The following is a 144179-nucleotide window of genomic DNA, read 5'->3' on the forward strand; positions in this document are numbered from 1 at the left end:
CGCCCCTGGATGCTGTTGGTCGCGTGTTCGAATCCATGCTGTGGCATACTTTTTTTCATTTTCACCCTTTTTCTATGGATCTCCAAAAAGTCAACTTTGACTTTTTCTGAGTCTGGAGGAATTCAAGGGGAGTTTTCAAGGGACTCTACCCGCCTTATGAGGCACTATTTTCAAATACTTTTTTCCATTTTCACCCTTTTTCTATGGATCTCCAAAAAGTGAACTTTTACATTTTCTGAGTCTGGAGGAATTCAAGGGGAGTTTTCAGGGGAGTGCGTTCTCTCTGCCATCTCCTCCCTGTGTGTGCGTTGCTGCATGCAGCAGCTGCGTGTGTGTGTAAACTGCCCCTCCCCTTCGCAAGCAGGCGGGGGAGAGAGAGATGTTTCGTCTCGATTTACACATTCTATGACTCCGGGGGTACCTCCATTCGCTTCGTCTTGATCTGTTGATGTTATTTCATGTCTCGTTTGTCCATTTTGACGGTGGGAAAGCCAGGGAAATGTCCCGGAGATATACTGAGAAATCTTTGTAACAGCATTTTCCTGCGATCACAGCTGTTCACAGCTACGAGGCTGGGACCGCTTCCATTCGCTTCGTCTTGATCTGTAGATGTTATTTAATGTCTCATTTGTTCATTTTGATGGAGAAAAAGTTGTACATTTAGTGAATTCAGAGTTTCTAAGATGCACAAGTAGGCATGTTTGAGTACTCAGGTCCAGTGGCTCACTGCGTTAATGCTCGCCCCTGGATGCGGTTGGTCGCGTGTTCGAATCCATGCTGTGGCATACTTTTTTCATTTTCACCCTTTTTCTATGGATCTCCAAAAAGTCAACTTTGACTTTTTCTGAGTCTGGAGGAATTCAAGGGGAGTTTTCAAAGGACTCTACCCGCCTTATGAGGCACTATTTTCGAATACTTTTTTCCATTTTCACCCTTTTTCTATGGATCTCCAAAAAGTGAACTTTTACATTTTCTGAGTCTGGAGGAATTCAAGGGGAGTTTTCAGGGCAGTGCATTCTCTCTGCCATCTTCTCCCTGTGTGTGCGTTGCTGCATGCAGCAGCTGCGTGTGTGTGTGTAAACTGCCCCTCCCCTTCGCAAGCAGGCGGGGGAGAGAGAGATGTTTCGTCTCGATTTACACATGCTATGACTCCGGGGGTACTTCCATTCGCTTCGTCTTGATCTGTTGATGTTATTTCATGTCTCGTTTGTCCATTGTGACGGTGGGAAAGCCAGGGAAATGTCCCGGAGATATACTGAGAAATCTTTGTAACAGCATTTTCCTGCAATCACAGCTACGAGGCTGGGACCGCTTCCATTCGCTTCGTCTTGATCTGTAGATGTTATTTCATGTCTCATTTGTTCATTTTGATGGAGAAAAAGTTGTACATTTAGTGAATTCAGAGTGTCTAAGATGCACAAGTAGGCATATTTGAGTACTCAGGTCCAGTGGCTCACTGCGTTAACACTCGCCCCTGGATGCGGTTGGTCGCGTGTTCGAATCCATGCTGTGGCATTCTTTTTTTCATTTTCACCCTTTTTCTATGGATCTCCAAAAAGTGATCTTTTACATTTTCTGAGTCTGGAGGAATTCAAGGGGAGTTTTCAGGGGAGTGCGTTCTCTCTGCCATCTCCTCCCTGTGTGTGTGTTGCTGCACGCAGCAGCTGCGTGTGTGTGTAAACTGCCCCTCCCTCTCGCAAGCAGGCGGGGGAGAGAGAGATGTTTCGTCTCGATTTACACATGCTATGACTCCGGGGGTACCTCCATTCGCTTCGTCTTGATCTGTTGATGTTATTTCATGTCTCGTTTGTCCATTGTGACGGTGGGAAAGCCAGGGAAATGTCCCGGAGATATACTGAGAAATCTTTGTAACAGCATTTTCCTGCGATCACAGCTGTTCACAGCTACGAGGCTGGGACCGCTTCCATTTGCTTCGTCTTGATCTGTAGATGTTATTTAATGTCTCATTTGTTCATTTTGATGTAGAAAAAGTTGTACATTTAGTGAATTCAGAGTTTCTAAGATGCACAAGTAGGCATGTTTGAGTACTCAGGTCCAGTGGCTCACTGCGTTAATGCTCGCCCCTGGATGCGGTTGGTCGCGTGTTCGAATCCATGCTGTGGCATACTTTTTTCATTTTCACCCTTTTTCTATGGATCTCCAAAAAGTCAACTTTGACTTTTTCTGAGTCTGGAGGAATTCAAGGGGAGTTTTCAGGGGAGTGCATTCTCTCTGCCATCTCCTCCCTCTGTGTGCGTTGCTGCATGCAGCAGCTGCGTGTGTGTGTAAACTGCCCCTCCCTCTCGCAAGCAGGCGGGGGAGAGAGAGATGTTTCGTCTCGATTTACACATGCTATGACTCCGGGGGTACCTCCATTCGCTTCGTCTTGATCTGTTGATGTTATTTCATGTCTCGTTTGTCCATTGTGTCGGTGGGAAAGCCAGGGAAATGTCCCGGAGATATACTGAGAAATCTTTGTAACAGCATTTTCCTGCGATCTCAGCTGTTCACAGCTACGAGGCTGGGACCGCTTCCATTCGCTTCGTCTTGATCTGTAGATGTTATTTCATGTCTCATTTGTTCATTTTGATGGAGAAAAAGTTGTACATTTAGTGAATTCAGAGTTTCTAAGATGCAAAAGTAGGCATGTTTGAGTACTCAGGTCCAGTGGCTCATTGCGTTAATGCTCGCCCCTGGATGCGGTTGGTCGCGTGTTCGAATCCATACTGTGGCATACTTTTTTTCATTTTCACCCTTTTTCTATGGATCTCCAAAAAGTCAACTTTGACTTTTTCTGAGTCTGGAGGAATTCAAGGGGAGTTTTCAAGGGACTCTACCCGCCTTATGAGGCACTATTTTCGAATACTTTTTTCCATTTTCACCCTTTTTCTATGGATCTCCAAAAAGTGAACTTTTACATTTTCTGAGTCTGGAGGAATTCAAGGGGAGTTTTCAGGGGAGTGCATTCTCTCTGCCATCTCCTCCCTCTGTGTGCGTTGCTGCATGCAGCAGCTGCGTGTGTGTGTGTAAACTGCCCCTCCCCTTCGCAAGCAGGCGGGGGAGAGAGAGATGTTTCGTCTCGATTTACACATGCTATGACTCCGGGGGTACCTCCATTCGCTTCGTCTTGATCTGTTGATGTTATTTCATGTCTCGTTTGTCCATTTTGACGGTGGGAAAGCCAGGGAAATGTCCCGGAGATATACTGAGAAATCTTTGTAACAGCATTTTCCTGCGATCACAGCTGTTCACAGCTACGAGGCTGGGACCGCTTCCATTCGCTTCGTCTTGATCTGTAGATGTTATTTAATGTCTCATTTGTTCATTTTGATGGAGAAAAAGTTGTACATTTAGTGAATTCAGAGTTTCTAAGATGCACAAGTAGGCATGTTTGAGTACTCAGGTCCAGTGGCTCACTGCGTTAATGCTCGCCCCTGGATGCGGTTGGTCGCGTGTTCGAATCCATGCTGTGGCATACTTTTTTCATTTTCACCCTTTTTCTATGGATCTCCAAAAAGTCAACTTTGACTTTTTCTGAGTCTGGAGGAATTCAAGGGGAGTTTTCAAAGGACTCTACCCGCCTTATGAGGCACTATTTTCGAATACTTTTTTCCATTTTCACCCTTTTTCTATGGATCTCCAAAAAGTGAACTTTTAAATTTTCTGAGTCTGGAGGAATTCAAGGGGAGTTTTCAGGGGAGTGCATTCTCTCTGCCATCTTCTCCCTGTGTGTGCGTTGCTGCATGCAGCAGCTGCGTGTGTGTGTGTAAACTGCCCCTCCCCTTCGCAAGCAGGCGGGGGAGAGAGAGATGTTTCGTCTCGATTTACACATGCTATGACTCCGGGGGTACTTCCATTCGCTTCGTCTTGATCTGTTGATGTTATTTCATGTCTCGTTTGTCCATTGTGACGGTGGGAAAGCCAGGGAAATGTCCCGGAGATATACTGAGAAATCTTTGTAACAGCATTTTCCTGCAATCACAGCTACGAGGCTGGGACCGCTTCCATTCGCTTCGTCTTGATCTGTAGATGTTATTTCATGTCTCATTTGTTCATTTTGATGGAGAAAAAGTTGTACATTTAGTGAATTCAGAGTGTCTAAGATGCACAAGTAGGCATATTTGAGTACTCAGGTCCAGTGGCTCACTGCGTTAACACTCGCCCCTGGATGCGGTTGGTCGCGTGTTCGAATCCATGCTGTGGCATTCTTTTTTTCATTTTCACCCTTTTTCTATGGATCTCCAAAAAGTGATCTTTTACATTTTCTGAGTCTGGAGGAATTCAAGGGGAGTTTTCAGGGGAGTGCGTTCTCTCTGCCATCTCCTCCCTGTGTGTGTGTTGCTGCACGCAGCAGCTGCGTGTGTGTGTAAACTGCCCCTCCCTCTCGCAAGCAGGCGGGGGAGAGAGAGATGTTTCGTCTCGATTTACACATGCTATGACTCCGGGGGTACCTCCATTCGCTTCGTCTTGATCTGTTGATGTTATTTCATGTCTCGTTTGTCCATTGTGACGGTGGGAAAGCCAGGGAAATGTCCCGGAGATATACTGAGAAATCTTTGTAACAGCATTTTCCTGCGATCACAGCTGTTCACAGCTACGAGGCTGGGACCGCTTCCATTTGCTTCGTCTTGATCTGTAGATGTTATTTAATGTCTCATTTGTTCATTTTGATGGAGAAAAAGTTGTACATTTAGTGAATTCAGAGTTTCTAAGATGCACAAGTAGGCATGTTTGAGTACTCAGGTCCAGTGGCTCACTGCGTTAATGCTCGCCCCTGGATGCGGTTGGTCGCGTGTTCGAATCCATGCTGTGGCATACTTTTTTCATTTTCACCCTTTTTCTATGGATCTCCAAAAAGTCAACTTTGACTTTTTCTGAGTCTGGAGGAATTCAAGGGGAGTTTTCAGGGGAGTGCATTCTCTCTGCCATCTCCTCCCTCTGTGTGCGTTGCTGCATGCAGCAGCTGCGTGTGTGTGTAAACTGCCCCTCCCTCTCGCAAGCAGGCGGGGGAGAGAGAGATGTTTCGTCTCGATTTACACATGCTATGACTCCGGGGGTACCTCCATTCGCTTCGTCTTGATCTGTTGATGTTATTTCATGTCTCGTTTGTCCATTGTGTCGGTGGGAAAGCCAGGGAAATGTCCCGGAGATATACTGAGAAATCTTTGTAACAGCATTTTCCTGCGATCTCAGCTGTTCACAGCTACGAGGCTGGGACCGCTTCCATTCGCTTCGTCTTGATCTGTAGATGTTATTTCATGTCTCATTTGTTCATTTTGATGGAGAAAAAGTTGTACATTTAGTAAATTCAGAGTGTCTAAGATGCACAAGTAGGCATGTTTGAGTACTCAGGTCCAGTGGCTCACTACGTTGATGCTCGCCCCTGGATGCGGTTGGTCGCGTGTTCGAATCCATGCTGTGGCATACTTTTTTTCATTTTCACCCTTTTTCTATGGATCTCCAAAAGGTCAACTTTGACTTTTTCTGAGTCTGGAGGAATTCAAGGGGAGTTTTCAAGGGACTCTACCCGCCTTATGAGGCACTATTTTTGAATACTTTTTTCCATTTTCACCCTTTTTCTATGGATCTCCAAAAAGTGATCTTTTACATTTTCTGAGTCTGGAGGAATTCAAGGGGAGTTTTCAGGGGAGTGCGTTCTCTCTGCCATCTCCTCCCTGTGTGTGTGTTGCTGCATGCAGCAGCTGCGTGTGTGTGTAAACTGCCCCTCCCCCTCGCAAGCAGGCGGGGGAGAGAGAGATGTTTCGTCTCGATTTACACATGCTATGACTCCGGGGGTACCTCCATTCGCTTCGTCTTGATCTGTTGATGTTATTTCATGTCTCGTTTGTCCATTGTGTCGGTGAGAAAGCCAGGGAAATGTCCCGGAGATATACTGAGAAATCTTTGTAACAGCATTTTCCTGCGATCACAGCTGTTCACAGCTACGAGGCTGGGACCGCTTCCATTAGCTTCGTCTTGATCTGTAGATGTTATTTCATGTCTCATTTGTTCATTTTGATGGAGAAAAAGTTGTACATTTAGTGAATTCAGAGTTTCTAAGATGCAAAAGTAGGCATGTTTGAGTACTCTGGTCCAGTGGCTCACTGCGTTAATGCTCGCCCCTGGATGCGGTTGGTCGCGTGTTCGAATCCATGCTGTGGCATACTTTTTTCATTTTCACCCTTTTTCTATGGATCTCCAAAAAGTCAACTTTGACTTTTTCTGAGTCTGGAGGAATTCAAGGGGAGTTTTCAGGGGAGTGCATTCTCTCTGCCATCTCCTCCCTGTGTGTGCGTTGCTGCATGCAGCAGATGCGTGTGTGTGTGTAAACTGCCCCTCCCCTTCGCAAGCAGGCGGGGGAGAGAGAGATGTTTCGTCTCGATTTACACATGCTATGACTCCGGGGGTACTTCCATTCGCTTCGTCTTGATCTGTTGATGTTATTTCATGTCTCGTTTGTCCATTGTGACGGTGGGAAAGCCAGGGAAATGTCCCGGTGATATACTGACAAATCTTTGTAACAGCATTTTCCTGCGATCACAGCTGTTCGCAGCTACGAGGCTGGGACCGCTTCCATTCGCTTCGTCTTGATCTGTAGATGTTATTTAAAGTCTCATTTGTTCATTTTGATGGAGAAAAAGTTGTACATTTAGTAAATTCAGAGTGTCTAAGATGCACAAGTAGGCATGTTTGAGTACTCAGGTCCAGTGGCTCACTGGGTTAACGCTCGCCCCTGGATGCGGTTGGTCGCGTGTTCGAATCCATGCTGTGGCATTCTTTTTTTCATTTTCACCCTTTTTCTATGGATCTCCAAAAAGTGATCTTTTACATTTTCTGAGTCTGGAGGAATTCAAGGGGAGTTTTCAAGGGACTCTAGCCGCCTTATGAGGCACTATTTTCGAATACTTTTTTCCATTTTCACCCTTTTTCTATGGATCTCCAAAAAGTGAACTTTTACATTTTCTGAGTCTGGAGGAATTCAAGGGGAGTTTTCAGGGGAGTGCATTCTCTCTGCCATCTCCTCCCTCTGTGTGCGTTGCTGCATGCAGCAGCTGCGTGTTTGTGTAAACTGCCCCTCCCTCTCGCAAGCAGGCGGGGGAGAGAGAGATGTTTCGTCTCGATTTACACATGCTATGACTCCGGGGGTACTTCCATTCGCTTCGTCTTGATCTGTTGATGTTATTTCATGTCTCGTTTGTCCATTGTGACGGTGGGAAAGCCAGGGAAATGTCCCGGTGATATACTGACAAATCTTTGTAACAGCATTTTCCTGCGATCACAGCTGTTCGCAGCTACGAGGCTGGGACCGCTTCCATTCGCTTCGTCTTGATCTGTAGATGTTATTTAAAGTCTCATTTGTTCATTTTGATGGAGAAAAAGTTGTACATTTAGTAAATTCAGAGTGTCTAAGATGCACAAGTAGGCATGTTTGAGTACTCAGGTCCAGTGGCTCACTGGGTTAACGCTCGCCCCTGGATGCGGTTGGTCGCGTGTTCGAATCCATGCTGTGGCATTCTTTTTTTCATTTTCACCCTTTTTCTATGGATCTCCAAAAAGTGATCTTTTACATTTTCTGAGTCTGGAGGAATTCAAGGGGAGTTTTCAAGGGACTCTAGCCGCCTTATGAGGCACTATTTTCGAATACTTTTTTCCATTTTCACCCTTTTTCTATGGATCTCCAAAAAGTGAACTTTTACATTTTCTGAGTCTGGAGGAATTCAAGGGGAGTTTTCAGGGGAGTGCATTCTCTCTGCCATCTCCTCCCTCTGTGTGCGTTGCTGCATGCAGCAGCTGCGTGTTTGTGTAAACTGCCCCTCCCTCTCGCAAGCAGGCGGGGGAGAGAGAGATGTTTCGTCTCGATTTACACATGCTATGACTCCGGGGGTACCTCCATTCGCTTCGTCTTGATCTGTTGATGTTATTTCATGTCTCGTTTGTCCATTGTGTCGGTGGGAAAGCCAGGGAAATGTCCCGGAGATATACTGAGAAATCTTTGTAACAGCATTTTCCTGCGATCACAGCTGTTCACAGCTACGAGGCTGGGACCGCTTCCATTCGCTTCGTCTTGATCTGTAGATGTTATTTCATGTCTCATTTGTTCATTTTGATGGAGAAAAAGTTGTACATTTAGTGAATTCAGAGTTTCTAAGATGCAAAAGTAGGCATGTTTGAGTACTCAGGTCCAGTGGCTCATTGCGTTAATGCTCGCCCCTGGATGCGGTTGGTCGCGTGTTCGAATCCATACTGTGGCATACTTTTTTTCATTTTCACCCTTTTTCTATGGATCTCCAAAAAGTCAACTTTGACTTTTTCTGAGTCTGGAGGAATTCAAGGGGAGTTTTCAAGGGACTCTACCCGCCTTATGAGGCACTATTTTCGAATACTTTTTTCCATTTTCACCCTTTTTCTATGGATCTCCAAAAAGTGAACTTTTACATTTTCTGAGTCTGGAGGAATTCAAGGGGAGTTTTCAGGGGAGTGCATTCTCTCTGCCATCTCCTCCCTCTGTGTGCGTTGCTGCATGCAGCAGCTGCGTGTGTGTGTGTAAACTGCCCCTCCCCTTCGCAAGCAGGCGGGGGAGAGAGAGATGTTTCGTCTCGATTTACACATGCTATGACTCCGGGGGTACCTCCATTCGCTTCGTCTTGATCTGTAGATGTTATTTAAAGTCTCATTTGTTCATTTTGATGGAGAAAAAGTTGTACATTTAGTAAATTCAGAGTGTCTAAGATGCACAAGTAGGCATGTTTGAGTACTCAGGTCCAGTGGCTCACTGCGTTGATGCTCGCCCCTGGATGCGGTTGGTCGCGTGTTCGAATCCATGCTGTGGCATACTTTTTTTCATTTTCACCCTTTTTCTATGGATCTCCAAAAAGTCAACTTTGACTTTTTCTGAGTCTGGAGGAATTCAAGGGGAGTTTTCAGGGGAGTGCGTTCTCTCTGCCATCTCCTCCCTGTGTGTGTGTTGCTGCATGCAGCAGCTGCGTGTGTGTGTAAACTGCCCCTCCCCCTCGCAAGCAGGCGGGGGAGAGAGAGATGTTTCGTCTCGATTTACACATGCTATGACTCCGGGGGTACCTCCATTCGCTTCGTCTTGATCTGTTGATGTTATTTCATGTCTCGTTTGTCCATTGTGTCGGTGGGAAAGCCAGAGAAATGTCCCGGAGATATACTGAGAAATCTTTGTAACAGCATTTTCCTGCGATCACAGCTGTTCACAGCTACGAGGCTGGGACCGCTTCCATTCGCTTCGTCTTGATCTGTAGATGTTATTTCATGTCTCATTTGTTCATTTTGATGGAGAAAAAGTTGTACATTTAGTGAATTCAGAGTTTCTAAGATGCAAAAGTAGGCATGTTTGAGTACTCAGGTCCAGTGGCTCACTGCGTTAATGCTCGCCCCTGGATGCGGTTGGTCGCGTGTTCGAATCCATACTGTGGCATACTTTTTTTCATTTTCACCCTTTTTCTATGGATCTCCAAAAAGTCAACTTTGACTTTTTCTGAGTCTGGAGGAATTCAAGGGGAGTTTTCAAGGGACTCTACCCGCCTTATGAGGCACTATTTTCGAATACTTTTTTCCATTTTCACCCTTTTTCTATGGATTTCCAAAAAGTGAACTTTTACATTTTCTGAGTCTGGAGGAATTCAAGGGGAGTTTTCAGGGGAGTGCATTCTCTCTGCCATCTCCTCCCTCTGTGTGCGTTGCTGCATGCAGCAGCTGCGTGTGTGTGTGTACACTGCCCCTCCCCTTCGCAAGCAGGCGGGGGAGAGAGAGATGTTTCGTCTCGATTTACACATGCTATGACTCCGGGGGTACCTCCATTCGCTTCGTCTTGATCTGTTGATGTTATTTCATGTCTCGTTTGTCCATTGTGACGGTGGGAAAGCCAGGGAAATGTCCCGGAGATATACTGAGAAATCTTTGTAACAGCATTTTCCTGCGATCACAGCTGTTCGCAGCTACGAGGCTGGGACCGCTTCCATTCGCTTCGTCTTGATCTGTAGATGTTATTTAATGTCTCATTTGTTCATGTTGATAGAGAAAAAGTTGTACATTTAGTAAATTCAGAGTGTCTAAGATGCACAAGTAGGCATGTTTGAGTACTCAGGTCCAGTGGCTCACTGCGTTGATGCTCGCCCCTGGATGCGGTTGGTCGCGTGTTCGAATCCATGCTGTGGCATACTTTTTTTCATTTTCACCCTTTTTCTATGGATCTCCAAAAGGTCAACTTTGACTTTTTCTGAGTCTGGAGGAATTCAAGGGGAGTTTTCAAGGGACTCTACCCGCCTTATGAGGCACTATTTTTGAATACTTTTTTCCATTTTCACCCTTTTTCTATGGATCTCCAAAAAGTGATCTTTTACATTTTCTGAGTCTGGAGGAATTCAAGGGGAGTTTTCAGGGGAGTGCGTTCTCTCTGCCATCTCCTCCCTGTGTGTGTGTTGCTGCATGCAGCAGCTGCGTGTGTGTGTAAACTGCCCCTCCCCCTCGAAAGCAGGCGGGGGAGAGAGAGATGTTTCGTCTCGATTTACACATGCTATGACTCCGGGGGTACCTCCATTCGCTTCGTCTTGATCTGTTGATGTTATTTCATGTCTCGTTTGTCCATTGTGTCGGTGAGAAAGCCAGGGAAATGTCCCGGAGATATACTGAGAAATCTTTGTAACAGCATTTTCCTGCGATCACAGCTGTTCACAGCTACGAGGCTGGGACCGCTTCCATTCGCTTCGTCTTGATCTGTAGATGTTATTTCATGTCTCATTTGTTCATTTTGATGGAGAAAAAGTTGTACATTTAGTGAATTCAGAGTTTCTAAGATGCAAAAGTAGGCATGTTTGAGTACTCTGGTCCAGTGGCTCACTGCGTTAATGCTCGCCCCTGGATGCGGTTGGTCGCGTGTTCGAATCCATATTGTGGCATACTTTTTTTCATTTTCACCCTTTTTCTATGGATCTCCAAAAAGTCAACTTTGACTTTTTCTGAGTCTGGAGGAATTCAAGGGGAGTTTTCAAGGGACTCTACCCGCCTTATGAGGCACTATTTTCGAATACTTTTTTCCATTTTCACCCTTTTTCTATGGATCTCCAAAAAGTGAACTTTTACATTTTCTGAGTCTGGAGGAATTCAAGGGGAGTTTTCAGGGGAGTGCATTTTCTCTGCCATCTCCTCCCTCTGTGTGCGTTGCTGCATGCAGCAGCTGCGTGTGTGTGTGTAAACTGCCCCTCCCCTTCGCAAGCAGGCGGGGGAGAGAGAGATGTTTCGTCTCGATTTACACATGCTATGACTCCGGGGGTACTTCCATTCGCTTCGTCTTGATCTGTTGATGTTATTTCATGTCTCGTTTGTCCATTGTGACGGTGGGAAAGCCAGAGAAATGTCCCGGAGATATACTGAGAAATCTTTGTAACAGCATTTTCCTGCGATCACAGCTGTTCACAGCTACGAGGCTGGGACCGCTTCCATTCGCTTCGTCTTGATCTGTAGATGTTATTTAATGTCTCATTTGTTCATTTTGATGGAGAAAAAGTTGTACATTTAGTGAATTCAGAGTTTATAAGATGCAAAAGTAGGCATGTTTGAGTACTCAGGTCCAGTGGCTCACTGAGTTAATGCTCGCCCCTGGATGCGGTTGGTCGCGTGTTCGAATCCATACTGTGGAATACTTTTTTTCATTTTCACCCTTTTTCTATGGATCTCCAAAAAGTCAACTTTGACTTTTTCTGAGTCTGGAGGAATTCAAGGGGAGTTTTCAAGGGACTCTACCCGCCTTATGAGGCACTATTTTCGAATACTTTTTTCCATTTTCACCCTTTTTCTATGGATCTCCAAAAAGTGAACTTTTACATTTTCTGAGTCTGGAGGAATTCAAGGGGAGTTTTCAGGGGAGTGCATTCTCTCTGCCATCTCCTCCCTGTGTGTGCGTTGCTGCATGCAGCAGCTGCGTGTGTGTGTGTGTAAACTGCCCCTCCCCTTCGCAAGCAGGCGGGGGAGAGAGAGATGTTTCGTCTCAATTTACACATGCTATGACTCCGGGGGTACTTCCATTCGCTTCGTCTTGATCTGTTGATGTTATTTCATGTCTCGTTTATCCATTGTGACGGTGGGAAAGCCAGGGAAATGTCCCGGAGATATACTGAGAAATCTTTGTAACAGCATTTTCCTGCGATCACAGCTGTCCACAGCTACGAGGCTGGGACCGCTTCCATTCGCTTCGTCTTGATCTGTAGATGTTATTTAATGTCTCATTTGTTCATTTTGATGGAGAAAAGGTTGTACATTTAGTGAATTCAGAGTGTCTAAGATGCACAAGTAGGCATGTTTGAGTACTCAGGTCCAGTGGCTCACTGCGTTAACACTCGCCCCTGGATGCGGTTGGTCGCGTGTTCGAATCCATGCTGTGGCATACTTTTTTTCATTTTCACCCTTTTTCTATGGATCTCCAAAAAGTCAACTTTGACTTTTTCTGAGTCTGGAGGAATTCAAGGGGAGTTTTCAAGGGACTCTACCCGCCTTATGAGGCACTATTTTCGAATACTTTTTTCCATTTTCACCCTTTTTCTATGGATCTCCAAAAAGTGAACTTTTACATTTTCTGAGTCTGGAGGAATTCAAGGGGAGTTTTCAGGGGAGTGCATTCTCTCTGCCATCTCCTCCCTGTGTGTGCGTTGCTGCATGCAGCAGCTGCGTGTGTGTGTGTAAACTGCCCCTCCCCTTCGCAAGCAGGCGGGGGAGAGAGAGATGTTTCGTCTCGATTTACACATGCTATGACTCCGGGGGTACTTCCATTCGCTTCGTCTTGATCTGTTGATGTTATTTCATGTCTCGTTTATCCATTGTGACGGTGGGAAAGCCAGGGAAATGTCCCGGAGATAGACTGAGAAATCTTTGTAACAGCATTTTCCTGCGATCACAGCTGTTCACAGCTACGAGGCTGGGACCGCTTCCATTCGCTTCGTCTTGATCTGTAGATGTTATTTCATGTCTCATTTGTTAATTTTGATGGATAAAAAGTTGTACATTTAGTGAATTCAGAGTTTCTAAGATGCAAAAGTAGGCATGTTTGAGTACTCATGTCCAGTGGCTCACTGCGTTAATGCTCGCCCCTGGATGCGGTTGGTCGCGTGTTCGAATCCATACTGTGGCATACTTTTTTTCATTTTCACCCTTTTTCTATGGATCTCCAAAAAGTCAACTTTGACTTTTTCTGAGTCTGGAGGAATTCAAGGGGAGTTTTCAAGAGACTCTACCCGCCTTATGAGGCACTATTTTCGAATACTTTTTTCCATTTTCACCCTTTTTCTATGGATCTCCAAAAAGTGAACTTTTACATTTTCTGAGTCTGGAGGAATTCAAGGGGAGTTTTCAGGGGAGTGCATTCTCTCTGCCATCTCCTCCCTCTGTGTGCGTTGATGCATGCAGCAGCTGCGTGTGTGTGTGTAAACTGCCCCTCCCCTTCGCAAGCAGGCGGGGGAGAGAGAGATGTTTCGTCTCGATTTACACATGCTTTGACTCCGGGGGTACTTCCATTCGCTTCGTCTTGATCTGTTGATGTTATTTCATGTCTCATTTGTCCATTGTGACGGTGGCAAAGCCAGGGAAATGTCCCGGAGATATACTGAGAAATCTTTGTAACAGCATTTTCCTGCGATCACAGCTGTTCGCAGCTACGAGGCTGGGACCGCTTCCATTCGCTTCGTCTTGATCTGTAGATGTTATTTAATGTCTCATTTGTTCATTTTGATGGAGAAAAAGTTGTACATTTAGTAAATTCAGAGTGTCTAAGATGCACAAGTAGGCATGTTTGAGTACTCAGGTCCAGTGGCTCACTGTGTTAACGCTCGCCCCTGGATGCGGTTGGTCGCGTGTTCGAATCCATGCTGTGGCATTCTTTTTTTCATTTTCACCCTTTTTCTATGGATCTCCAAAAGGTCAACTTTGACTTTTTCTGAGTCTGGAGGAATTCAAGGGGAGTTTTCAAGGGACTCTACCCGCCTTATGAGGCACTATTTTCGAATACTTTTTTCCATTTTCACCCTTTTTCTATGGATCTCCAAAAAGTGAACTTTTACATTTTCTGAGTCTGGAGGAATTCAAGGGGAGTTTTCAGGGGAGTGCATTCTCTCTGCCATCTCCTCCCTGTGTGTGCGTTGCTGCATGCAGCAGCTGCGTGTGTGTGTGTAAACTGCCCCTCCCCTTCGCAAGCAGGCGGGGGAGAGAGAGATGTTTCGTCTCGATTTACACATGCTATGACTCCGGGGGTACTTCCATTCGCTTCGTCTTGATCTGTTGATGTTATTTCATGTCTCGTTTGTCCATTGTGATGGTGGGAAAGCTAGGGAAATGTCCCGGAGATAGACTGAGAAATCTTTGTAACAGCATTTTCCTGCGATCACAGCTGTTCACAGCTACGAGGCTGGGACCGCTTCCATTCGCTTCGTCTTGATCTGTAGATGTTATTTCATGTCTCATTTGTTCATTTTGATGGATAAAAAGTTGTACATTTAGTGAATTCAGAGTGTCTAAGATGCACAAGTAGGCATATTTGAGTACTCAGGTCCAGTGGCTCACTGCGTTAACGCTCGCCCCTGGATGCGGTTGGTCGCGTGTTCGAATCCATGCTGTGGCATACTTTTTTTCATTTTCACCCTTTTTCTATGGATCTCCAAAAAGTCAACTTTGACTTTTTCTGAGTCTGGAGGAATTCAAGGGAAGTTTTCAAGGGACTCTACCCGCCTTATGAGGCACTATTTTTGAATACTTTTTTCCATTTTCACCCTTTTTCTATGGATCTCCAAAAAGTGAACTTTTACATGTTCTGAGTCTGGAGGAATTCATGGGGAGTTTTCAGGGGAGTGCATTCTCTCTGCCATCTCCTCCCTCTGTGTGCGTTGCTGCATGCAGCAGCTGCGTGTGTGTGTGTAAACTGCCCCTCCCATTCGCAAGCAGGCGGGGGAGAGAGAGATGTTTCGTCTCGATTTACACATGCTATGACTCCGGGGGTACTTCCATTCGCTTCGTCTTGATCTGTTGATGTTATTTCATGTCTCGTTTGTCCATTGTGACGGTGGGAAAGCCAGGGAAATGTCCCGGAGATATACTGAGAAATCTTTGTAACAGCATTTTCCTGCGATCACAGCTGTTCACAGCTACGAGGCTGGGACCGCTTCCATTCGCTTCGTCTTGATCTGTAGATGTTATTTAATGTCTCATTTGTTCATTTTGATGGAGAAAAACTAAGTTGTACATTTAGTGAAGTCAGAGTGTCTAAGATGCACAAGTAGGCATGTTTGAGTACTCAGGTCCAGTGGCTCACTGCGTTAACGCTCGCCCCTGGATGTGGTTGGTCGCATGTTCGAATCCATCCTGTGGCATACTTTTTTTCATTTTCACCCTTTTTCTATGGATCTCCAAAAAGTGATCTTTTACATTTTCTGAGTCTGGAGGAATTCAAGGGGAGTTTTCAAGGGACTCTACCCGCCTTATGAGGCACTATTTTCGAATACTTTTTTCCATTTTCACCCTTTTTCTATGGATCTCCAAAAAGTGATCTTTTACATTTTCTGAGTCTGGAGGAATTCAAGGCGAGTTTTCAGGGGAGTGCGTTCTCTCTGCCATCTCCTCCCTGTGTGTGTGTTGCTGCATGCAGCAGCTGCGTGTGTGTGTAAACTGCCCCTCCCCCTCGCAAGCAGGCGGGGGAGAGAGAGATGTTTCGTCTCGATTTACACATGCTATGACTCCGGGGGTACCTCCATTCGCTTCGTCTTGATCTGTTGATGTTATTTTATGTCTCGTTTGTCCATTGTGACGGTGGGAAAGCCAGGGAAATGTCCCGGAGATATACTGAGAAATCTTTGTAACAGCATTTTCCTGCGATCACAGCTGTTCACAGCTACGAGGCTGGGACCGCTTCCATTCGCTTCGTCTTGATCTGTAGATGTTATTTCATGTCTCATTTGTTCATTTTGATGGAGAAAAAGTTGTACATTTAGTGAATTCAGAGTTTCTAAGATGCAAAAGTAGGCATGTTTGAGTACTCAGGTCCAGTGGCTCACTGCGTTAATGCTCGCCCCTGGATGCGGTTGGTCGCGTGTTCGAATCCATACTCTGGCATACTTTTTTTCATTTTCACCCTTTTTCTATGGATCTCCAAAAAGTCAACTTTGACTTTTTCTGAGTCTGGAGGAATTCAAGGGGAGTTTTCAAGAGACTCTACCCGCCTTATGAGGCACTATTTTCGAATACTTTTTTCCATTTTCACCCTTTTTCTATGGATCTCCAAAAAGTGAACTTTTACATTTTCTGAGTCTGGAGGAATTCAAGGGGAGTTTTCAGGGGAGTGCATTCTCTCTGCCATCTCCTCCCTCTGTGTGCGTTGCTGCATGCAGCAGCTGCGTGTGTGTGTGTAAACTGCCCCTCCCCTTCGCAAGCAGGCGGGGGAGAGAGAGATGGACCACGGTGAGTACACGGACCACTATTGCGGTAAGCATGTTGTAACTTCCGGTTGTTGTTGTCATCTCCGGGTATCCCGTGTGCCTGTTCTGTTGCTGATAGCTTGTTATCTTAACTTAATCGATCGTTTTAAAACTCTTGATCACGGCAACTGCCTGACGTTGTAATCACACGTTACTACAGCTTAAGCACTCACAAACTCTCCTTCTCTTAGCGACTGTAACTCCACAGTTGCCTACACTCTTTTCGGGTTTGCTAACGGTAGCTACTTTAGCTTGATAGCTAGCCATGGCTCTTTCCCCACCCTCGGGTGCTATTTCCTGCTCTAACTGTCTCATGTTTGGTTACTCCCCTACCTCCTTTACTGGTACCGATACATGTGTTAAATGTAGTATAGTTGTTAGGTTGGAGGCGGGAATCATAGCCATAGAAGCCCGGCTCCGCATCTTAGAAAATAACTCAGCTACAGTAAAGCCCATGTTAGCCGGTGCGGACCGGCAAAAGGTAGCTCCTCTTAGCCGTCCCCCGGCAACTCCCGAGCAGCAGGGAGAATGGGTGACTGTTCAGAAGGGGCATAACGCGAAACCCGCAGGTCCCCACCAACCCGTTCACGTATCTAACAGATATTCCCCACTCAGCGAGACACCCGCTGAGAAGCCAACTCTGGTTATTGGTAGCTCTATTATGAGACACGTGAATTTAGAGACCGAAGCGTCCACAGTCACATGCATTCCGGGGGCCAGAGCGGGCGACGTTGAGGCGCATCTAAGACTGCTGGCTAAAAATAAACGTAAATACAGTAGGATTGTTATTCAAGTCGGTGGTAATGATGTTCGTTTACGCCAATCAGAATGCACCAAACTTAATGTGGCGTCGGTGTGTAGTTATGCTAAAACAATGTCGGACACCGTAATCTTCTCTGGTCCCCTCCCCAATCTGATCAATGATGACATGTATAGCCGCATGTCATCATTTCAGCGCTGGTTGTCTTGGTGGTGCCCAGCAAACAATGTGGGCTTCGTGAATAATTGGACAGCCTTCTGGGGAAAACCTGGTCTGATTAAGAGAGACGGCATTCATCCTACTTTGGAAGGTGCAAATCTCATTTCGGCAAACATTTCAGGGCTCTGTGGACTTAATCCATGACAAACTGGAGTTGAGACCAGGAGGCAGAGTCGCAGTCTTACACGCTTCTCTGCGCTCTCTGCTAGGCAGTCATCCATAGGAATCCCGACCCCAATAAAATACCCAATATTAACGGTGTGTGTGTCTGCCCAAGGACAATTTAAGGTAAAACCTAATAGAGGTGTCATACATAATAACCTAATAAAAGTAAATGTAACAACTACTACAGTGCAACAAAACAGGAAGATTAAATGTGGTCTCTTAAACATAAGATCTCTAGCATCTAAAGCAATACTGGTAAATGATTTAATATCAGATTATAATATTGATATATGCTGTCTCACTGAAACTTGGTTGAGACATGAAGAATATGTCAGCATAAATGAGGCCACTCCACCCAGCCATATCAATACTCATATTGCCCGAGGCACGGGCCGAGGAGGTGGAGTTGCAGCAATCTTTGACTCAAGTTTACTTATCAATACTAAACAAAAATTAAATTATACCTCCTTTGAAAGCCTCATTTTCAGTCTTACGCATCCGACCTGGAAAACTTTGCAGCCAATCTTATTTGTTACAGTGTACCGTGCACCAGGTCCTTATTCAGAATTCTTATCAGAATTCTCTGAGTTTTTATCAGCTTTGGTACTTAAAACAGATAAAGTAATTATCGTAGGTGACTTTAATATTCATGTTGACGATGATAAAAATAGCCTTACTGTTGCATTTAACTCTATATTAGATTCTGTTGGTTTCTGTCAGAGTGTAAATAAACCAACCCACTGCTATAATCACACTCTTGACCTTGTTCTGACTTATGGTATTGAAATTGAGCAACTATTAGTCGAACCGCATAATCCTGCTTTATCCGACCATTTCTTAGTAACTTTTGAAGTACTGTTACTAGACTACAAAGCATTAGCCAAAAGCTCCTGCAGCAGAAACCTATCTGTTAGTGCTATAGCCAAATTTAAGGAAGAGATTCCACCAATACTTAACTCGATAGCATGTCTGCATGTAGGGGAGGAAACTTATACAAAATGTACACCACCCCAAATTGATCATGTTGTTGATAGTGCTACAGATGCGCTGCGAATAAAATTAGACTCTGTTGCTCCTTTGAAAAAGAAGAAAATAAAACAACATAGATTAGCTCCATGGCATAATGCCGAAACCCGCAAAATAAAGCAAAAGTCGAGACAACTTGAAAGGATATGGCGTTCCACTAAACTTGAAGAATCTCGTTTAATTTGGCATATTACTCTCAATGAATATAAGAAAGCACTGCGTAAAGCGAGAGCAGCATACTACTCTTCATTAATAGATGAGAATAAGAATAATGCAAGATTTCTTTTCAGCACTGTAGCCAGGCTGACAGAGAGCCACAGCTCGACTGAGCCTTCTATTCCCATAGCACTCAGTAGTAATGATTTTATGTGCTTTTTTAACGATAAAATTGTTACTCTTAGAAACAAAATCAATGACCTCTTGCCTTTGACCAGTATAGTGTTATCAACAGCTCCCGGAAACGTAAGTTCTAATAATATTACACTAGATAGTAAACTAGAATGCTTTTCAGCCATAAACCTTGAACAATTAAATTCAATGATTCTCTCTTCTAAACCATCAACGTGTATCTTAGACCCGATTCCAACTAAGCTGTTAAAAGAAGTTTTTCCATTAATTAGCACTTCTTTATTAAATATTATGAATATGTCTTTATTATCAGGCTATGTTCCAAAATCATTCAAAGTAGCAGTGATAAAACCGCTTCTTAAAAAGCACAACCTCGATCCAGAGGTTTTAGCCAACTATAGACCTATTTCTAATCTTCCGTTCCTCTCAAAAATTCTTGAGAAAGCAGTCGCAAAACAGCTGTGTGATTACTTAAGAAACTATGATTTATTTGAAGATTTTCAGTCTGGCTTTAGAACACAACATAGCACAGAGACAGCTCTGGTTAAAGTCACAAATGACATTCTAATAGCCTCTGACAAGGGACTTGTCTCTATTCTTGTCTTACTCGATCTTAGTGCTGCATTTGATACTATCGACCATGATATCCTATTGCAAAGACTAGAGCACTTAGTTGGCATACAGGGAACTGCTTTAGGCTGGTTTAGGTCTTATCTATCTGAACGCTCTCAGTTTGTACGTGTCAACGATGAATCTTCCATGCAAACCAAAGTTAGCCATGGAGTGCCACAGGGCTCAGTGCTTGGACCTATTTTGTTCACCCTATATATGCTTCCGTTAGGCAATATTATAAGGAATCATTCTGTAAACTTTCATTGTTATGCGGATGATACTCAAGTATATTTATCAATCAAGCCTGATGAAATTAATAATCTAAATACAATTCAAGACTGCCTCAAGGACTTAAAAACGTGGATGACCTTACATTTTTTGATGTTAAACACGACCAAAACTGAAGTTATTGTACTTGGCCCGAAGAATCTACGAAACAAATTATCTAAAGATATATTAACTATGGATGGCATTAATTTGGCCTCCAGTGAGACTGTAAGGAATCTTGGTGTTATATTTGATCAGGATTTATCCTTTAACGCCCACATAAAATCAATTTCAAGGACCGCCTACTTCCATCTACGTAACATTGCAAAAATCAGGCATATCTTGCCTCAAAACGATGCAGAGAAACTAGTCCATGCATTTGTTACTTCAAGGCTGGATTATTGTAACTCCTTATTATCAGGGTGTACCAAGAAGTCAGTCAAGTCGCTTCAGCTGATTCAAAATGCTGCAGCTCGTGTACTAACCAGAGTTAGGAAAAGGGACCACATTACTCCTGTTCTGGCTGCCTTACACTGGCTCCCTATAGAACACAGGATAGAATTTAAAATTCTTCTTCTCGCCTACAAAGCCCTTAATGGGCAGGCGCCATCTTACCTTAAAGAACTCATTATACCTTATTGTCCTACTAGGGCATTGCGTTCCAATAATGCAGGGTTGTTGGTTGTTCCTAGAGTCTCTAAAAGTACAATGGGAGCCAGAGCCTTTTCTTATCAAGCTCCACTTTTGTGGAATCAGCTTCCAGTTTGTGTTCGGACGGCAGACAACCTATCCGTTTTTAAGAGTGCGCTTAAGACCTTCCTTTTTGATAAAGCTTATAGTTAGGGCTGATTAGATTCAGCCCCTAGTTTTGCTGATATAGGCTTAGTTTGTCGGGGGACATCTTACTTCTTCCTTCTCTCTGTCTATACCTGTGTACTCTCATGTTCCGATTAACCCAGCTTCCCCAAATTTCTTTCTTTTTGGTGTCTATATACGCCGGGATCCGGAGTCATGGATGATCCTGCGGTCCTGTGTCATGGATTGCGAGTCCTGGATCTTGAGTCGTGGCTGCGGTCCTGGATCATAAATCCTGGATGGATATCCTTGTGGATTCATCTTCTTATTATACACACATGCATTTCAAAAAATTTGGACTACCTATGTTGCAAATGTATTATCTTTTCAATTTACACACGGCATCTATTGCACGTCTGTCCGTCCTGGGAGAGGGATCCCTCCTCTGTTGCTCTCCCTGAGGTTTCTCCCATTTTTCCCTTTAAACTGTGGGGTTTTCTCTGGAAGTTTTTCCTTGTACGATGTGAGGGTCTAAGGACAGAGGGTGTCGTATTGTCATACTGATATTCTGTACAAACTGTGAAGTCCACTGAGACAAATGTAACATTTGTGATATTGGGCTATATAAATAAACATTGATTGATTGATTGATTGAGATGTTTCGTCTCGATTTACACATGCTATGACTCCGGGGGTACTTCCATTCGCTTCGTCTTGATCTGTTGATATTATTTCATGTCTCATTTGTCCATTGTGACGGTGGCAAAGCCAGGGAAATGTCCCGGAGATATACTGAGAAATCTTTGTAACAGCATTTTCCTGCGATCACAGCTGTTCACAGCTACGAGGCTGGGACCGCTTCCATTCGCTTCGTCTTGATCTGTAGATGTTATTTCATGTCTCATTTGTTCATTTTGATGGAGAAAAAGTTGTACATTTAGTGAATTCAGAGTGTCTAAGATGCAAAAGTAGGCATGTTTGAGTACTCATGTCCAGTGGCTCACTGCGTTAACGCTCGCCCCTGGATGCGGTTGGTCGCGTGTTCGAATCCATGCTGTAGCATACTTTTTTTCATTTTCACCCTTTTTCTATGGATCTCCAAAAAGTCAACTTTGACTTTTTCTGAGTCTGGAGGAATTCAAGGGGAGTTTTCAAGGGACTCTACCCGCCTTATGAGGCACTATTTTCGAATACTTTTTTCCATTTTCACCCTTTTTCTATGGATCTCCAAAAAGTGAACTTTTACATTTTCTGAGTCTGGAGGAATTCAAGGGGAGTTTTCAGGGGAGTGCATTCTCTCTGCCATCTCCTCCCTGTGTGTGCGTTGCTGCATGCAGCAGCTGCGTGTGTGTGTGTAAACTGCCCCTCCCCTTCGCAAGCAGGCGGGGGAGAGAGAGAAGTTTCGTCTCGATTTACACATGCTATGACTCCGGGGGTACTTCCATTCGCTTCGTCTTGATCTGTTGATGTTATTTCATGTCTCGTTTGTCCATTGTGATGGTGGGAAAGCTAGGGAAATGTCCCGGAGATAGACTGAGAAATCTTTGTAACAGCATTTTCCTGCGATCACAGCTGTTCACAGCTACGAGGCTGGGACCGCTTCCATTCGCTTCGTCTTGATCTGTAGATGTTATTTCATGTCTCATTTGTTCATTTTGATGGATAAAAAGTTGTACATTTAGTGAATTCAGAGTGTCTAAGATGCACAAGTAGGCATATTTGAGTACTCAGGTCCAGTGGCTCACTGCGTTAACGCTCGCCCCTGGATGCGGTTGGTCGCGTGTTCGAATCCATGCTGTGGCATACTTTTTTTCATTTTCACCCTTTTTCTATGGATCTCCAAAAAGTCAACTTTGACTTTTTCTGAGTCTGGAGGAATTCAAGGGAAGTTTTCAAGGGACTCTACCCGCCTTATGAGGCACTATTTTTGAATACTTTTTTCCATTTTCACCATTTTTCTATGGATCTCCAAAAAGTGAACTTTTACATGTTCTGAGTCTGGAGGAATTCATGGGGAGTTTTCAGGGGAGTGCATTCTCTCTGCCATCTCCTCCCTCTGTGTGCGTTGTTGCATGCAGCAGCTGCGTGTGTGTGTGTAAACTGCCCCTCCCATTCGCAAGCAGGCGGGGGAGAGAGAGATGTTTCGTCTCGATTTACACATGCTATGACTCCGGGGGTACTTCCATTCGCTTCGTCTTGATCTGTTGATGTTATTTCATGTCTCGTTTGTCCATTGTGACGGTGGGAAAGCCAGGGAAATGTCCCGGAGATATACTGAGAAATCTTTGTAACAGCATTTTCCTGCGATCACAGCTGTTCACAGCTACGAGGCTGGGACCGCTTCCATTCGCTTCGTCTTGATCTGTAGATGTTATTTAATGTCTCATTTGTTCATTTTGATGGAGAAAAACTAAGTTGTACATTTAGTGAAGTCAGAGTGTCTAAGATGCACAAGTAGGCATGTTTGAGTACTCAGGTCCAGTGGCTCACTGCGTTAACGCTCGCCCCTGGATGTGATTGGTCGCATGTTCGAATCCATGCTGTGGCATACTTTTTTTCATTTTCACCCTTTTTCTATGGATCTCCAAAAAGTGATCTTTTACATTTTCTGAGTCTGGAGGAATTCAAGGGGAGTTTTCAAGGGACTCTACCCGCCTTATGAGGCACTATTTTCGAATACTTTTTTCCATTTTCCACCCTTTTTCTATGGATCTCCAAAAAGTGATCTTTTACATTTTCTGAGTCTGGAGGAATTCAAGGGGAGTTTTCAGGGGAGTGCGTTCTCTCTGCCATCTCCTCCCTGTGTGTGTGTTGCTGCATGCAGCAGCTGCGTGTGTGTGTAAACTGCCCCTCCCCCTCGCAAGCAGGCGGGGGAGAGAGAGATGTTTCGTCTCGATTTACACATGCTATGACTCCGGGGGTACCTCCATTCGCTTCGTCTTGATCTGTTGATGTTATTTCATGTCTCGTTTGTCCATTGTGACGGTGGGAAAGCCAGGGAAATGTCCCGGAGATATACTGAGAAATCTTTGTAACAGCATTTTCCTGCGATCACAGCTGTTCACAGCTACGAGGCTGGGACTTCTTCCATTCGCTTCGTCTTGATCTGTAGATGTTATTTAATGTCTCATTTGTTCATTTTGATGGAGAAAAAGTTGTACATTTAGTGAATTCAGAGTGTCTAGGCTGCACAAGTAGGCGTGTTTGAGTACTCAGGTCCAGTGGCTCACTGCGTTAACGCTCGCCCCTGGATGCGGTTGGTCGCGTGTTCGAATCCATGCTGTGGTGTACTTTTTTTCATTTTCACCCTTTTTTCTATGGATCTCCAAAAAGTCAACTTTGACTTTTTCTGAGTCTGGAGGAATTCAAGGGGAGTTTTCAAGGGACTCTACCCGCCTTATGAGGCACTATTTTCGAATACTTTTTTCCATTTTCACCCTTTTTCTATGTATCTCCAAAAAGTGAACTTTTACATTTTCTGAGTCTGGAGGAATTCAAGGGGAGTTTTCAGGGGAGTGCGTTCTCTCTGCCATCTCTTCCCTGTGTGTGCGTTGCTGCATGCAACAGCTGCGTGTGTGTGTGTAAACTGCCCCTCCCCTTCGCAAGCAGGCGGGGGAGAGAGAGATGTTTCGTCTCGATTTACACATGCTATGACTCCGGGGGTACTTCCATTCGCTTCGTCTTGATCTGTTGATGTTATTTCATGTCTCGTTTGTCCATTGTGACGGTGGGAAAGCTAGGGAAATGTCCCGGAGATATACTGAGAAATCTTTGTAACAGCATTTTCCTGCGATCACAGCTGTTCACAGCTACGAGGCTGGGACCGCTTCCATTCGCTTTGTCTTGATCTGTAGATGTTATTTCATGTCTCATTTGTTCATTTTGATGGAGAAAAAGTTGTACATTTAGTGAATTCAGAGTGTCTAAGATGCACAAGTAGGCATATTTGAGTACTCAGGTCCAGTGGCTCACTGCGTTAATGCTCGCCCCTGGATGTGGTTGGTCGCGTGTTCGAATCCATGCTGTGGCATACTTTTTTTCATTTTCACCCTTTTTCTATGGATCTCCAAAAAGTGAACTTTTACATTTTCTGAGTCTGGAGGAATTCAAGGGGAGTTTTCAGGGGAGTGTGTTCTCTCTGCCATCTCCTCCCTGTGTGTGCGTTGCTGCATGCAGCAGCTGCGTGTGTGTGTGTAAACTGCCCCTCCCCTTCGCAAGCAGGCGGGGGAGAGAGAGATGTTTCGTCTCGATTTACACATGCTATGACTCCGGGGGTACTTCCATTCGCTTCGTCTTGATCTGTTGATGTTATTTCATGTCTCGTTTGTCCATTGTGACGGTGGGAAAGCCAGGGAAATGTCCCGGAGATATACTGAGAAATCTTTGTAACAGCATTTTCCTGCGATCACAGCTGTTCAAAGCTACGAGGCTGGGACCGCTTCCATTCGCTTCGTCTTGATCTGTAGATGTTATTTCATGTCTCATTTGTTCATTTTGATGGAGAAAAAGTTGTACATTTAGTGAATTCAGAGTGTCTAAGATGCAAAAGTAGGCATGTTTGAGTACTCAGGTCCAGTGGCTCACTGCGTTAACGCTCGCCCCTGGATGCGGTTGGTCGCGTGTTCAAATCCATGCTGTGGCATACTTTTTTTCATTTTCACCCTTTTTCTATGGATCTCCAAAAAGTCAACTTTGACTTTTTCTGAGTCTGGAGGAATTCAAGGGGAGTTTTCAAGGGACTCTACCCACCTTATGAGGCACTATTTTCGAATACTTTTTTCCATTTTCACCCTTTTTCTATGGATCTCCAAAAAGTGAACTTTTACATTTTCTGAGTCTGGAGGAATTCAAGGGGAGTTTTCAGGGGAGTGTGTTCTCTCTGCCATCTCCTCCCTGTGTGTGCGTTGCTGTATGCAGCAGCTGCGTGTGTGTGTGTAAACTGCCCCTCCCCTTCGCAAGCAGGCGTGGGAGAGAGAGATGTTTCGTCTCGATTTACACATGCTATGACTCCGGGGGTACTTCCATTCGCTTCGACTTGATCTGTTGATGTTATTTCATGTCTCGTTTGTCCATTGTGACGGTGGGGAAGCCAGGGAAATGTCCCGGAGATATACTGAGAAATCTTTGTAACAGCATTTTCCTGCGATCACAGCTGTTCAAAGCTACGAGGCTGGGACCGCTTCCATTCGCTTCGTCTTGATCTGTAGATGTTATATAATGTCTCATTTGTTCATTTTGATGGAGAAAAAGTAAGTTGTACATTTAGTGAAGTCAGAGTGTCTAAGATGCACAAGTAGGCATGTTTGAGTACTCAGGTCCAGTGGCTCACTGGGTTAACGCTCGCCCCTGGATGTGGTTGGTCGCGTGTTCGAATCCATGCTGTGGCATACTTTTTTTCATTTTCACCCTTTTTCTATGGATCTCCAAAAAGTGAACTTTTACATTTTCTGAGTCTGGAGGAATTCAAGGGGAGTTTTCAGGGGAGTGCATTCTCTCTGCCATCTCCTCCCTCTGTGTGCGTTGCTGCATGCAGCAGCTGCGTGTGTGTGTGTAAACTGCCCCTCCCCTTCGCAAGCAGGCGGGGGAGAGAGAGATGTTTCGTCTCGATTTACACATGCTATGAGTCCGGGGGTACTTCCATTCGCTTCGTCTTGATCTGTTGATGTTATTTCATGTCTCGTTTGTCCATTGTGACGGTGGCAAAGCCAGGGAAATGTCCCGGAGATATACTGAGAAATCTTTGTAACAGCATTTTCCTGCGATCACAGCTGTTCACAGCTACGAGGCTGGGACCGCTTCCATTCGCTTCGTCTTGATCTGTAGATGTTATTTCATGTCTCATTTGTTCATTTTGATGGAGAAAAAGTTGTACATTTAGTGAATTCAGAGTGTCTAAGATGCAAAAGTAGGCATGTTTGAGTACTCATGTCCAGTGGCTCACTGCGTTAACGCTCGCCCCTGGATGCGGTTGGTCGCGTGTTCGAATCCATGCTGTGGCATACTTTTTTTCATTTTCACCCTTTTTCTATGGATCTCCAAAAAGTCAACTTTGACTTTTTCTGAGTCTGGAGGAATTCAAGGGGAGTTTTCAAGGGACTCTACCCGCCTTATGAGGCACTATTTTCGAATACTTTTTTCCATTTTCACCCTTTTTCTATGGATCTCCAAAAAGTGAACTTTTACATTTTCTGAGTCTGGAGGAATTCAAGGGGAGTTTTCAGGGGAGTGCATTCTCTCTGCCATCTCCTCCCTCCGTGTGCGTTGCTGCATGCAGCAGCTGTGTGTGTGTGTGTAAACTGCCCCTCCCCTTCGCAAGCAGGCGGGGGAGAGAGAGATGTTTCGTCTCGATTTACACATGCTATGACTCCGGGGGTACTTCCATTCGCTTCGTCTTGATCTGTTGATGTTATTTCATGTCTCGTTTGTCCATTGTGACGGTGGGAAAGCCAGGGAAATGTCCCGGAGATATACTGAGAAATCTTTGTAACAGCATTTTCCTGCGATCACAGCTGTTCACAGCTACGAGGCTGGGACCGCTTCCATTCGCTTCGTCTTGATCTGTAGATGTTATTTAATGTCTCATTTGTTCATTTTGATGGAGAAAAAGTTGTACATTTAGTGAATTCAGAGTTTCTAAGATGCAAAAGTAGGCATGTTTGAGTACTCAGGTCCAGTGGCTCACTAGGTTAATGCTCGCCCCTGGATGCGGTTGGTCGCGTGTTCGAATCCATACTGTGGCATGCTTTTTTTCATTTTCACCCTTTTTCTATGGATCTCCAACAAGTCAACTTTGACTTTTTCTGAGTCTGGAGGAATTCAAGGGGAGTTTTCAAGGGACTCTACCCGCCTTATGAGGCACTATTTTCGAATACTTTTTTCCATTTTCACCCTTTTTCTATGGATCTCCAAAAAGTGAACTTTTACATTTTCTGAGTCTGGAGGAATTCAAGGGGAGTTTTCAGGGGAGTGCGTTCTCTCTGCCATCTCCTCCCTGTGTGTGTGTTGCTGCATGCAACAGCTGCGTGTGTGTGTGTAAACTGCCCCTCCCCTTCGCAAGCAGGCGGGGGAGAGAGAGATGTTTCGTCTCGATTTACACATGCTATGACTCCGGGGGTACTTCCATTCGCTTCGTCTTGATCTGTTGATGTTATTTCATGTCTCGTTTGTCCATTGTGACGGTGGGAAAGCTAGGGAAATGTCCCGGAGATATACTGAGAAATCTTTGTAACAGCATTTTCCTGCGATCACAGCTGTTCACAGCTACGAGGCTGGGACCGCTTCCATTCGCTTTGTCTTGATCTGTAGATGTTATTTCATGTCTCATTTGTTCATTTTGATGGAGAAAAAGTTGTACATTTAGTGAATTCAGAGTGTCTAAGATGCACAAGTAGGCATATTTGAGTACTCAGGTCCAGTGGCTCACTGCGTTAATGCTCGCCCCTGGATGTGGTTGGTCGCGTGTTCGAATCCATGCTGTGGCATACTTTTTTTCATTTTCACCCTTTTTCTATGGATCTCCAAAAAGTGAACTTTTACATTTTCTGAGTCTGGAGGAATTCAAGGGGAGTTTTCAGGGGAGTGTGTTCTCTCTGCCATCTCCTCCCTGTGTGTGCGTTGCTGCATGCAGCAGCTGCGTGTGTGTGTGTAAACTGCCCCTCCCCTTCGCAAGCAGGCGGGGGAGAGAGAGATGTTTCGTCTCGATTTACACATGCTATGACTCCGGGGGTACTTCCATTCGCTTCGTCTTGATCTGTTGATGTTATTTCATGTCTCGTTTGTCCATTGTGACGGTGGGAAAGCCAGGGAAATGTCCCGGAGATATACTGAGAAATCTTTGTAACAGCATTTTCCTGCGATCACAGCTGTTCAAAGCTACGAGGCTGGGACCGCTTCCATTCGCTTCGTCTTGATCTGTAGATGTTATTTCATGTCTCATTTGTTCATTTTGATGGAGAAAAAGTTGTACATTTAGTGAATTCAGAGTGTCTAAGATGCAAAAGTAGGCATGTTTGAGTACTCAGGTCCAGTGGCTCACTGCGTTAACGCTCGCCCCTGGATGCGGTTGGTCGCGTGTTCAAATCCATGCTGTGGCATACTTTTTTTCATTTTCACCCTTTTTCTATGGATCTCCAAAAAGTCAACTTTGACTTTTTCTGAGTCTGGAGGAATTCAAGGGGAGTTTTCAAGGGACTCTACCCACCTTATGAGGCACTATTTTCGAATACTTTTTTCCATTTTCACCCTTTTTCTATGGATCTCCAAAAAGTGAACTTTTACATTTTCTGAGTCTGGAGGAATTCAAGGGGAGTTTTCAGGGGAGTGTGTTCTCTCTGCCATCTCCTCCCTGTGTGTGCGTTGCTGTATGCAGCAGCTGCGTGTGTGTGTGTAAACTGCCCCTCCCCTTCGCAAGCAGGCGTGGGAGAGAGAGATGTTTCGTCTCGATTTACACATGCTATGACTCCGGGGGTACTTCCATTCGCTTCGACTTGATCTGTTGATGTTATTTCATGTCTCGTTTGTCCATTGTGACGGTGGGGAAGCCAGGGAAATGTCCCGGAGATATACTGAGAAATCTTTGTAACAGCATTTTCCTGCGATCACAGCTGTTCAAAGCTACGAGGCTGGGACCGCTTCCATTCGCTTCGTCTTGATCTGTAGATGTTATATAATGTCTCATTTGTTCATTTTGATGGAGAAAAAGTAAGTTGTACATTTAGTGAAGTCAGAGTGTCTAAGATGCACAAGTAGGCATGTTTGAGTACTCAGGTCCAGTGGCTCACTGGGTTAACGCTCGCCCCTGGATGTGGTTGGTCGCGTGTTCGAATCCATGCTGTGGCATACTTTTTTTCATTTTCACCCTTTTTCTATGGATCTCCAAAAAGTGAACTTTTACATTTTCTGAGTCTGGAGGAATTCAAGGGGAGTTTTCAGGGGAGTGCATTCTCTCTGCCATCTCCTCCCTCTGTGTGCGTTGCTGCATGCAGCAGCTGCGTGTGTGTGTGTAAACTGCCCCTCCCCTTCGCAAGCAGGCGGGGGAGAGAGAGATGTTTCGTCTCGATTTACACATGCTATGAGTCCGGGGGTACTTCCATTCGCTTCGTCTTGATCTGTTGATGTTATTTCATGTCTCGTTTGTCCATTGTGACGGTGGCAAAGCCAGGGAAATGTCCCGGAGATATACTGAGAAATCTTTGTAACAGCATTTTCCTGCGATCACAGCTGTTCACAGCTACGAGGCTGGGACCGCTTCCATTCGCTTCGTCTTGATCTGTAGATGTTATTTCATGTCTCATTTGTTCATTTTGATGGAGAAAAAGTTGTACATTTAGTGAATTCAGAGTGTCTAAGATGCAAAAGTAGGCATGTTTGAGTACTCATGTCCAGTGGCTCACTGCGTTAACGCTCGCCCCTGGATGCGGTTGGTCGCGTGTTCGAATCCATGCTGTGGCATACTTTTTTTCATTTTCACCCTTTTTCTATGGATCTCCAAAAAGTCAACTTTGACTTTTTCTGAGTCTGGAGGAATTCAAGGGGAGTTTTCAAGGGACTCTACCCGCCTTATGAGGCACTATTTTCGAATACTTTTTTCCATTTTCACCCTTTTTCTATGGATCTCCAAAAAGTGAACTTTTACATTTTCTGAGTCTGGAGGAATTCAAGGGGAGTTTTCAGGGGAGTGCATTCTCTCTGCCATCTCCTCCCTCCGTGTGCGTTGCTGCATGCAGCAGCTGTGTGTGTGTGTGTAAACTGCCCCTCCCCTTCGCAAGCAGGCGGGGGAGAGAGAGATGTTTCGTCTCGATTTACACATGCTATGACTCCGGGGGTACTTCCATTCGCTTCGTCTTGATCTGTTGATGTTATTTCATGTCTCGTTTGTCCATTGTGACGGTGGGAAAGCCAGGGAAATGTCCCGGAGATATACTGAGAAATCTTTGTAACAGCATTTTCCTGCGATCACAGCTGTTCACAGCTACGAGGCTGGGACCGCTTCCATTCGCTTCGTCTTGATCTGTAGATGTTATTTAATGTCTCATTTGTTCATTTTGATGGAGAAAAAGTTGTACATTTAGTGAATTCAGAGTTTCTAAGATGCAAAAGTAGGCATGTTTGAGTACTCAGGTCCAGTGGCTCACTAGGTTAATGCTCGCCCCTGGATGCGGTTGGTCGCGTGTTCGAATCCATACTGTGGCATGCTTTTTTTCATTTTCACCCTTTTTCTATGGATCTCCAACAAGTCAACTTTGACTTTTTCTGAGTCTGGAGGAATTCAAGGGGAGTTTTCAAGGGACTCTACCCGCCTTATGAGGCACTATTTTCGAATACTTTTTTCCATTTTCACCCTTTTTCTATGGATCTCCAAAAAGTGAACTTTTACATTTTCTGAGTCTGGAGGAATTCAAGGGGAGTTTTCAGGGGAGTGCGTTCTCTCTGCCATCTCCTCCCTGTGTGTGTGTTGCTGCATGCAGCAGCTGCGTGTGTGTGTAAACTGCCCCTCCCCTTCGCAAGCAGGCGGGGGAGAGAGAGATGTTTCGTCTCGATTTACACATGCTATGACTCCGGGGGTACCTCCATTCGCTTCGTCTTGATCTGTTGATGTTATTTCATGTCTCGTTTGTCCATTGTGACGGTGGGAAAGCCAGGGAAATGTCCCGGAGATATACTGAGAAATCTTTGAACAGCATTTTCCTGCGATCACAGCTGTTCACAGCTACGAGGCTGGGACTGCTTCCATTCGCTTCGTCTTGATCTGTAGATGTTATTTAATGTCTCATTTGTTAATTTTGATGGAGAAAAAGTAAGTTGTACATTTAGTGATGTCAGAGTGTCTAAGATGCACAAGTAGGCATGTTTGAGTACTCAGGTCCAGTGGCTCACTGCGTTAATGCTTTCCCCTGGATGCGGTTGGTCGCGTGTTCCAATCCATGCTGTGGCATACTTTTTTTCATTTTCACCCTTTTTCTATGGATCTCCAAAAGGTAAACTTTGACTTTTTCTGAGTCTGGAGGAATTCAAGGGGAGTTTTCAAGGGACTCTACCCGCCTTATGAGGCACTATTTTCGAATACTTTTTTCCATTTTCACCCTTTTTCTATGGATCTCCAAAAAGTGAACTTTTACATTTTCTGAGTCTGGAGGAATTCAAGGGAAGTTTTCAGGGGAGTGCGTTCTCTCTGCCATCTCCTCCCTGTGTGTGTGTGTTGCTGCATGCAGCAGCTGCGTGTGTGTGTAAACTGCCCCTCCCCCTCGCAAGCAGGCGGGGGAGAGAGAGATGTTTCGTCTCGATTTACACATGCTATGACTCCGGGGGTACCTCCATTCGCTTCGTCTTGATCTGTTGATGTTATTTCATGTCTTGTTTGTCCATTGTGACGGTGGGAAAGCCAGGGAAATGTCCCGGAGATATACTGAGAAATCTTTGTAACAGCAATTTCCTGCGATCACAGCTGTTCACAGCTACGAGGCTGGGACCGCTTCCATTCGCTTCGTCTTGATCTGTAGATGTTATTTAATGTCTCATTCGTTCATTTTGATGGAGAAAAAGTTGTACATTTAGTAAATTCAGAGTGTCTAAGATGCACAAGTAGGCATGTTTGAGTACTCAGGTCCAGTGGCTCACTGTGTTAACGCTCGCCCCTGGATGCGGTTGGTCGCGTGTTCGAATCCATGCTGTGGCATTCTTTTTTCATTTTCACCCTTTTTCTATGGATCTCCAAAAAGTGAACTTTTACATTTTCTGAGTCTGGAGGAATTCAAGGGGAGTTTTCAGGGGAGTGCGTTCTCTCTGCCATCTCCTCCCTGTGTGTGTGTTGCTGCATGCAGCAGCTGCGTGTGTGTGTAAACTGCCCCTCCCCCTCGCAAGCAGGCGGGGGAGAGAGAGATGTTTCGTCTCGATTTACACATGCTATGACTCCGGGGGTACCTCCATTCGCTTCGTCTTGATCTGTTGATGTTATTTCATGTCTCGTTTGTCCATTGTGACGGTGGGAAAGCCAGGGAAATGTCCCGGAGATATACTGAGCAATCTTTGTAACAGTATTTTCCTGCGATCAAAGCTGTTCGCAGCTACGAGGCTGGGACCGCTTCCATTCGCTTCGTCTTGATCTGTAGATGTTATTTAATGTCTCAGTTGTTCATTTTGATGGAGAAAAAGTTGTACATTTAGTGAATTCAGAGTTTCTAAAATGCAAAAGTAGGCATGTTTGAGTACTCAGGTCCAGTGGCTCACTGCGTTAATGCTCGCCCCTGGATGCGGTTGGTCGCGTGTTCAAATCCATGCTGTGGCATATTTTTTTTCATTTTCACCCTTTTTCTATGGATCTCCAAAAAGTCAACTTTGACTTTTTCTGAGTCTGGAGGAATTCAAGGGGAGTTTTCAAGGGACTCTACCCGCCTTATGAGGCACTATTTTCGAATACTTTTTTCCATTTTCACCCTTTTTTCTATGGATCTCCAAAAAGTGAACTTTTACATTTTCTGAGTCTGGAGGAATTCAAGGGGAGTTTTCAGGGGAGTGCGTTCTCTCTGCCATCTCCTCCCTGTGTGTGTGTGTTGCGGCATGCAGCAGCTGCGTGTGTGTGTAAACTGCCCCTCCCCCTCGCAAGCAGGCGGGGGAGAGAGAGATGTTTCGTCTCGATTTACACATGCTATGACTCCGGGGGTACCTCCATTCGCTTCGTCTTGATCTGTTGATGTTATTTCATGTCTTGTTTGTCCATTGTGACGGTGGGAAAGCCAGGGAAATGTCCCGGAGATATACTGAGAAATCTTTGTAACAGCATTTTCCTGCGATCACAGCTGTTCACAGCTACGAGGCTGTGACCGCTTCCATTCGCTTCGTCTTGATCTGTAGATGTTATATCATGTCTCATTTGTTCATTTTGATGGAGAAAAAGTTGTACATTTAGTGAATTCAGAGTGTCTAAGATGCAAAAGTAGGCATATTTGAGTACTCATGTCCAGTGGCTCACTGCGTTAACGCTCGCCCCTGGATGCGGTTGGTCGTGTGTTCGAATCCATGCTGTGGCATACTTTTGTTCATTTTCACCCTTTTTCTATGGATCTCCAAAAAGTCAACTTTGACTTTTTCTGAGTCTGGAGGAATTCAAGGGGAGTTTTCAAGGGACTCTACCCGCCTTATGAGGCACTATTTTTGAATACTTTTTTCCATTTTCACCCTTTTTCTATGGATCTCCAAAAAGTGAACTTTTACATTTTCTGAGTCTGGAGGAATTCAAGGGGAGTTTTCAGGGGAGTGCATTCTCTCTGCCATCTCCTCCCTCTGTGTGTGCGTTGCTGCATGCAGGAGCTGCGTGTGTGTGTAAACTGCCCCTCCCCTTCGCAAGCAGGCGGGGGAGAGAGAGATGTTTCGTCTCGATTTACACATGCTATGACTCCGGGGGTACTTCCATTCGCTTCGTCTTGATCTGTTGATGTTATTTCATGTCTCGTTTGTCCATTGTGACGGTGGGAAAGCCAGGGAAATGTCCCGGAGATATACTGAGAAATCTTTGTAACAGCATTTTCCTGCGATCACAGCTGTTCACAGCTACGAGGCTGGGACCGCTTCCATTCGCTTCGTCTTGATCTGTAGATGTTATTTCATGTCTCATTTGTTCATTTTGATGGAGAAAAAGTTGTACATTTAGTGAATTCAGAGTGTCTAAGATGCAAAAGTAGGCATGTTTGAGTACTCAGGTCCAGTGGCTCACTGCGTTAACGCTCGCCCCTGGATGCGGTTGGTCGCGTGTTCGAATCCATGCTGTGGCATACTTTTTTTCATTTTCACCCTTTTTCTATGGATCTCCAAAAAGTGATCTTTTACATTTTCTGAGTCTGGAGGAATTCAAGGGGAGTTTTCAGGGGAGTGCATTCTCTCTGCCATCTCCTCCCTCTGTGTGTGCGTTGCTGCATGCAGGAGCTGCGTGTGTGTGTAAACTGCCCCTCCCCTTCGCAAGCAGGCGGGGGAGAGAGAGATGTTTCGTCTCGATTTACACATGCTATGACTCCGGGGGTACTTCCATTCGCTTCGTCTTGATCTGTTGATGTTATTTCATGTCTCGTTTGTCCATTGTGACGGTGGGAAAGCCAGGGAAATGTCCCGGAGATATACTGAGAAATCTTTGTAACAGCATTTTCCTGCGATCACAGCTGTTCACAGCTACGAGGCTGGGACCGCTTCCATTCGCTTCGTCTTGATCTGTAGATGTTATTTCATGTCTCATTTGTTCATTTTGATGGAGAAAAAGTTGTACATTTAGTGAATTCAGAGTGTCTAAGATGCAAAAGTAGGCATGTTTGAGTACTCAGGTCCAGTGGCTCACTGCGTTAACGCTCGCCCCTGGATGCGGTTGGTCGCGTGTTCGAATCCATGCTGTGGCATACTTTTTTTCATTTTCACCCTTTTTCTATGGATCTCCAAAAAGTGATCTTTTACATTTTCTGAGTCTGGAGGAATTCAAGGGGAGTTTTCAGGGGAGTGCGTTCTCTCTGCCATCTCCTCCCTGTGTGTGTGTTGCTACATGCAGCAGCTGCGTGTGTGTGTGTAAACTGCCCCTCCCCCTCGCAAGCAGGCGGGGGAGAGAGAGATGTTTCGTCTCGATTTACACATGCTATGACTCCGGGGGTACCTCCATTTCTTTTCATCTTGATCTGTTGATGTTATTTCATGTCTCGTTTGTCCATTGTGACGGTGGGAAAGCCAGGGAAATGTCCCGGAGATATACTGAGAAATATTTGTAACAGCAATTTCCTGCGATCACAGCTGTTCACAGCTACGAGGCTGGGACCGCTTCCATTCGCTTCGTCTTGATCTGTAGATGTTATTTAATGTCTCATTTGTTCATTTTGATGGAGAAAAAGTTGTACATTTAGTAAATTCAGAGTGTCTAAGATGCACAAGTAGGCATGTTTGAGTACTCAGGTCCAGTGGCTCACTGTGTTAACGCTCGCCCCTGGATGCGGTTGGTCGCGTGTTCGAATCCATGCTGTGGCATTCTTTTTTCATTTTCACCCTTTTTCTATGGATCTCCAAAAAGTGAACTTTTACATTTTCTGAGTCTGGAGGAATTCAAGGGGAGTTTTCAGGGGAGTGCGTTCTCTCTGCCATCTCCTCCCTGTGTGTGCGTTGCTGCATGCAGCAGCTGTGTGTGTGTGTAAACTGCCCCTCCCCCTCGCAAGCAGGCGGGGGAGAGAGAGATGTTTCGTCTCGATTTACACATGCTATGACTCCGGGGTACTTCCATTCGCTTCGTCTTGATCTGTTGATGTTATTTCATGTCTCGTTTGTCCATTGTGACGGTGGGAAAGCCAGGGAAATGTCCCGGAGATATACTGAGAAATCTTTGTAACAGTATTTTCCTGCGATCAAAGCTGTTCGCAGCTACGAGGCTGGGACCGATTCCATTCGCTTCGTCTTGATCTGTAGATGTTATTTAATGTCTCAGTTGTTCATTTTGATGGAGAAAAAGTTGTACATTTAGTGAATTCAGAGTTTCTAAGATGCAAAAGTAGGCATGTTTGAGTACTCAGGTCCAGTGGCTCACTGCGTTAATGCTCGACCCTGGATGCGGTTGGTCGCGTGTTCGAATCCATGCTGTGGCATACGTTTTTCATTTTCACCCTTTTTCTATGGATCTCCAAAAGTCAACTTTGACTTTTTCTGAGTCTGGAGGAATTCAAGGGGAGTTTTCAAGGGACTCTAGCCGCCTTATGAGGCACTATTTTCGAATACTTTTTTCCATTTTCACCCTTTTTCTATGGATCTCCAAAAAGTTAACTTTTACATTTTCTGAGTCTGGAGGAATTCAAGGGGAGTTTTCAGGGGAGTGCATTCTCTCTGCCATCTCCTCCCTCTGTGTGCGTTGCTGCATGCAGCAGCTGCGTGTGTGTGTGTTAACTGCCCCTCCCCTTCGCAAGCAGGCGGGGGAGAGAGAGATGTTTCTTCTCGATTTACACATGCTATGACTCCGGGGGTACTTCCATTCGCTTCGTCTTGATCTGTTGATGTTATTTCATGTCTCGTTTGTCCATTGTGACGGTGGGAAAGCCAGGGAAATGTCCCGGAGATATACTGAGAAATCTTTGTCACAGCATTTTCCTGCAATCACAGCTGTTCACAGCTACGAGGCTGGGACCGCTTCCATTCGCTTCGTCTTGATCTGTAGATGTTATTTAATGTCTCATTTGTTCATTTTGATGGAGAAAATGTTGTACATTTAGTAAATTCAGAGTGTCTAAGATGCACAAGTAGGCATGTTTGAGTACTCAGGTCCAGTGGCTCACTGTGTTAACGCTCGCCCCTGGATGCGGTTGGTCGCGTGTTCGAATCCATGCTGTGGCATTTTTTTTTTCATTTTCACCCTTTTTTCTATGGATCTCCAAAAAGTGATCTTTTACATTTTCTGAGTCTGGAGGAATTCAAGGGGAGTTTTCAGGGGAGTGCGTTCTCTCTGCCATCTCCTCCCTGTGTGTGTGTTGCTGCATGCAGCAGCTGCGTGTGTGTGTAAACTGCCCCTCCCTCTCGCAAGCAGGCGGGGGAGAGAGAGATGTTTCGTCTCGATTTACACATGCTATGACTCCGGGGGTACCTCCATTCGCTTCGTCTTGATCTGTTGATGTTATTTCATGTCTCGTTTGTCCATTGTGACGGTGGGAAAGCCACGGAAATGTCCCGGAGATATACTGAGAAATCTTTGTAACAGCATTTTCCTGCGATCACAGCTGTTCACAGCTACGAGACTGGGACCGCTTCCATTCGCTTCGTCTTGATCTGTAGATGTTATTTAATGTCTCATTTGTTCATTTTGATGGAGAAAAAGTTGTACATTTAGTGAATTCAGAGTTTCTAAGATGCACAAGTAGGCATGCTTGAGTACTCAGGCCCAGTGGCTCACTGCGTTAATGCTCGCCCCTTGATGCGGTTGGTCGTGTGTTCGAATCCATGCTGTGGCATACTTTTGTTCATTTTCACCCTTTTTCTATGGATCTCCAAAAAGTCAACTTTGACTTTTTCTGAGTCTGGAGGAATTCAAGGGGAGTTTTCAAGGGACTCTACCCGCCTTATGAGGCACTATTTTCGAATACTTTTTTCCATTTTCACCCTTTTTCTATGGATCTCCAAAAAGTGAACTTTTACATTTTCTGAGTCTGGAGGAATTCAAGGGGAGTTTTCAGGGGAGTGCATTCTCTCTGCCATATCCTCCCTGTGTGTGCGTTGCTGCATGCAGCAGCTGCGTGTGTGTGTGTAAACTGCCCCTCCCCCTCGCAAGCAGGCGGGGGACAGAGAGATGTTTCGTCTCGATTTACACATGCTATGACTCCGGGGGTACTTCCATTCGCTTCGTCTTGATCTGTTGATGTTATTTCATGTCTCGTTTGTCCATTGTGACGTTGGGAAAGCCAGGGAAATGTCCCGGAGATATACTGAGAAATCTTTGTAACAGTATTTTCCTGCGATCAAAGCTGTTCGCAGCTACGAGGCTGGGACCGATTCCATTCGCTTCGTCTTGATCTGTAGATGTTATTTAATGTCTCATTTGTTCATTTTGATGGAGAAAAAGTTGTACATTTAGTAAATTCAGAGTGTCTAAGATGCACAAGTAGGCATGTTTGAGTACTCAGGTCCAGTGGCTCACTGTGTTAACGCTCGCCCCTAAATGCGGTTGGTCGCGTGTTCGAATCCATGCTGTGGCATTCTTTTTTTCATTTTCACCCTTTTTCTATGGATCTCCAAAAAGTGAACTTTTACATTTTCTGAGTCTGGAGGAATTCAAGGGGAGTTTTCAGGGGAGTGCGTTCTCTCTGCCATCTCCTCCCTGTGTGTGCGTTGCTGCATGCAGCAGCTGTGTGTGTGTGTAAACTGCCCCTCCCCCTCGCAAGCAGGCGGGGGAGAGAGAGATGTTTCGTCTCGATTTACACATGCTATGACTCCGGGGGTACTTCCATTCGCTTCGTCTTGATCTGTTGATGTTATTTCATGTCTCGTTTGTCCATTGTGACGTTGGGAAAGCCAGGGAAATGTCCCGGAGATATACTGAGAAATCTTTGTAACATTATTTTCCTGCGATCAAAGCTGTTCGCAGCTACGAGGCTGGGACCGATTCCATTCGCTTCGTCTTGATCTGTAGATGTTATTTAATGTCTCAGTTGTTCATTTTGATGGAGAAAAAGTTGTACATTTAGTGAATTCAGAGTTTCTAAGATGCAAAAGTAGGCATGTTTGAGTACTCAGGTCCAGTGGCTCACTGCGTTAATGCTCGCCCCTGGATGCGGTTGGTCGCGTGTTCGAATCCATGCTGTGGCATACTTTTTTTTAATTTCACCCTTTTTCTATGGATCTCCAAAAAGTCAACTTTGACTTTTTCTGAGTCTGGAGGAATTCAAGGGGAGTTTTCAAGGGACTCTACCCGCCTTATGAGGCACTATTTTCGAATACTTTTTTCCATTTTCACCCTTTTTCTATGGATCTCCAAAAAGTGAACTTTTACATTTTCTGAGTCTGGAGGAATTCAAGGGGAGTTTTCAGGGGAGTGCATTCTCTCTGCCATCTCCTCCCTCTGTGTGCGTTGCTGCATGCAGCAGCTGCGTGTGTGTGTGTAAACTGCCCCTCCCCTTCGCAAGCAGGCGGGGGAGAGAGAGATGTTTCGTCTCGATTTACACATGCTATGACTCCGGGGGTACTTCCATCCGCTTTGTCTTGATCTGTTGATGTTATTTCATGTCTCGTTTGTCCATTGTGACGGTTGGAAAGCCAGGGAAATGTCCCGGAGATATACTGAGAAATCTTTGTAACAGCATTTTCCTGCGATCACAGCTGTTCACAGCTACGAGGCTGGGACCGCTTCCATTCGCTTCGTCTTGATCTGTAGATGTTATTTCATGTCTCATTTGTTCATTTTGATGGAGAAAAGGTTGTACATTTAGTGAATTCAGAGTGTTTAAGATGCACAAGTAGGCATGTTTGAGTACTCAGGTCCAGTGGCTCACTGCGTTAACGCTCGCCCCTGGATGCGGTTGGTCGCGTGTTCGAATCCATGCTGTGGCATTCTTTTTTTCATTTTCACCCTTTTTCTATGGATCTCCAAAAAGTCAACTTTGACTTTTTCTGAGTCTGGAGGAATTCAAGGGGAGTTTTCAAGGGAGTGCGTTCTCTCTGCCATCTCCTCCCTGTGTGTGCGTTGCTGCATGCAGCAGCTGTGTGTGTGTGTAAACTGCCCCTCCCCCTCGCAAGCAGGCGGGGGAGAGAGAGATGTTTCGTCTCGATTTACACATGCTATGACTCCGGGGGTACTTCCATTCGCTTCGTCTTGATCTGTTGATGTTATTTCATGTCTCGTTTGTCCATTGTGACGTTGGGAAAGCCAGGGAAATGTCCCGGAGATATACTGAGAAATCTTTGTAACATTATTTTCCTGCGATCAAAGCTGTTCGCAGCTACGAGGCTGGGACCGATTCCATTCGCTTCGTCTTGATCTGTAGATGTTATTTAATGTCTCAGTTGTTCATTTTGATGGAGAAAAAGTTGTACATTTAGTGAATTCAGAGTTTCTAAGATGCAAAAGTAGGCATGTTTGAGTACTCAGGTCCAGTGGCTCACTGCGTTAATGCTCGCCCCTGGATGCGGTTGGTCGCGTGTTCGAATCCATGCTGTGGCATACTTTTTTTCATTTTCACCCTTTTTCTATGGATCTCCAAAAAGTCAACTTTGACTTTTTCTGAGTCTGGAGGAATTCAAGGGGAGTTTTCAAGGGACTCTACCCGCCTTATGAGGCACTATTTTCGAATACTTTTTTCCATTTTCACCCTTTTTCTATGGATCTCCAAAAAGTGAACTTTTACATTTTCTGAGTCTGGAGGAATTCAAGGGGAGTTTTCAGGGGAGTGCATTTTCTCTGCCATCTCCTCCCTCTGTGTGCGTTGCTGCCTGCAGCAGCTGCGTGTGTGTGTGTAAACTGCCCCTCCCCTTCGCAAGCAGGCGGGGGAGAGAGAGATGTTTCGTCTCGATTTACACATGCTATGACTCCGGGGGTACTTCCATCCGCTTCGTCTTGATCTGTTGATGTTATTTCATGTCTCGTTTGTCCATTGTGACGGTGGGAAAGCCAGGGAAATGTCCCGGAGTTATACTGAGAAATCTTTGTAACAGCATTTTCCTGCGATCACAGCTGTTCACAGCTACGAGGCTGGGACCGCTTCCATTCGCTTCGTCTTGATCTGTAGATGTTATTTCATGTCTCATTTGTTCATTTTGATGGAGAAAAAGTTGTACATTTAGTGAATTCAGAGTTTCTAAGATGCAAAAGTAGGCATGTTTGAGTACTCAGGTCCAGTGGCTCACTGCGTTAATGCTCGCCCCTGGATGCGGTTGGTCGCGTGTTCGAATCCATACTGTGGCATACTTTTTTTCATTTTCACCCTTTTTCTATGGATCTCCAAAAAGTCAACTTTGACTTTTTCTGAGTCTGGAGGAATTCAAGGGGAGTTTTCAAGGGACTCTACCCGCCTTATGAGGCACTATTTTCGAATACTTTTTTCCATTTTCACCCTTTTTCTATGGATCTCCAAAAAGTGAACTTTTACATTTTCTGAGTCTGGAGGAATTCAAGGGGAGTTTTCAGGGGAGTGCGTTCTCTCTGCCATCTCCTCCCTGTGTGTGCGTTGCTGCATGCAGCAGCTGTGTGTGTGTGTAAACTGCCCCTCCCCCTCGCAAGCAGGCGGGGGACAGAGAGATGTTTCGTCTCGATTTACACATGCTATGACTCCGGGGGTACTTCCATTCGCTTCGTCTTGATCTGTTGATGTTATTTCATGTCTCGTTTGTCCATTGTGACGTTGGGAAAGCCAGGGAAATGTCCCGGAGATATACTGAGAAATCTTTGTAACAGTATTTTCCTGCGATCAAAGCTGTTCGCAGCTACGAGGCTGGGACCGATTCCATTCGCTTCGTCTTGATCTGTAGATGTTATTTAATGTCTCATTTGTTCATTTTGATGGAGAAAAAGTTGTACATTTAGTAAATTCAGAGTGTCTAAGATGCACAAGTAGGCATGTTTGAGTACTCAGGTCCAGTGGCTCACTGTGTTAACGCTCGCCCCTAAATGCGGTTGGTCGCGTGTTCGAATCCATGCTGTGGCATTCTTTTTTTCATTTTCACCCTTTTTCTATGGATCTCCAAAAAGTGAACTTTTACATTTTCTGAGTCTGGAGGAATTCAAGGGGAGTTTTCAGGGGAGTGCGTTCTCTCTGCCATCTCCTCCCTGTGTGTGCGTTGCTGCATGCAGCAGCTGTGTGTGTGTGTAAACTGCCCCTCCCCCTCGCAAGCAGGCGGGGGAGAGAGAGATGTTTCGTCTCGATTTACACATGCTATGACTCCGGGGGTACTTCCATTCGCTTCGTCTTGATCTGTTGATGTTATTTCATGTCTCGTTTGTCCATTGTGACGTTGGGAAAGCCAGGGAAATGTCCCGGAGATATACTGAGAAATCTTTGTAACAGTATTTTCCTGCGATCAAAGCTGTTCGCAGCTACGAGGCTGGGACCGATTCCATTCGCTTCGTCTTGATCTGTAGATGTTATTTAATGTCTCAGTTGTTCATTTTGATGGAGAAAAAGTTGTACATTTAGTGAATTCAGAGTTTCTAAGATGCAAAAGTAGGCATGTTTGAGTACTCAGGTCCAGTGGCTCACTGCGTTAATGCTCGCCCCTGGATGCGGTTGGTCGCGTGTTCGAATCCACGCTGTGGCATTCTTATTTTCATTTTCACCCTTTTTCTATGGATCTCCAAAACGTGATCTTTTACATTTTCTGAGTCTGGAGGAATTCAAGGGGAGTTTTCAGGGGAGTGCATTCTCTCTGCCATATCCTCCCTGTGTGTGTGTTGCTGCATGCAGCAGCTGCGTGTGTGTGTAAACTGCCCCTCCCCCTCGCAAGCAGGTGGGGGAGAGAGAGATGTTTCGTCTCGATTTACACATGCTATGACTCCGGGGGTACCTCCATTCGCTTCGTCTTGATCTGTTGATGTTATTTCATGTCTCGTTTGTCCATTGTGACGGTGGGAAAGCCAGGGAAATGTCCCGGAGATATACTGAAAAATCTTTGTAACAGCATTTTCCTGCGATCACAGCTGTTCACAGCTACGAGGCTGGGACCGCCTCCATTCGCTTCGTCTTGATCTGTAGATGTTAGTTAATGTCTCATTTGTTCATTTTGATGGAGAAAAAGTTGTACATTTAGTGAATTCAGAGTTTCTAAGATGCACAAGTAGGCATGTTTGAGTACTCAGGTCCAGTGGCTCACTGTGTTAATGCTCGCCCCCGGATGCGGTTGGTCGTGTGTTCGAATCCATGCTGTGGCATACTTTTGTTCATTTTCACCCTTTTTCTATGGATCTCCAAAAAGTCAACTTTGACTTTTTCTGAGTCTGGAGGAATTCAAGGGGAGTTTTCAAGGGACTCTACCCGCCTTATGAGGCACTATTTTCGAATACTTTTTTCCATTTTCACCCTTTTTCTATGGATCTCCAAAAAGTGAACTTTTACATTTTCTGAGTCTGGAGGAATTCAAGGGGAGTTTTCAGGGGAGTGCATTCTCTCTGCCATCTCCACCCTGTGTGTGCGTTGCTGCATGCAGCAGCTGCGTGTGTGTGTAAACTGCCCCTCCCCTTCGCAAGCAGGCGGGGGAGAGAGAGATGTTTCGTCTCGATTTACACATGCTATGACTCCGGGGGTACTTCCATTCGCTTCGTCTTGATCTGTTGATGTTATTTCATCTCTCGTTTGTCCATTGTGACGGTGGGAAAGCCAGGGAAATGTCCCGGAGATATACTGAGAAATCTTTGTAACAGCATTTTCCTGCGATCACAGCTGTTCACAGCTACGAGGCTGGGACCGCTTCCATTCGCTTCGTCTTGATCTGTAGATGTTATATCATGTCTCATTTGTTCATTTTGATGGAGAAAAAGTTGTACATTTAGTGAATTCAGAGTGTCTAAGATGCAAAAGTAGGCATGTTTGAGTACTCAGGTCCAGTGGCTCACTGTGTTAACGCTCGCCCCTGGATGCGGTTGGTCGCGTGTTCGAATCCATGCTGTGGCATACTTTTTTTCATTTTCACCCTTTTTCTATGGATCTCCAAAAAGTCAACTTTGACTTTTTCTGAGTCTGGAGGAATTCAAGGGGAGTTTTCAAGGGACTCTACCCGCCTTATGAGGCACTATTTTCGAATACTTTTTTCCATTTTCACCCTTTTTCTATGGATCTCCAAAAAGTGAACTTTTACATTTTCTGAGTCTGGAGGAATTCAAGGGGAGTTTTCAGGGGAGTGCATTCTCTCTGCCATCTCCTCCCTCTGTGTGCGTTGCTGCATGCAGCAGCTGCGTGTGTGTGTGTAAACTGCCCCTCCCCTTCGCAAGCAGGCGGGGGAGAGAGAGATGTTTCGTCTCAATTTACACATGCTATGACTCCGGGGGTACTTCCATTCGCTTCGTCTTGATCTGTTGATGTTATTTATGTGACGGTGGGAAAGCCAGGGAAATGTCCCGGAGATATACTGAGAAATCTTTGTAACAGCATTTTCCTGCGATCACAGCTGTTCACAGCTATGAGGTTGGGACCGCTTCCATTCGCTTCGTCTTGATCTGGAGATGTTATTTCATGTCTCATTTGTTCATTTTGATGGAGAAAAGGTTGTACATTTAGTGAAATGTCCCGGAGATATACTGAGAAATCTTTGTAACAGCATTTTCCTGCGATCACAGCTGTTCACAGCTACGAGGTTGGGACCGCTTCCATTCGCTTCGTCTTGATCTGGAGATGTTATTTCATGTCTCATTTGTTCATTTTGATGGAGAAAAGGTTGTACATTTAGTGAATTCAGAGTGTTTAAGATGCACAAGTAGGCATGTTTGAGTACTCAGGTCCAGTGGCTCACTGCGTTAACACTCGCCCCTGGATGCGGTTGGTCGTGTGTTCGAATCCATGCTGTGGCATACTTTTTTTCATTTTCACCCTTTTTCTATGGATCTCCAAAAAGTCAACTTTGACTTTTTCTGAGTCTGGAGGAATTCAAGGGGAGTTTTCAGGGGAGTGCATTCTCTCTGCCATCTCCTCCCTGTGTGTGCGTTGCTGCATGCAGCAGCTGCGTGTGTGTGTGTAAACTGCCCATCCCCTTCGCAAGCAGGCGGGGGAGAGAGAGATGTTTCGTCTCGATTTACACATGCTATGACTCCGGGGGTACTTCCATTCGCTTCGTCTTGATCTGTTGATGTTATTTATGTGACGGTGGGAAAGCCAGGGAAATGTCCCGGAGATATACTGAGAAATCTTTGTAACAGCATTTTCCTGCGATCACAGCTGTTCACAGCTATGAGGTTGGGACCGCTTCCATTCGCTTCGTCTTGATCTGGAGATGTTATTTCATGTCTCATTTGTTCATTTTGATGGAGAAAAGGTTGTACATTTAGTGAAATGTCCCGGAGATATACTGAGAAATCTTTGTAACAGCATTTTCCTGCGATCACAGCTGTTCACAGCTACGAGGTTGGGACCGCTTCCATTCGCTTCGTCTTGATCTGGAGATGTTATTTCATGTCTCATTTGTTCATTTTGATGGAGAAAAGGTTGTACATTTAGTGAATTCAGAGTGTTTAAGATGCACAAGTAGGCATGTTTGAGTACTCAGGTCCAGTGGCTCACTGCGTTAACACTCGCCCCTGGATGCGGTTGGTCGCGTGTTCGAATCCATGCTGTGGCATACTTTTTTTCATTTTCACCCTTTTTCTATGGATCTCCAAAAAGTCAACTTTGACTTTTTCTGAGTCTGGAGGAATTCAAGGGGAGTTTTCAGGGGAGTGCATTCTCTCTGCCATCTCCTCCCTGTGTGTGCGTTGCTGCATGCAGCAGCTGCGTGTGTGTGTGTAAACTGCCCCTCCCCTTCGCAAGCAGGCGGGGGAGAGAGAGATGTTTCGTCTCGATTTACACATGCTATGACTCTGGGGGTACTTCCATTCGCTTCGTCTTGATCTGTTGATGTTATTTCATGTCTCGTTTGTCCATTGTGAAGGTGGGAAAGCCAGGGAAATGTCCCGGAGATATACTGAGAAATCTTTGTAACAGCATTTTCCTGCGATCACAGCTGTTCACAGCTACGAGGCTGGGACCGCTTCCATTCGCTTCGTCTTGATCTGTAGATGTTATTTAATGTCTAATTTGTTCATTTTGATGGAGAACAAGTTGTACATTTAGTGAATTCAGAGTGTCTAAGATGCACAAGTAGTCATATTTGAGTACTCAGGTCCAGTGGCTCACTGCGTTAATGCTCGCCCCTGGATGCGGTTGGTCGTGTGTTCGAATCCATGCTGTGGCATACTTTTGTTCATTTTCACCCTCTTTCTATGGATCTCCAAAAAGTCAACTTTGACTTTTTCTGAGTCTGGAGGAATTCAAGGGGAGTTTTCAAGGGACTCTACCAGCCTTATGAGGCACTATTTTCGAATACTTTTTTCCATTTTCACCCTTTTTCTATGGATCTCCAAAAAGTGAACTTTTACATTTTCTGAGTCTGGAGGAATTCAAGGGGAGTTTTCAGGGGAGTGCATTCTCTCTGCCATCTCCTCCCTCTGTGTGCGTTGCTGCATGCAGCAGCTGCGTGTGTGTGTGTAAACTACCCCTCCCCTTCGCAAGCAGGCGGGGGAGAGAGAGATGTTTCGTCTCGATTTACACATGCTATGACTCCGGGGGTACCTCCATTCGCTTCGTCTTGATCTGTTGATGTTATTTAATGTCTCGTTTGTCCATTGTGACGGCGGGAAAGCCAGGGAAATGTCCCGGAGATATACTGAGAAATCTTTGTAACAGTATTTTCCTGCGATCACAGCTGTTCACAGCTACGAGGCTGGGACTGCTTCCATTCGCTTCGTCTTGATCTGTAGATGTTATTTAATGTCTCATTTGTTCATTTTGATGGAGAAAAAGTTGTACATTTAGTGAATTCAGAGTTTCTAAGATGCACAAGTAGGCATGTTTGAGTACTCATGTCCAGTGGCTCACTGCGTTAATGCTCGCCCCTGGATGCGGTTGGTCGTGTGTTCGAATCCATGCTGTGGCATACTTTTGTTCATTTTCACCCTTTTTCTATGGATCTCCAAAAAGTCAACTTTGACTTTTTCTGAGTCTGGAGGAATTCAAGGGGAGTTTTCAAGGGACTCTACCCGCCTTATGAGGCACTATTTTCGAATACTTTTTTCCATGTTCACCCTTTTTCTATGGATCTCCAAAAAGTGAACTTTTACATTTTCTGAGTCTGGAGGAATTCAAGGGGAGTTTTCAGGGGAGTGCATTCTCTCTGCCATCTCCTCCCTCTGTGTGCGTTGCTGCATGCAGCAGCTACGTGTGTGTGTGTAAACTGCCCCTCCCCTTCGCAAGCAGGCGGGGGAGAGAGAGATGTTTCGTCTCGATTTACACATGCTATGACTCCGGGGGTACCTCCATTCGCTTCGTCTTGATCTGTTGATGTTATTTCATGTCTCGTTTGTCCATTGTGACGGTGGGAAAGCCAGGGAAATGTCCCGGAGATATACTGAGAAATCTTTGTAACAGCATTTTCCTGCGATCACAGCTGTTCACAGCTACGAGGCTGGGACCGCTTCCATTCGCTTCGTCTTGATCTGTAGATGTTATTTAATGTCTCATTTGTTCATTTTTATGGAGAAAAAGTTGTACATTTAGTGAATTCAGAGTTTCTAAGATGCAAAAGTAGGCATGTTTGAGTACTCAGGTCCAGTGGCTCACTGCGTTAATGCTCGCCCCTGGATGCGGTTGGTCACGTGTTCGAATCCATGCTGTGGCATACTTTTTTTCATTTTCACCCTTTTTCTATGGATCTCCAAAAAGTCAACTTTGACTTTTTCTGAGTCTGGAGGAATTCAAGGGGAGTTTTCAAGGGACTCTACCCGCCTTATGAGGCACTATTTTCGAATACTTTTTTCCATTTTCACCCTTTTTCTATGGATCTCCAAAAAGTGATCTTTTACATTTTCTGAGTCTGGAGGAATTCAAGGGGAGTTTTCAGGGGAGTGCGTTCTCTCTGCCATCTCCTCCCTATGTGTGTGTTGCTGCATGCAGCAGCTGCGTGTGTGTGTAAACTGCCCCTCCCCCTCGCAAGCAGGCGGGGGAGAGAGAGATGTTTCGTCTCGATTTACAAATGCTATGACTCCGGGGGTACCTCCATTCGCTTCGTCTTGATCTGTTGATGTTATTTCATGTCTCGTTTGTCCATTGTGACGGTGGGAAAGCCAGGGAAATGTCCCGGAGATATACTGAGAAATCTTTGTAACAGCATTTTCCTGCGATCACAGCTGTTCACAGCTACGAGGCTGGGACCGCTTCCATTCGCTTCGTCTTGATCTGTAGATGTTATTTAATGTCTCATTTGTTCATTTTGATGGAGAAAAAGTTGTACATTTAGTGAATTCAGAGTTTCTAAGATGCAAAAGTAGGCATGTTTGAGTACTCAGGTCCAGTGGCTCACTGCGTTAATGCTCGCCCCTGGATGCGGTTGGTCGCGTGTTCGAATCCATACTGTGGCATACTTTTTTTCATTTTCACCCTTTTTCTATGGATCTCCAAAAAGTCAACTTTGACTTTTTCTGAGTCTGGAGGAATTCAAGGGGAGTTTTCAAGGGACTCTACCCGCCTTATGAGGCACTATTTTCGAATACTTTTTTCCATTTTCACCCTTTTTCTATGGATCTCCAAAAAGTGAACTTTTACATTTTCTGAGTCTGGAGGAATTCAAGGGGAGTTTTCAGGGGAGTGCATTCTCTCTGCCATCTCCTCCCTCTGTGTGCGTTGCTGCATGCAGCAGCTGCGTGTGTGTGTGTAAACTGCCCCTCCCCTTCGCAAGCAGGCGGGGGAGAGAGAGATGTTTCGTCTCGATTTACACATGCTATGACTCCGGGGGTACTTCCATTCGCTTCGTCTTGATCTGTTGATGTTATTTATTGTCTCGTTTGTCCATTGTGACGGTGGCAAAGCCAGGGAAATGTCCTGGAGATATACTGAGAAATCTTTGTAACAGCATTTTCCTGCGATCACAGCTGTTCACAGCTACGAGGCTGGGACCGCTTCCATTCGCTTCGTCTTGATCTGTAAATGTTATTTCATGTCTCATTTGTTCATTTTTATGGATAACAAGTTGTACATTTAGTGAATTCAGAGTGTCTAAGATGCAAAAGTAGGCATGTTTGAGTACTCATGTCCAGTGGCTCACTGCGTTAACGCTCGCCCCTGGATGCGGTTGGTCGCGTGTTCGAATCCATGCTGTGGCATACTTTTTTTCATTTTCACCCTTTTTCTATGGATCTCCAAAAAGTCAACTTTGACTTTTTCTGAGTCTGGAGGAATTCAAGGGGAGTTTTCAAGGGACTCTACCCGCCTTATGAGGCACTATTTTCGAATACTTTTTTCCATTTTCACCCTTTTTCTATGGATCTCCAAAAAGTGAACTTTTACATTTTCTGAGTCTGGAGGAATTCAAGGGGAGTTTTCAGGGGAGTGCGTTCTCTCTGCCATCTCCTCCCTGTGTGTGCCTTGCTGCATGCAGCAGCTGCGTGTGTGTGTAAACTGCCCATCCCCTTCGCAAGCAGGTGGGGGAGAGAGAGATGTTTCGTCTCGATTTACACATGCTATGACTCCGGGGGTACTTCCATTCGCTTCGTCTTGATCTGTTGATGTTATTTCATGTCTCGTTTGTCCATTGTGACGGTGGGAAAGCCAGGGAAATGTCCCGGAGATATACTGAGAAATCTTTGTAACAGCATTTTCCTGCGGTCACAGCTGTTCAAAGCTACGAGGCTGGGACCGCTTCCATTTGCTTCGTCTTGATCTGTAGATGTTATTTCATGTCTCATTTGTTCATTTTGATGGAGAAAAAGTTGTACATTTAGTGAATTCAGAGTGTCTAAGATGCAAAAGTAGGCATGTTTGAGTACTCATGTCCAGTGGCTCACTGCGTTAACGCTCGCCCCTGGATGCGGTTGGTCGCGTGTTCGAATCCATGCTGTGGCATACTTTTTTTCATTTTCACCCTTTTTCTATGGATCTCCAAAAAGTCAACTTTGACTTTTTCTGAGTCTGGAGGAATTCAAGGGGAGTTTTCAAGGGACTCTACCCGCCTTATGAGGCACTATTTTCGAATACTTTTTTCCATTTTCACCCTTTTTCTATGGATCTCCAAAAAGTGAACTTTTACATTTTCTGAGTCTGGAGGAATTCAAGGGGAGTTTTCAGGGGAGTGCGTTCTCTCTGCCATCTCCTCCCTGTGTGTGCCTTGCTGCATGCAGCAGCTGCGTGTGTGTGTAAACTGCCCATCCCCTTCGCAAGCAGGTGGGGGAGAGAGAGATGTTTCGTCTCGATTTACACATGCTATGACTCCGGGGGTACTTCCATTCGCTTCGTCTTGATCTGTTGATGTTATTTCATGTCTCGTTTGTCCATTGTGACGGTGGGAAAGCCAGGGAAATGTCCCGGAGATATACTGAGAAATCTTTGTAACAGCATTTTCCTGCGGTCACAGCTGTTCAAAGCTACGAGGCTGGGACCGCTTCCATTTGCTTCGTCTTGATCTGTAGATGTTATTTCATGTCTCATTTGTTCATTTTGATGGAGAAAAAGTTGTACATTTAGTGAATTCAGAGTGTCTAAGATGCAAAAGTAGGCATGTTTGAGTACTCAGGTCCAGTGTCTCACTGCGTTAACTCTCGCCCCTGGATGCGGTTGGTCGCGTGTTCGAATCCATGCTGTGGCATACTTTTTTTCATTTTCACCCTTTTTCTATGGATCTCCAAAAAGTCAACTTTGACTTTTTCTGAGTCTGGAGGAATTCAAGGGGAGTTTTCAAGGGACTCTACCCGGCTTATGAGGCACTATTTTCGAATACTTTTTTCCATTTTCACCCTTTTTCTATGGATCTCCAAAAAGTGAACTTTTACATTTTCTGAGTCTGGAGGAATTCAAGGGGAGTTTTCAGGGGAGTGCATTCTCTCTGCCATCTCCTCCCTCTGTGTGCGTTGCTGCATGCAGCAGCTGCGTGTGTGTGTGTAAACTGCCCCTCCCCTTCGCAAGCAGGCGGGGGAGAGAGAGATGTTTCGTCTCGATTTACACATGCTATGACTCCGGGGGTACTTCCATTCGCTTCGTCTTGATCTGTTGATGTTATTTCATGTCTCGTTTGTCCATTGTGACGGTGGCAAAGCCAGGGAAATGTCCCGGAGATATACTGAGAAATCTTTGTAACAGCATTTTCCTGCGATCACAGCTGTTCACAGCTACGAGGCTGGGAACGCTTCCATTCGCTTCGTCTTGATCTGTAGATGTTATTTCATGTCTCATTTGTTCATTTTGATGGAGAAAAAGTTGTACATTTAGTGAATTCAGAGTGTCTAAGATGCAAAAGTAGGCATGTTTGAGTACTCATGTCCAGTGGCTCACTGCGTTAACGCTCGCCCCTGGATGCGGTTGGTCGCGTGTTCGAATCCATGCTGTGGCATACTTTTTTTCATTTTCACCCTTTTTCTATGGATCTCCAAAAAGTCAACTTTGACTTTTTCTGAGTCTGGAGGAATTCAAGGGGAGTTTTCAAGGGACTCTACCCGCCTTATGAGGCACTATTTTCGAATACTTTTTTCCATTTTCACCCTTTTTCTATGGATCTCCAAAAAGTGAACTTTTACATTTTCTGAGTCTGGAGGAATTCAAGGGGAGTTTTCAGGGGAGTGCATTCTCTCTGCCATCTCCTCCCTCTGTGTGCGTTGCTGCATGCAGCAGCTGCGTGTGTGTGTGTAAACTGCCCCTCCCCTTCGCAAGCAGGCGGGGGAGAGAGAGATGTTTCGTCTCGATTTACACATGCTATGACTCCGGGGGTACCTCCATTCGCTTCGTCTTGATCTGTTGATGTTATTTCATGTCTCGTTTGTCCATTGTGACGGTGGGAAAGCCAGGGAAATGTCCCGGAGATATACTGAGAAATCTTTGTAACAGCATTTTCCTGCGATCACAGCTGTTCACAGCTACAAGGCTGGGACGGCTTCCATTCGCTTCGTCTTGATCTGTCGATGTTATTTAATGTCTCATTTGTTCATTTTGATGGAGAAAAAGTTGTACATTTAGTGAATTCAGAGTTTCTAAGATGCACAAGTAGGCATGTTTGAAAACTCAGGTCCAGTGGCTCACTGCGTTAACGCTCGCCCCTGGATGCGGTTGGTCGCGTGTTCGAGTCCATGCTGTGGCATACTTTTTTTCATTTTCACCCTTTTTCTATGGATCTCCAAAAAGTCAACTTTGACTTTTTCTGAGTCTGGAGGAATTCAAGGGGAGTTTTCAAGGGACTCTACCCGCCTTATGAGGCACTATTTTCGAATACTTTTTTCCATTTTCACCCTTTTTCTATGGATCTCCAAAAAGTGAACTTTTACATTTTCTGAGTCTGGAGGAATTCAAGGGGAGTTTTCAGGGGAGTGCATTCTCTCTGCCATCTCCTCCCTGTGTGTGCGTTGATGCATGCAGCAGCTGCGTGTGTGTGTGTAAACTGCCCCTCCCCTTCGCAAGCAGGCGGGGGAGAGAGAGATGTTTCGTCTCGATTTACACATGCTATGACTCCGGGGGTACTTCCATTCGCTTCGTCTTGATCTGTTGATGTTATTTCATGTCTCGTTTGTCCATTGTGACGGTGGCAAAGCCAGGGAAATGTCCCGGAGATATACTGAGAAATCTTTGTAACAGCATTTTCCTGCGATCACAGCTGTTCACAGCTACGAGGCTGGGACCGCTTCCATTCGCTTCGTCTTGATCTGTAGATGTTATTTCATGTCTCATTTGTTCATTTTGATGGATAACAAGTTGTACATTTAGTGAATTCAGAGTGTCTAAGATGCAAAAGTAGGCATGTTTGAGTACTCATGTCCAGTGGCTCACTGCGTTAACGCTCGCCCCTGGATGCGGTTGGTCGCGTGTTCGAATCCATGCTGTGGCATACTTTTTTTCATTTTCACCCTTTTTCTATGGATCTCCAAAAAGTCAACTTTGACTTTTTCTGAGTCTGGAGGAATTCAAGGGGAGTTTTCAGGGGAGTGCGTTCTCTCTGCCATCTCCTCCCTCTGTGTGCGTTGCTGCATGCAGCAGCTGCGTGTGTGTGTGTAAACTGCCCCTCCCCTTCGCAAGCAGGCGGGGGAGAGAGAGATGTTTCGTCTCGATTTACACATGCTATGACTCCGGGGGTACTTCCATTCGCTTCGTCTTGATCTGTTGATGTTATTTCATGTCTCGTTTGTCCATTGTGACGGTGGCAAAGCCAGGGAAATGTCCCGGAGATATACTGAGAAATCTTTGTAACAGCATTTTCCTGCGATCACAGCTGTTCACAGCTACGAGGCTGGGAACGCTTCCATTCGCTTCGTCTTGATCTGTAGATGTTATTTCATGTCTCATTTGTTCATTTTGATGGAGAAAAAGTTGTACATTTAGTGAATTCAGAGTGTCTAAGATGCAAAAGTAGGCATGTTTGAGTACTCATGTCCAGTGGCTCACTGCGTTAACGCTCGCCCCTGGATGCGGTTGGTCGCGTGTTCGAATCCATGCTGTGGCATACTTTTTTTCATTTTCACCCTTTTTCTATGGATCTCCAAAAAGTCAACTTTGACTTTTTCTGAGTCTGGAGGAATTCAAGGGGAGTTTTCAAGGGACTCTACCCGCCTTATGAGGCACTATTTTCGAATACTTTTTTCCATTTTCACCCTTTTTCTATGGATCTCCAAAAAGTGAACTTTTACATTTTCTGAGTCTGGAGGAATTCAAGGGGAGTTTTCAGGGGAGTGCATTCTCTCTGCCATCTCCTCCCTCTGTGTGCGTTGCTGCATGCAGCAGCTGCGTGTGTGTGTGTAAACTGCCCCTCCCCTTCGCAAGCAGGCGGGGGAGAGAGAGATGTTTCGTCTCGATTTACACATGCTATGACTCCGGGGGTACCTCCATTCGCTTCGTCTTGATCTGTTGATGTTATTTCATGTCTCGTTTGTCCATTGTGACGGTGGGAAAGCCAGGGAAATGTCCCGGAGATATACTGAGAAATCTTTGTAACAGCATTTTCCTGCGATCACAGCTGTTCACAGCTACAAGGCTGGGACGGCTTCCATTCGCTTCGTCTTGATCTGTCGATGTTATTTAATGTCTCATTTGTTCATTTTGATGGAGAAAAAGTTGTACATTTAGTGAATTCAGAGTTTCTAAGATGCACAAGTAGGCATGTTTGAAAACTCAGGTCCAGTGGCTCACTGCGTTAACGCTCGCCCCTGGATGCGGTTGGTCGCGTGTTCGAGTCCATGCTGTGGCATACTTTTTTTCATTTTCACCCTTTTTCTATGGATCTCCAAAAAGTCAACTTTGACTTTTTCTGAGTCTGGAGGAATTCAAGGGGAGTTTTCAAGGGACTCTACCCGCCTTATGAGGCACTATTTTCGAATACTTTTTTCCATTTTCACCCTTTTTCTATGGATCTCCAAAAAGTGAACTTTTACATTTTCTGAGTCTGGAGGAATTCAAGGGGAGTTTTCAGGGGAGTGCATTCTCTCTGCCATCTCCTCCCTGTGTGTGCGTTGCTGCATGCAGCAGCTGCGTGTGTGTGTGTAAACTGCCCCTCCCCTTCGCAAGCAGGCGGGGGAGAGAGAGATGTTTCGTCTCGATTTACACATGCTATGACTCCGGGGGTACTTCCATTCGCTTCGTCTTGATCTGTTGATGTTATTTCATGTCTCGTTTGTCCATTGTGACGGTGGCAAAGCCAGGGAAATGTCCCGGAGATATACTGAGAAATCTTTGTAACAGCATTTTCCTGCGATCACAGCTGTTCACAGCTACGAGGCTGGGACCGCTTCCATTCGCTTCGTCTTGATCTGTAGATGTTATTTCATGTCTCATTTGTTCATTTTGATGGATAACAAGTTGTACATTTAGTGAATTCAGAGTGTCTAAGATGCAAAAGTAGGCATGTTTGAGTACTCATGTCCAGTGGCTCACTGCGTTAACGCTCGCCCCTGGATGCGGTTGGTCGCGTGTTCGAATCCATGCTGTGGCATACTTTTTTTCATTTTCACCCTTTTTCTATGGATCTCCAAAAAGTCAACTTTGACTTTTTCTGAGTCTGGAGGAATTCAAGGGGAGTTTTCAAGGGACTCTACCCGCCTTATGAGGCACTATTTTCGAATACTTTTTTCCATTTTCACCCTTTTTCTATGGATCTCCAAAAAGTGAACTTTTACATTTTCTGAGTCTGGAGGAATTCAAGGGGAGTTTTCAGGGGAGTGCGTTCTCTCTGCCATCTCCTCCCTGTGTGTGCCTTGCTGCATGCAGCAGCTGCGTGTGTGTGTAAACTGCCCATCCCCTTCGCAAGCAGGTGGGGGAGAGAGAGATGTTTCGTCTCGATTTACACATGCTATGACTCCGGGGGTACTTCCATTCGCTTCGTCTTGATCTGTTGATGTTATTTCATGTCTCGTTTGTCCATTGTGACGGTGGGAAAGCCAGGGAAATGTCCCGGAGATATACTGAGAAATCTTTGTAACAGCATTTTCCTGCGATCACAGCTGTTCAAAGCTACGAGGCTGGGACCGCTTCCATTTGCTTCGTCTTGATCTGTAGATGTTATTTCATGTCTCATTTGTTCATTTTGATGGAGAAAAAGTTGTACATTTAGTGAATTCAGAGTGTCTAAGATGCAAAAGTAGGCATGTTTGAGTACTCAGGTCCAGTGGCTCACTGCGTTAACGCTCGCCCCTGGATGCGGTTGGTCGCGTGTTCGAGTCCATGCTGTGGCATACTTTTTTTCATTTTCACCCTTTTTCTATGGATCTCCAAAAAGTCAACTTTGACTTTTTCTGAGTCTGGAGGAATTCAAGGGGAGTTTTCAAGGGACTCTACCCGCCTTATGAGGCACTATTTTCGAATACTTTTTTCCATTTTCACCCTTTTTCTATGGATCTCCAAAAAGTGAACTTTTACATTTTCTGAGTCTGGAGGAATTCAAAGGGGAGTTTTCAGGGGAGTGCATTCTCTCTGCCATCTCCTCCCTCTGTGTGCGTTGCTGCATGCAGCAGCTACGTGTGTGTGTGTAAACTGCCCCTCCCATTCGCAAGCAGGCGGGGGAGAGAGAGATGTTTCGTCTCGATTTACACATGCTATGACTCCGGGGGTACCTCCATTCGCTTCGTCTTGATCTGTTGATGTTATTTCATGTCTCGTTTGTCCATTGTGACGGTGGGAAAGCCAGGGAAATGTCCCGGAGATATACTGAGAAATCTTTGTAACAGCATTTTCCTGCGATCACAGCTGTTCACAGCTACGAGGCTGGGACCGCTTCCATTCGCTTCGTCTTGATCTGTATATGTTATTTAATGTCTCATTTGTTCATTTTTATGGAGAAAAAGTTGTACATTTAGTGAATTCAGAGTTTCTAAGATGCAAAAGTAGGCATGTTTGAGTACTCAGGTCCAGTGGCTCACTGCGTTAATGCTCGCCCCTGGATGCGGTTGGTCGCGTGTTCGAATCCATGCTGTGGCATACTTTTTTTCATTTTCACCCTTTTTCTATGGATCTCCAAAAAGTCAACTTTGACTTTTTCTGAGTCTGGAGGAATTCAAGGGGAGTTTTCAAGGGACTCTACCCGCCTTATGAGGCACTATTTTCGAATACTTTTTTCCATTTTCACCCTTTTTCTATGGATCTCCAAAAAGTGATCTTTTACATTTTCTGAGTCTGGAGGAATTCAAGGGGAGTTTTCAGGGGAGTGCGTTCTCTCTGCCATCTCCTCCCTATGTGTGTGTTGCTGCATGCAGCAGCTGCGTGTGTGTGTAAACTGCCCCTCCCCCTCGCAAGCAGGCGGGGGAGAGAGAGATGTTTCGTCTCGATTTACAAATGCTATGACTCCGGGGGTACCTCCATTCGCTTCGTCTTGATCTGTTGATGTTATTTCATGTCTCGTTTGTCCATTGTGACGGTGGGAAAGCCAGGGAAATGTCCCGGAGATATACTGAGAAATCTTTGTAACAGCATTTTCCTGCGATCACAGCTGTTCACAGCTACGAGGCTGGGACCGCTTCCATTCGCTTCGTCTTGATCTGTAGATGTTATTTAATGTCTCATTTGTTCATTTTGATGGAGAAAAAGTTGTACATTTAGTGAATTCAGAGTTTCTAAGATGCACAAGTAGGCATGTTTGAAAACTCAGGTCCAGTGGCTCACTGCGTTAACGCTCGCCCCTGGATGCGGTTGGTCGCGTGTTCGAGTCCATGCTGTGGCATACTTTTTTTCATTTTCACCCTTTTTCTATGGATCTCCAAAAAGTCAACTTTGACTTTTTCTGAGTCTGGAGGAATTCAAGGGGAGTTTTCAAGGGACTCTACCCGCCTTATGAGGCACTATTTTCGAATACTTTTTTCCATTTTCACCCTTTTTCTATGGATCTCCAAAAAGTGAACTTTTACATTTTCTGAGTCTGGAGGAATTCAAAGGGGAGTTTTCAGGGGAGTGCATTCTCTCTGCCATCTCCTCCCTCTGTGTGCGTTGCTGCATGCAGCAGCTACGTGTGTGTGTGTAAACTGCCCCTCCCCTTCGCAAGCAGGCGGGGGAGAGAGAGATGTTTCGTCTCGATTTACACATGCTATGACTCCGGGGGTACCTCCATTCGCTTCGTCTTGATCTGTTGATGTTATTTCATGTCTCGTTTGTCCATTGTGACGGTGGGAAAGCCAGGGAAATGTCCCGGAGATATACTGAGAAATCTTTGTAACAGCATTTTCCTGCGATCACAGCTGTTCACAGCTACGAGGCTGGGACCGCTTCCATTCGCTTCGTCTTGATCTGTATATGTTATTTAATGTCTCATTTGTTCATTTTTATGGAGAAAAAGTTGTACATTTAGTGAATTCAGAGTTTCTAAGATGCAAAAGTAGGCATGTTTGAGTACTCAGGTCCAGTGGCTCACTGCGTTAATGCTCGCCCCTGGATGCGGTTGGTCGCGTGTTCGAATCCATGCTGTGGCATACTTTTTTTCATTTTCACCCTTTTTCTATGGATCTCCAAAAAGTCAACTTTGACTTTTTCTGAGTCTGGAGGAATTCAAGGGGAGTTTTCAAGGGACTCTACCCGCCTTATGAGGCACTATTTTCGAATACTTTTTTCCATTTTCACCCTTTTTCTATGGATCTCCAAAAAGTGATCTTTTACATTTTCTGAGTCTGGAGGAATTCAAGGGGAGTTTTCAGGGGAGTGCGTTCTCTCTGCCATCTCCTCCCTATGTGTGTGTTGCTGCATGCAGCAGCTGCGTGTGTGTGTAAACTGCCCCTCCCCCTCGCAAGCAGGCGGGGGAGAGAGAGATGTTTCGTCTCGATTTACAAATGCTATGACTCCGGGGGTACCTCCATTCGCTTCGTCTTGATCTGTTGATGTTATTTCATGTCTCGTTTGTCCATTGTGACGGTGGGAAAGCCAGGGAAATGTCCCGGAGATATACTGAGAAATCTTTGTAACAGCATTTTCCTGCGATCACAGCTGTTCACAGCTACGAGGCTGGGACCGCTTCCATTCGCTTCGTCTTGATCTGTAGATGTTATTTAATGTCTCATTTGTTCATTTTGATGGAGAAAAAGTTGTACATTTAGTGAATTCAGAGTTTCTAAGATGCAAAAGTAGGCATGTTTGAGTACTCAGGTCCAGTGGCTCACTGCGTTAATGCTCGCCCCTGGATGCGGTTGGTCGCGTGTTCGAATCCATACTGTGGCATACTTTTTTTCATTTTCACCCTTTTTCTATGGATCTCCAAAAAGTCAACTTTGACTTTTTCTGAGTCTGGAGGAATTCAAGGGGAGTTTTCAAGGGACTCTACCCGCCTTATGAGGCACTATTTTCGAATACTTTTTTCCATTTTCACCCTTTTTCTATGGATCTCCAAAAAGTGATCTTTTACATTTTCTGAGTCTGGAGGAATTCAAGGGGAGTTTTCAGGGGAGTGCATTCTCTCTGCCATCTCCTCCCTCTGTGTGCGTTGCTGCATGCAGCAGCTACGTGTGTGTGTGTAAACTGCCCCTCCCCTTCGCAAGCAGGTGGGGGAGAGAGAGATGTTTCGTCTCGATTTACACATGCTATGACTCCGGGGGTACTTCCATTCGCTTCGTCTTGATCTGTTGATGTTATTTCATGTCTCGTTTGTCCATTGTGACGGTGGGAAAGCCAGGGAAATGTCCCGGAGATATACTGAGAAATCTTTGTAACAGCATTTTCCTGCGGTCACAGCTGTTCAAAGCTACGAGGCTGGGACCGCTTCCATTTGCTTCGTCTTGATCTGTAGATGTTATTTCATGTCTCATTTGTTCATTTTGATGGAGAAAAAGTTGTACATTTAGTGAATTCAGAGTGTCTAAGATGCAAAAGTAGGCATGTTTGAGTACTCAGGTCCAGTGGCTCACTGCGTTAACTCTCGCCCCTGGATGCGGTTGGTCGCGTGTTCGAATCCATGCTGTGGCATACTTTTTTTCATTTTCACCCTTTTTCTATGGATCTCCAAAAAGTCAACTTTGACTTTTTCTGAGTCTGGAGGAATTCAAGGGGAGTTTTCAAGGGACTCTACCCGGCTTATGAGGCACTATTTTCGAATACTTTTTTCCATTTTCACCCTTTTTCTATGGATCTCCAAAAAGTGAACTTTTACATTTTCTGAGTCTGGAGGAATTCAAGGGGAGTTTTCAGGGGAGTGCATTCTCTCTGCCATCTCCTCCCTCTGTGTGCGTTGCTGCATGCAGCAGCTGCGTGTGTGTGTGTAAACTGCCCCTCCCCTTCGCAAGCAGGCGGGGGAGAGAGAGATGTTTCGTCTCGATTTACACATGCTATGACTCCGGGGGTACTTCCATTCGCTTCGTCTTGATCTGTTGATGTTATTTCATGTCTCGTTTGTCCATTGTGACGGTGGCAAAGCCAGGGAAATGTCCCGGAGATATACTGAGAAATCTTTGTAACAGCATTTTCCTGCGATCACAGCTGTTCACAGCTACGAGGCTGGGACCGCTTCCATTCGCTTCGTCTTGATCTGTAGATGTTATTTCATGTCTCATTTGTTCATTTTGATGGAGAAAAAGTTGTACATTTAGTGAATTCAGAGTGTCTAAGATGCAAAAGTAGGCATGTTTGAGTACTCATGTCCAGTGGCTCACTGCGTTAACGCTCGCCCCTGGATGCTGTTGGTCGCGTGTTCGAGTCCATGCTGTGGCATACTTTTTTTCATTTTCACCCTTTTTCTATGGATCTCCAAAAAGTCAACTTTGACTTTTTCTGAGTCTGGAGGAATTCAAGGGGAGTTTTCAAGGGACTCTACCCGCCTTATGAGGCACTATTTTCGAATACTTTTTTCCATTTTCACCCTTTTTCTATGGATCTCCAAAAAGTGAACTTTTACATTTTCTGAGTCTGGAGGAATTCAAGGGGAGTTTTCAGGGGAGTGCATTCTCTCTGCCATCTCCTCCCTGTGTGTGCGTTGATGCATGCAGCAGCTGCGTGTGTGTGTGTAAACTGCCCCTCCCCTTCGCAAGCAGGCGGGGGAGAGAGAGATGTTTCGTCTCGATTTACACATGCTATGACTCCGGGGGTACTTCCATTCGCTTCGTCTTGATCTGTTGATGTTATTTCATGTCTCGTTTGTCCATTGTGACGGTGGCAAAGCCAGGGAAATGTCCCGGAGATATACTGAGAAATCTTTGTAACAGCATTTTCCTGCGATCACAGCTGTTCACAGCTACGAGGCTGGGACTGCTTCCATTCGCTTCGTCTTGATCTGTAGATGTTATTTCATGTCTCATTTGTTCATTTTGATGGATAACAAGTTGTACATTTAGTGAATTCAGAGTGTCTAATATGCAAAAGTAGGCATGTTTGAGTACTCATGTCCAGTGGCTCACTGCGTTAACGCTCGCCCCTGGATGCGGTTGGTCGCGTGTTCGAATCCATGCTGTGGCATACTTTTTTTCATTTTCACCCTTTTTCTATGGATCTCCAAAAAGTCAACTTTGACTTTTTCTGAGTCTGGAGGAATTCAAGGGGAGTTTTCAAGGGACTCTACCCGCCTTATGAGGCACTATTTTCGAATACTTTTTTCCATTTTCACCCTTTTTCTATGGATCTCCAAAAAGTGAACTTTTACATTTTCTGAGTCTGGAGGAATTCAAGGGGAGTTTTCAGGGGAGTGCGTTCTCTCTGCCATCTCCTCCCTGTGTGTGCCTTGCTGCATGCAGCAGCTGCGTGTGTGTGTAAACTGCCCATCCCCTTCGCAAGCAGGTGGGGGAGAGAGAGATGTTTCGTCTCGATTTACACATGCTATGACTCCGGGGGTACTTCCATTCGCTTCGTCTTGATCTGTTGATGTTATTTCATGTCTCGTTTGTCCATTGTGACGGTGGGAAAGCCAGGGAAATGTCCCGGAGATATACTGAGAAATCTTTGTAACAGCATTTTCCTGCGATCACAGCTGTTCAAAGCTACGAGGCTGGGACCGCTTCCATTTGCTTCGTCTTGATCTGTAGATGTTATTTCATGTCTCATTTGTTCATTTTGATGGAGAAAAAGTTGTACATTTAGTGAATTCAGAGTGTCTAAGATGCAAAAGTAGGCATGTTTGAGTACTCAGGTCCAGTGGCTCACTGCGTTAACTCTCGCCCCTGGATGCGGTTGGTCGCGTGTTCGAATCCATGCTGTGGCATACTTTTTTTCATTTTCACCCTTTTTCTATGGATCTCCAAAAAGTCAACTTTGACTTTTTCTGAGTCTGGAGGAATTCAAGGGGAGTTTTCAAGGGACTCTACCCGGCTTATGAGGCACTATTTTCGAATACTTTTTTCCATTTTCACCCTTTTTCTATGGATCTCCAAAAAGTGAACTTTTACATTTTCTGAGTCTGGAGGAATTCAAGGGGAGTTTTCAGGGGAGTGCATTCTCTCTGCCATCTCCTCCCTCTGTGTGCGTTGCTGCATGCAGCAGCTGCGTGTGTGTGTGTAAACTGCCCCTCCCCTTCGCAGGCAGGCGGGGGAGAGAGAGATGTTTCGTCTCGATTTACACATGCTATGACTCCGGGGGTACTTCCATTCGCTTCGTCTTGATCTGTTGATGTTATTTCATGTCTCGTTTGTCCATTGTGACGGTGGCAAAGCCAGGGAAATGTCCCGGAGATATACTGAGAAATCTTTGTAACAGCATTTTCCTGCGATCACAGCTGTTCACAGCTACGAGGCTGGGACCGCTTCCATTCGCTTCGTCTTGATCTGTAGATGTTATTTCATGTCTCATTTGTTCATTTTGATGGAGAAAAAGTTGTACATTTAGTGAATTCAGAGTGTCTAAGATGCAAAAGTAGGCATGTTTGAGTACTCATGTCCAGTGGCTCACTGCGTTAACGCTCGCCCCTGGATGCGGTTGGTCGCGTGTTCGAATCCATGCTGTGGCATACTTTTTTTCATTTTCACCCTTTTTCTATGGATCTCCAAAAAGTCAACTTTGACTTTTTCTGAGTCTGGAGGAATTCAAGGGGAGTTTTCAAGGGACTCTACCCGCCTTATGAGGCACTATTTTCGAATACTTTTTTCCATTTTCACCCTTTTTCTATGGATCTCCAAAAAGTGATCTTTTACATTTTCTGAGTCTGGAGGAATTCAAGGGGAGTTTTCAGGGGAGTGCGTTCTCTCTGCCATCTCCTCCCTATGTGTGTGTTGCTGCATGCAGCAGCTGCGTGTGTGTGTAAACTGCCCCTCCCCCTCGCAAGCAGGCGTGGGAGAGAGAGATGTTTCGTCTCGATTTACAAATGCTATGACTCCGGGGGTACCTCCATTCGCTTCGTCTTGATCTGTTGATGTTATTTCATGTCTCGTTTGTCCATTGTGACGGTGGGAAAGCCAGGGAAATGTCCCGGAGATATACTGAGAAATCTTTGTAACAGCATTTTCCTGCGATCACAGCTGTTCACAGCTACGAGGCTGGGACCGCTTCCATTCGCTTCGTCTTGATCTGTAGATGTTATTTAATGTCTCATTTGTTCATTTTGATGGAGAAAAAGTTGTACATTTAGTGAATTCAGAGTTTCTAAGATGCAAAAGTAGGCATGTTTGAGTACTCAGGTCCAGTGGCTCACTGCGTTAATGCTCGCCCCTGGATGCGGTTGGTCGCGTGTTCGAATCCATACTGTGGCATACTTTTTTTCATTTTCACCCTTTTTCTATGGATCTCCAAAAAGTCAACTTTGACTTTTTCTGAGTCTGGAGGAATTCAAGGGGAGTTTTCAAGGGACTCTACCCGCCTTATGAGGCACTATTTTCGAATACTTTTTTCCATTTTCACCCTTTTTCTATGGATCTCCAAAAAGTGAACTTTTACATTTTCTGAGTCTGGAGGAATTCAAGGGGAGTTTTCAGGGGAGTGCATTCTCTCTGCCATCTCCTCCCTCTGTGTGCGTTGCTGCATGCAGCAGCTGCGTGTGTGTGTGTAAACTGCCCCTCCCCTTCGCAAGCAGGCGGGGGAGAGAGAGATGTTTCGTCTCGATTTACACATGCTATGACTCCGGGGGTACTTCCATTCGCTTCGTCTTGATCTGTTGATGTTATTTATTGTCCCGTTTGTCCATTGTGACGGTGGCAAAGCCAGGGAAATGTCCTGGAGATATACTGAGAAATCTTTGTAACAGCATTTTCCTGCGATCACAGCTGTTCACAGCTACGAGGCTGGGACCGCTTCCATTCGCTTCGTCTTGATCTGTAAATGTTATTTCATGTCTCATTTGTTCATTTTGATGGAGAAAAAGTTGTACATTTAGTGAATTCAGAGTGTCTAAGATGCAAAAGTAGGCATGTTTGAGTACTCATGTCCAGTGGCTCACTGCGTTAACGCTCGCCCCTGGATGCGGTTGGTCGCGTGTTCGAATCCATACTGTGGCATAATTTTTTTCATTTTCACCCTTTTTCTATGGATCTCCAAAAAGTCAACTTTGACTTTTTCTGAGTCTGGAGGAATTCAAGGGGAGTTTTCAAGGGACTCTACCCGCCTTATGAGGCACTATTTTCGAATACTTTTTTCCATTTTCACCCTTTTTCTATGGATCTCCAAAAAGTGAACTTTTACATTTTCTGAGTCTGGAGGAATTCAAGGGGAGTTTTCAGGGGAGTGCATTCTCTCTGCCATCTCCTCCCTCTGTGTGCGTTGCTGCATGCAGCAGCTGCGTGTGTGTGTGTAAACTGCCCCTCCCCTTCGCAAGCAGGCGGGGGAGAGAGAGATGTTTCGTCTCGATTTACACATGCTATGACTCCGGGGGTACTTCCATTCGCTTCGTCTTGATCTGTTGATGTTATTTCATGTCTCGTTTGTCCATTGTGACGGTGGCAAAGCCAGGGAAATGTCCTGGAGATATACTGAGAAATCTTTGTAACAGCATTTTCCTGCGATCACAGCTGTTCACAGCTACGAGGCTGGGACCGCTTCCATTCGCTTCGTCTTGATCTGTAAATGTTATTTCATGTCTCATTTGTTCATTTTGATGGAGAAAAAGTTGTACATTTAGTGAATTCAGAGTTTCTAAGATGCAAAAGTAGGCATGTTTGAGTACTCATGTCTGCGTTAACGCTCGCCCCTGGATGCGGTTGGTCGCGTGTTCGAATCCATACTGTGGCATAATTTTTTTCATTTTCACCCTTTTTCTATGGATCTCCAAAAAGTCAACTTTGACTTTTTCTGAGTCTGGAGGAATTCAAGGGGAGTTTTCAAGGGACTCTACCCGCCTTATGAGGCACTATTTTCGAATACTTTTTTCCATTTTCACCCTTTTTCTATGGATCTCCAAAAAGTGAACTTTTACATTTTCTGAGTCTGGAGGAATTCAAGGGGAGTTTTCAGGGGAGTGCATTCTCTCTGCCATCTCCTCCCTCTGTGTGCGTTGCTGCATGCAGCAGCTGCGTGTGTGTGTGTAAACTGCCCCTCCCCTTCGCAAGCAGGCGGGGGAGAGAGAGATGTTTCGTCTCGATTTACACATGCTATGACTCCGGGGGTACTTCCATTCGCTTCGTCTTGATCTGTTGATGTTATTTATTGTCTCGTTTGTCCATTGTGACGGTGGCAAAGCCAGGGAAATGTCCTGGAGATATACTGAGAAATCTTTGTAACAGCATTTTCCTGCGATCACAGCTGTTCACAGCTACGAGGCTGGGACCGCTTCCATTCGCTTCGTCTTGATCTGTAAATGTTATTTCATGTCTCATTTGTTCATTTTGATGGAGAAAAAGTTGTACATTTAGTGAATTCAGAGTGTCTAAGATGCAAAAGTAGGCATGTTTGAGTACTCATGTCCAGTGGCTCACTGCGTTAACGCTCGCCCCTGGATGCGGTTGGTCGCGTGTTCGAATCCATACTGTGGCATAATTTTTTTCATTTTCACCCTTTTTCTATGGATCTCCAAAAAGTCAACTTTGACTTTTTCTGAGTCTGGAGGAATTCAAGGGGAGTTTTCAAGGGACTCTACCCGCCTTATGAGGCACTATTTTCGAATACTTTTTTCCATTTTCACCCTTTTTCTATGGATCTCCAAAAAGTGAACTTTTACATTTTCTGAGTCTGGAGGAATTCAAGGGGAGTTTTCAGGGAGTGCATTCTCTCTGCCATCTCCTCCCTCTGTGTGCGTTGCTGCATGCAGCAGCTGCGTGTGTGTGTGTAAACTGCCCCTCCCCTTCGCAAGCAGGCGGGGGAGAGAGAGATGTTTCGTCTCGATTTACACATGCTATGACTCCGGGGGTACTTCCATTCGCTTCGTCTTGATCTGTTGATGTTATTTCATGTCTCGTTTGTCCATTGTGACGGTGGCAAAGCCAGGGAAATGTCCTGGAGATATACTGAGAAATCTTTGTAACAGCATTTTCCTGCGATCACAGCTGTTCACAGCTACGAGGCTGGGACCGCTTCCATTCGCTTCGTCTTGATCTGTAAATGTTATTTCATGTCTCATTTGTTCATTTTGATGGAGAAAAAGTTGTACATTTAGTGAATTCAGAGTGTCTAAGATGCAAAAGTAGGCATGTTTGAGTACTCATGTCTGCGTTAACGCTCGCCCCTGGATGCGGTTGGTCGCGTGTTCGAATCCATACTGTGGCATAATTTTTTTCATTTTCACCCTTTTTCTATGGATCTCCAAAAAGTCAACTTTGACTTTTTCTGAGTCTGGAGGAATTCAAGGGGAGTTTTCAAGGGACTCTACCCGCCTTATGAGGCACTATTTTCGAATACTTTTTTCCATTTTCACCCTTTTTCTATGGATCTCCAAAAAGTGAACTTTTACATTTTCTGAGTCTGGAGGAATTCAAGGGGAGTTTTCAGGGGAGTGCATTCTCTCTGCCATCTCCTCCCTCTGTGTGCGTTGCTGCATGCAGCAGCTGCGTGTGTGTGTGTAAACTGCCCCTCCCCTTCGCAAGCAGGCGGGGGAGAGAGAGATGTTTCGTCTCGATTTACACATGCTATGACTCCGGGGGTACTTCCATTCGCTTCGTCTTGATCTGTTGATTTTATTTCATGTCTCGTTTGTCCATTGTGACGGTGGGAAAGCCAGGGAAATGTCCCGGAGATATACTGAGAAATCTTTGTAACAGCATTTTCCTGCGATCACAGCTGTTCGCAGCTACGAGGCTGGGACCGCTTCCATTCGCTTCGTCTTGATCTGTAGATGTTATTTAATGTCTCATTTGTTCATTTTGATGGAGAAAAAGTTGTACATTTAGTAAATTCAGAGTGTCTAAGATGCACAAGTAGGCATGTTTGAGTACTCAGGTCCAGTGGCTCACTGCGTTAACGCTCGCCCCTGGATGCGGTTGGTCGCGTGTTCGAATCCATGCTGTGGCATTCTTTTTTTCATTTTCACCCTTTTTCTATGGATCTCCAAAAAGTGATCTTTTACATTTTCTGAGTCTGGAGGAATTCAAGGGGAGTTTTCAGGGGAGTGCGTTCTCTCTGCCATCTCCTCCCTGTGTGTGTGTTGCTACATGCAGCAGCTGCGTGTGTGTGTAAACTGCCCCTCCCCCTCGCAAGCAGGCGGGGGAGAGAGAGATGTTTCGTCTCGATTTACACATGCTATGACTCCGGGGGTACCTCGATTCGCTTCGTCTTGATCTGTTGATGTTATTTCATGTCTCGTTTGTCCATTGTGACGGTGGGAAAGCCAGGGAAATGTCCCGGAGATATACTGAGAAATCTTTGTAACAGCATTTTCCTGCGATCACAGCTGTTCACAGCTACGAGGCTGGGACCGCTTCCATTCGCTTCGTCTTGATCTGTATATGTTATTTAATGTCTCATTTGTTCATTTTTATGGAGAAAAAGTTGTACATTTAGTGAATTCAGAGTTTCTAAGATGCAAAAGTAGGCATGTTTGAGTACTCAGGTCCAGTGGCTCACTGCGTTAATGCTCGCCCCTGGATGCGGTTGGTCGCGTGTTCGAATCCATGCTGTGGCATACTTTTTTTCATTTTCACCCTTTTTCTATGGATCTCCAAAAAGTCAACTTTGACTTTTTCTGAGTCTGGAGGAATTCAAGGGGAGTTTTCAAGGGACTCTACCCGCCTTATGAGGCACTATTTTCGAATACTTTTTTCCATTTTCACCCTTTTTCTATGGATCTCCAAAAAGTGATCTTTTACATTTTCTGAGTCTGGAGGAATTCAAGGGGAGTTTTCAGGGGAGTGCGTTCTCTCTGCCATCTCCTCCCTATGTGTGTGTTGCTGCATGCAGCAGCTGCGTGTGTGTGTAAACTGCCCCTCCCCCTCGCAAGCAGGCGGGGGAGAGAGAGATGTTTCGTCTCGATTTACAAATGCTATGACTCCGGGGGTACCTCCATTCGCTTCGTCTTGATCTGTTGATGTTATTTCATGTCTCGTTTGTCCATTGTGACGGTGGGAAAGCCAGGGAAATGTCCCGGAGATATACTGAGAAATCTTTGTAACAGCATTTTCCTGCGATCACAGCTGTTCACAGCTACGAGGCTGGGACCGCTTCCATTCGCTTCGTCTTGATCTGTAGATGTTATTTAATGTCTCATTTGTTCATTTTGATGGAGAAAAAGTTGTACATTTAGTGAATTCAGAGTTTCTAAGATGCAAAAGTAGGCATGTTTGAGTACTCAGGTCCAGTGGCTCACTGCGTTAATGCTCGCCCCTGGATGCGGTTGGTCGCGTGTTCGAATCCATACTGTGGCATACTTTTTTTCATTTTCACCCTTTTTCTATGGATCTCCAAAAAGTCAACTTTGACTTTTTCTGAGTCTGGAGGAATTCAAGGGGAGTTTTCAAGGGACTCTACCCGCCTTATGAGGCACTATTTTCGAATACTTTTTTCCATTTTCACCCTTTTTCTATGGATCTCCAAAAAGTGATCTTTTACATTTTCTGAGTCTGGAGGAATTCAAGGGGAGTTTTCAGGGGAGTGCATTCTCTCTGCCATCTCCTCCCTCTGTGTGCGTTGCTGCATGCAGCAGCTACGTGTGTGTGTGTAAACTGCCCCTCCCCTTCGCAAGCAGGTGGGGGAGAGAGAGATGTTTCGTCTCGATTTACACATGCTATGACTCCGGGGGTACTTCCATTCGCTTCGTCTTGATCTGTTGATGTTATTTCATGTCTCGTTTGTCCATTGTGACGGTGGGAAAGCCAGGGAAATGTCCCGGAGATATACTGAGAAATCTTTGTAACAGCATTTTCCTGCGATCACAGCTGTTCACAGCTACGAGGCTGGGACTGCTTCCATTCGCTTCGTCTTGATCTGTAGATGTTATTTCATGTCTCATTTGTTCATTTTGATGGATAACAAGTTGTACATTTAGTGAATTCAGAGTGTCTAAGATGCAAAAGTAGGCATGTTTGAGTACTCATGTCCAGTGGCTCACTGCGTTAACGCTCGCCCCTGGATGCGGTTGGTCGCGTGTTCGAATCCATGCTGTGGCATACTTTTTTTCATTTTCACCCTTTTTCTATGGATCTCCAAAAAGTCAACTTTGACTTTTTCTGAGTCTGGAGGAATTCAAGGGGAGTTTTCAAGGGACTCTACCCGCCTTATGAGGCACTATTTTCGAATACTTTTTTCCATTTTCACCCTTTTTCTATGGATCTCCAAAAAGTGAACTTTTACATTTTCTGAGTCTGGAGGAATTCAAGGGGAGTTTTCAGGGGAGTGCGTTCTCTCTGCCATCTCCTCCCTGTGTGTGCCTTGCTGCATGCAGCAGCTGCGTGTGTGTGTAAACTGCCCATCCCCTTCGCAAGCAGGTGGGGGAGAGAGAGATGTTTCGTCTCGATTTACACATGCTATGACTCCGGGGGTACTTCCATTCGCTTCGTCTTGATCTGTTGATGTTATTTCATGTCTCGTTTGTCCATTGTGACGGTGGGAAAGCCAGGGAAATGTCCCGGAGATATACTGAGAAATCTTTGTAACAGCATTTTCCTGCGATCACAGCTGTTCAAAGCTACGAGGCTGGGACCGCTTCCATTTGCTTCGTCTTGATCTGTAGATGTTATTTCATGTCTCATTTGTTCATTTTGATGGAGAAAAAGTTGTACATTTAGTGAATTCAGAGTGTCTAAGATGCAAAAGTAGGCATGTTTGAGTACTCAGGTCCAGTGGCTCACTGCGTTAACTCTCGCCCCTGGATGCGGTTGGTCGCGTGTTCGAATCCATGCTGTGGCATACTTTTTTTCATTTTCACCCTTTTTCTATGGATCTCCAAAAAGTCAACTTTGACTTTTTCTGAGTCTGGAGGAATTCAAGGGGAGTTTTCAAGGGACTCTACCCGGCTTATGAGGCACTATTTTCGAATACTTTTTTCCATTTTCACCCTTTTTCTATGGATCTCCAAAAAGTGAACTTTTACATTTTCTGAGTCTGGAGGAATTCAAGGGGAGTTTTCAGGGGAGTGCATTCTCTCTGCCATCTCCTCCCTCTGTGTGCGTTGCTGCATGCAGCAGCTGCGTGTGTGTGTGTAAACTGCCCCTCCCCTTCGCAGGCAGGCGGGGGAGAGAGAGATGTTTCGTCTCGATTTACACATGCTATGACTCCGGGGGTACTTCCATTCGCTTCGTCTTGATCTGTTGATGTTATTTCATGTCTCGTTTGTCCATTGTGTCGGTGGGAAAGCCAGGGAAATGTCCCGGAGATAAACTGAGAAATCTTTGTAACAGCATTTTCCTGCGATCACAGCTGTTCACAGCTACGAGGCTGGGACCGCTTCCATTCGCTTCGTCTTGATCTGTAGATGTTATTTAATGTCTCATTTGTTCATTTTGATGGAGAAAAAGTTGTACATTTAGTGAATTCAGAGTGTCTAAGATGCAAAAGTAGGCATGTTTGAGTACTCATGTCCAGTGGCTCACTGCGTTAACGCTCGCCCCTGGATGCGGTTGGTCGCGTGTTCGAATCCATGCTGTGGCATACTTTTTTTCATTTTCACCCTTTTTCTATGGATCTCCAAAAAGTCAACTTTGACTTTTTCTGAGTCTGGAGGAATTCAAGGGGAGTTTTCAAGGGACTCTACCCGCCTTATGAGGCACTATTTTCGAATACTTTTTTCCATTTTCACCCTTTTTCTATGGATCTCCAAAAAGTGATCTTTTACATTTTCTGAGTCTGGAGGAATTCAAGGGGAGTTTTCAGGGGAGTGCGTTCTCTCTGCCATCTCCTCCCTATGTGTGTGTTGCTGCATGCAGCAGCTGCGTGTGTGTGTAAACTGCCCCTCCCCCTCGCAAGCAGGCGTGGGAGAGAGAGATGTTTCGTCTCGATTTACAAATGCTATGACTCCGGGGGTACCTCCATTCGCTTCGTCTTGATCTGTTGATGTTATTTCATGTCTCGTTTGTCCATTGTGACGGTGGGAAAGCCAGGGAAATGTCCCGGAGATATACTGAGAAATCTTTGTAACAGCATTTTCCTGCGATCACAGCTGTTCACAGCTACGAGGCTGGGACCGCTTCCATTCGCTTCGTCTTGATCTGTAGATGTTATTTAATGTCTCATTTGTTCATTTTGATGGAGAAAAAGTTGTACATTTAGTGAATTCAGAGTTTCTAAGATGCAAAAGTAGGCATGTTTGAGTACTCAGGTCCAGTGGCTCACTGCGTTAATGCTCGCCCCTGGATGCGGTTGGTCGCGTGTTCGAATCCATACTGTGGCATACTTTTTTTCATTTTCACCCTTTTTCTATGGATCTCCAAAAAGTCAACTTTGACTTTTTCTGAGTCTGGAGGAATTCAAGGGGAGTTTTCAAGGGACTCTACCCGCCTTATGAGGCACTATTTTCGAATACTTTTTTCCATTTTCACCCTTTTTCTATGGATCTCCAAAAAGTGAACTTTTACATTTTCTGAGTCTGGAGGAATTCAAGGGGAGTTTTCAGGGGAGTGCATTCTCTCTGCCATCTCCTCCCTCTGTGTGCGTTGCTGCATGCAGCAGCTGCGTGTGTGTGTGTAAACTGCCCCTCCCCTTCGCAAGCAGGCGGGGGAGAGAGAGATGTTTCGTCTCGATTTACACATGCTATGACTCCGGGGGTACTTCCATTCGCTTCGTCTTGATCTGTTGATGTTATTTATTGTCTCGTTTGTCCATTGTGACGGTGGCAAAGCCAGGGAAATGTCCTGGAGATATACTGAGAAATCTTTGTAACAGCATTTTCCTGCGATCACAGCTGTTCACAGCTACGAGGCTGGGACCGCTTCCATTCGCTTCGTCTTGATCTGTAAATGTTATTTCATGTCTCATTTGTTCATTTTGATGGAGAAAAAGTTGTACATTTAGTGAATTCAGAGTGTCTAAGATGCAAAAGTAGGCATGTTTGAGTACTCATGTCCAGTGGCTCACTGCGTTAACGCTCGCCCCTGGATGCGGTTGGTCGCGTGTTCGAATCCATACTGTGGCATAATTTTTTTCATTTTCACCCTTTTTCTATGGATCTCCAAAAAGTCAACTTTGACTTTTTCTGAGTCTGGAGGAATTCAAGGGGAGTTTTCAAGGGACTCTACCCGCCTTATGAGGCACTATTTTCGAATACTTTTTTCCATTTTCACCCTTTTTCTATGGATCTCCAAAAAGTGAACTTTTACATTTTCTGAGTCTGGAGGAATTCAAGGGGAGTTTTCAGGGGAGTGCATTCTCTCTGCCATCTCCTCCCTCTGTGTGCGTTGCTGCATGCAGCAGCTGCGTGTGTGTGTGTAAACTGCCCCTCCCCTTCGCAAGCAGGCGGGGGAGAGAGAGATGTTTCGTCTCGATTTACACATGCTATGACTCCGGGGGTACTTCCATTCGCTTCGTCTTGATCTGTTGATGTTATTTCATGTCTCGTTTGTCCATTGTGACGGTGGCAAAGCCAGGGAAATGTCCTGGAGATATACTGAGAAATCTTTGTAACAGCATTTTCCTGCGATCACAGCTGTTCACAGCTACGAGGCTGGGACCGCTTCCATTCGCTTCGTCTTGATCTGTAAATGTTATTTCATGTCTCATTTGTTCATTTTGATGGAGAAAAAGTTGTACATTTAGTGAATTCAGAGTGTCTAAGATGCAAAAGTAGGCATGTTTGAGTACTCATGTCTGCGTTAACGCTCGCCCCTGGATGCGGTTGGTCGCGTGTTCGAATCCATACTGTGGCATAATTTTTTTCATTTTCACCCTTTTTCTATGGATCTCCAAAAAGTCAACTTTGACTTTTTCTGAGTCTGGAGGAATTCAAGGGGAGTTTTCAAGGGACTCTACCCGCCTTATGAGGCACTATTTTCGAATACTTTTTTCCATTTTCACCCTTTTTCTATGGATCTCCAAAAAGTGAACTTTTACATTTTCTGAGTCTGGAGGAATTCAAGGGGAGTTTTCAGGGGAGTGCATTCTCTCTGCCATCTCCTCCCTCTGTGTGCGTTGCTGCATGCAGCAGCTGCGTGTGTGTGTGTAAACTGCCCCTCCCCTTCGCAAGCAGGCGGGGGAGAGAGAGATGTTTCGTCTCGATTTACACATGCTATGACTCCGGGGGTACTTCCATTCGCTTCGTCTTGATCTGTTGATTTTATTTCATGTCTCGTTTGTCCATTGTGACGGTGGGAAAGCCAGGGAAATGTCCCGGAGATATACTGAGAAATCTTTGTAACAGCATTTTCCTGCGATCACAGCTGTTCGCAGCTACGAGGCTGGGACCGCTTCCATTCGCTTCGTCTTGATCTGTAGATGTTATTTAATGTCTCATTTGTTCATTTTGATGGAGAAAAAGTTGTACATTTAGTAAATTCAGAGTGTCTAAGATGCACAAGTAGGCATGTTTGAGTACTCAGGTCCAGTGGCTCACTGCGTTAACGCTCGCCCCTGGATGCGGTTGGTCGCGTGTTCGAATCCATGCTGTGGCATTCTTTTTTTCATTTTCACCCTTTTTCTATGGATCTCCAAAAAGTGATCTTTTACATTTTCTGAGTCTGGAGGAATTCAAGGGGAGTTTTCAGGGGAGTGCGTTCTCTCTGCCATCTCCTCCCTGTGTGTGTGTTGCTACATGCAGCAGCTGCGTGTGTGTGTAAACTGCCCCTCCCCTTCGCAAGCAGGCGGGGGAGAGAGAGATGTTTCGTCTCGATTTACACATGCTATGACTCCGGGGGTACTTCCATTCGCTTCGTCTTGATCTGTTGATGTTATTTCATGTCTCGTTTGTCCATTGTGACGGTGGCAAAGCCAGGGAAATGTCCCGGAGATATACTGAGAAATCTTTGTAACAGCATTTTCCTGCGATCACAGCTGTTCACAGCTACGAGGCTGGGACTGCTTCCATTCGCTTCGTCTTGATCTGTAGATGTTATTTCATGTCTCATTTGTTCATTTTGATGGATAACAAGTTGTACATTTAGTGAATTCAGAGTGTCTAAGATGCAAAAGTAGGCATGTTTGAGTACTCATGTCCAGTGGCTCACTGCGTTAACGCTCGCCCCTGGATGCGGTTGGTCGCGTGTTCGAATCCATGCTGTGGCATACTTTTTTTCATTTTCACCCTTTTTCTATGGATCTCCAAAAAGTCAACTTTGACTTTTTCTGAGTCTGGAGGAATTCAAGGGGAGTTTTCAAGGGACTCTACCCGCCTTATGAGGCACTATTTTCGAATACTTTTTTCTATTTTCACCCTTTTTCTATGGATCTCCAAAAAGTGAACTTTTACATTTTCTGAGTCTGGAGGAATTCAAGGGGAGTTTTCAGGGGAGTGCGTTCTCTCTGCCATCTCCTCCCTGTGTGTGCCTTGCTGCATGCAGCAGCTGCGTGTGTGTGTAAACTGCCCCTCCCCCTCGCAAGCAGGCGTGGGAGAGAGAGATGTTTCGTCTCGATTTACAAATGCTATGACTCCGGGGGTACCTCCATTCGCTTCGTCTTGATCTGTTGATGTTATTTCATGTCTCGTTTGTCCATTGTGACGGTGGGAAAGCCAGGGAAATGTCCCGGAGATATACTGAGAAATCTTTGTAACAGCATTTTCCTGCGATCACAGCTGTTCACAGCTACGAGGCTGGGACCGCTTCCATTCGCTTCGTCTTGATCTGTAGATGTTATTTAATGTCTCATTTGTTCATTTTGATGGAGAAAAAGTTGTACATTTAGTGAATTCAGAGTTTCTAAGATGCAAAAGTAGGCATGTTTGAGTACTCAGGTCCAGTGGCTCACTGCGTTAATGCTCGCCCCTGGATGCGGTTGGTCGCGTGTTCGAATCCATACTGTGGCATACTTTTTTTCATTTTCACCCTTTTTCTATGGATCTCCAAAAAGTCAACTTTGACTTTTTCTGAGTCTGGAGGAATTCAAGGGGAGTTTTCAAGGGACTCTACCCGCCTTATGAGGCACTATTTTCGAATACTTTTTTCCATTTTCACCCTTTTTCTATGGATCTCCAAAAAGTGAACTTTTACATTTTCTGAGTCTGGAGGAATTCAAGGGGAGTTTTCAGGGGAGTGCATTCTCTCTGCCATCTCCTCCCTCTGTGTGCGTTGCTGCATGCAGCAGCTGCGTGTGTGTGTGTAAACTGCCCCTCCCCTTCGCAAGCAGGCGGGGGAGAGAGAGATGTTTCGTCTCGATTTACACATGCTATGACTCCGGGGGTACTTCCATTCGCTTCGTCTTGATCTGTTGATGTTATTTATTGTCTCGTTTGTCCATTGTGACGGTGGCAAAGCCAGGGAAATGTCCTGGAGATATACTGAGAAATCTTTGTAACAGCATTTTCCTGCGATCACAGCTGTTCACAGCTACGAGGCTGGGACCGCTTCCATTCGCTTCGTCTTGATCTGTAAATGTTATTTCATGTCTCATTTGTTCATTTTGATGGAGAAAAAGTTGTACATTTAGTGAATTCAGAGTGTCTAAGATGCAAAAGTAGGCATGTTTGAGTACTCATGTCCAGTGGCTCACTGCGTTAACGCTCGCCCCTGGATGCGGTTGGTCGCGTGTTCGAATCCATACTGTGGCATAATTTTTTTCATTTTCACCCTTTTTCTATGGATCTCCAAAAAGTCAACTTTGACTTTTTCTGAGTCTGGAGGAATTCAAGGGGAGTTTTCAAGGGACTCTACCCGCCTTATGAGGCACTATTTTCGAATACTTTTTTCCATTTTCACCCTTTTTCTATGGATCTCCAAAAAGTGAACTTTTACATTTTCTGAGTCTGGAGGAATTCAAGGGGAGTTTTCAGGGGAGTGCATTCTCTCTGCCATCTCCTCCCTCTGTGTGCGTTGCTGCATGCAGCAGCTGCGTGTGTGTGTGTAAACTGCCCCTCCCCTTCGCAAGCAGGCGGGGGAGAGAGAGATGTTTCGTCTCGATTTACACATGCTATGACTCCGGGGGTACTTCCATTCGCTTCGTCTTGATCTGTTGATGTTATTTCATGTCTCGTTTGTCCATTGTGACGGTGGCAAAGCCAGGGAAATGTCCTGGAGATATACTGAGAAATCTTTGTAACAGCATTTTCCTGCGATCACAGCTGTTCACAGCTACGAGGCTGGGACCGCTTCCATTCGCTTCGTCTTGATCTGTAAATGTTATTTCATGTCTCATTTGTTCATTTTGATGGAGAAAAAGTTGTACATTTAGTGAATTCAGAGTGTCTAAGATGCAAAAGTAGGCATGTTTGAGTACTCATGTCTGCGTTAACGCTCGCCCCTGGATGCGGTTGGTCGCGTGTTCGAATCCATACTGTGGCATAATTTTTTTCATTTTCACCCTTTTTCTATGGATCTCCAAAAAGTCAACTTTGACTTTTTCTGAGTCTGGAGGAATTCAAGGGGAGTTTTCAAGGGACTCTACCCGCCTTATGAGGCACTATTTTCGAATACTTTTTTCCATTTTCACCCTTTTTCTATGGATCTCCAAAAAGTGAACTTTTACATTTTCTGAGTCTGGAGGAATTCAAGGGGAGTTTTCAGGGGAGTGCATTCTCTCTGCCATCTCCTCCCTCTGTGTGCGTTGCTGCATGCAGCAGCTGCGTGTGTGTGTGTAAACTGCCCCTCCCCTTCGCAAGCAGGCGGGGGAGAGAGAGATGTTTCGTCTCGATTTACACATGCTATGACTCCGGGGGTACTTCCATTCGCTTCGTCTTGATCTGTTGATTTTATTTCATGTCTCGTTTGTCCATTGTGACGGTGGGAAAGCCAGGGAAATGTCCCGGAGATATACTGAGAAATCTTTGTAACAGCATTTTCCTGCGATCACAGCTGTTCGCAGCTACGAGGCTGGGACCGCTTCCATTCGCTTCGTCTTGATCTGTAGATGTTATTTAATGTCTCATTTGTTCATTTTGATGGAGAAAAAGTTGTACATTTAGTAAATTCAGAGTGTCTAAGATGCACAAGTAGGCATGTTTGAGTACTCAGGTCCAGTGGCTCACTGCGTTAACGCTCGCCCCTGGATGCGGTTGGTCGCGTGTTCGAATCCATGCTGTGGCATTCTTTTTTTCATTTTCACCCTTTTTCTATGGATCTCCAAAAAGTGATCTTTTACATTTTCTGAGTCTGGAGGAATTCAAGGGGAGTTTTCAGGGGAGTGCGTTCTCTCTGCCATCTCCTCCCTGTGTGTGTGTTGCTACATGCAGCAGCTGCGTGTGTGTGTAAACTGCCCCTCCCCCTCGCAAGCAGGCGGGGGAGAGAGAGATGTTTCGTCTCGATTTACACATGCTATGACTCCGGGGGTACTTCCATTCGCTTCGTCTTGATCTGTTGATGTTATTTCATGTCTCGTTTGTCCATTGTGACGGTGGGAAAGCCAGGGAAATGTCTCGGAGATATACTGAGAAATCTTTGTAACAGCATTTTCCTGCGATCACAGCTGTTCGCAGCTACGAGGCTGGGACTGCTTCCATTCGCTTCGTCTTGATCTGTAGATGTTATTTAATGTCTCATTTGTTCATTTTTATGGAGAAAAAGTTGTACATTTAGTGAATTCAGAGTTTCTAAGATGCAAAAGTAGGCATGTTTGAGTACTCAGGTCCAGTGGCTCACTGCGTTAATGCTCGCCACTGGATGCGGTTGGTCGCGTGTTCGAATCCATGCTGTGGCATACTTTTTTTCATTTTCACCCTTTTTCTATGGATCTCCAAAAAGTCAACTTTGACTTTTTCTGAGTCTGGAGGAATTCAAGGGGAGTTTTCAAGGGACTCTACCCGCCTTATGAGGCACTATTTTCGAATACTTTTTTCCATTTTCACCCTTTTTCTATGGATCTCCAAAAAGTGATCTTTTACATTTTCTGAGTCTGGAGGAATTCAAGGGGAGTTTTCAGGGGAGTGCGTTCTCTCTAGCATCTCCTCCCTATGTGTGTGTTGCTGCATGCAGCAGCTGCGTGTGTGTGTAAACTGCCCCTCCCCCTCGCAAGCAGGCGGGGGAGAGAGAGATGTTTCGTCTCGATTTACAAATGCTATGACTCCGGGGGTACCTCCATTCGCTTCGTCTTGATCTGTTGATGTTATTTCATGTCTCGTTTGTCCATTGTGACGGTGGGAAAGCCAGGAAAATGTCTCGGAGATATACTGAGAAATCTTTGTAACAGCATTTTCCTGCGATCACAGCTGTTCGCAGCTACGAGGCTGGGACCGCTTCCATTCGCTTCGTCTTGATCTGTAGATGTTATTTAATGTCTCATTTGTTCATTTTTATGGAGAAAAAGTTGTACATTTAGTGAATTCAGAGTTTCTAAGATGCAAAAGTAGGCATGTTTGAGTACTCAGGTCCAGTGGCTCACTGCGTTAATGCTCGCCCCTGGATGCGGTTGGTCGCGTGTTCGAATCCATGCTGTGGCATACTTTTTTTCATTTTCACCCTTTTTCTATGGATCTCCAAAAAGTCAACTTTGACTTTTTCTGAGTCTGGAGGAATTCAAGGGGAGTTTTCAAGGGACTCTACCCGCCTTATGAGGCACTATTTTCGAATACTTTTTTCCATTTTCACCCTTTTTCTATGGATCTCCAAAAAGTGATCTTTTACATTTTCTGAGTCTGGAGGAATTCAAGGGGAGTTTTCAGGGGAGTGCGTTCTCTCTGCCATCTCCTCCCTATGTGTGTGTTGCTGCATGCAGCAGCTGCGTGTGTGTGTAAACTGCCCCTCCCCCTCGCAAGCAGGCGGGGGAGAGAGAGATGTTTCGTCTCGATTTACAAATGCTATGACTCCGGGGGTACCTCCATTCGCTTCGTCTTGATCTGTTGATGTTATTTCATGTCTCGTTTGTCCATTGTGACGGTGGGAAAGCCAGGGAAATGTCCCGGAGATATACTGAGAAATCTTTGTAACAGCATTTTCCTGCGATCACAGCTGTTCACAGCTACAAGGCTGGGACCGCTTCCATTCGCTTCGTCTTGATCTGTAGATGTTATTTCATGTCTCATTTATTCATTTTGATGGAGAAAAAGTTGTACATTTAGTGAATTCAGAGTTTCTAAGATGCAAAAGTAGGCATGTTTGAGTACTCAGGTCCAGTGGCTCACTAGGTTAATGCTCGCCCCTGGATGCGGTTGGTCGCGTGTTCGAATCCATACTCTGGCATGCTTTTTTTCATTTTCACCCTTTTTCTATGGATCTCCAAAAAGTCAGCTTTGACTTTTTCTGAGTCTGGAGGAATTCAAGGGGAGTTTTCAAGGGACTCTACCCGCCTTATGAGGCACTATTTTCGAATACTTTTTTCCATTTTCACCCTTTTTCTATGGATCTCCAAAAAGTGAACTTTTACATTTTCTGAGTCTGGAGGAATTCAAGGGGAGTTTTCAGGGGAGTGCGTTCTCTCTGCCATCTCCTCCCTATGTGTGTGTTGCTGCTTGCAGCAGCTGCGTGTGTGTGTAAACTGCCCCTCCCCCTCGCAAGCAGGCGGGGGAGAGAGAGATGTTTCGTCTCGATTTACAAATGCTATGACTCCGGGGGTACCTCCATTCGCTTCGTCTTGATCTGTTGATGTTATTTCATGTCTCGTTTGTCCATTGTGACGGTGGGAAAGCCAGGGAAATGTCCCGGAGATATACTGAGAAATCTTTGTAACAGCATTTTCCTGCGATCACAGCTGTTCACAGCTACGAGGCTGGACCGCTTCCATTCGCTTCGTCTTGATCTGTAGATGTTATTTCATGTCTCATTTGTTCATTTTGATGGAGAAAAAGTTGTACATTTAGTGAATTCCGAGTGTCTAAGATGCAAAAGTAGGCATGTTTGAGTACTCATGTCCAGTGGCTCACTGCGTTAACGCTCGCCCCTGGATGCGGTTGGTCGCGTGTTCGAATCCATACTGTGGCATAATTTTTTTCATTTTCACCCTTTTTCTATGAATCTCCAAAAAATCAACTTTGACTTTTTCTGAGTCTGGAGGAATTCAAGGGGAGTTTTCAAGGGACTCTACCCGCCTTATGAGGCACTATTTTCGAATACTTTTTTCCATTTTCACCCTTTTTCTATGGATCTCCAAAAAGTGAACTTTTACATTTTCTGAGTCTGGAGGAATTCAAGGGGAGTTTTCAGGGGAGTGCATTCTCTCTGTCATCTCCTCCCTCTGTGTGCGTTGCTGCATGCAGCAGCTACGTGTGTGTGTGTAAACTGCCCCTCCCCTTCGCAAGCAGGCGGGGGAGAGAGAGATGTTTCGTCTCGATTTACACATGCTATGACTCCGGGGGTACCTCCATTCGCTTCGTCTTGATCTGTTGATGTTATTTCATGTCTCGTGTGTCCATTGTGACGGTGGGAAAGCCAGGGAAATGTCCCGGAGATATACTGAGAAATCTTTGTAACAGCATTTTCCTGCGATCACAGCTGTTCACAGCTACGAGGCTGGGACCGCTTCCATTCGCTTCGTCTTGATCTGTAGATGTTATTTCATGTCTCATTTGTTCATTTTGATGGAGAAAAAGTTGTACATTTAGTGAATTCAGAGTTTCTAAGATGCAAAAGTAGGCATGTTTGAGTACTCAGGTCCAGTGGCTCACTGCGTTAATGCTCGCCCCTGGATGCGGTTGGTCGCGTGTTCGAATCCATACTGTGGCATACTTTTTTTCATTTTCACCCTTTTTCTATGGATCTCCAAAAAGTCAACTTTGACTTTTTCTGAGTCTGGAGGAATTCAAGGGGAGTTTTCAAGGGACTCTACCCGCCTTATGAGGCACTATTTTCGAATACTTTTTTCCATTTTCACCCTTTTTCTATGGATCTCCAAAAAGTGAACTTTTACATTTTCTGAGTCTGGAGGAATTCAAGGGGAGTTTTCAGGGGAGTGCATTCTCTCTGCCATCTCCTCCCTCTGTGTGCGTTGCTGCATGCAGCAGCTGCGTGTGTGTGTGTAAACTGCCCCTCCCCTTCGCAAGCAGGCGGGGGAGAGAGAGATGTTTCGTCTCGATTTACACATGCTATGACTCCAGGGGTACTTCCATTCGCTTCGTCTTGATCTGTTGATGTTATTTCATGTCTCGTTTGTCCATTGTGACGGTGGCAAAGCCAGGGAAATGTCCCGGAGATATACTGAGAAATCTTTGTAACAGCATTTTCCTGCGATCACAGCTGTTCACAGCTACGAGGCTGGGACCGCTTCCATTCGCTTCGTCTTGATCTGTAGATGTTATTTAATGTCTCATTTGTTCATTTTGATGGAGAAAAAGTTGTACATTTAGTGAATTCAGAGTTTCTAAGATGCAAAAGTAGGCATGTTTGAGTACTCAGGTCCAGTGGCTCACTGCGTTAATGCTCGCCCCTGGATGCGGTTGTTCGCGTGTTCGAATCCATGCTGTGGCATGCTTTTTTTCATTTTCACCCTTTTTCTATGGATCTCCAAAAAGTCAACTTTGACTTTTTCTGAGTCTGGAGGAATTCAAGGGGAGTTTTCAAGGGACTCTACCCGCCTTATGAGGCACTATTTTCGAATACTTTTTTCCATTTTCACCCTTTTTCTATGGATCTCCAAAAAGTGAACTTTTACATTTTCTGAGTCTGGAGGAATTCAAGGGGAGTTTTCAGGGGAGTGCATTCTCTCTGCCATCTCCTCCCTCTGTGTGCGTTGCTGCATGCAGCAGCTGCGTGTGTGTGTGTAAACTGCCCCTCCCCTTCGCAAGCAGGCGGGGGAGAGAGAGATGTTTCGTCTCGATTTACACATGCTATGACTCCGGGGGTACTTCCATTCGCTTCGTCTTGATCTGTTGATGTTATTTCATGTCTCGTTTGTCCATTGTGACGGTGGGAAAGCCAGGGAAATGTCCCGGAGATATACTGAGAAATCTTTGTAACAGCATTTTCCTGCGATCACAGCTGTTCACAGCTACGAGGCTGGGACCGCTTCAATTCGCTTCGTCTTGATCTGTAGATGTTATTTCATGTCTCATTTGTTCATTTTGATGGAGAACAAGTTGTACATTTAGTAAATTCAGAGTGTCTAAGATGCACAAGTAGGCATGTTTGAGTACTCAGGTCCAGTGGCTCACTGTGTTAACGCTCGCCCTTGGATGCGGTTGGTCGCGTGTTCGAATCCATGCTGTGGCATTCTTTTTTTCATTTTCACCCTTTTTCTATGGATCTCCAAAAAGTGATCTTTTACATTTTCTGAGTCTGGAGGAATTCAAGGGGAGTTTTCAGGGGAGTGCGTTCTCTCTGCCATCTCCTCCCTGTGTGTGCGTTGCTGCATGCAGCAGCTGCGTGTGTGTGTAAACTGCCCCTCCCCTTCGCAAGCAGGCGGGGGAGAGAGAGATGTTTCGTCTCGATTTACACATGCTATGACTCCGGGGGTACCTCCATTCGCTTCGTCTTGATCTGTTGATGTTATTTCATGTCTCGTTTGTCCATTGTGACGGTGGGAAAGCCAGGGAAATGTCCCGGAGATATACTGAGAAATCTTTGTAACAGCATTTTCCTGCGATCACAGCTGTTCGTAGCTACGAGGCTGGGAGCGCTTCCATTCGCTTCGTCTTGATCTGTAGATGTTATTTAATGTCTCATTTGTTCATTTTGATGGAGAAAAAGTTGTACATTTAGTAAATTCAGAGTGTCTAAGATGCAAAAGTAGGCATGTTTGAGTACTCATGTCCAGTGGCTCACTGCGTTAACGCTCGCCCCTGGATGCGGTTGGTCGCGTGTTCGAATCCATACTGTGGCATACTTTTTTTCATTTTCACCCTTTTTCTATGGATCTCCAAAAAGTGATCTTTTACATTTTCTGAGTCTGGAGGAATTCAAGGGGAGTTTTCAGGGGAGTGCGTTCTCTCTGCCATCTCCTCCCTGTGTGTGTGTTGCTGCATGCAGCAGCTGCGTGTGTGTGTAAACTGCCCCTCCCCCTCGCAAGCAGGCGGGGGAGAGAGAGATGTTTCGTCTCGATTTACACATGCTATGACTCCGGGGGTACCTCCATTCGCTTCGTCTTGATCTGTTGATGTTATTTCATGTCTCGTTTGTCCATTGTGTCAGTGGGAAAGCCAGGGAAATGTCCCGGAGATATACTGAGAAATCTTTGTAACAGCATTTTCCTGCGATCACAGCTGTTCACAGCTACGAGGCTGGGACCGCTTCCATTCGCTTCGTCTTGATCTGTAGATGTTATTTCATGTCTCATTTGTTCATTTTGATGGAGAAAAAGTTGTACATTTAGTGAATTCAGAGTTTCTAAGATGCAAATGTAGGCATGTTTGAGTACTCAGGTCCAGTGGCTCACTGCGTTAATGCTCGCCCCTGGATGCGGTTGGTCGCGTGTTCGAATCCATACTGTGGCATACTTTTTTTCATTTTCACCCTTTTTCTATGGATCTCCAAAAAGTCAACTTTGACTTTTTCTGAGTCTGGAGGAATTCAAGGGGAGTTTTCAAGGGACTCTACCCGCCTTATGAGGCACTATTTTCGAATACTTTTTTCCATTTTCACCCTTTTTCTATGGATCTCCAAAAAGTGAACTTTTACATTTTCTGAGTCTGGAGGAATTCAAGGGGAGTTTTCAGGGGAGTGCATTCTCTCTGCCATCTCCTCCCTCTGTGTGCGTTGCTGCATGCAGCAGCTGCATGTGTGTGTGTAAACTGCCCCTCCCCTTCGCAAGCAGGCGGGGGAGAGAGAGATGTTTCGTCTCGATTTACACATGCTATGACTCCGGGGGTACTTCCATTCGCTTCGTCTTGATCTGTTGATGTTATTTCATGTCTCGTTTGTCCATTGTGACGGTGGCAAAGCCAGGGAAATGTCCCGGAGATATACTGAGAAATCTTTGTAACAGCATTTTCCTGCGATCACAGCTGTTCACAGCTACGAGGCTGGGACCGCTTCCATTCGCTTCGTCTTGATCTGTAGATGTTATTTCATGTCTCATTTGTTCATTTTGATGGAGAAAAAGTTGTACATTTAGTGAATTCAGAGTGTCTAAGATGCAAAAGTAGGCATGTTTGAGTACTCATGTCCAGTGGCTCACTGCGTTAACGCTCGCCCCTGGATGCGGTTGGTCGCGTGTTCGAATCCATACTGTGGCATAATTTTTTTCATTTTCACCCTTTTTCTATGAATCTCCAAAAAGTCAACTTTGACTTTTTCTGAGTCTGGAGGAATTCAAGGGGAGTTTTCAAGGGACTCTACCCGCCTTATGAGGCACTATTTTCGAATACTTTTTTCCATTTTCACCCTTTTTCTATGGATCTCCAAAAAGTGAACTTTTACATTTTCTGAGTCTGGAGGAATTGAAGGGGAGTTTTCAGGGGAGTGCATTCTCTCTGCCATCTCCTCCCTCTGTGTGCGTTGCTGCATGCAGCAGCTGCGTGTGTGTGTGTGTAAACTGCCCCTCCCCTTCGCAAGCAGGCGGGGGAGAGAGAGATGTTTCGTCTCGATTTACACATGCTATGACTCCGGGGGTACTTCCATTCGCTTCGTCTTGATCTGTTGATGTTATTTCATGTCTCGTTTGTCCATTGTGACGGTGGCAAAGCCAGGGAAATGTCCCGGAGATATACTGAGAAATCTTTGTAACAGCATTTTCCTGCGATCACAGCTGTTCACAGCTACGAGGCTGGGACCGCTTCCATTCGCTTCGTCTTGATCTGTAGATGTTATTTCATGTCTCATTTGTTCATTTTAATGGAGAACAAGTTGTACATTTAGTAAATTCAGAGTGTCTAAGATGCAAAAGTAGGCATGTTTGAGTACTCAGGTCCAGTGGCTCACTGCGTTAACCCTCGCCCCTGGATGCGGTTGGTCGCGTGTTCGAATCCATGCTGTGGCATACTTTTTTTCATTTTCACCCTTTTTCTATGGATCTCCAAAAAGTCAACTTTGACTTTTTCTGAGTCTGGAGGAATTCAAGGGGAGTTTTCAAGGGACTCTACCCGCCTTATGAGGCACTATTTTCGAATACTTTTTTCCATTTTCACCCTTTTTCTATGGATCTCCAAAAAGTGAACTTTTACATTTTCTGAGTCTGGAGGAATTCAAGGGGAGTTTTCAGGGGAGTGCATTCTCTCTGCCATCTCCTCCCTCTGTGTGCGTTGCTGCATGCAGCAGCTGCGTGTGTGTGTAAACTGCCCCTCCCCTTCGCAAGCAGGCGGGGGAGAGAGAGATGTTTCGTCTCGATTTACACATGCTATGACTCCGGGGGTACTTCCATTCGCTTCGTCTTGATCTGTTGATGTTATTTCATGTCTCGTTTGTCCATTGTGACGGTGTGAAAGCCAGGGAAATGTCTCGGAGATATACTGAGAAATCTTTGTAACAGCATTTTCCTGCGATCACAGCTGTTCGCAGCTACGAGGCTGGGACCGCTTCCATTCGCTTCGTCTTGATCTGTAGATGTTATTTAATGTCTCATTTGTTCATTTTGATGGAGAAAAAGTTGTACATTTAGTAAATTCAGAGTGTCTAAGATGCACAAGTAGGCATGTTTGAGTACTCAGGTCCAGTGGCTCACTGTGTTAACGCTCGCCCCTGGATGCGGTTGGTCGCGTGTTCGAATCCATGCTGTGGCATTCTTTTTTTCATTTTCACCCTTTTTCTATGGATCTCCAAAAAGTGATCTTTTACATTTTCTGAGTCTGGAGGAATTCAAGGGGAGTTTTCAGGGGAGTGCGTTCTCTCTGCCATCTCCTCCCTGTGTGTGTGTTGCTGCATGCAGCAGCTGCGTGTGTGTGTAAACTGCCCCTCCCCCTCGCAAGCAGGCGGGGGAGAGAGATATGTTTCGTCTCGATTTACACATGCTATGACTCCGGGGGTACTTCCATTCGCTTCGTCTTGATCTGTTGATGTTATTTCATGTCTCGTTTGTCCATTGTGACGGTGGCAAAGCCAGGGAAATGTCCCGGAGATATACTGAGAAATCTTTGGAACAGCATTTTCCTGCGATCACAGCTGTTCACAGCTACGAGGCTGGGACCGCTTCCATTCGCTTCGTCTTGATCTTTAGATGTTATTTCATGTCTCATTTGTTCATTTTGATGGAGAAAAAGTTGTACATTTAGTGAATTCAGAGTGTCTAAGATGCAAAAGTAGGCGTGTTTGAGTACTCAGGTCCAGTGGCTCACTGTGTTAACGCTCGCCCCTGGATGCGGTTGGTCGCGTGTTCGAATCCATGCTGTGGCACACTTTTTTTCATTTTCACCCTTTTTCTATGGATCTCCAAAAAGTCAACTTTGACTTTTTCTGAGTCTGGAGGAATTCAAGGGGAGTTTTCAAAGGACTCTACCCGCCTTATGAGGCACTATTTTCGAATACTTTTTTCCATGTTCACCCTTTTTCTATGGATCTCCAAAAAGTGAACTTTTACATTTTCTGAGTCTGGAGGAATTCAAGGGGAGTTTTCAGGGGAGTGCATTCTCTCTGCCATCTCCTCCCTCTGTGTGCGTTGCTGCATGCAGCAGCTGCGTGTGTGTGTGTAAACTGCCCCTCCCCCTCGCAAGCAGGCGGGGGAGAGAGAGATGTTTCGTCTCGATTTACACATGCTATGACTCCGGGGGTACCTCCATTCGCTTCGTCTTGATCTGTTGATGTTATTTCATGTCTCGTTTGTCCATTGTGACGGTGGGAAAGCCAGGGAAATGTCCCGGAGATATACTGAGAAATCTTTGTAACAGCATTTTCCTGCGATCACAGCTGTTCACAGCTACGAGGCTGGGACCGCTTCCATTCGCTTCGTCTTGATCTGTAGATGTTATTTAATGTCTCATTTGTTCATTTTGATGGAGAAAAGGTTGTACATTTAGTGAATTCAGAGTTTCTAAGATGCAAAAGTAGGCATGTTTGAGTACTCAGGTCCAGTGGCTCACTGCGTTAATGCTCGCCCCTGGATGCGGTTGGTCGCCTGTTCGAATCCATGCTGTGGCATACTTTTTTTCATTTTCACCCTTTTTCTATGGATCTCCAAAAAGTCAACTTTGACTTTTTCTGAGTCTGGAGGAATTCAAGGGGAGTTTTCAAGGGACTCTACCCGCCTTATGAGGCACTATTTTCGAATACTTTTTTCCATTTTCACCCTTTTTCTATGGATCTCCAAAAAGTGAACTTTTACATTTTCTGAGTCTGGAGGAATTCAAAGGGGAGTTTTCAGGGGAGTGCATTCTCTCTGCCATCTCCTCCCTCTGTGTGCGTTGCTGCATGCAGCAGCTGCGTGTGTGTGTGTAAACTGCCCCTCCCCTTCGCAAGCAGGCGGGGGAGAGAGAGATGTTTCGTCTCGATTTACACATGCTATGACTCCGGGGGTACTTCCATTCGCTTCGTCTTGATCTGTTGATGTTATTTCATGTCTCGTTTGTCCATTGTGACGGTGGCAAAGCCAGGGAAATGTCCCGGAGATATACTGAGAAATCTTTGTAACAGCATTTTCCTGCGATCACAGCTGTTCACAGCTACGAGGCTGGGACCGCTTCCATTCGCTTCGTCTTGATCTGTAGATGTTATTTCATGTCTCATTTGTTCATTTTGATGGAGAAAAAGTTGTACATTTAGTGAATTCAGAGTGTCTAAGATGCAAAAGTAGGCGTGTTTGAGTACTCAGGTCCAGTGGCTCACTGTGTTAACGCTCGCCCCTGGATGCGGTTGGTCGCGTGTTCGAATCCATACTGTGGCATACTTTTTTTCATTTTCACCCTTTTTCTATGGATCTCCAAAAAGTCAACTTTGACTTTTTCTGAGTCTGGAGGAATTCAAGGGGAGTTTTCAAGGGACTCTACCCGCCTTATGAGGCACTATTTTCGAATACTTTTTTCCATTTTCACCCTTTTTCTATGGATCTCCAAAAAGTGAACTTTTACATTTTCTGAGTCTGGAGGAATTCAAGGGGAGTTTTCAGGGGAGTGCATTCTCTCTGCCATCTCCTCCCTCTGTGTGCGTTGCTGCATGCAGCAGCTGCATGTGTGTGTGTAAACTGCCCCTCCCCTTCGCAAGCAGGCGGGGGAGAGAGAGATGTTTCGTCTCGATTTACACATGCTATGACTCCGGGGGTACTTCCATTCGCTTCGTCTTGATCTGTTGATGTTATTTCATGTCTCGTTTGTCCATTGTGACGGTGGCAAAGCCAGGGAAATGTCCCGGAGATATACTGAGAAATCTTTGTAACAGCATTTTCCTGCGATCACAGCTGTTCACAGCTACGAGGCTGGGACCGCTTCCATTCGCTTCGTCTTGATCTGTAGATGTTATTTCATGTCTCATTTGTTCATTTTGATGGAGAAAAAGTTGTACATTTAGTGAATTCAGAGTGTCTAAGATGCAAAAGTAGGCATGTTTGAGTACTCATGTCCAGTGGCTCACTGCGTTAACGCTCGCCCCTGGATGCGGTTGGTCGCGTGTTCGAATCCATACTGTGGCATAATTTTTTTCATTTTCACCCTTTTTCTATGAATCTCCAAAAAGTCAACTTTGACTTTTTCTGAGTCTGGAGGAATTCAAGGGGAGTTTTCAAGGGACTCTACCCGCCTTATGAGGCACTATTTTCGAATACTTTTTTCCATTTTCACCCTTTTTCTATGGATCTCCAAAAAGTGAACTTTTACATTTTCTGAGTCTGGAGGAATTGAAGGGGAGTTTTCAGGGGAGTGCATTCTCTCTGCCATCTCCTCCCTCTGTGTGCGTTGCTGCATGCAGCAGCTGCGTGTGTGTGTGTGTAAACTGCCCCTCCCCTTCGCAAGCAGGCGGGGGAGAGAGAGATGTTTCGTCTCGATTTACACATGCTATGACTCCGGGGGTACTTCCATTCGCTTCGTCTTGATCTGTTGATGTTATTTCATGTCTCGTTTGTCCATTGTGACGGTGGCAAAGCCAGGGAAATGTCCCGGAGATATACTGAGAAATCTTTGTAACAGCATTTTCCTGCGATCACAGCTGTTCACAGCTACGAGGCTGGGACCGCTTCCATTCGCTTCGTCTTGATCTGTAGATGTTATTTCATGTCTCATTTGTTCATTTTAATGGAGAACAAGTTGTACATTTAGTAAATTCAGAGTGTCTAAGATGCAAAAGTAGGCATGTTTGAGTACTCAGGTCCAGTGGCTCACTGCGTTAACCCTCGCCCCTGGATGCGGTTGGTCGCGTGTTCGAATCCATGCTGTGGCATACTTTTTTTCATTTTCACCCTTTTTCTATGGATCTCCAAAAAGTCAACTTTGACTTTTTCTGAGTCTGGAGGAATTCAAGGGGAGTTTTCAAGGGACTCTACCCGCCTTATGAGGCACTATTTTCGAATACTTTTTTCCATTTTCACCCTTTTTCTATGGATCTCCAAAAAGTGAACTTTTACATTTTCTGAGTCTGGAGGAATTCAAGGGGAGTTTTCAGGGGAGTGCATTCTCTCTGCCATCTCCTCCCTCTGTGTGCGTTGCTGCATGCAGCAGCTGCGTGTGTGTGTAAACTGCCCCTCCCCTTCGCAAGCAGGCGGGGGAGAGAGAGATGTTTCGTCTCGATTTACACATGCTATGACTCCGGGGGTACTTCCATTCGCTTCGTCTTGATCTGTTGATGTTATTTCATGTCTCGTTTGTCCATTGTGACGGTGTGAAAGCCAGGGAAATGTCTCGGAGATATACTGAGAAATCTTTGTAACAGCATTTTCCTGCGATCACAGCTGTTCGCAGCTACGAGGCTGGGACCGCTTCCATTCGCTTCGTCTTGATCTGTAGATGTTATTTAATGTCTCATTTGTTCATTTTGATGGAGAAAAAGTTGTACATTTAGTAAATTCAGAGTGTCTAAGATGCACAAGTAGGCATGTTTGAGTACTCAGGTCCAGTGGCTCACTGTGTTAACGCTCGCCCCTGGATGCGGTTGGTCGCGTGTTCGAATCCATGCTGTGGCATTCTTTTTTTCATTTTCACCCTTTTTCTATGGATCTCCAAAAAGTGATCTTTTACATTTTCTGAGTCTGGAGGAATTCAAGGGGAGTTTTCAGGGGAGTGCGTTCTCTCTGCCATCTCCTCCCTGTGTGTGTGTTGCTGCATGCAGCAGCTGCGTGTGTGTGTAAATTGCCCCTCCCCCTCGCAAGCAGGCGGGGGAGAGAGATATGTTTCGTCTCGATTTACACATGCTATGACTCCGGGGGTACTTCCATTCGCTTCGTCTTGATCTGTTGATGTTATTTCATGTCTCGTTTGTCCATTGTGACGGTGGCAAAGCCAGGGAAATGTCCCGGAGATATACTGAGAAATCTTTGGAACAGCATTTTCCTGCGATCACAGCTGTTCACAGCTACGAGGCTGGGACCGCTTCCATTCGCTTCGTCTTGATCTTTAGATGTTATTTCATGTCTCATTTGTTCATTTTGATGGAGAAAAAGTTGTACATTTAGTGAATTCAGAGTGTCTAAGATGCAAAAGTAGGCGTGTTTGAGTACTCAGGTCCAGTGGCTCACTGTGTTAACGCTCGCCCCTGGATGCGGTTGGTCGCGTGTTCGAATCCATGCTGTGGCACACTTTTTTTCATTTTCACCCTTTTTCTATGGATCTCCAAAAAGTCAACTTTGACTTTTTCTGAGTCTGGAGGAATTCAAGGGGAGTTTTCAAAGGACTCTACCCGCCTTATGAGGCACTATTTTCGAATACTTTTTTCCATGTTCACCCTTTTTCTATGGATCTCCAAAAAGTGAACTTTTACATTTTCTGAGTCTGGAGGAATTCAAGGGGAGTTTTCAGGGGAGTGCATTCTCTCTGCCATCTCCTCCCTCTGTGTGCGTTGCTGCATGCAGCAGCTGCGTGTGTGTGTGTAAACTGCCCCTCCCCCTCGCAAGCAGGCGGGGGAGAGAGAGATGTTTCGTCTCGATTTACACATGCTATGACTCCGGGGGTACCTCCATTCGCTTCGTCTTGATCTGTTGATGTTATTTCATGTCTCGTTTGTCCATTGTGACGGTGGGAAAGCCAGGGAAATGTCCCGGAGATATACTGAGAAATCTTTGTAACAGCATTTTCCTGCGATCACAGCTGTTCACAGCTACGAGGCTGGGACCGCTTCCATTCGCTTCGTCTTGATCTGTAGATGTTATTTAATGTCTCATTTGTTCATTTTGATGGAGAAAAGGTTGTACATTTAGTGAATTCAGAGTTTCTAAGATGCAAAAGTAGGCATGTTTGAGTACTCAGGTCCAGTGGCTCACTGCGTTAATGCTCGCCCCTGGATGCGGTTGGTCGCCTGTTCGAATCCATGCTGTGGCATACTTTTTTTCATTTTCACCCTTTTTCTATGGATCTCCAAAAAGTCAACTTTGACTTTTTCTGAGTCTGGAGGAATTCAAGGGGAGTTTTCAAGGGACTCTACCCGCCTTATGAGGCACTATTTTCGAATACTTTTTTCCATTTTCACCCTTTTTCTATGGATCTCCAAAAAGTGAACTTTTACATTTTCTGAGTCTGGAGGAATTCAAAGGGGAGTTTTCAGGGGAGTGCATTCTCTCTGCCATCTCCTCCCTCTGTGTGCGTTGCTGCATGCAGCAGCTGCGTGTGTGTGTGTAAACTGCCCCTCCCCTTCGCAAGCAGGCGGGGGAGAGAGAGATGTTTCGTCTCGATTTACACATGCTATGACTCCGGGGGTACTTCCATTCGCTTCGTCTTGATCTGTTGATGTTATTTCATGTCTCGTTTGTCCATTGTGACGGTGGCAAAGCCAGGGAAATGTCCCGGAGATATACTGAGAAATCTTTGTAACAGCATTTTCCTGCGATCACAGCTGTTCACAGCTACGAGGCTGGGACCGCTTCCATTCGCTTCGTCTTGATCTGTAGATGTTATTTCATGTCTCATTTGTTCATTTTGATGGAGAAAAAGTTGTACATTTAGTGAATTCAGAGTGTCTAAGATGCAAAAGTAGGCGTGTTTGAGTACTCAGGTCCAGTGGCTCACTGTGTTAACGCTCGCCCCTGGATGCGGTTGGTCGCGTGTTCGAATCCATGCTGTGGCATTCTTTTTTTCATTTTCACCCTTTTTCTATGGATCTCCAAAAAGTCAACTTTGACTTTTTCTGAGTCTGGAGGAATTCAAGGGGAGTTTTCAGGGGAGTGCGTTCTCTCTGCCATCTCCTCCCTGTGTGTGCGTTGCTGCATGCAGCAACTGCGTGTGTGTAAACTGCCCCTCCCCTTCGCAAGCAGGCGGGGGAGAGAGAGATGTTTCGTCTCGATTTACACATGCTATGACTCCGGGGGTACCTCCATTCGCTTCGTCGTGATCTGTTGATGTTATTTCATGTCTCGTTTGTCCATTTTGACGGTGGGAAAGCCAGGGAAATGTCCCGGAGATATACTGATAAATCTTTGTAACATCATTTTCCTGCGATCACAGCTGTTCACAGCTACGAGGCTGGGACTGCTTCCATTCGCTTCGTCTTGATCTGTAGATGTTATTTAATGTCTCATTTGTTCATTTTGATGGAGAAAAAGTTGTGAATTTAGTGAATTCAGAGTTTCTAAGATGCAATAGTAGGCATGTTTGAGTACTCAGGTCCAGTGGCTCACTGCGTTAATGCTCGCCCCTGGATGCGGTTGGTCGCGTGTTCGAATCCATGCTGTGGCATACTTTTTTTCATTTTCACCCTTTTTCTATGGATCTCCAAAAAGTCAACTTTGACTTTTTCTGAGTCTGGAGGAATTCAAGGGGAGTTTTCAAGGGACTCTACCCGCCTTATGAGGCACTATTTTCGAATACTTTTTTCCATTTTCACCCTTTTTCTATGGATCTCCAAAAAGTGAACTTTTACATTTTCTGAGTCTGGAGGAATTCAAGGGGAGTTTTCAGGGGAGTGCATTCTCTCTGCCATCTCCTCCCTCTGTGTGCGTTGCTGCATGCAGCAGCTGCGTGTGTGTGTGTAAACTGCCCCTCCCCTTCGCAAGCAGGCGGGGGAGAGAGAGATGTTTCGTCTCGATTTACACATGCTATGACTCCGGGGGTACTTCCATTCGCTTCGTCTTGATCTGTTGATGTTATTTCATGTCTCGTTTGTCCATTGTGACGGTGGCAAAGCCAGGGAAATGTCCCGGAGATATACTGAGAAATCTTTGTAACAGCATTTTCCTGCGATCACAGCTGTTCACAGCTACGAGGCTGGGACCGCTTCCATTCGCTTCGTCTTGATCTGTAGATGTTATTTCATGTCTCATTTGTTCATTTTGATGGAGAAAAAGTTGTACATTTAGTGAATTCAGAGTGTCTAAGATGCAAAAGTAGGCATGTTTGAGTACTCATGTCCAGTGGCTCACTGCGTTAACGCTCGCCCCTGGATGCGGTTGGTCGCGTGTTCGAATCCATACTGTGGCATACTTTTTTTCATTTTCACCCTTTTTCTATGGATCTCCAAAAAGTCAACTTTGACTTTTTCTGAGTCTGGAGGAATTCAAGGGGAGTTTTCAAGGGACTCTACCCGCCTTATGAGGCACTATTTTCGAATACTTTTTTCCATTTTCACCCTTTTTCTATGGATCTCCAAAAAGTGAACTTTTACATTTTCTGAGTCTGGAGGAATTCAAGGGGAGTTTTCAGGGGAGTGCATTCTCTCTGCCATCTCCTCCCTCTGTGTGCGTTGCTGCATGCAGCAGCTGCGTGTGTGTGTAAACTGCCCCTCCCCTTCGCAAGCAGGCGGGGGAGAGAGAGATGTTTCGTCTCAATTTACACATGCTATGACTCCGGGGGTACTTCCATTCGCTTCGTCTTGATCTGTTGATGTTATTTCATGTCTCGTTTGTCCATTGTGACGGTGGGAAAGCCAGGGAAATGTCCCGGAGATATACTGAGAAATCTTTGTAACAGCATTTTCCTGCGATCACAGCTGTTCACAGCTACGAGGCTGGGACCGCTTCCATTCGCTTCGTCTTGATCTGTAGATGTTATTTAATGTCTCATTTGTTCATTTTGATGGAGAAAAAGTTGTACATTTAGTGAGTTCAGAGTTTCTAAGATGCAAAAGTAGGCATGTTTGAGTATTCAGGTCCAGTGGCTCACTAGGTTAATGCTCGCCCCTGGATGCGGTTGGTCGCGTGTTCGAATCCATACTGTGGCATGCTTTTTTTCATTTTCACCCTTTTTCTATGGATCTCCAAAAAGTCAACTTTGACTTTTTCTGAGTCTGGAGGAATTCAAGGGGAGTTTTCAAGGGACTCTACCCGCCTTATGAGGCACTATTTTCGAATACTTTTTTCCATTTTCACCCTTTTTCTATGGATCTCCAAAAAGTGAACTTTTACATTTTCTGAGTCTGGAGGAATTCAAGGGGAGTTTTCAGGGGAGTGCGTTCTCTCTGCCATCTCCTCCCTCTGTGTGTGTTGCTGCATGCAGCAGCTGCGTGTGTGTGTAAACTGCCCCTCCCCCTCGCAAGCAGGCGGGGGAGAGAGAGATGTTTCGTCTCGATTTACACATGCTATGACTCCGGGGGTACCTCCATTCGCTTCGTCTTGATCTGTTGATGTTATTTCATGTCTCGTTTGTCCATTGTGTCGGTGGGAAAGCCAGGGAAATGTCCCGGAGATATACTGAGAAATCTTTGTAACAGCATTTTCCTGCGATCACAGCTGTTCACAGCTACGAGGCTGGGACCGCTTCCATTCGCTTCGTCTTGATCTGTAGATGTTATTTCATGTCTCATTTGTTCATTTTGATGGAGAAAAAGTTGTACATTTAGTGAATTCAGAGTTTCTAAGATGCAAAAGTAGGCATGTTTGAGTACTCAGGTCCAGTGGCTCACTGCGTTAATGCTCGCCCCTGGATGCGGTTGGTCGCGTGTTCGAATCCATACTGTGGCATACTTTTTTTCATTTTCACCCTTTTTCTATGGATCTCCAAAAAATCAACTTTGACTTTTTCTGAGTCTGGAGGAATTCAAGGGGAGTTTTCAAGGGACTCTACCCGCCTTATGAGGCACTATTTTCGAATACTTTTTTCCATTTTCACCCTTTTTCTATGGATCTCCAAAAAGTGAACTTTTACATTTTCTGAGTCTGGAGGAATTCAAGGGGAGTTTTCAGGGGAGTGCATTCTCTCTGCCATCTCCTCCCTCTGTGTGCGTTGCTGCATGCAGCAGCTGCGTGTGTGTGTGTAAACTGCCCCTCCCCTTCGCAAGCAGGCGGGGGAGAGAGAGATGTTTCGTCTCGATTTACACATGCTATGACTCCGGGGGTACCTCCATTCGCTTCGTCTTGATCTGTTGATGTTATTTCATGTCTCGTTTGTCCATTGTGACGGTGGGAAAGCCAGGGAAATGTCCCGGAGATATACTGAGAAATCTTTGTAACAGCATTTTCCTGCGATCACAGCTGTTCACAGCTACGAGGCTGGGACCGCTTCCATTCGCTTCGTCTTGATCTGTAGATGTTATTTAATGTCTCATTTGTTCATTTTGATGGAGAAAAGGTTGTACATTTAGTGAATTCAGAGTTTCTAAGATGCAAAAGTAGGCATGTTTGAGTACTCAGGTCCAGTGGCTCACTGCGTTAATGCTCGCCCCTGGATGCGGTTGGTCGCCTGTTCGAATCCATGCTGTGGCATACTTTTTTTCATTTTCACCCTTTTTCTATGGATCTCCAAAAAGTCAACTTTGACTTTTTCTGAGTCTGGAGGAATTCAAGGGGAGTTTTCAAGGGACTCTACCCGCCTTATGAGGCACTATTTTCGAATACTTTTTTCCATTTTCACCCTTTTTCTATGGATCTCCAAAAAGTGAACTTTTACATTTTCTGAGTCTGGAGGAATTCAAGGGGAGTTTTCAGGGGAGTGCATTCTCTCTGCCATCTCCTCCCTGTGTGTGCGTTGCTGCATGCAGCAGCTGCGTGTGTGTGTGTGTAAACTGCCCCTCCCCTTCGCAAGCAGGCGGGGGAGATAGAGATGTTTCGTCTCGATTTACACATGCTATGACTCCGGGGGTACCTCCATTCGCTTCGTCTTGATCTGTTGATGTTATTTCATGTCTCGTTTGTCCATTTTGACGGTGGGAAAGCCAGGGAAATGTCCCGGAGATATACTGAGAAATCTTTGTAACAGCATTTTCCTGCGATCACAGCTGTTCACAGCTACGAGGCTGGGACCGCTTCAATTCGCTTCGTCTTGATCTGTAGATGTTATTTAATGTCTCATTTGTTCATTTTGATGGAGAACAAGTTGTACATTTAGTAAATTCAGAGTGTCTAAGATGCACAAGTAGGCATGTTTGAGTACTCAGGTCCAGTGGCTCACTGTGTTAACGCTCGCCCCTGGATGCGGTTGGTCGCGTGTTCGAATCCATGCTGTGGCATTCTTTTTTTCATTTTCACCCTTTTTCTATGGATCTCCAAAAAGTGATCTTTTACATTTTCTGAGTCTGGAGGAATTCAAGGGGAGTTTTCAGGGGAGTGCGTTCTCTCTGCCATCTCCTCCCTGTGTGTGCGTTGCTGCATGCAGCAGCTGCGTGTGTGTGTAAACTGCCCCTCCCCTTCGCAAGCAGGCGGGGGAGAGAGAGATGTTTCGTCTCGATTTACACATGCTATGACTCCGGGGGTACCTCCATTCGCTTCGTCTTGATCTGTAGATGTTATTTAATGTCTCAGTTGTTCATGTTGATGGAGAAAAATTTGTACATTTAGTGAATTCAGAGTTTCTAAGATGCAAAAGTAGGCATGTTTGAGTACTCAGGTCCAGTGGCTCACTGCGTTAATGCTCGCCCCTGGATGCGGTTGGTCGCGTGTTCGAATCCATGCTGTGGCATACTTTTTTTCATGTTCACCCTTTTTCTATGGATCTCCAAAAAGTCAACTTTGACTTTTTCTGAGTCTGGAGGAATTCAAGGGGAGTTTTCAAGGGACTCTACCCGCCTTATGAGGCACTATTTTCGAATACTTTTTTCCATTTTCACCCTTTTTCTATGGATCTCCAAAAAGTGATCTTTTACATTTTCTGAGTCTGGAGGAATTCAAGGGGAGTTTTCAGGGGAGTGCGTTCTCTCTGCCATCTCCTCCCTGTGTGTGTGTTGCTGCATGCAGCAGCTGCGTGTGTGTGTAAACTGCCCCTCCCCCTCGCAAGCAGGCGGGGGAGAGAGAGATGTTTCGTCTCGATTTACACATGCTATGACTCCGGGGGTACCTCCATTCGCTTCGTCTTGATCTGTAGATGTTATTTAATGTCTCAGTTGTTCATGTTGATGGAGAAAAATTTGTACATTTAGTGAATTCAGAGTTTCTAAGATGCAAAAGTAGGCATGTTTGAGTACTCAGGTCCAGTGGCTCACTGCGTTAATGCTCGCCCCTGGATGCGGTTGGTCGCGTGTTCGAATCCATGCTGTGGCATACTTTTTTTCATGTTCACCCTTTTTCTATGGATCTCCAAAAAGTCAACTTTGACTTTTTCTGAGTCTGGAGGAATTCAAGGGGAGTTTTCAAGGGACTCTACCCGCCTTATGAGGCACTATTTTCGAATACTTTTTTCCATTTTCACCCTTTTTCTATGGATCTCCAAAAAGTGATCTTTTACATTTTCTGAGTCTGGAGGAATTCAAGGGGAGTTTTCAGGGGAGTGCGTTCTCTCTGCCATCTCCTCCCTGTGTGTGTGTTGCTGCATGCAGCAGCTGCGTGTGTGTGTAAACTGCCCCTCCCCCTCGCAAGCAGGCGGGGGAGAGAGAGATGTTTCGTCTCGATTTACACATGCTATGACTCCGGGGGTACCTCCATTCGCTTCGTCTTCATCTGTTGATGTTATTTCATGTCTCGTTTGTCCATTGTGACGGTGGGAAAGCCAGGGAAATGTCCCGGAGATATACTGAGAAATCTTTGTAACAGCATTTTCCTGCGATCACAGCTGTTCACAGCTACGAGGCTGGGATCGCTTCCATTCGCTTCGTCTTGATCTGTAGATGTTATTTCATGTCTCATTTGTTCATTTTGATGGAGAAAAAGTTGTACATTTAGTGAATTCAGAGTTTCTAAGATGCAAAAGTAGGCATGTTTGAGTACTCAGGTCCAGTGGCTCACTGCGTTAATGCTCGCCCCTGGATGCGGTTGGTCGCATGTTCGAATCCATGCTGTAGCATACTTTTTTTCATTTTCACCCTTTTTCTATGGATCTCCAAAAAGTCAACTTCGACTTTTTCTGAGTCTGGAGGAATTCAAGGGGAGTTTTCAAGGGACTCTACCCGCCTTATGAGGCACTATTTTCGAATACTTTTTTCCATTTTCACCCTTTTTCTATGGATCTCCAAAAAGTGAACTTTTACATTTTCTGAGTCTGGAGGAATTCAAGGGGAGTTTTCAGGGGAGTGCGTTCTCTCTGCCATCTCCTCCCTGTGCGTGCGTTGCTGCATGCAGCAGCTGCGTGTGTGTGTAAACTGCCCCTCCCCTTCGCAAGCAGGCGGGGGAGAGAGATGTTTCGTCTCGATTTACACATGCTATGACTCCGGGGGTACCTCAATTCGCTTCGTCTTGATCTGTTGATGTTATTTCATGTCTCGTTTGTCCATTGTGACGGTGAGAAAGCCAGGGAAATGTCCCGGAGATATACTGAGAAATCTTTGTAACAGCATTTTCCTGCGATCACAGCTGTTCACAGCTACGAGGCTGGGACCGCTTCCATTCGCTTCGTCTTGATCTGTAGATGTTATTTCATGTCTCATTTGTTCATTTTGATGGAGAAAAAGTTGTACATTTAGTGAATTCAGAGTTTCTAAGATGCACAAGTAGGCATGTTTGAGTACTCAGGTCCAGTGGCTCACTGCGTTAACGCTCGCCCCTGGATGCGGTTGGTCGCATGTTCGAGTCCATGCTGTGGCATACTTTTTTTCATTTTCACCCTTTTTCTATGGATCTCCAAAAAGTCAACTTTGACTTTTTCTGAGTCTGGAGGAATTCAAGGGGAGTTTTCAGGGGAGTGCGTTCTCTCTGCCATCTCCTCCCTGTGTGTGTGTTGCTGCATGCAGCAGCTGCGTGTGTGTGTAAACTGCCCCTCCACCTCGCAAGCAGGTGGGGGAGAGAGAGATGTTTCGTCTCAATTTACACATGCTATGACTCCGGGGGTACTTCCATTCGCTTCGTCTTGATCTGTTGATGTTATTTCATGTCTTGTTTGTCCATTGTGACGGTGGGAAAGCCAGGGAAATGTCCCGGAGATATACTGAGAAATCTTTGTAACAGCATTTTCCTGCGATCACAGCTGTTTGCAGCTACGAGGCTGGGACCGCTTCCATTCGCTTCGTCTTGATCTGTAGATGTTATTTAATGTCTCAGTTGTTCATGTTGATGGAGAAAAAGTTGTACATTTAGTGAATTCAGAGTTTCTAAGATGCAAAAGTAGGCATGTTTGAGTACTCAGGTCCAGTGGCTCACTGCGTTAATGCTCGCCCCTGGATGTGGTTGGTCGCGTGTTCGAATCCATACTGTGGCATACTTTTTTTCATTTTCACCCTTTTTCTATGGATCTCCAAAAAGTCAACTTTGACTTTTTCTGAGTCTGGAGGAATTCAAGGGGAGTTTTCAAGAGACTCTACCCGCCTTATGAGGCACTATTTTCGAATACTTTTTTCCATTTTCACCCTTTTTCTATGGATCTCCAAAAAGTGAACTTTTACATTTTCTGAGTCTGGAGGAATTCAAGGGGAGTTTTCAGGGGAGTGCATTCTCTCTGCCATCTCCTCCCTCTGTGTGCGTTGATGCATGCAGCAGCTGCGTGTGTGTGTGTAAACTGCCCCTCCCCTTCGCAAGCAGGCGGGGGAGAGAGAGATGTTTCGTCTCGATTTACACATGCTTTGACTCCGGGGGTACTTCCATTCGCTTCGTCTTGATCTGTTGATGTTATTTCATGTCTCATTTGTCCATTGTGACGGTGGCAAAGCCAGGGAAATGTCCCGGAGATATACTGAGAAATCTTTGTAACAGCATTTTCCTGCGATCACAGCTGTTCGCAGCTACGAGGCTGGGACCGCTTCCATTCGCTTCGTCTTGATCTGTAGATGTTATTTAATGTCTCATTTGTTCATTTTGATGGAGAAAAAGTTGTACATTTAGTAAATTCAGAGTGTCTAAGATGCACAAGTAGGCATGTTTGAGTACTCAGGTCCAGTGGCTCACTGTGTTAACGCTCGCCCCTGGATGCGGTTGGTCGCGTGTTCGAATCCATGCTGTGGCATTCTTTTTTTCATTTTCACCCTTTTTCTATGGATCTCCAAAAGGTCAACTTTGACTTTTTCTGAGTCTGGAGGAATTCAAGGGGAGTTTTCAAGGGACTCTACCCGCCTTATGAGGCACTATTTTCGAATACTTTTTTCCATTTTCACCCTTTTTCTATGGATCTCCAAAAAGTGAACTTTTACATTTTCTGAGTCTGGAGGAATTCAAGGGGAGTTTTCAGGGGAGTGCATTCTCTCTGCCATCTCCTCCCTGTGTGTGCGTTGCTGCATGCAGCAGCTGCGTGTGTGTGTGTAAACTGCCCCTCCCCTTCGCAAGCAGGCGGGGGAGAGAGAGATGTTTCGTCTCGATTTACACATGCTATGACTCCGGGGGTACTTCCATTCGCTTCGTCTTGATCTGTTGATGTTATTTCATGTCTCGTTTGTCCATTGTGATGGTGGGAAAGCTAGGGAAATGTCCCGGAGATAGACTGAGAAATCTTTGTAACAGCATTTTCCTGCGATCACAGCTGTTCACAGCTACGAGGCTGGGACCGCTTCCATTCGCTTCGTCTTGATCTGTAGATGTTATTTCATGTCTCATTTGTTCATTTTGATGGATAAAAAGTTGTACATTTAGTGAATTCAGAGTGTCTAAGATGCACAAGTAGGCATATTTGAGTACTCAGGTCCAGTGGCTCACTGCGTTAACGCTCGCCCCTGGATGCGGTTGGTCGCGTGTTCGAATCCATGCTGTGGCATACTTTTTTTCATTTTCACCCTTTTTCTATGGATCTCCAAAAAGTCAACTTTGACTTTTTCTGAGTCTGGAGGAATTCAAGGGAAGTTTTCAAGGGACTCTACCCGCCTTATGAGGCACTATTTTTGAATACTTTTTTCCATTTTCACCCTTTTTCTATGGATCTCCAAAAAGTGAACTTTTACATGTTCTGAGTCTGGAGGAATTCATGGGGAGTTTTCAGGGGAGTGCATTCTCTCTGCCATCTCCTCCCTCTGTGTGCGTTGCTGCATGCAGCAGCTGCGTGTGTGTGTGTAAACTGCCCCTCCCATTCGCAAGCAGGCGGGGGAGAGAGAGATGTTTCGTCTCGATTTACACATGCTATGACTCCGGGGGTACTTCCATTCGCTTCGTCTTGATCTGTTGATGTTATTTCATGTCTCGTTTGTCCATTGTGACGGTGGGAAAGCCAGGGAAATGTCCCGGAGATATACTGAGAAATCTTTGTAACAGCATTTTCCTGCGATCACAGCTGTTCACAGCTACGAGGCTGGGACCGCTTCCATTCGCTTCGTCTTGATCTGTAGATGTTATTTAATGTCTCATTTGTTCATTTTGATGGAGAAAAACTAAGTTGTACATTTAGTGAAGTCAGAGTGTCTAAGATGCACAAGTAGGCATGTTTGAGTACTCAGGTCCAGTGGCTCACTGCGTTAACGCTCGCCCCTGGATGTGGTTGGTCGCATGTTCGAATCCATCCTGTGGCATACTTTTTTTCATTTTCACCCTTTTTCTATGGATCTCCAAAAAGTGATCTTTTACATTTTCTGAGTCTGGAGGAATTCAAGGGGAGTTTTCAAGGGACTCTACCCGCCTTATGAGGCACTATTTTCGAATACTTTTTTCCATTTTCACCCTTTTTCTATGGATCTCCAAAAAGTGATCTTTTACATTTTCTGAGTCTGGAGGAATTCAAGGCGAGTTTTCAGGGGAGTGCGTTCTCTCTGCCATCTCCTCCCTGTGTGTGTGTTGCTGCATGCAGCAGCTGCGTGTGTGTGTAAACTGCCCCTCCCCCTCGCAAGCAGGCGGGGGAGAGAGAGATGTTTCGTCTCGATTTACACATGCTATGACTCCGGGGGTACCTCCATTCGCTTCGTCTTGATCTGTTGATGTTATTTTATGTCTCGTTTGTCCATTGTGACGGTGGGAAAGCCAGGGAAATGTCCCGGAGATATACTGAGAAATCTTTGTAACAGCATTTTCCTGCGATCACAGCTGTTCACAGCTACGAGGCTGGGACCGCTTCCATTCGCTTCGTCTTGATCTGTAGATGTTATTTCATGTCTCATTTGTTCATTTTGATGGAGAAAAAGTTGTACATTTAGTGAATTCAGAGTTTCTAAGATGCAAAAGTAGGCATGTTTGAGTACTCAGGTCCAGTGGCTCACTGCGTTAATGCTCGCCCCTGGATGCGGTTGGTCGCGTGTTCGAATCCATACTCTGGCATACTTTTTTTCATTTTCACCCTTTTTCTATGGATCTCCAAAAAGTCAACTTTGACTTTTTCTGAGTCTGGAGGAATTCAAGGGGAGTTTTCAAGAGACTCTACCCGCCTTATGAGGCACTATTTTCGAATACTTTTTTCCATTTTCACCCTTTTTCTATGGATCTCCAAAAAGTGAACTTTTACATTTTCTGAGTCTGGAGGAATTCAAGGGGAGTTTTCAGGGGAGTGCATTCTCTCTGCCATCTCCTCCCTCTGTGTGCGTTGCTGCATGCAGCAGCTGCGTGTGTGTGTGTAAACTGCCCCTCCCCTTCGCAAGCAGGCGGGGGAGAGAGAGATGGACCACGGTGAGTACACGGACCACTATTGCGGTAAGCATGTTGTAACTTCCGGTTGTTGTTGTCATCTCCGGGTATCCCGTGTGCCTGTTCTGTTGCTGATAGCTTGTTATCTTAACTTAATCGATCGTTTTAAAACTCTTGATCACGGCAACTGCCTGACGTTGTAATCACACGTTACTACAGCTTAAGCACTCACAAACTCTCCTTCTCTTAGCGACTGTAACTCCACAGTTGCCTACACTCTTTTCGGGTTTGCTAACGGTAGCTACTTTAGCTTGATAGCTAGCCATGGCTCTTTCCCCACCCTCGGGTGCTATTTCCTGCTCTAACTGTCTCATGTTTGGTTACTCCCCTACCTCCTTTACTGGTACCGATACATGTGTTAAATGTAGTATAGTTGTTAGGTTGGAGGCGGGAATCATAGCCATAGAAGCCCGGCTCCGCATCTTAGAAAATAACTCAGCTACAGTAAAGCCCATGTTAGCCGGTGCGGACCGGCAAAAGGTAGCTCCTCTTAGCCGTCCCCCGGCAACTCCCGAGCAGCAGGGAGAATGGGTGACTGTTCAGAAGGGGCATAACGCGAAACCCGCAGGTCCCCACCAACCCGTTCACGTATCTAACAGATATTCCCCACTCAGCGAGACACCCGCTGAGAAGCCAACTCTGGTTATTGGTAGCTCTATTATGAGACACGTGAATTTAGAGACCGAAGCGTCCACAGTCACATGCATTCCGGGGGCCAGAGCGGGCGACGTTGAGGCGCATCTAAGACTGCTGGCTAAAAATAAACGTAAATACAGTAGGATTGTTATTCACGTCGGTGGTAATGATGTTCGTTTACGCCAATCAGAATGCACCAAACTTAATGTGGCGTCGGTGTGTAGTTATGCTAAAACAATGTCGGACACCGTAATCTTCTCTGGTCCCCTCCCCAATCTGATCAATGATGACATGTATAGCCGCATGTCATCATTTCAGCGCTGGTTGTCTTGGTGGTGCCCAGCAAACAATGTGGGCTTCGTGAATAATTGGACAGCCTTCTGGGGAAAACCTGGTCTGATTAAGAGAGACGGCATTCATCCTACTTTGGAAGGTGCAAATCTCATTTCGGCAAACATTTCAGGGCTCTGTGGACTTAATCCATGACAAACTGGAGTTGAGACCAGGAGGCAGAGTCGCAGTCTTACACGCTTCTCTGCGCTCTCTGCTAGGCAGTCATCCATAGGAATCCCGACCCCAATAAAATACCCAATATTAAAGGTGTGTGTGTCTGCCCAAGGACAATTTAAGGTAAAACCTAATAGAGGTGTCATACATAATAACCTAATAAAAGTAAATGTAACAACTACTACAGTGCAACAAAACAGGAAGATTAAATGTGGTCTCTTAAACATAAGATCTCTAGCATCTAAAGCAATACTGGTAAATGATTTAATATCAGATTATAATATTGATATATGCTGTCTCACTGAAACTTGGTTGAGACATGAAGAATATGTCAGCATAAATGAGGCCACTCCACCCAGCCATATCAATACTCATATTGCCCGAGGCACGGGCCGAGGAGGTGGAGTTGCAGCAATCTTTGACTCAAGTTTACTTATCAATACTAAACAAAAATTAAATTATACCTCCTTTGAAAGCCTCATTTTCAGTCTTACGCATCCGACCTGGAAAACTTTGCAGCCAATCTTATTTGTTACAGTGTACCGTGCACCAGGTCCTTATTCAGAATTCTTATCAGAATTCTCTGAGTTTTTATCAGCTTTGGTACTTAAAACAGATAAAGTAATTATCGTAGGTGACTTTAATATTCATGTTGACGATGATAAAAATAGCCTTACTGTTGCATTTAACTCTATATTAGATTCTGTTGGTTTCTGTCAGAGTGTAAATAAACCAACCCACTGCTATAATCACACTCTTGACCTTGTTCTGACTTATGGTATTGAAATTGAGCAACTATTAGTCGAACCGCATAATCCTGCTTTATCCGACCATTTCTTAGTAACTTTTGAAGTACTGTTACTAGACTACAAAGCATTAGCCAAAAGCTCCTGCAGCAGAAACCTATCTGTTAGTGCTATAGCCAAATTTAAGGAAGAGATTCCACCAATACTTAACTCGATAGCATGTCTGCATGTAGGGGAGGAAACTTATACAAAATGTACACCACCCCAAATTGATCATGTTGTTGATAGTGCTACAGATGCGCTGCGAATAAAATTAGACTCTGTTGCTCCTTTGAAAAAGAAGAAAATAAAACAACATAGATTAGCTCCATGGCATAATGCCGAAACCCGCAAAATAAAGCAAAAGTCGAGACAACTTGAAAGGATATGGCGTTCCACTAAACTTGAAGAATCTCGTTTAATTTGGCATATTACTCTCAATGAATATAAGAAAGCACTGCGTAAAGCGAGAGCAGCATACTACTCTTCATTAATAGATGAGAATAAGAATAATGCAAGATTTCTTTTCAGCACTGTAGCCAGGCTGACAGAGAGCCACAGCTCGACTGAGCCTTCTATTCCCATAGCACTCAGTAGTAATGATTTTATGTGCTTTTTTAACGATAAAATTGTTACTCTTAGAAACAAAATCAATGACCTCTTGCCTTTGACCAGTATAGTGTTATCAACAGCTCCCGGAAACGTAAGTTCTAATAATATTACACTAGATAGTAAACTAGAATGCTTTTCAGCCATAAACCTTGAACAATTAAATTCAATGATTCTCTCTTCTAAACCATCAACGTGTATCTTAGACCCGATTCCAACTAAGCTGTTAAAAGAAGTTTTTCCATTAATTAGCACTTCTTTATTAAATATTATGAATATGTCTTTATTATCAGGCTATGTTCCAAAATCATTCAAAGTAGCAGTGATAAAACCGCTTCTTAAAAAGCACAACCTCGATCCAGAGGTTTTAGCCAACTATAGACCTATTTCTAATCTTCCGTTCCTCTCAAAAATTCTTGAGAAAGCAGTCGCAAAACAGCTGTGTGATTACTTAAGAAACTATGATTTATTTGAAGATTTTCAGTCTGGCTTTAGAACACAACATAGCACAGAGACAGCTCTGGTTAAAGTCACAAATGACATTCTAATAGCCTCTGACAAGGGACTTGTCTCTATTCTTGTCTTACTCGATCTTAGTGCTGCATTTGATACTATCGACCATGATATCCTATTGCAAAGACTAGAGCACTTAGTTGGCATACAGGGAACTGCTTTAGGCTGGTTTAGGTCTTATCTATCTGAACGCTCTCAGTTTGTACGTGTCAACGATGAATCTTCCATGCAAACCAAAGTTAGCCATGGAGTGCCACAGGGCTCAGTGCTTGGACCTATTTTGTTCACCCTATATATGCTTCCGTTAGGCAATATTATAAGGAATCATTCTGTAAACTTTCATTGTTATGCGGATGATACTCAAGTATATTTATCAATCAAGCCTGATGAAATTAATCATCTAAATACAATTCAAGACTGCCTCAAGGACTTAAAAACGTGGATGACCTTACATTTTTTGATGTTAAACACGACCAAAACTGAAGTTATTGTACTTGGCCCGAAGAATCTACGAAACAAATTATCTAAAGATATATTAACTATGGATGGCATTAATTTGGCCTCCAGTGAGACTGTAAGGAATCTTGGTGTTATATTTGATCAGGATTTATCCTTTAACGCCCACATAAAATCAATTTCAAGGACCGCCTACTTCCATCTACGTAACATTGCAAAAATCAGGCATATCTTGCCTCAAAACGATGCAGAGAAACTAGTCCATGCATTTGTTACTTCAAGGCTGGATTATTGTAACTCCTTATTATCAGGGTGTACCAAGAAGTCAGTCAAGTCGCTTCAGCTGATTCAAAATGCTGCAGCTCGTGTACTAACCAGAGTTAGGAAAAGGGACCACATTACTCCTGTTCTGGTTGCCTTACACTGGCTCCCTATAGAACACAGGATAGAATTTAAAATTCTTCTTCTCGCCTACAAAGCCCTTAATGGGCAGGCGCCATCTTACCTTAAAGAACTCATTATACCTTATTGTCCTACTAGGGCATTGCGTTCCAAGAATGCAGGGTTGTTGGTTGTTCCTAGAGTCTCTAAAAGTACAATGGGAGCCAGAGCCTTTTCTTATCAAGCTCCACTTTTGTGGAATCAGCTTCCAGTTTGTGTTCGGACGGCAGACAACCTATCCGTTTTTAAGAGTGCGCTTAAGACCTTCCTTTTTGATAAAGCTTATAGTTAGGGCTGATTAGATTCAGCCCCTAGTTTTGCTGATATAGGCTTAGTTTGTCGGGGGACATCTTACTTCTTCCTTCTCTCTGTCTATACCTGTGTACTCTCATGTTCCGATTAACCCAGCTTCCCCAAATTTCTTTCTTTTTGGTGTCTATATACGCCGGGATCCGGAGTCATGGATGATCCTGCGGTCCTGTGTCATGGATTGCGAGTCCTGGATCTTGAGTCGTGGCTGCGGTCCTGGATCATAAATCCTGGATGGATATCCTTGTGGATTCATCTTCTTATTATACACACATGCATTTCAAAAAATTTGGACTACCTATGTTGCAAATGTATTATCTTTTCAATTTACACACGGCATCTATTGCACGTCTGTCCGTCCTGGGAGAGGGATCCCTCCTCTGTTGCTCTCCCTGAGGTTTCTCCCATTTTTCCCTTTAAACTGTGGGGTTTTCTCTGGAAGTTTTTCCTTGTACGATGTGAGGGTCTAAGGACAGAGGGTGTCGTATTGTCATACTGATATTCTGTACAAACTGTGAAGTCCACTGAGACAAATGTAACATTTGTGATATTGGGCTATATAAATAAACATTGATTGATTGATTGATTGAGATGTTTCGTCTCGATTTACACATGCTATGACTCCGGGGGTACTTCCATTCGCTTCGTCTTGATCTGTTGATGTTATTTCATGTCTCATTTGTCCATTGTGACGGTGGCAAAGCCAGGGAAATGTCCCGGAGATATACTGAGAAATCTTTGTAACAGCATTTTCCTGCGATCACAGCTGTTCACAGCTACGAGGCTGGGACCGCTTCCATTCGCTTCGTCTTGATCTGTAGATGTTATTTCATGTCTCATTTGTTCATTTTGATGGAGAAAAAGTTGTACATTTAGTGAATTCAGAGTGTCTAAGATGCAAAAGTAGGCATGTTTGAGTACTCATGTCCAGTGGCTCACTGCGTTAACGCTCGCCCCTGGATGCGGTTGGTCGCGTGTTCGAATCCATGCTGTAGCATACTTTTTTTCATTTTCACCCTTTTTCTATGGATCTCCAAAAAGTCAACTTTGACTTTTTCTGAGTCTGGAGGAATTCAAGGGGAGTTTTCAAGGGACTCTACCCGCCTTATGAGGCACTATTTTCGAATACTTTTTTCCATTTTCACCCTTTTTCTATGGATCTCCAAAAAGTGAACTTTTACATTTTCTGAGTCTGGAGGAATTCAAGGGGAGTTTTCAGGGGAGTGCATTCTCTCTGCCATCTCCTCCCTGTGTGTGCGTTGCTGCATGCAGCAGCTGCGTGTGTGTGTGTAAACTGCCCCTCCCCTTCGCAAGCAGGCGGGGGAGAGAGAGAAGTTTCGTCTCGATTTACACATGCTATGACTCCGGGGGTACTTCCATTCGCTTCGTCTTGATCTGTTGATGTTATTTCATGTCTCGTTTGTCCATTGTGATGGTGGGAAAGCTAGGGAAATGTCCCGGAGATAGACTGAGAAATCTTTGTAACAGCATTTTCCTGCGATCACAGCTGTTCACAGCTACGAGGCTGGGACCGCTTCCATTCGCTTCGTCTTGATCTGTAGATGTTATTTCATGTCTCATTTGTTCATTTTGATGGATAAAAAGTTGTACATTTAGTGAATTCAGAGTGTCTAAGATGCACAAGTAGGCATATTTGAGTACTCAGGTCCAGTGGCTCACTGCGTTAACGCTCGCCCCTGGATGCGGTTGGTCGCGTGTTCGAATCCATGCTGTGGCATACTTTTTTTCATTTTCACCCTTTTTCTATGGATCTCCAAAAAGTCAACTTTGACTTTTTCTGAGTCTGGAGGAATTCAAGGGAAGTTTTCAAGGGACTCTACCCGCCTTATGAGGCACTATTTTTGAATACTTTTTTCCATTTTCACCATTTTTCTATGGATCTCCAAAAAGTGAACTTTTACATGTTCTGAGTCTGGAGGAATTCATGGGGAGTTTTCAGGGGAGTGCATTCTCTCTGCCATCTCCTCCCTCTGTGTGCGTTGTTGCATGCAGCAGCTGCGTGTGTGTGTGTAAACTGCCCCTCCCATTCGCAAGCAGGCGGGGGAGAGAGAGATGTTTCGTCTCGATTTACACATGCTATGACTCCGGGGGTACTTCCATTCGCTTCGTCTTGATCTGTTGATGTTATTTCATGTCTCGTTTGTCCATTGTGACGGTGGGAAAGCCAGGGAAATGTCCCGGAGATATACTGAGAAATCTTTGTAACAGCATTTTCCTGCGATCACAGCTGTTCACAGCTACGAGGCTGGGACCGCTTCCATTCGCTTCGTCTTGATCTGTAGATGTTATTTAATGTCTCATTTGTTCATTTTGATGGAGAAAAACTAAGTTGTACATTTAGTGAAGTCAGAGTGTCTAAGATGCACAAGTAGGCATGTTTGAGTACTCAGGTCCAGTGGCTCACTGCGTTAACGCTCGCCCCTGGATGTGATTGGTCGCATGTTCGAATCCATGCTGTGGCATACTTTTTTTCATTTTCACCCTTTTTCTATGGATCTCCAAAAAGTGATCTTTTACATTTTCTGAGTCTGGAGGAATTCAAGGGGAGTTTTCAAGGGACTCTACCCGCCTTATGAGGCACTATTTTCGAATACTTTTTTCCATTTTCCACCCTTTTTCTATGGATCTCCAAAAAGTGATCTTTTACATTTTCTGAGTCTGGAGGAATTCAAGGGGAGTTTTCAGGGGAGTGCGTTCTCTCTGCCATCTCCTCCCTGTGTGTGTGTTGCTGCATGCAGCAGCTGCGTGTGTGTGTAAACTGCCCCTCCCCCTCGCAAGCAGGCGGGGGAGAGAGAGATGTTTCGTCTCGATTTACACATGCTATGACTCCGGGGGTACCTCCATTCGCTTCGTCTTGATCTGTTGATGTTATTTCATGTCTCGTTTGTCCATTGTGACGGTGGGAAAGCCAGGGAAATGTCCCGGAGATATACTGAGAAATCTTTGTAACAGCATTTTCCTGCGATCACAGCTGTTCACAGCTACGAGGCTGGGACCGCTTCCATTCGCTTCGTCTTGATCTGTAGATGTTATTTCATGTCTCATTTGTTCATTTTGATGGAGAAAAAGTTGTACATTTAGTGAATTCAGAGTGTCTAAGATGCAAAAGTAGGCATGTTTGAGTACTCATGTCCAGTGGCTCACTGCGTTAACGCTCGCCCCTGGATGCGGTTGGTCGCGTGTTCGAATCCATGCTGTGGCATACTTTTTTTCATTTTCACCCTTTTTCTATGGATCTCCAAAAAGTCAACTTTGACTTTTTCTGAGTCTGGAGGAATTCAAGGGGAGTTTTCAAGGGACTCTACCCGCCTTATGAGGCACTATTTTCGAATACTTTTTTCCATTTTCACCCTTTTTCTATGGATCTCCAAAAAGTGAACTTTTACATTTTCTGAGTCTGGAGGAATTCAAGGGGAGTTTTCAGGGGAGTGCATTCTCTCTGCCATCTCCTCCCTCCGTGTGCGTTGCTGCATGCAGCAGCTGTGTGTGTGTGTGTAAACTGCCCCTCCCCTTCGCAAGCAGGCGGGGGAGAGAGAGATGTTTCGTCTCGATTTACACATGCTATGACTCCGGGGGTACTTCCATTCGCTTCGTCTTGATCTGTTGATGTTATTTCATGTCTCGTTTGTCCATTGTGACGGTGGGAAAGCCAGGGAAATGTCCCGGAGATATACTGAGAAATCTTTGTAACAGCATTTTCCTGCGATCACAGCTGTTCACAGCTACGAGGCTGGGACCGCTTCCATTCGCTTCGTCTTGATCTGTAGATGTTATTTAATGTCTCATTTGTTCATTTTGATGGAGAAAAAGTTGTACATTTAGTGAATTCAGAGTTTCTAAGATGCAAAAGTAGGCATGTTTGAGTACTCAGGTCCAGTGGCTCACTAGGTTAATGCTCGCCCCTGGATGCGGTTGGTCGCGTGTTCGAATCCATACTGTGGCATGCTTTTTTTCATTTTCACCCTTTTTCTATGGATCTCCAACAAGTCAACTTTGACTTTTTCTGAGTCTGGAGGAATTCAAGGGGAGTTTTCAAGGGACTCTACCCGCCTTATGAGGCACTATTTTCGTATACTTTTTTCCATTTTCACCCTTTTTCTATGGATCTCCAAAAAGTGAACTTTTACATTTTCTGAGTCTGGAGGAATTCAAGGGGAGTTTTCAGGGGAGTGCGTTCTCTCTGCCATCTCCTCCCTGTGTGTGTGTTGCTGCATGCAGCAGCTGCGTGTGTGTGTAAACTGCCCCTCCCCTTCGCAAGCAGGCGGGGGAGAGAGAGATGTTTCGTCTCGATTTACACATGCTATGACTCCGGGGGTACCTCCATTCGCTTCGTCTTGATCTGTTGATGTTATTTCATGTCTCGTTTGTCCATTGTGACGGTGGGAAAGCCAGGGAAATGTCCCGGAGATATACTGAGAAATCTTTGAACAGCATTTTCCTGCGATCACAGCTGTTCACAGCTACGAGGCTGGGACTGCTTCCATTCGCTTCGTCTTGATCTGTAGATGTTATTTAATGTCTCATTTGTTAATTTTGATGGAGAAAAAGTAAGTTGTACATTTAGTGATGTCAGAGTGTCTAAGATGCACAAGTAGGCATGTTTGAGTACTCAGGTCCAGTGGCTCACTGCGTTAATGCTTTCCCCTGGATGCGGTTGGTCGCGTGTTCCAATCCATGCTGTGGCATACTTTTTTTCATTTTCACCCTTTTTCTATGGATCTCCAAAAGGTAAACTTTGACTTTTTCTGAGTCTGGAGGAATTCAAGGGGAGTTTTCAAGGGACTCTACCCGCCTTATGAGGCACTATTTTCGAATACTTTTTTCCATTTTCACCCTTTTTCTATGGATCTCCAAAAAGTGAACTTTTACATTTTCTGAGTCTGGAGGAATTCAAGGGAAGTTTTCAGGGGAGTGCGTTCTCTCTGCCATCTCCTCCCTGTGTGTGTGTGTTGCTGCATGCAGCAGCTGCGTGTGTGTGTAAACTGCCCCTCCCCCTCGCAAGCAGGCGGGGGAGAGAGAGATGTTTCGTCTCGATTTACACATGCTATGACTCCGGGGGTACCTCCATTCGCTTCGTCTTGATCTGTTGATGTTATTTCATGTCTTGTTTGTCCATTGTGACGGTGGGAAAGCCAGGGAAATGTCCCGGAGATATACTGAGAAATCTTTGTAACAGCAATTTCCTGCGATCACAGCTGTTCACAGCTACGAGGCTGGGACCGCTTCCATTCGCTTCGTCTTGATCTGTAGATGTTATTTAATGTCTCATTCGTTCATTTTGATGGAGAAAAAGTTGTACATTTAGTAAATTCAGAGTGTCTAAGATGCACAAGTAGGCATGTTTGAGTACTCAGGTCCAGTGGCTCACTGTGTTAACGCTCGCCCCTGGATGCGGTTGGTCGCGTGTTCGAATCCATGCTGTGGCATTCTTTTTTCATTTTCACCCTTTTTCTATGGATCTCCAAAAAGTGAACTTTTACATTTTCTGAGTCTGGAGGAATTCAAGGGGAGTTTTCAGGGGAGTGCGTTCTCTCTGCCATCTCCTCCCTGTGTGTGTGTTGCTGCATGCAGCAGCTGCGTGTGTGTGTAAACTGCCCCTCCCCCTCGCAAGCAGGCGGGGGAGAGAGAGATGTTTCGTCTCGATTTACACATGCTATGACTCCGGGGGTACCTCCATTCGCTTCGTCTTGATCTGTTGATGTTATTTCATGTCTCGTTTGTCCATTGTGACGGTGGGAAAGCCAGGGAAATGTCCCGGAGATATACTGAGCAATCTTTGTAACAGTATTTTCCTGCGATCAAAGCTGTTCGCAGCTACGAGGCTGGGACCGCTTCCATTCGCTTCGTCTTGATCTGTAGATGTTATTTAATGTCTCAGTTGTTCATTTTGATGGAGAAAAAGTTGTACATTTAGTGAATTCAGAGTTTCTAAAATGCAAAAGTAGGCATGTTTGAGTACTCAGGTCCAGTGGCTCACTGCGTTAATGCTCGCCCCTGGATGCGGTTGGTCGCGTGTTCAAATCCATGCTGTGGCATATTTTTTTTCATTTTCACCCTTTTTCTATGGATCTCCAAAAAGTCAACTTTGACTTTTTCTGAGTCTGGAGGAATTCAAGGGGAGTTTTCAAGGGACTCTACCCGCCTTATGAGGCACTATTTTCGAATACTTTTTTCCATTTTCACCCTTTTTTCTATGGATCTCCAAAAAGTGAACTTTTACATTTTCTGAGTCTGGAGGAATTCAAGGGGAGTTTTCAGGGGAGTGCGTTCTCTCTGCCATCTCCTCCCTGTGTGTGTGTGTTGCGGCATGCAGCAGCTGCGTGTGTGTGTAAACTGCCCCTCCCCCTCGCAAGCAGGCGGGGGAGAGAGAGATGTTTCGTCTCGATTTACACATGCTATGACTCCGGGGGTACCTCCATTCGCTTCGTCTTGATCTGTTGATGTTATTTCATGTCTTGTTTGTCCATTGTGACGGTGGGAAAGCCAGGGAAATGTCCCGGAGATATACTGAGAAATCTTTGTAACAGCATTTTCCTGCGATCACAGCTGTTCACAGCTACGAGGCTGTGACCGCTTCCATTCGCTTCGTCTTGATCTGTAGATGTTATATCATGTCTCATTTGTTCATTTTGATGGAGAAAAAGTTGTACATTTAGTGAATTCAGAGTGTCTAAGATGCAAAAGTAGGCATGTTTGAGTACTCATGTCCAGTGGCTCACTGCGTTAACGCTCGCCCCTGGATGCGGTTGGTCGTGTGTTCGAATCCATGCTGTGGCATACTTTTGTTCATTTTCACCCTTTTTCTATGGATCTCCAAAAAGTCAACTTTGACTTTTTCTGAGTCTGGAGGAATTCAAGGGGAGTTTTCAAGGGACTCTACCCGCCTTATGAGGCACTATTTTTGAATACTTTTTTCCATTTTCACCCTTTTTCTATGGATCTCCAAAAAGTGAACTTTTACATTTTCTGAGTCTGGAGGAATTCAAGGGGAGTTTTCAGGGGAGTGCATTCTCTCTGCCATCTCCTCCCTCTGTGTGTGCGTTGCTGCATGCAGGAGCTGCGTGTGTGTGTAAACTGCCCCTCCCCTTCGCAAGCAGGCGGGGGAGAGAGAGATGTTTCGTCTCGATTTACACATGCTATGACTCCGGGGGTACTTCCATTCGCTTCGTCTTGATCTGTTGATGTTATTTCATGTCTCGTTTGTCCATTGTGACGGTGGGAAAGCCAGGGAAATGTCCCGGAGATATACTGAGAAATCTTTGTAACAGCATTTTCCTGCGATCACAGCTGTTCACAGCTACGAGGCTGGGACCGCTTCCATTCGCTTCGTCTTGATCTGTAGATGTTATTTCATGTCTCATTTGTTCATTTTGATGGAGAAAAAGTTGTACATTTAGTGAATTCAGAGTGTCTAAGATGCAAAAGTAGGCATGTTTGAGTACTCAGGTCCAGTGGCTCACTGCGTTAACGCTCGCCCCTGGATGCGGTTGGTCGCGTGTTCGAATCCATGCTGTGGCATACTTTTTTTCATTTTCACCCTTTTTCTATGGATCTCCAAAAAGTGATCTTTTACATTTTCTGAGTCTGGAGGAATTCAAGGGGAGTTTTCAGGGGAGTGCGTTCTCTCTGCCATCTCCTCCCTGTGTGTGTGTTGCTACATGCAGCAGCTGCGTGTGTGTGTAAACTGCCCCTCCCCCTCGCAAGCAGGCGGGGGAGAGAGAGATGTTTCGTCTCGATTTACACATGCTATGACTCCGGGGGTACCTCCATTTCTTTTCATCTTGATCTGTTGATGTTATTTCATGTCTCGTTTGTCCATTGTGACGGTGGGAAAGCCAGGGAAATGTCCCGGAGATATACTGAGAAATATTTGTAACAGCAATTTCCTGCGATCACAGCTGTTCACAGCTACGAGGCTGGGACCGCTTCCATTCGCTTCGTCTTGATCTGTAGATGTTATTTAATGTCTCATTTGTTCATTTTGATGGAGAAAAAGTTGTACATTTAGTAAATTCAGAGTGTCTAAGATGCACAAGTAGGCATGTTTGAGTACTCAGGTCCAGTGGCTCACTGTGTTAACGCTCGCCCCTGGATGCGGTTGGTCGCGTGTTCGAATCCATGCTGTGGCATTCTTTTTTCATTTTCACCCTTTTTCTATGGATCTCCAAAAAGTGAACTTTTACATTTTCTGAGTCTGGAGGAATTCAAGGGGAGTTTTCAGGGGAGTGCGTTCTCTCTGCCATCTCCTCCCTGTGTGTGCGTTGCTGCATGCAGCAGCTGTGTGTGTGTGTAAACTGCCCCTCCCCCTCGCAAGCAGGCGGGGGAGAGAGAGATGTTTCGTCTCGATTTACACATGCTATGACTCCGGGGTACTTCCATTCGCTTCGTCTTGATCTGTTGATGTTATTTCATGTCTCGTTTGTCCATTGTGACGGTGGGAAAGCCAGGGAAATGTCCCGGAGATATACTGATAAATCTTTGTAACAGTATTTTCCTGCGATCAAAGCTGTTCGCAGCTACGAGGCTGGGACCGATTCCATTCGCTTCGTCTTGATCTGTAGATGTTATTTAATGTCTCAGTTGTTCATTTTGATGGAGAAAAAGTTGTACATTTAGTGAATTCAGAGTTTCTAAGATGCAAAAGTAGGCATGTTTGAGTACTCAGGTCCAGTGGCTCACTGCGTTAATGCTCGACCCTGGATGCGGTTGGTTGCGTGTTCGAATCCATGCTGTGGCATACGTTTTTCATTTTCACCCTTTTTCTATGGATCTCCAAAAGTCAACTTTGACTTTTTCTGAGTCTGGAGGAATTCAAGGGGAGTTTTCAAGGGACTCTAGCCGCCTTATGAGGCACTATTTTCGAATACTTTTTTCCATTTTCACCCTTTTTCTATGGATCTCCAAAAAGTTAACTTTTACATTTTCTGAGTCTGGAGGAATTCAAGGGGAGTTTTCAGGGGAGTGCATTCTCTCTGCCATCTCCTCCCTCTGTGTGCGTTGCTGCATGCAGCAGCTGCGTGTGTGTGTGTTAACTGCCCCTCCCCTTCGCAAGCAGGCGGGGGAGAGAGAGATGTTTCTTCTCGATTTACACATGCTATGACTCCGGGGGTACTTCCATTCGCTTCGTCTTGATCTGTTGATGTTATTTCATGTCTCGTTTGTCCATTGTGACGGTGGGAAAGCCAGGGAAATGTCCCGGAGATATACTGAGAAATCTTTGTCACAGCATTTTCCTGCAATCACAGCTGTTCACAGCTACGAGGCTGGGACCGCTTCCATTCGCTTCGTCTTGATCTGTAGATGTTATTTAATGTCTCATTTGTTCATTTTGATGGAGAAAATGTTGTACATTTAGTAAATTCAGAGTGTCTAAGATGCACAAGTAGGCATGTTTGAGTACTCAGGTCCAGTGGCTCACTGTGTTAACGCTCGCCCCTGGATGCGGTTGGTCGCGTGTTCGAATCCATGCTGTGGCATTTTTTTTTTCATTTTCACCCTTTTTTCTATGGATCTCCAAAAAGTGATCTTTTACATTTTCTGAGTCTGGAGGAATTCAAGGGGAGTTTTCAGGGGAGTGCGTTCTCTCTGCCATCTCCTCCCTGTGTGTGTGTTGCTGCATGCAGCAGCTGCGTGTGTGTGTAAACTGCCCCTCCCTCTCGCAAGCAGGCGGGGGAGAGAGAGATGTTTCGTCTCGATTTACACATGCTATGACTCCGGGGGTACCTCCATTCGCTTCGTCTTGATCTGTTGATGTTATTTCATGTCTCGTTTGTCCATTGTGACGGTGGGAAAGCCACGGAAATGTCCCGGAGATATACTGAGAAATCTTTGTAACAGCATTTTCCTGCGATCACAGCTGTTCACAGCTACGAGACTGGGACCGCTTCCATTCGCTTCGTCTTGATCTGTAGATGTTATTTAATGTCTCATTTGTTCATTTTGATGGAGAAAAAGTTGTACATTTAGTGAATTCAGAGTTTCTAAGATGCACAAGTAGGCATGCTTGAGTACTCAGGCCCAGTGGCTCACTGCGTTAATGCTCGCCCCTTGATGCGGTTGGTCGTGTGTTCGAATCCATGCTGTGGCATACTTTTGTTCATTTTCACCCTTTTTCTATGGATCTCCAAAAAGTCAACTTTGACTTTTTCTGAGTCTGGAGGAATTCAAGGGGAGTTTTCAAGGGACTCTACCCGCCTTATGAGGCACTATTTTCGAATACTTTTTTCCATTTTCACCCTTTTTCTATGGATCTCCAAAAAGTGAACTTTTACATTTTCTGAGTCTGGAGGAATTCATGGGGAGTTTTCAGGGGAGTGCATTCTCTCTGCCATCTCCTCCCTGTGTGTGCGTTGCTGCATTCAGCAGCTGCGTGTGTGTGTAAACTGCCCCTCCCCTTCGCAAGCAGGCGGGGGAGAGATAGATGTTTCGTCTCGATTTACACATGCTATGACTCCGGGGGTACTTCCATTCGCTTCGTCTTGATCTGTTGATGTTATTTCATGTCTCGTTTGTCCATTGTGACGGTGGGAAAGCCAGGGAAATGTCCCGGAGATATACTGAGAAATCTTTGTAACAGCATTTTCCTGCGATCACAGCTGTTCACAGCTACGAGGCTGGGACCGCTTCCATTCGCTTCGTCTTGATCTGTAGATGTTATTTCATGTCTCATTTGTTCATTTTGATGGAGAAAAGGTTGTACATTTAGTGAATTCAGAGTGTTTAAGATGCACAAGTAGGCATGTTTGAGTACTCAGGTCCAGTGGCTCACTGCGTTAACGCTCGCCCCTGGATGCGGTTGGTCGCGTGTTCGAATCCATGCTGTGGCATTTTTTTTTTCATTTTCACCCTTTTCTATGGATCTCCAAAAAGTGATCTTTTACATTTTCTGAGTCTGGAGGAATTCAAGGGGAGTTTTCAGGGGAGTGCGTTCTCTCTGCCATCTCCTCCCTGTGTGTGTGTTGCTGCATGCAGCAGCTGCGTGTGTGTGTAAACTGCCCCTCCCTCTCGCAAGCAGGCGGGGGAGAGAGAGATGTTTCGTCTCGATTTACACATGCTATGACTCCGGGGGTACTTCCATTCGCTTCGTCTTGATCTGTTGACGTTATTTCATGTCTCGTTTGTCCATTGTGACGGTGGGAAAGCCAGGGAAATGTCCCGGAGATATACTGAGAAATCTTTGTAACAGCATTTTCCTGCGATCACAGCTGTTCACAGCTACGAGGCTGGGACCGCTTCCATTCGCTTCGTCTTGATCTGTAGATGTTATTTCATGTCTCATTTGTTCATTTTGATGGAGAAAAGGTTGTACATTTAGTGAATTCAGAGTGTTTAAGATGCACAAGTAGGCATGTTTGAGTACTCAGGTCCAGTGGCTCACTGCGTTAACGCTCGCCCCTGGATGCGGTTGGTCGCGTGTTCGAATCCATGCTGTGGCATTCTTTTTTTCATTTTCACCCTTTTTCTATGGATCTCCAAAAAGTCAACTTTGACTTTTTCTGAGTCTGGAGGAATTCAAGGGGAGTTTTCAAGGGACTCTACCCGCCTTATGAGGCACTATTTTCGAATACTTTTTTCCATTTTCACCCTTTTTCTATGGATCTCCAAAAAGTGAACTTTTACATTTTCTGAGTCTGGAGGAATTCAAGGGGAGTTTTCAGGGGAGTGCATTCTCTCTGCCATATCCTCCCTGTGTGTGCGTTGCTGCATGCAGCAGCTGCGTGTGTGTGTGTAAACTGCCCCTCCCCCTCGCAAGCAGGCGGGGGACAGAGAGATGTTTCGTCTCGATTTACACATGCTATGACTCCGGGGGTACTTCCATTCGCTTCGTCTTGATCTGTTGATGTTATTTCATGTCTCGTTTGTCCATTGTGACGTTGGGAAAGCCAGGGAAATGTCCCGGAGATATACTGAGAAATCTTTGTAACAGTATTTTCCTGCGATCAAAGCTGTTCGCAGCTACGAGGCTGGGACCGATTCCATTCGCTTCGTCTTGATCTGTAGATGTTATTTAATGTCTCATTTGTTCATTTTGATGGAGAAAAAGTTGTACATTTAGTAAATTCAGAGTGTCTAAGATGCACAAGTAGGCATGTTTGAGTACTCAGGTCCAGTGGCTCACTGTGTTAACGCTCGCCCCTAAATGCGGTTGGTCGCGTGTTCGAATCCATGCTGTGGCATTCTTTTTTTCATTTTCACCCTTTTTCTATGGATCTCCAAAAAGTGAACTTTTACATTTTCTGAGTCTGGAGGAATTCAAGGGGAGTTTTCAGGGGAGTGCGTTCTCTCTGCCATCTCCTCCCTGTGTGTGCGTTGCTGCATGCAGCAGCTGTGTGTGTGTGTAAACTGCCCCTCCCCCTCGCAAGCAGGCGGGGGAGAGAGAGATGTTTCGTCTCGATTTACACATGCTATGACTCCGGGGGTACTTCCATTCGCTTCGTCTTGATCTGTTGATGTTATTTCATGTCTCGTTTGTCCATTGTGACGTTGGGAAAGCCAGGGAAATGTCCCGGAGATATACTGAGAAATCTTTGTAACATTATTTTCCTGCGATCAAAGCTGTTCGCAGCTACGAGGCTGGGACCGATTCCATTCGCTTCGTCTTGATCTGTAGATGTTATTTAATGTCTCAGTTGTTCATTTTGATGGAGAAAAAGTTGTACATTTAGTGAATTCAGAGTTTCTAAGATGCAAAAGTAGGCATGTTTGAGTACTCAGGTCCAGTGGCTCACTGCGTTAATGCTCGCCCCTGGATGCGGTTGGTCGCGTGTTCGAATCCATGCTGTGGCATACTTTTTTTTAATTTCACCCTTTTTCTATGGATCTCCAAAAAGTCAACTTTGACTTTTTCTGAGTCTGGAGGAATTCAAGGGGAGTTTTCAAGGGACTCTACCCGCCTTATGAGGCACTATTTTCGAATACTTTTTTCCATTTTCACCCTTTTTCTATGGATCTCCAAAAAGTGAACTTTTACATTTTCTGAGTCTGGAGGAATTCAAGGGGAGTTTTCAGGGGAGTGCATTCTCTCTGCCATCTCCTCCCTCTGTGTGCGTTGCTGCATGCAGCAGCTGCGTGTGTGTGTGTAAACTGCCCCTCCCCTTCGCAAGCAGGCGGGGGAGAGAGAGATGTTTCGTCTCGATTTACACATGCTATGACTCCGGGGGTACTTCCATCCGCTTCGTCTTGATCTGTTGATGTTATTTCATGTCTCGTTTGTCCATTGTGACGGTTGGAAAGCCAGGGAAATGTCCCGGAGATATACTGAGAAATCTTTGTAACAGCATTTTCCTGCGATCACAGCTGTTCACAGCTACGAGGCTGGGACCGCTTCCATTCGCTTCGTCTTGATCTGTAGATGTTATTTCATGTCTCATTTGTTCATTTTGATGGAGAAAAGGTTGTACATTTAGTGAATTCAGAGTGTTTAAGATGCACAAGTAGGCATGTTTGAGTACTCAGGTCCAGTGGCTCACTGCGTTAACGCTCGCCCCTGGATGCGGTTGGTCGCGTGTTCGAATCCATGCTGTGGCATTCTTTTTTTCATTTTCACCCTTTTTCTATGGATCTCCAAAAAGTCAACTTTGACTTTTTCTGAGTCTGGAGGAATTCAAGGGGAGTTTTCAAGGGAGTGCGTTCTCTCTGCCATCTCCTCCCTGTGTGTGCGTTGCTGCATGCAGCAGCTGTGTGTGTGTGTAAACTGCCCCTCCCCCTCGCAAGCAGGCGGGGGAGAGAGAGATGTTTCGTCTCGATTTACACATGCTATGACTCCGGGGGTACTTCCATTCGCTTCGTCTTGATCTGTTGATGTTATTTCATGTCTCGTTTGTCCATTGTGACGTTGGGAAAGCCAGGGAAATGTCCCGGAGATATACTGAGAAATCTTTGTAACATTATTTTCCTGCGATCAAAGCTGTTCGCAGCTACGAGGCTGGGACCGATTCCATTCGCTTCGTCTTGATCTGTAGATGTTATTTAATGTCTCAGTTGTTCATTTTGATGGAGAAAAAGTTGTACATTTAGTGAATTCAGAGTTTCTAAGATGCAAAAGTAGGCATGTTTGAGTACTCAGGTCCAGTGGCTCACTGCGTTAATGCTCGCCCCTGGATGCGGTTGGTCGCGTGTTCGAATCCATGCTGTGGCATACTTTTTTTCATTTTCACCCTTTTTCTATGGATCTCCAAAAAGTCAACTTTGACTTTTTCTGAGTCTGGAGGAATTCAAGGGGAGTTTTCAAGGGACTCTACCCGCCTTATGAGGCACTATTTTCGAATACTTTTTTCCATTTTCACCCTTTTTCTATGGATCTCCAAAAAGTGAACTTTTACATTTTCTGAGTCTGGAGGAATTCAAGGGGAGTTTTCAGGGGAGTGCATTCTCTCTGCCATCTCCTCCCTCTGTGTGCGTTGCTGCATGCAGCAGCTGCGTGTGTGTGTGTAAACTGCCCCTCCCCTTCGCAAGCAGGCGGGGGAGAGAGAGATGTTTCGTCTCGATTTACACATGCTATGACTCCGGGGGTACTTCCATCCGCTTCGTCTTGATCTGTTGATGTTATTTCATGTCTCGTTTGTCCATTGTGACGGTTGGAAAGCCAGGGAAATGTCCCGGAGATATACTGAGAAATCTTTGTAACAGCATTTTCCTGCGATCACAGCTGTTCACAGCTACGAGGCTGGGACCGCTTCCATTCGCTTCGTCTTGATCTGTAGATGTTATTTCATGTCTCATTTGTTCATTTTGATGGAGAAAAAGTTGTACATTTAGTGAATTCAGAGTGTCTAAGATGCAAAAGTAGGCATGTTTGAGTACTCAGGTCCAGTGGCTCACTGCGTTAACGCTCGCCCCTGGATGCGGTTGGTCGCGTGTTCGAATCCATGCTGTGGCATACTTTTTTTCATTTTCACCCTTTTTCTATGGATCTCCAAAAAGTGAACTTTGACTTTTTCTGAGTCTGGAGGAATTCAAGGGGAGTTTTCAAGGGACTCTACCCGCCTTATGAGGCACTATTTTCGAATACTTTTTTCCATTTTCACCCTTTTTCTATGGATCTCCAAAAAGTCAACTTTGACTTTTTCTGAGTCTGGAGGAATTCAAGGGGAGTTTTCAAGGGACTCTACCCGCCTTATGAGGCACTATTTTCGAATACTTTTTTCCATTTTCACCCTTTTTCTATGGATCTCCAAAAAGTGAACTTTTACATTTTCTGAGTCTGGAGGAATTCAAGGGGAGTTTTCAGGGGAGTGCATTCTCTCTGCCATATCCTCCCTGTGTGTGCGTTGCTGCATGCAGCAGCTGCGTGTGTGTGTGTAAACTGCCCCTCCCCCTCGCAAGCAGGCGGGGGACAGAGAGATGTTTCGTCTCGATTTACACATGCTATGACTCCGGGGGTACTTCCATTCGCTTCGTCTTGATCTGTTGATGTTATTTCATGTCTCGTTTGTCCATTGTGACGTTGGGAAAGCCAGGGAAATGTCCCGGAGATATACTGAGAAATCTTTGTAACAGTATTTTCCTGCGATCAAAGCTGTTCGCAGCTACGAGGCTGGGACCGATTCCATTCGCTTCGTCTTGATCTGTAGATGTTATTTAATGTCTCATTTGTTCATTTTGATGGAGAAAAAGTTGTACATTTAGTAAATTCAGAGTGTCTAAGATGCACAAGTAGGCATGTTTGAGTACTCAGGTCCAGTGGCTCACTGTGTTAACGCTCGCCCCTAAATGCGGTTGGTCGCGTGTTCGAATCCATGCTGTGGCATTCTTTTTTTCATTTTCACCCTTTTTCTATGGATCTCCAAAAAGTGAACTTTTACATTTTCTGAGTCTGGAGGAATTCAAGGGGAGTTTTCAGGGGAGTGCGTTCTCTCTGCCATCTCCTCCCTGTGTGTGCGTTGCTGCATGCAGCAGCTGTGTGTGTGTGTAAACTGCCCCTCCCCCTCGCAAGCAGGCGGGGGAGAGAGAGATGTTTCGTCTCGATTTACACATGCTATGACTCCGGGGGTACTTCCATTCGCTTCGTCTTGATCTGTTGATGTTATTTCATGTCTCGTTTGTCCATTGTGACGTTGGGAAAGCCAGGGAAATGTCCCGGAGATATACTGAGAAATCTTTGTAACATTATTTTCCTGCGATCAAAGCTGTTCGCAGCTACGAGGCTGGGACCGATTCCATTCGCTTCGTCTTGATCTGTAGATGTTATTTAATGTCTCAGTTGTTCATTTTGATGGAGAAAAAGTTGTACATTTAGTGAATTCAGAGTTTCTAAGATGCAAAAGTAGGCATGTTTGAGTACTCAGGTCCAGTGGCTCACTGCGTTAATGCTCGCCCCTGGATGCGGTTGGTCGCGTGTTCGAATCCATGCTGTGGCATACTTTTTTTTAATTTCACCCTTTTTCTATGGATCTCCAAAAAGTCAACTTTGACTTTTTCTGAGTCTGGAGGAATTCAAGGGGAGTTTTCAAGGGACTCTACCCGCCTTATGAGGCACTATTTTCGAATACTTTTTTCCATTTTCACCCTTTTTCTATGGATCTCCAAAAAGTGAACTTTTACATTTTCTGAGTCTGGAGGAATTCAAGGGGAGTTTTCAGGGGAGTGCATTCTCTCTGCCATCTCCTCCCTCTGTGTGCGTTGCTGCATGCAGCAGCTGCGTGTGTGTGTGTAAACTGCCCCTCCCCTTCGCAAGCAGGCGGGGGAGAGAGAGATGTTTCGTCTCGATTTACACATGCTATGACTCCGGGGGTACTTCCATCCGCTTCGTCTTGATCTGTTGATGTTATTTCATGTCTCGTTTGTCCATTGTGACGGTTGGAAAGCCAGGGAAATGTCCCGGAGATATACTGAGAAATCTTTGTAACAGCATTTTCCTGCGATCACAGCTGTTCACAGCTACGAGGCTGGGACCGCTTCCATTCGCTTCGTCTTGATCTGTAGATGTTATTTCATGTCTCATTTGTTCATTTTGATGGAGAAAAGGTTGTACATTTAGTGAATTCAGAGTGTTTAAGATGCACAAGTAGGCATGTTTGAGTACTCAGGTCCAGTGGCTCACTGCGTTAACGCTCGCCCCTGGATGCGGTTGGTCGCGTGTTCGAATCCATGCTGTGGCATTCTTTTTTTCATTTTCACCCTTTTTCTATGGATCTCCAAAAAGTCAACTTTGACTTTTTCTGAGTCTGGAGGAATTCAAGGGGAGTTTTCAAGGGAGTGCGTTCTCTCTGCCATCTCCTCCCTGTGTGTGCGTTGCTGCATGCAGCAGCTGTGTGTGTGTGTAAACTGCCCCTCCCCCTCGCAAGCAGGCGGGGGAGAGAGAGATGTTTCGTCTCGATTTACACATGCTATGACTCCGGGGGTACTTCCATTCGCTTCGTCTTGATCTGTTGATGTTATTTCATGTCTCGTTTGTCCATTGTGACGTTGGGAAAGCCAGGGAAATGTCCCGGAGATATACTGAGAAATCTTTGTAACATTATTTTCCTGCGATCAAAGCTGTTCGCAGCTACGAGGCTGGGACCGATTCCATTCGCTTCGTCTTGATCTGTAGATGTTATTTAATGTCTCAGTTGTTCATTTTGATGGAGAAAAAGTTGTACATTTAGTGAATTCAGAGTTTCTAAGATGCAAAAGTAGGCATGTTTGAGTACTCAGGTCCAGTGGCTCACTGCGTTAATGCTCGCCCCTGGATGCGGTTGGTCGCGTGTTCGAATCCATGCTGTGGCATACTTTTTTTCATTTTCACCCTTTTTCTATGGATCTCCAAAAAGTCAACTTTGACTTTTTCTGAGTCTGGAGGAATTCAAGGGGAGTTTTCAAGGGACTCTACCCGCCTTATGAGGCACTATTTTCGAATACTTTTTTCCATTTTCACCCTTTTTCTATGGATCTCCAAAAAGTGAACTTTTACATTTTCTGAGTCTGGAGGAATTCAAGGGGAGTTTTCAGGGGAGTGCATTCTCTCTGCCATCTCCTCCCTCTGTGTGCGTTGCTGCATGCAGCAGCTGCGTGTGTGTGTGTAAACTGCCCCTCCCCTTCGCAAGCAGGCGGGGGAGAGAGAGATGTTTCGTCTCGATTTACACATGCTATGACTCCGGGGGTACTTCCATCCGCTTCGTCTTGATCTGTTGATGTTATTTCATGTCTCGTTTGTCCATTGTGACGGTTGGAAAGCCAGGGAAATGTCCCGGAGATATACTGAGAAATCTTTGTAACAGCATTTTCCTGCGATCACAGCTGTTCACAGCTACGAGGCTGGGACCGCTTCCATTCGCTTCGTCTTGATCTGTAGATGTTATTTCATGTCTCATTTGTTCATTTTGATGGAGAAAAAGTTGTACATTTAGTGAATTCAGAGTGTCTAAGATGCAAAAGTAGGCATGTTTGAGTACTCAGGTCCAGTGGCTCACTGCGTTAACGCTCGCCCCTGGATGCGGTTGGTCGCGTGTTCGAATCCATGCTGTGGCATACTTTTTTTCATTTTCACCCTTTTTCTATGGATCTCCAAAAAGTGAACTTTGACTTTTTCTGAGTCTGGAGGAATTCAAGGGGAGTTTTCAAGGGACTCTACCCGCCTTATGAGGCACTATTTTCGAATACTTTTTTCCATTTTCACCCTTTTTCTATGGATCTCCAAAAAGTGAACTTTTACATTTTCTGAGTCTGGAGGAATTCAAGGGGAGTTTTCAGGGGAGTGCATTCTCTCTGCCATCTCCTCCCTCTGTGTGCGTTGCTGCATGCAGCAGCTGCGTGTGTGTGTGTAAACTGCCCCTCCCCTTCGCAAGCAGGCGGGGGAGAGAGAGATGTTTCGTCTCGATTTACACATGCTATGACTCCGGGGGTACTTCCATTCGCTTCGTCTTGATCTGTTGATGTTATTTCATGTCTCGTTTGTCCATTGTGACGGTGGGAAAGCCAGGGAAATGTCCCGGAGTTATACTGAGAAATCTTTGTAACAGCATTTTCCTGCGATCACAGCTGTTCACAGCTACGAGGCTGGGACCGCTTCCATTCGCTTCGTCTTGACCTGTAGATGTTATTTCATGTCTCATTTGTTCATTTTGATGGAGAAAAAGTTGTACATTTAGTGAATTCAGAGTGTCTAAGATGCAAAAGTAGGCATGTTTGAGTACTCAGGTCCAGTGGCTCACTGCGTTAACGCTCGCCCCTGGATGCGCTTGGTCGCGTGTTCGAATCCATGCTGTGGCATACTTTTTTTCATTTTCACCCTTTTTCTATGGATCTCCAAAAAGTCAACTTTGACTTTTTCTGAGTCTGGAGGAATTCAAGGGGAGTTTTCAAGGGACTCTACCCGCCTTATGAGGCACTATTTTCGAATACTTTTTTCCATTTTCACCCTTTTTCTATGGATCTCCAAAAAGTGAACTTTTACATTTTCTGAGTCTGGAGGAATTCAAGGGGAGTTTTCAGGGGAGTGCATTTTCTCTGCCATCTCCTCCCTCTGTGTGCGTTGCTGCCTGCAGCAGCTGCGTGTGTGTGTGTAAACTGCCCCTCCCCTTCGCAAGCAGGCGGGGGAGAGAGAGATGTTTCGTCTCGATTTACACATGCTATGACTCCGGGGGTACTTCCATCCGCTTCGTCTTGATCTGTTGATGTTATTTCATGTCTCGTTTGTCCATTGTGACGGTGGGAAAGCCAGGGAAATGTCCCGGAGTTATACTGAGAAATCTTTGTAACAGCATTTTCCTGCGATCACAGCTGTTCACAGCTACGAGGCTGGGACCGCTTCCATTCGCTTCGTCTTGATCTGTAGATGTTATTTCATGTCTCATTTGTTCATTTTGATGGAGAAAAAGTTGTACATTTAGTGAATTCAGAGTTTCTAAGATGCAAAAGTAGGCATGTTTGAGTACTCAGGTCCAGTGGCTCACTGCGTTAATGCTCGCCCCTGGATGCGGTTGGTCGCGTGTTCGAATCCATACTGTGGCATACTTTTTTTCATTTTCACCCTTTTTCTATGGATCTCCAAAAAGTCAACTTTGACTTTTTCTGAGTCTGGAGGAATTCAAGGGGAGTTTTCAAGGGACTCTACCCGCCTTATGAGGCACTATTTTCGAATACTTTTTTCCATTTTCACCCTTTTTCTATGGATCTCCAAAAAGTGAACTTTTACATTTTCTGAGTCTGGAGGAATTCAAGGGGAGTTTTCAGGGGAGTGCGTTCTCTCTGCCATCTCCTCCCTGTGTGTGCGTTGCTGCATGCAGCAGCTGTGTGTGTGTGTAAACTGCCCCTCCCCCTCGCAAGCAGGCGGGGGACAGAGAGATGTTTCGTCTCGATTTACACATGCTATGACTCCGGGGGTACTTCCATTCGCTTCGTCTTGATCTGTTGATGTTATTTCATGTCTCGTTTGTCCATTGTGACGTTGGGAAAGCCAGGGAAATGTCCCGGAGATATACTGAGAAATCTTTGTAACAGTATTTTCCTGCGATCAAAGCTGTTCGCAGCTACGAGGCTGGGACCGATTCCATTCGCTTCGTCTTGATCTGTAGATGTTATTTAATGTCTCATTTGTTCATTTTGATGGAGAAAAAGTTGTACATTTAGTAAATTCAGAGTGTCTAAGATGCACAAGTAGGCATGTTTGAGTACTCAGGTCCAGTGGCTCACTGTGTTAACGCTCGCCCCTAAATGCGGTTGGTCGCGTGTTCGAATCCATGCTGTGGCATTCTTTTTTTCATTTTCACCCTTTTTCTATGGATCTCCAAAAAGTGAACTTTTACATTTTCTGAGTCTGGAGGAATTCAAGGGGAGTTTTCAGGGGAGTGCGTTCTCTCTGCCATCTCCTCCCTGTGTGTGCGTTGCTGCATGCAGCAGCTGTGTGTGTGTGTAAACTGCCCCTCCCCCTCGCAAGCAGGCGGGGGAGAGAGAGATGTTTCGTCTCGATTTACACATGCTATGACTCCGGGGGTACTTCCATTCGCTTCGTCTTGATCTGTTGATGTTATTTCATGTCTCGTTTGTCCATTGTGACGTTGGGAAAGCCAGGGAAATGTCCCGGAGATATACTGAGAAATCTTTGTAACAGTATTTTCCTGCGATCAAAGCTGTTCGCAGCTACGAGGCTGGGACCGATTCCATTCGCTTCGTCTTGATCTGTAGATGTTATTTAATGTCTCAGTTGTTCATTTTGATGGAGAAAAAGTTGTACATTTAGTGAATTCAGAGTTTCTAAGATGCAAAAGTAGGCATGTTTGAGTACTCAGGTCCAGTGGCTCACTGCGTTAATGCTCGCCCCTGGATGCGGTTGGTCGCGTGTTCGAATCCACGCTGTGGCATTCTTATTTTCATTTTCACCCTTTTTCTATGGATCTCCAAAAAGTCAACTTTGACTTTTTCTGAGTCTGGAGGAATTCAAGGGGAGTTTTCAAGGGACTCTACCCGCCTTATGAGGCACTATTTTCGAATACTTTTTTCCATTTTCACCCTTTTTCTATGGATCTCCAAAAAGTGAACTTTTACATTTTCTGAGTCTGGAGGAATTCAAGGGGAGTTTTCAGGGGAGTGCATTCTCTCTGCCATCTCCTCCCTCTGTGTGCGTTGCTGCATGCAGCAGCTGCGTGTGTGTGTGTAAACTGCCCCTCCCCTTCGCAAGCAGGCGGGGGAGAGAGAGATGTTTCGTCTCAATTTACACATGCTATGACTCCGGGGGTACTTCCATTCGCTTCGTCTTGATCTGTTGATGTTATTTATGTGACGGTGGGAAAGCCAGGGAAATGTCCCGGAGATATACTGAGAAATCTTTGTAACAGCATTTTCCTGCGATCACAGCTGTTCACAGCTATGAGGTTGGGACCGCTTCCATTCGCTTCGTCTTGATCTGGAGATGTTATTTCATGTCTCATTTGTTCATTTTGATGGAGAAAAGGTTGTACATTTAGTGAAATGTCCCGGAGATATACTGAGAAATCTTTGTAACAGCATTTTCCTGCGATCACAGCTGTTCACAGCTACGAGGTTGGGACCGCTTCCATTCGCTTCGTCTTGATCTGGAGATGTTATTTCATGTCTCATTTGTTCATTTTGATGGAGAAAAGGTTGTACATTTAGTGAATTCAGAGTGTTTAAGATGCACAAGTAGGCATGTTTGAGTACTCAGGTCCAGTGGCTCACTGCGTTAACACTCGCCCCTGGATGCGGTTGGTCGTGTGTTCGAATCCATGCTGTGGCATACTTTTTTTCATTTTCACCCTTTTTCTATGGATCTCCAAAAAGTCAACTTTGACTTTTTCTGAGTCTGGAGGAATTCAAGGGGAGTTTTCAGGGGAGTGCATTCTCTCTGCCATCTCCTCCCTGTGTGTGCGTTGCTGCATGCAGCAGCTGCGTGTGTGTGTGTAAACTGCCCATCCCCTTCGCAAGCAGGCGGGGGAGAGAGAGATGTTTCGTCTCGATTTACACATGCTATGACTCCGGGGGTACTTCCATTCGCTTCGTCTTGATCTGTTGATGTTATTTATGTGACGGTGGGAAAGCCAGGGAAATGTCCCGGAGATATACTGAGAAATCTTTGTAACAGCATTTTCCTGCGATCACAGCTGTTCACAGCTATGAGGTTGGGACCGCTTCCATTCGCTTCGTCTTGATCTGGAGATGTTATTTCATGTCTCATTTGTTCATTTTGATGGAGAAAAGGTTGTACATTTAGTGAAATGTCCCGGAGATATACTGAGAAATCTTTGTAACAGCATTTTCCTGCGATCACAGCTGTTCACAGCTACGAGGTTGGGACCGCTTCCATTCGCTTCGTCTTGATCTGGAGATGTTATTTCATGTCTCATTTGTTCATTTTGATGGAGAAAAGGTTGTACATTTAGTGAATTCAGAGTGTTTAAGATGCACAAGTAGGCATGTTTGAGTACTCAGGTCCAGTGGCTCACTGCGTTAACACTCGCCCCTGGATGCGGTTGGTCGCGTGTTCGAATCCATGCTGTGGCATACTTTTTTTCATTTTCACCCTTTTTCTATGGATCTCCAAAAAGTCAACTTTGACTTTTTCTGAGTCTGGAGGAATTCAAGGGGAGTTTTCAGGGGAGTGCATTCTCTCTGCCATCTCCTCCCTGTGTGTGCGTTGCTGCATGCAGCAGCTGCGTGTGTGTGTGTAAACTGCCCCTCCCCTTCGCAAGCAGGCGGGGGAGAGAGAGATGTTTCGTCTCGATTTACACATGCTATGACTCTGGGGGTACTTCCATTCGCTTCGTCTTGATCTGTTGATGTTATTTCATGTCTCGTTTGTCCATTGTGAAGGTGGGAAAGCCAGGGAAATGTCCCGGAGATATACTGAGAAATCTTTGTAACAGCATTTTCCTGCGATCACAGCTGTTCACAGCTACGAGGCTGGGACCGCTTCCATTCGCTTCGTCTTGATCTGTAGATGTTATTTAATGTCTCATTTGTTCATTTTTATGGAGAAAAAGTTGTACATTTAGTGAATTCAGAGTTTCTAAGATGCAAAAGTAGGCATGTTTGAGTACTCAGGTCCAGTGGCTCACTGCGTTAATGCTCGCCCCTGGATGCGGTTGGTCACGTGTTCGAATCCATGCTGTGGCATACTTTTTTTCATTTTCACCCTTTTTCTATGGATCTCCAAAAAGTCAACTTTGACTTTTTCTGAGTCTGGAGGAATTCAAGGGGAGTTTTCAAGGGACTCTACCCGCCTTATGAGGCACTATTTTCGAATACTTTTTTCCATTTTCACCCTTTTTCTATGGATCTCCAAAAAGTGATCTTTTACATTTTCTGAGTCTGGAGGAATTCAAGGGGAGTTTTCAGGGGAGTGCGTTCTCTCTGCCATCTCCTCCCTATGTGTGTGTTGCTGCATGCAGCAGCTGCGTGTGTGTGTAAACTGCCCCTCCCCCTCGCAAGCAGGCAGGGGAGAGAGAGATGTTTCGTCTCGATTTACAAATGCTATGACTCCGGGGGTACCTCCATTCGCTTCGTCTTGATCTGTTGATGTTATTTCATGTCTCGTTTGTCCATTGTGACGGTGGGAAAGCCAGGGAAATGTCCCGGAGATATACTGAGAAATCTTTGTAACAGCATTTTCCTGCGATCACAGCTGTTCACAGCTACGAGGCTGGGACCGCTTCCATTCGCTTCGTCTTGATCTGTAGATGTTATTTAATGTCTCATTTGTTCATTTTGATGGAGAAAAAGTTGTACATTTAGTGAATTCAGAGTTTCTAAGATGCAAAAGTAGGCATGTTTGAGTACTCAGGTCCAGTGGCTCACTGCGTTAATGCTCGCCCCTGGATGCGGTTGGTCGCGTGTTCGAATCCATACTGTGGCATACTTTTTTTCATTTTCATCCTTTTTCTATGGATCTCCAAAAAGTCAACTTTGACTTTTTCTGAGTCTGGAGGAATTCAAGGGGAGTTTTCAAGGGACTCTACCCGCCTTATGAGGCACTATTTTCGAATACTTTTTTCCATTTTCACCCTTTTTCTATGGATCTCCAAAAAGTGAACTTTTACATTTTCTGAGTCTGGAGGAATTCAAGGGGAGTTTTCAGGGGAGTGCATTCTCTCTGCCATCTCCTCCCTCTGTGTGCGTTGCTGCATGCAGCAGCTGCGTGTGTGTGTGTAAACTGCCCCTCCCCTTCGCAAGCAGGCGGGGGAGAGAGAGATGTTTCGTCTCGATTTACACATGCTATGACTCCGGGGGTACTTCCATTCGCTTCGTCTTGATCTGTTGATGTTATTTATTGTCTCGTTTGTCCATTGTGACGGTGGCAAAGCCAGGGAAATGTCCTGGAGATATACTGAGAAATCTTTGTAACAGCATTTTCCTGCGATCACAGCTGTTCACAGCTACGAGGCTGGGACCGCTTCCATTCGCTTCGTCTTGATCTGTAAATGTTATTTCATGTCTCATTTGTTCATTTTGATGGATAACAAGTTGTACATTTAGTGAATTCAGAGTGTCTAAGATGCAAAAGTAGGCATGTTTGAGTACTCATGTCCAGTGGCTCACTGCGTTAACGCTCGCCCCTGGATGCGGTTGGTCGCGTGTTCGAATCCATGCTGTGGCATACTTTTTTTCATTTTCACCCTTTTTCTATGGATCTCCAAAAAGTCAACTTTGACTTTTTCTGAGTCTGGAGGAATTCAAGGGGAGTTTTCAAGGGACTCTACCCGCCTTATGAGGCACTATTTTCGAATACTTTTTTCCATTTTCACCCTTTTTCTATGGATCTCCAAAAAGTGAACTTTTACATTTTCTGAGTCTGGAGGAATTCAAGGGGAGTTTTCAGGGGAGTGCGTTCTCTCTGCCATCTCCTCCCTGTGTGTGCCTTGCTGCATGCAGCAGCTGCGTGTGTGTGTAAACTGCCCATCCCCTTCGCAAGCAGGTGGGGGAGAGAGAGATGTTTCGTCTCGATTTACACATGCTATGACTCCGGGGGTACTTCCATTCGCTTCGTCTTGATCTGTTGATGTTATTTCATGTCTCGTTTGTCCATTGTGACGGTGGGAAAGCCAGGGAAATGTCCCGGAGATATACTGAGAAATCTTTGTAACAGCATTTTCCTGCGGTCACAGCTGTTCAAAGCTACGAGGCTGGGACCGCTTCCATTTGCTTCGTCTTGATCTGTAGATGTTATTTCATGTCTCATTTGTTCATTTTGATGGAGAAAAAGTTGTACATTTAGTGAATTCAGAGTGTCTAAGATGCAAAAGTAGGCATGTTTGAGTACTCATGTCCAGTGGCTCACTGCGTTAACGCTCGCCCCTGGATGCGGTTGGTCGCGTGTTCGAATCCATGCTGTGGCATACTTTTTTTCATTTTCACCCTTTTTCTATGGATCTCCAAAAAGTCAACTTTGACTTTTTCTGAGTCTGGAGGAATTCAAGGGGAGTTTTCAAGGGACTCTACCCGCCTTATGAGGCACTATTTTCGAATACTTTTTTCCATTTTCACCCTTTTTCTATGGATCTCCAAAAAGTGAACTTTTACATTTTCTGAGTCTGGAGGAATTCAAGGGGAGTTTTCAGGGGAGTGCGTTCTCTCTGCCATCTCCTCCCTGTGTGTGCCTTGCTGCATGCAGCAGCTGCGTGTGTGTGTAAACTGCCCATCCCCTTCGCAAGCAGGTGGGGGAGAGAGAGATGTTTCGTCTCGATTTACACATGCTATGACTCCGGGGGTACTTCCATTCGCTTCGTCTTGATCTGTTGATGTTATTTCATGTCTCGTTTGTCCATTGTGACGGTGGGAAAGCCAGGGAAATGTCCCGGAGATATACTGAGAAATCTTTGTAACAGCATTTTCCTGCGGTCACAGCTGTTCAAAGCTACGAGGCTGGGACCGCTTCCATTTGCTTCGTCTTGATCTGTAGATGTTATTTCATGTCTCATTTGTTCATTTTGATGGAGAAAAAGTTGTACATTTAGTGAATTCAGAGTGTCTAAGATGCAAAAGTAGGCATGTTTGAGTACTCAGGTCCAGTGGCTCACTGCGTTAACTCTCGCCCCTGGATGCGGTTGGTCGCGTGTTCGAATCCATGCTGTGGCATACTTTTTTTCATTTTCACCCTTTTTCTATGGATCTCCAAAAAGTCAACTTTGACTTTTTCTGAGTCTGGAGGAATTCAAGGGGAGTTTTCAAGGGACTCTACCCGGCTTATGAGGCACTATTTTCGAATACTTTTTTCCATTTTCACCCTTTTTCTATGGATCTCCAAAAAGTGAACTTTTACATTTTCTGAGTCTGGAGGAATTCAAGGGGAGTTTTCAGGGGAGTGCATTCTCTCTGCCATCTCCTCCCTCTGTGTGCGTTGCTGCATGCAGCAGCTGCGTGTGTGTGTGTAAACTGCCCCTCCCCTTCGCAAGCAGGCGGGGGAGAGAGAGATGTTTCGTCTCGATTTACACATGCTATGACTCCGGGGGTACTTCCATTCGCTTCGTCTTGATCTGTTGATGTTATTTCATGTCTCGTTTGTCCATTGTGACGGTGGCAAAGCCAGGGAAATGTCCCGGAGATATACTGAGAAATCTTTGTAACAGCATTTTCCTGCGATCACAGCTGTTCACAGCTACGAGGCTGGGAACGCTTCCATTCGCTTCGTCTTGATCTGTAGATGTTATTTCATGTCTCATTTGTTCATTTTGATGGAGAAAAAGTTGTACATTTAGTGAATTCAGAGTGTCTAAGATGCAAAAGTAGGCATGTTTGAGTACTCATGTCCAGTGGCTCACTGCGTTAACGCTCGCCCCTGGATGCGGTTGGTCGCGTGTTCGAATCCATGCTGTGGCATACTTTTTTTCATTTTCACCCTTTTTCTATGGATCTCCAAAAAGTCAACTTTGACTTTTTCTGAGTCTGGAGGAATTCAAGGGGAGTTTTCAAGGGACTCTACCCGCCTTATGAGGCACTATTTTCGAATACTTTTTTCCATTTTCACCCTTTTTCTATGGATCTCCAAAAAGTGAACTTTTACATTTTCTGAGTCTGGAGGAATTCAAGGGGAGTTTTCAGGGGAGTGCATTCTCTCTGCCATCTCCTCCCTCTGTGTGCGTTGCTGCATGCAGCAGCTGCGTGTGTGTGTGTAAACTGCCCCTCCCCTTCGCAAGCAGGCGGGGGAGAGAGAGATGTTTCGTCTCGATTTACACATGCTATGACTCCGGGGGTACCTCCATTCGCTTCGTCTTGATCTGTTGATGTTATTTCATGTCTCGTTTGTCCATTGTGACGGTGGGAAAGCCAGGGAAATGTCCCGGAGATATACTGAGAAATCTTTGTAACAGCATTTTCCTGCGATCACAGCTGTTCACAGCTACAAGGCTGGGACGGCTTCCATTCGCTTCGTCTTGATCTGTCGATGTTATTTAATGTCTCATTTGTTCATTTTGATGGAGAAAAAGTTGTACATTTAGTGAATTCAGAGTTTCTAAGATGCACAAGTAGGCATGTTTGAAAACTCAGGTCCAGTGGCTCACTGCGTTAACGCTCGCCCCTGGATGCGGTTGGTCGCGTGTTCGAGTCCATGCTGTGGCATACTTTTTTTCATTTTCACCCTTTTTCTATGGATCTCCAAAAAGTCAACTTTGACTTTTTCTGAGTCTGGAGGAATTCAAGGGGAGTTTTCAAGGGACTCTACCCGCCTTATGAGGCACTATTTTCGAATACTTTTTTCCATTTTCACCCTTTTTCTATGGATCTCCAAAAAGTGAACTTTTACATTTTCTGAGTCTGGAGGAATTCAAGGGGAGTTTTCAGGGGAGTGCATTCTCTCTGCCATCTCCTCCCTGTGTGTGCGTTGATGCATGCAGCAGCTGCGTGTGTGTGTGTAAACTGCCCCTCCCCTTCGCAAGCAGGCGGGGGAGAGAGAGATGTTTCGTCTCGATTTACACATGCTATGACTCCGGGGGTACTTCCATTCGCTTCGTCTTGATCTGTTGATGTTATTTCATGTCTCGTTTGTCCATTGTGACGGTGGCAAAGCCAGGGAAATGTCCCGGAGATATACTGAGAAATCTTTGTAACAGCATTTTCCTGCGATCACAGCTGTTCACAGCTACGAGGCTGGGACCGCTTCCATTCGCTTCGTCTTGATCTGTAGATGTTATTTCATGTCTCATTTGTTCATTTTGATGGATAACAAGTTGTACATTTAGTGAATTCAGAGTGTCTAAGATGCAAAAGTAGGCATGTTTGAGTACTCATGTCCAGTGGCTCACTGCGTTAACGCTCGCCCCTGGATGCGGTTGGTCGCGTGTTCGAATCCATGCTGTGGCATACTTTTTTTCATTTTCACCCTTTTTCTATGGATCTCCAAAAAGTCAACTTTGACTTTTTCTGAGTCTGGAGGAATTCAAGGGGAGTTTTCAAGGGACTCTACCCGCCTTATGAGGCACTATTTTCGAATACTTTTTTCCATTTTCACCCTTTTTCTATGGATCTCCAAAAAGTGAACTTTTACATTTTCTGAGTCTGGAGGAATTCAAGGGGAGTTTTCAGGGGAGTGCGTTCTCTCTGCCATCTCCTCCCTGTGTGTGCCTTGCTGCATGCAGCAGCTGCGTGTGTGTGTAAACTGCCCATCCCCTTCGCAAGCAGGTGGGGGAGAGAGAGATGTTTCGTCTCGATTTACACATGCTATGACTCCGGGGGTACTTCCATTCGCTTCGTCTTGATCTGTTGATGTTATTTCATGTCTCGTTTGTCCATTGTGACGGTGGGAAAGCCAGGGAAATGTCCCGGAGATATACTGAGAAATCTTTGTAACAGCATTTTCCTGCGATCACAGCTGTTCAAAGCTACGAGGCTGGGACCGCTTCCATTTGCTTCGTCTTGATCTGTAGATGTTATTTCATGTCTCATTTGTTCATTTTGATGGAGAAAAAGTTGTACATTTAGTGAATTCAGAGTGTCTAAGATGCAAAAGTAGGCATGTTTGAGTACTCAGGTCCAGTGGCTCACTGCGTTAACGCTCGCCCCTGGATGCGGTTGGTCGCGTGTTCGAGTCCATGCTGTGGCATACTTTTTTTCATTTTCACCCTTTTTCTATGGATCTCCAAAAAGTCAACTTTGACTTTTTCTGAGTCTGGAGGAATTCAAGGGGAGTTTTCAAGGGACTCTACCCGCCTTATGAGGCACTATTTTCGAATACTTTTTTCCATTTTCACCCTTTTTCTATGGATCTCCAAAAAGTGAACTTTTACATTTTCTGAGTCTGGAGGAATTCAAAGGGGAGTTTTCAGGGGAGTGCATTCTCTCTGCCATCTCCTCCCTCTGTGTGCGTTGCTGCATGCAGCAGCTACGTGTGTGTGTGTAAACTGCCCCTCCCCTTCGCAAGCAGGCGGGGGAGAGAGAGATGTTTCGTCTCGATTTACACATGCTATGACTCCGGGGGTACCTCCATTCGCTTCGTCTTGATCTGTTGATGTTATTTCATGTCTCGTTTGTCCATTGTGACGGTGGGAAAGCCAGGGAAATGTCCCGGAGATATACTGAGAAATCTTTGTAACAGCATTTTCCTGCGATCACAGCTGTTCACAGCTACGAGGCTGGGACCGCTTCCATTCGCTTCGTCTTGATCTGTATATGTTATTTAATGTCTCATTTGTTCATTTTTATGGAGAAAAAGTTGTACATTTAGTGAATTCAGAGTTTCTAAGATGCAAAAGTAGGCATGTTTGAGTACTCAGGTCCAGTGGCTCACTGCGTTAATGCTCGCCCCTGGATGCGGTTGGTCGCGTGTTCGAATCCATACTGTGGCATACTTTTTTTCATTTTCACCCTTTTTCTATGGATCTCCAAAAAGTCAACTTTGACTTTTTCTGAGTCTGGAGGAATTCAAGGGGAGTTTTCAAGGGACTCTACCCGGCTTATGAGGCACTATTTTCGAATACTTTTTTCCATTTTCACCCTTTTTCTATGGATCTCCAAAAAGTGAACTTTTACATTTTCTGAGTCTGGAGGAATTCAAGGGGAGTTTTCAGGGGAGTGCATTCTCTCTGCCATCTCCTCCCTCTGTGTGCGTTGCTGCATGCAGCAGCTGCGTGTGTGTGTGTAAACTGCCCCTCCCCTTCGCAAGCAGGCGGGGGAGAGAGAGATGTTTCGTCTCGATTTACACATGCTATGACTCCGGGGGTACTTCCATTCGCTTCGTCTTGATCTGTTGATGTTATTTCATGTCTCGTTTGTCCATTGTGACGGTGGCAAAGCCAGGGAAATGTCCCGGAGATATACTGAGAAATCTTTGTAACAGCATTTTCCTGCGATCACAGCTGTTCACAGCTACGAGGCTGGGACCGCTTCCATTCGCTTCGTCTTGATCTGTAGATGTTATTTCATGTCTCATTTGTTCATTTTGATGGAGAAAAAGTTGTACATTTAGTGAATTCAGAGTGTCTAAGATGCAAAAGTAGGCATGTTTGAGTACTCATGTCCAGTGGCTCACTGCGTTAACGCTCGCCCCTGGATGCGGTTGGTCGCGTGTTCGAGTCCATGCTGTGGCATACTTTTTTTCATTTTCACCCTTTTTCTATGGATCTCCAAAAAGTCAACTTTGACTTTTTCTGAGTCTGGAGGAATTCAAGGGGAGTTTTCAAGGGACTCTACCCGGCTTATGAGGCACTATTTTCGAATACTTTTTTCCATTTTCACCCTTTTTCTATGGATCTCCAAAAAGTGAACTTTTACATTTTCTGAGTCTGGAGGAATTCAAGGGGAGTTTTCAGGGGAGTGCATTCTCTCTGCCATCTCCTCCCTCTGTGTGCGTTGCTGCATGCAGCAGCTGCGTGTGTGTGTGTAAACTGCCCCTCCCCTTCGCAAGCAGGCGGGGGAGAGAGAGATGTTTCGTCTCGATTTACACATGCTATGACTCCGGGGGTACTTCCATTCGCTTCGTCTTGATCTGTTGATGTTATTTCATGTCTCGTTTGTCCATTGTGACGGTGGCAAAGCCAGGGAAATGTCCCGGAGATATACTGAGAAATCTTTGTAACAGCATTTTCCTGCGATCACAGCTGTTCACAGCTACGAGGCTGGGACCGCTTCCATTCGCTTCGTCTTGATCTGTAGATGTTATTTCATGTCTCATTTGTTCATTTTGATGGAGAAAAAGTTGTACATTTAGTGAATTCAGAGTGTCTAAGATGCAAAAGTAGGCATGTTTGAGTACTCATGTCCAGTGGCTCACTGCGTTAACGCTCGCCCCTGGATGCGGTTGGTCGCGTGTTCGAGTCCATGCTGTGGCATACTTTTTTTCATTTTCACCCTTTTTCTATGGATCTCCAAAAAGTCAACTTTGACTTTTTCTGAGTCTGGAGGAATTCAAGGGGAGTTTTCAAGGGACTCTACCCGCCTTATGAGGCACTATTTTCGAATACTTTTTTCCATTTTCACCCTTTTTCTATGGATCTCCAAAAAGTGAACTTTTACATTTTCTGAGTCTGGAGGAATTCAAGGGGAGTTTTCAGGGGAGTGCATTCTCTCTGCCATCTCCTCCCTGTGTGTGCGTTGATGCATGCAGCAGCTGCGTGTGTGTGTGTAAACTGCCCCTCCCCTTCGCAAGCAGGCGGGGGAGAGAGAGATGTTTCGTCTCGATTTACACATGCTATGACTCCGGGGGTACTTCCATTCGCTTCGTCTTGATCTGTTGATGTTATTTCATGTCTCGTTTGTCCATTGTGACGGTGGCAAAGCCAGGGAAATGTCCCGGAGATATACTGAGAAATCTTTGTAACAGCATTTTCCTGCGATCACAGCTGTTCACAGCTACGAGGCTGGGACTGCTTCCATTCGCTTCGTCTTGATCTGTAGATGTTATTTCATGTCTCATTTGTTCATTTTGATGGATAACAAGTTGTACATTTAGTGAATTCAGAGTGTCTAAGATGCAAAAGTAGGCATGTTTGAGTACTCATGTCCAGTGGCTCACTGCGTTAACGCTCGCCCCTGGATGCGGTTGGTCGCGTGTTCGAATCCATGCTGTGGCATACTTTTTTTCATTTTCACCCTTTTTCTATGGATCTCCAAAAAGTCAACTTTGACTTTTTCTGAGTCTGGAGGAATTCAAGGGGAGTTTTCAAGGGACTCTACCCGCCTTATGAGGCACTATTTTCGAATACTTTTTTCCATTTTCACCCTTTTTCTATGGATCTCCAAAAAGTGAACTTTTACATTTTCTGAGTCTGGAGGAATTCAAGGGGAGTTTTCAGGGGAGTGCGTTCTCTCTGCCATCTCCTCCCTGTGTGTGCCTTGCTGCATGCAGCAGCTGCGTGTGTGTGTAAACTGCCCATCCCCTTCGCAAGCAGGTGGGGGAGAGAGAGATGTTTCGTCTCGATTTACACATGCTATGACTCCGGGGGTACTTCCATTCGCTTCGTCTTGATCTGTTGATGTTATTTCATGTCTCGTTTGTCCATTGTGACGGTGGGAAAGCCAGGGAAATGTCCCGGAGATATACTGAGAAATCTTTGTAACAGCATTTTCCTGCGATCACAGCTGTTCAAAGCTACGAGGCTGGGACCGCTTCCATTTGCTTCGTCTTGATCTGTAGATGTTATTTCATGTCTCATTTGTTCATTTTGATGGAGAAAAAGTTGTACATTTAGTGAATTCAGAGTGTCTAAGATGCAAAAGTAGGCATGTTTGAGTACTCAGGTCCAGTGGCTCACTGCGTTAACTCTCGCCCCTGGATGCGGTTGGTCGCGTGTTCGAATCCATGCTGTGGCATACTTTTTTTCATTTTCACCCTTTTTCTATGGATCTCCAAAAAGTCAACTTTGACTTTTTCTGAGTCTGGAGGAATTCAAGGGGAGTTTTCAAGGGACTCTACCCGGCTTATGAGGCACTATTTTCGAATACTTTTTTCCATTTTCACCCTTTTTCTATGGATCTCCAAAAAGTGAACTTTTACATTTTCTGAGTCTGGAGGAATTCAAGGGGAGTTTTCAGGGGAGTGCATTCTCTCTGCCATCTCCTCCCTCTGTGTGCGTTGCTGCATGCAGCAGCTGCGTGTGTGTGTGTAAACTGCCCCTCCCCTTCGCAAGCAGGCGGGGGAGAGAGAGATGTTTCGTCTCGATTTACACATGCTATGACTCCGGGGGTACTTCCATTCGCTTCGTCTTGATCTGTTGATGTTATTTCATGTCTCGTTTGTCCATTGTGACGGTGGCAAAGCCAGGGAAATGTCCCGGAGATATACTGAGAAATCTTTGTAACAGCATTTTCCTGCGATCACAGCTGTTCACAGCTACGAGGCTGGGACCGCTTCCATTCGCTTCGTCTTGATCTGTAGATGTTATTTCATGTCTCATTTGTTCATTTTGATGGAGAAAAAGTTGTACATTTAGTGAATTCAGAGTGTCTAAGATGCAAAAGTAGGCATGTTTGAGTACTCATGTCCAGTGGCTCACTGCGTTAACGCTCGCCCCTGGATGCGGTTGGTCGCGTGTTCGAATCCATGCTGTGGCATACTTTTTTTCATTTTCACCCTTTTTCTATGGATCTCCAAAAAGTCAACTTTGACTTTTTCTGAGTCTGGAGGAATTCAAGGGGAGTTTTCAAGGGACTCTACCCGCCTTATGAGGCACTATTTTCGAATACTTTTTTCCATTTTCACCCTTTTTCTATGGATCTCCAAAAAGTGATCTTTTACATTTTCTGAGTCTGGAGGAATTCAAGGGGAGTTTTCAGGGGAGTGCGTTCTCTCTGCCATCTCCTCCCTATGTGTGTGTTGCTGCATGCAGCAGCTGCGTGTGTGTGTAAACTGCCCCTCCCCCTCGCAAGCAGGCGTGGGAGAGAGAGATGTTTCGTCTCGATTTACAAATGCTATGACTCCGGGGGTACCTCCATTCGCTTCGTCTTGATCTGTTGATGTTATTTCATGTCTCGTTTGTCCATTGTGACGGTGGGAAAGCCAGGGAAATGTCCCGGAGATATACTGAGAAATCTTTGTAACAGCATTTTCCTGCGATCACAGCTGTTCACAGCTACGAGGCTGGGACCGCTTCCATTCGCTTCGTCTTGATCTGTAGATGTTATTTAATGTCTCATTTGTTCATTTTGATGGAGAAAAAGTTGTACATTTAGTGAATTCAGAGTGTCTAAGATGCAAAAGTAGGCATGTTTGAGTACTCATGTCCAGTGGCTCACTGCGTTAACGCTCGCCCCTGGATGCGGTTGGTCGCGTGTTCGAATCCATACTGTGGCATAATTTTTTTCATTTTCACCCTTTTTCTATGGATCTCCAAAAAGTCAACTTTGACTTTTTCTGAGTCTGGAGGAATTCAAGGGGAGTTTTCAAGGGACTCTACCCGCCTTATGAGGCACTATTTTCGAATACTTTTTTCCATTTTCACCCTTTTTCTATGGATCTCCAAAAAGTGAACTTTTACATTTTCTGAGTCTGGAGGAATTCAAGGGGAGTTTTCAGGGGAGTGCATTCTCTCTGCCATCTCCTCCCTCTGTGTGCGTTGCTGCATGCAGCAGCTGCGTGTGTGTGTGTAAACTGCCCCTCCCCTTCGCAAGCAGGCGGGGGAGAGAGAGATGTTTCGTCTCGATTTACACATGCTATGACTCCGGGGGTACTTCCATTCGCTTCGTCTTGATCTGTTGATGTTATTTCATGTCTCGTTTGTCCATTGTGACGGTGGCAAAGCCAGGGAAATGTCCTGGAGATATACTGAGAAATCTTTGTAACAGCATTTTCCTGCGATCACAGCTGTTCACAGCTACGAGGCTGGGACCGCTTCCATTCGCTTCGTCTTGATCTGTAAATGTTATTTCATGTCTCATTTGTTCATTTTGATGGAGAAAAAGTTGTACATTTAGTGAATTCAGAGTGTCTAAGATGCAAAAGTAGGCATGTTTGAGTACTCATGTCTGCGTTAACGCTCGCCCCTGGATGCGGTTGGTCGCGTGTTCGAATCCATACTGTGGCATAATTTTTTTCATTTTCACCCTTTTTCTATGGATCTCCAAAAAGTCAACTTTGACTTTTTCTGAGTCTGGAGGAATTCAAGGGGAGTTTTCAAGGGACTCTACCCGCCTTATGAGGCACTATTTTCGAATACTTTTTTCCATTTTCACCCTTTTTCTATGGATCTCCAAAAAGTGAACTTTTACATTTTCTGAGTCTGGAGGAATTCAAGGGGAGTTTTCAGGGGAGTGCATTCTCTCTGCCATCTCCTCCCTCTGTGTGCGTTGCTGCATGCAGCAGCTGCGTGTGTGTGTGTAAACTGCCCCTCCCCTTCGCAAGCAGGCGGGGGAGAGAGAGATGTTTCGTCTCGATTTACACATGCTATGACTCCGGGGGTACTTCCATTCGCTTCGTCTTGATCTGTTGATGTTATTTATTGTCTCGTTTGTCCATTGTGACGGTGGCAAAGCCAGGGAAATGTCCTGGAGATATACTGAGAAATCTTTGTAACAGCATTTTCCTGCGATCACAGCTGTTCACAGCTACGAGGCTGGGACCGCTTCCATTCGCTTCGTCTTGATCTGTAAATGTTATTTCATGTCTCATTTGTTCATTTTGATGGAGAAAAAGTTGTACATTTAGTGAATTCAGAGTGTCTAAGATGCAAAAGTAGGCATGTTTGAGTACTCATGTCCAGTGGCTCACTGCGTTAACGCTCGCCCCTGGATGCGGTTGGTCGCGTGTTCGAATCCATACTGTGGCATAATTTTTTTCATTTTCACCCTTTTTCTATGGATCTCCAAAAAGTCAACTTTGACTTTTTCTGAGTCTGGAGGAATTCAAGGGGAGTTTTCAAGGGACTCTACCCGCCTTATGAGGCACTATTTTCGAATACTTTTTTCCATTTTCACCCTTTTTCTATGGATCTCCAAAAAGTGAACTTTTACATTTTCTGAGTCTGGAGGAATTCAAGGGGAGTTTTCAGGGGAGTGCATTCTCTCTGCCATCTCCTCCCTCTGTGTGCGTTGCTGCATGCAGCAGCTGCGTGTGTGTGTGTAAACTGCCCCTCCCCTTCGCAAGCAGGCGGGGGAGAGAGAGATGTTTCGTCTCGATTTACACATGCTATGACTCCGGGGGTACTTCCATTCGCTTCGTCTTGATCTGTTGATTTTATTTCATGTCTCGTTTGTCCATTGTGACGGTGGGAAAGCCAGGGAAATGTCCCGGAGATATACTGAGAAATCTTTGTAACAGCATTTTCCTGCGATCACAGCTGTTCGCAGCTACGAGGCTGGGACCGCTTCCATTCGCTTCGTCTTGATCTGTAGATGTTATTTAATGTCTCATTTGTTCATTTTGATGGAGAAAAAGTTGTACATTTAGTAAATTCAGAGTGTCTAAGATGCACAAGTAGGCATGTTTGAGTACTCAGGTCCAGTGGCTCACTGCGTTAACGCTCGCCCCTGGATGCGGTTGGTCGCGTGTTCGAATCCATGCTGTGGCATTCTTTTTTTCATTTTCACCCTTTTTCTATGGATCTCCAAAAAGTGATCTTTTACATTTTCTGAGTCTGGAGGAATTCAAGGGGAGTTTTCAGGGGAGTGCGTTCTCTCTGCCATCTCCTCCCTGTGTGTGTGTTGCTACATGCAGCAGCTGCGTGTGTGTGTAAACTGCCCCTCCCCCTCGCAAGCAGGCGGGGGAGAGAGAGATGTTTCGTCTCGATTTACACATGCTATGACTCCGGGGGTACCTCGATTCGCTTCGTCTTGATCTGTTGATGTTATTTCATGTCTCGTTTGTCCATTGTGACGGTGGGAAAGCCAGGGAAATGTCCCGGAGATATACTGAGAAATCTTTGTAACAGCATTTTCCTGCGATCACAGCTGTTCACAGCTACGAGGCTGGGACCGCTTCCATTCGCTTCGTCTTGATCTGTATATGTTATTTAATGTCTCATTTGTTCATTTTTATGGAGAAAAAGTTGTACATTTAGTGAATTCAGAGTTTCTAAGATGCAAAAGTAGGCATGTTTGAGTACTCAGGTCCAGTGGCTCACTGCGTTAATGCTCGCCCCTGGATGCGGTTGGTCGCGTGTTCGAATCCATGCTGTGGCATACTTTTTTTCATTTTCACCCTTTTTCTATGGATCTCCAAAAAGTCAACTTTGACTTTTTCTGAGTCTGGAGGAATTCAAGG

This window comes from Notothenia rossii, assembly GCF_949606895.1.
Source record: "Notothenia rossii genome assembly, contig: scaffold_24, whole genome shotgun sequence".
NCBI lineage: Eukaryota > Metazoa > Chordata > Actinopteri > Perciformes > Nototheniidae > Notothenia > Notothenia rossii.